This window comes from Mixophyes fleayi, chromosome 5 (assembly GCF_038048845.1).
Source record: "Mixophyes fleayi isolate aMixFle1 chromosome 5, aMixFle1.hap1, whole genome shotgun sequence".
NCBI lineage: Eukaryota > Metazoa > Chordata > Amphibia > Anura > Limnodynastidae > Mixophyes > Mixophyes fleayi.
In genome coordinates, this window is record NC_134406.1 from 136,743,691 (window position 1) to 136,859,613 (window position 115,923).

The following is a 115,923-nucleotide window of genomic DNA, read 5'->3' on the forward strand; positions in this document are numbered from 1 at the left end:
ATATTTTATCAAACTGTGGGTGTCAAAATGTGGAGATGTTGCCTATAGCAATCAATTAGATTCTAGTTATTTATTTAGTACATTCTACAAAATGACAGCTAGAATCTGATTGGTTGCTATAGGCAACATCTCCCCTTTTTCAAACCAGCAGTTTAGTAAATATAACCCCAGATCTGGTCAGATTACCCGTCATGAGTATGATAAGAAAAAAAGTCATTAGGCAGAGCATGTGTATAGATGAAGTCTTGCAGAGCAGTGGAGCACCTGACACCGGATTAATACCCAGGTCTATTTTTGGCATGGGTTCCTTCTGATTGTACAAATAAAGAATTTTCTTGCCGTTCCTATCTCTATTGCTAAGGGAGGTCCCTTTGCCACATGAAATTTGTGGCTTGAAGTATACTAGTAGAGCAAGTGTGCTCAGCTGATATTGTTTCAGAGACACAAAAAACAGTGTATAGGTATCTTAAAATGTAGAGGCATACAGGATCTAACATTACAAGTTAAATGTGGCGTTAAGGAAAATACAACATGGGTGGTTAAACCAACTTATTTGGTCAAAGCCATACTGAGACCACACCAAGGCACTATGACCTGTTGGAAGTCAATTGCAGGAAGTGTATCCAGTAGCATAGCTCTCATATAATTGTTGTACCAAAATAGAGCATATATAATATATGCCTAGGTGGGATAATTTTTCAATTTAATTAGAAGTGAACATTACTGAGTTAACTATTAAATGTTGAGCTAACACTTGTTCAGGGGCTGGCTGGCAGACTTTAGCCCGGGGGGCAAGCACACAATACTGGACCAAAAGTAGCTTCCCAGCGACATCAGATTTTTAAAGCAAAGGGATTGTTTTTGCTTTACGATATACACTGATAGAGTTATTATTTGTTTTAGGATTAACCTACCTGTTCTTGTCACTTTTACCACTTGTGGCTGCTGGTGTCTTTAGATCAGTTGCTGCTTGTCAGGATCCTGGAATGTTGGATGCCCTATTTGGGGAAAAAATGCGGACATGAGATTTAGAAAACTCCAACTAGCCCCACTGTTAAATCAGTAACACACAAGTTTTAGAATTAGGCCTCTCTCCAACCCCAACATTAAAATACTAATATTCACATTTGCTAAATAGATCTATTTCCCTCCACCCAGCCCAAACATTAAAGTAATAGTATTCCCATTTAATAAATAATCATTTTTCCCTCCCTCCAAACAGCCCCAGCAATAAATTAAATAGAATTTACGTTTAATATAACCATTTCCCACAACTATCACCGGCATTAACTAATTCATATTAATAAATATCCCACCTCCCCAAATTCAGTCCCATTATCAATTAATAGCCCCAAACCACCTCACCTTAAATTAATAGGACCTAATATTAAATTAAATAGCCCCACCGTCACCACACAAATAAAATAGCATTGATTAAATAATTAGCCCCCACCTGCACTCTACCATTAAATAGCCTACCTCCAGTGACCCAGCCCAAGGTAGCAGCTAATGCGACCAGCCCTGGGGGCAAATGCCTTCCTGTCCCCCCAGCCCAGCCATGATCATACTGGTACCAGATAGTCAATATTCAGACCTAAAACTTAAACATGTGTAACAGATACAGGAACAGTTTGCAAATCTTTAACATATTAGTAGAAATGCTCAGGCTCGATTCCCCAAGAACCGAACACACCCAAACTTAGTGTCAGAATCACTAGGTGGAATTGATGATACCTGTCAGCAGTTGGCGCTACTGAGTACTGGGGCGCGGAGTCTAACACGCCCCTAGTTTTCACCAGGAACGCCCGCAAGGAGGTATGGACTTCGCTGCAAGGTACGTGCAGGTCGCGGCCCTTAGTATCAGTCAGCTGGCGAGGTAACAATTGAGACAGAGGTGAGAGCCCACCATCCTGGTGACCCCCAACTCTTTGCAGAATGATCTCCAGAACTTGGAGCCGAACTGTACTCCTCTATCCGAGATAATATCCTGGGGACAGCCGTGAAGACGGAAAATCTACTTGATGAAGAGGTTAGCAAGGATAGAAGCCGAAGGAAGTCCCTTGAGAGGTATGAAATGTGCCAACTTGGAAAATCTATCCACTACCACCCAGATAGTATTGAATCCATGGCTGGGCTCTCCTGCAGGATGGAAGAGTAGTCAGCAAGCCGGGTCAAAACCAGAGGAACGGATATAGCCAAATCAGAAGCAGGAGAATGGTCAGGAAGCCAGAATCAGGAACCAAGGAGAAGTCAGGAACAAGCCGGGGTCAGAATCCAAATAACAGCAACACAGGAACAAGCGCTGGAGCAAGGCTGAAGACCAAATACCCTGGCACTAGACATGTGTCAGAGGCTGCCTTATATACCCTAAGGTGCCTCCTGATAGGGTTAGGGAGATTTTGGCGGTAAGACATGCTGGCTGCAGACAGGTGAGCAAAGATAGCGTCCCGCTGCTAGGCAACAGGACGTGGTTGCTTGGAAGGTGCAGGCATCCGTCTCCTGCACCAAGTGTCAGTGCGGAGAGGGCGCCTGACAGTACTCTCCCCTTTCTTCTTTTTCAGGGATTGCAAGGTCGCCTCTCTCTCCTTCTTGAATTTGGCCAATAAGCGAGGGGCATGTATCTCTTGTACTTCGATCCAAGATCTCTCCTCGGGGCCATAACCCCTCCAGTCATCCAGTCAACAAGATATTGGTGGCGACCCCTGGAGATCCGGAAATCCAGAATCTGATTGATCTCATATTCTTCCCCATGATCAGTCTTTACTGGGGGTGGGGTTCTTTTGACAAATCTGTTGAGAACGAGGGGTTTAAGTAGAGCAATATGAAATACATTGTGAATCTTGAGTGATGGAGGAAGAAGGAGTTTGAATGTCACGGGATTTATAACTTGAGTTATTTGAAAAGGTCCAATATAACGGGGTGCGAGCTTCATGGTGGGAACTCGAAGTCTTAAATTCCTTGTGGATAACCACACTTTGTCCCCAACTTGAAGTCTGGGGACTGGTCTACGGCGACGATCGGCGCTAGCTTTGTAGCGTCGGGAGGATTCCAATAAATTGGACTTCGCCTGTGACCATATTTGAGAAAAGTCCTGAATGAGATTCTGCACGGCCAGAAGCGCTGAAGCAGGTTGGGAAAGTTCAGGAAGGAGAGGGTGAAACCCATAGGTAAGAAAAAATGGAGACGAACCAGTAGATACATGCACCTGGTTATTATGAGCAAATTCTGCCCAACACAAGAAACGACTCCATTCAGCCTGATTACCCGAAGAGTAGGTCCTGAGAAATTGTTCCAAGTCTTGGTTGACCCTCTCCGTTTGGCCATTGGTTTGAGGGTGGTACCCTGAGGAAAACTTTAGATTGACCCCCAACTCTTTGCAGAATAATCTCCAGAACTTGGAGCCGAACTGTACTCCTCTATCCGAGATAATATCCTGGGGACAGCCGTGAAGACGGAAAATCTACTTGATGAAGAGGTTAGCAAGGATAGAAGCCGAAGGAAGTCCCTTGAGAGGTATGAAATGTGCCAACTTGGAAAATCTATCTACTACCACCCAGATAGTATTGAATCCATGGCTAGCTGGTAAAACAGTGATGAAATCCATATAAATACTAGTCCATGGTCTCTCTGGAATAGGAAGTGGTACCAAGGGTCCTGCAGGAGACTGCCTAGGTGTCTTGTGTCTGGCACAGATTCCACAAGCGGCAACATAGGCCTTAACGTTCGCCCGGATAGAGGGCCACCAATAATGCTAGAAATCAACGAGAAGGTCTTCTTGAAACCCGCATGCCTGGCAAACAGAGAATCATGGGCCCACTTGAGAGCCTTAGGCCGAAACCTGGAAGTGAGAAAAGAGCAACCAGGAGGAGGAAACTTGGTTGAAGTTCTGATGAGGGCCACAATGGTAGTAGGATCCAAGATGGTTCTGGGGGTGGAGGCGGGTTGAAGATCTTTATCATCAAATGACCAGGAGAGAGCATCCGCCCTGATATTCTTAACCCCAGGTCGAAAGGTCAAAATGAGATTAAAACGGGCAAAAAACAAGGACCAGCGGGCCTGACGTGGGTTCAGACACTGAGCTGTTTGCAAGTACGTTAAGTTCTTATGGTCCGTGTAGACAGTAACAGGATGCTCAGCCCCCTCTAGCAAATGTCTCCACTCCTCTAGTGCTGTTTTGATGGCCAATAACTCTTTATCCCCGATACCATAGTTTTTTTCGCTGGAGGTAAATCTTCTGGAACGGAAACCACAGGGATGAAACTTTCCATCGGAATCTTTCTGTGAAAGAATGGCTCCTATGCCAATGGAGGATGCATCAACTTCAACAAAGAAAGGCCGAGACAAGTCAGGTTGTAGCAAAATAGGGGCGGAGAATGCCCTTTCTAATGACTGGAAGGCGCTGAGGGCTTCGGCGGACCATGATTTTGCTGCTCCCTTGCGGGTGAGAGCAGTAATGGGAGAAATGAGAGTCTTGGATAAAGTGCCGATAATAATTGGCGAAGCCAATAAAGCGTTGGATCGCCTTAAAACCCAATGGTTGTGGCCAATTGAGAATGGCAGCCACTTTCCCAGGATCCATGGAAAGACCAGCACCGGACACAATATATCCCAGGAAGTGGACCTGAGAGGCTTCAAAGACACACTTCTCCAGTTTGCAGTAAAGGTGGTTGGATCGTAGTCGAGAGAGAACCTCCTTGACGTGACCTCTATGGGATTCTAAGACTCTGGAGAATATAAGTATGTCATCCAGATAGACAACAACTGAGAGATAGAGTAGGTCTCGGAAGATGACATTAATGAACTCCTGGAAGACCGCTGGGGCATTGCATAGGCCAAAAGGCATCACCAGGTATTCATAGTGGCCATCCCGAGTGTTAAAAGCGGTCTTCCATTCATCGCCCTCACGAATCCTAATCAAATTATAGGCGCCCCTGAGGTCTAGTTTAGTGAATATCTTGGCACCTTTGATCCGATCAAATAACTCGGAAACCAGGGGTATGGGGTACCTGTTCTTCACGGTAATGGCATTGAGTAGTCTGCAGTCTATGCATGGTCTTAGAGAACCATCCTTCTTCTTTACAAAAAAAAATCCTGCACCGGCAGGTGAGGAAGATTTTCTAATAAATCCTCGTTCGAGGTTTTCAGATACATACTCGGTCATGGCTCGAGTCTCAGGGAGGGACAGAGAATCTGTTCTGCCTCGAGGAATCCTTTCTCCAGGAATAAGTTCAATGGAACAATCACAAGGACGGTGGGGTGGAAGAGTCTCAGCGGCAGTCTTACTGAAGACATCCACAAAGGCAGCGTATTTAGATGGCAACCCAAGACTGGGTCTGAGAGCGTGACATCTAATAGGTAGGTTATTGAGGCATCGATCAGCGCAGAGCGGACCCCAGGAAGTAACCTGAGCATGATGACAATCAAATTGGGGTAAATGGTCCCTTAACCAGGGTAACCCTAATATTACAGGATTAACAGTCTGTGGAAGGACTAGAAACGAGATCCATTCAAAATGGAGGAGACCAACTTGCAGTCGGATCGGCCGGGTGGCCTGAGAGATAGATCCATTGGCCACTCTGTTACCATCCACCGCTGTCAGAACGAAGGGTTGCAATAATGATTCCAGGGGGAGATGAAGGTTAGCTGCTAAGGATGCAGAAATAAAGTTTCCAGCTGCCCCTGAATCCACAAAGGCCCGAAGGGAGACCGGATCCTGGGAAGCATGGATGATGATGGGCATCAAAAAGTCTGTCTTGTCTGGGGAATAAGGGGAAGATGTACTCAGTCCTAGACCAGCTTTCTTGGGACACTGAGATAGAATGTGAGAGGGGTCAGGGCAGTAGAGGCATAGATGGTTTTTAAACCTTCGTTCCCACTCCTCCACAGTTAGACGCGAACGCCCGATCTGCATGGGCTCCTCAAGTAGAATTGGTGGGTTCTGAAAAGTGGAGACCAAACGTGGACTAGCCCGGCGAGATTGTTCTTGTTCCTGATTACGCTCTAAATACCGGATATCGACCTTGATGCATAAGGAGATCAGATCATCTAGGGTAGCTGGTAAATCCCTGGAGACCAACTTGTCCTTGATCCGATCTGACAGCCCCTGCCAGAAGGTAGCTATAAGGGCCTCATTATTCCAGTTCAGTTCAGAGGTGAGAGTTCTGAACTGAATCGCGTACTGACCAACGGGAAGGCTTCCCTGACATAGCTTCAAAATGCTGGAGGCCGCAGAGGCAACTCGACCAGGCTCATCAAACACTTTTCTGAAGCTTTGTATGAAGGAGGATGGATTTTGTAACAGGGGGTCATCATGCTCCCATAGAGGAGAGGCCCAGGCAGGCGCTTGATCCGTGAGTAACGAAATAATGTATGCCACCTTGGCTCGTTCTGAAGAGAAATTTCCTGGTGATAGCTCGAACTGGATAGCACATTGGTTGAGAAACCCTCTGCACTTTCTCGGATCACCACCAAATTTTTCGGGAGGTGGGATGCGAATCCCTTCAGTAGGATTAGGTGCAGCTGCAGCAGGAGAGTCGACAACGGGTGGTGCGGGAGCAACAGATACTCCGGGAGGAGCCAGGGTTCTCTGGAGGGTATCCATGTGCGTAGCCAGTCCCTGAAGGCATTGCAGGAGCTGAGTCTGGTTAACCTCTTGTTGATCAACTCGGCGAGTCAGGTGCTGCAGGAGGTCAATAGCAGAGGGGGGGACTGCCATGCAAATCTATAGGGTGGGAGAGGGGAGCATCTGCCATACAAATCTATAGGAAGGGAGGGGGGACTGATATACAAACCTATAGGGAGGGAGAGGGGGGCTGCCATACAAATCTATATGGAGGGAGAGAGGTTGATATGTGTGAAGGAGGGGGGCTGATATATGTGGGGTGATTTTGATGTGACTGGGGGGGGGTAGCTGCAGGGGGGAGGTAAGGAAAATAGATGCAGAGGTTGGAGGTGAGGAAAATGGCTGTGGGAGGGGATGGATGCAGGGTGGGAGGTAAGGAAAATGGCTGCAGAGTGGGTTAAGGAAAATGGCTGCAGGGGGTTAAGGAAAATGGCTGCAAGGAGGGGGGAAATTGGTATGAAAGGAAAATTGCTGCAGGGACGGTTAAGGAAAATGGCTGTGGTGGGGGATAAGGAAAATTGCGGTGGGGGGGGGGGAATGGGTGCAGTGTGCGAGTTAATGAAAACGGCTGCAGGGGACAATGGCTGTAGGAGAGGGTAAGGAAAATGGCTGCAGGGGTAGGGGGAAATTGGTAGAAAAGGAAAATTGCTGTAGGGACGGTTAAGGAAAATGGCTGTGGTGGGGGATAAGGAAAATGGCTGCGGGGGGGGGGGGAAATGGGTGCAGTGTGGGAGTTAATGAAAACGGCTGCAGGGGACAATGGCTGTAGGAGAGGGTAAGGAAAATGGCTGCAGGGGTAGGGGGAAATTGGTAGAAAAGGAAAATTGCTGTAGGGACGGTTAAGGAAAATGGCTGTGGTGGGGGATAAGGAAAATGGCTGCGGGGGGGAAATGGGTGCAGTGTGGGAGTTAATGAAAATGGTTCCAGGGGACAATGGCTGTAGGAGGGGGTAAGGAAAATGGCTGCAGGGGTAGGTAAGTAAAATGGCTACGGGGGGGGTAGTAAAAAAATAAAGCAGCTTTGGGGGGCATAATCTCATGATTATATGTAGGTTACATGGATGCTATCTGTGGTCTCAGCAATCACTAGAATACTAAATATTAGTGTTAGAGGTTTGTATTTGATTGACCACAAATGTTTATATAATGTTTATATATACCTGTACAATGGGGTACTTTTAGCTGGCCATAAGTCATAAATCATTCAGGATTTGTTAACATTTTGCATTATAATACATTTTTGCATTTTCAAAACAGGACACCAACTTTCCAGAAGCCAGTGAGAGGATAACAAAGCTGCAAGAGAGAAGAGCAAGAACAGGTAAGAGACAATGGCACTATCTGTCTAAATTTGAATGCTGGAGAATACTCCTGAACATTCATATTCAGGGGTAGTCCTATACACCTATATAGTCGGGGGGAGGGGGAGCTGCAGCCGTATTAGCCTAGGGCAGCCAGAACCCTTAATCAGGCCCTGGCAACATGGCTTATCCTGCTTGGACTCTCCTCAGGATATGTCATTTCTGATAACGCCACCAATATTGTGAGAGCATTACAGCTGGGTTAATTCCATCGCATTGCCTGTTTTGTTCACACAATAAACTTAATGGTGCAGAACCTTTTAAAAAATGACAGGGATGTGCAGGATATGCTGTCTGTGGTCTGTAAAATATCTGGCTATTTACAGCATTATTTTAACGACACCTTAGAAATAGACACATCAGACAGTCCCTTTACGTACTGGGAGGAAAAAAAGAGAATTTGAAGACCTATGTACTAACTCTGCCTAAGCTGCCCACCCTTCAGTGTGTACTCGGAAAGAGTTTTCAGCACAACCGGGAACCTTGTCAGTGATCAGCGCTGGAGGCTACTTCCTCAAAATGTGGAAAAGATGATGTTCATAAAAATTAACTTCAATTGTCACGAGGAAGGCCTTTCCCGCCAATTACATCAAAATACTGAGACTTCTGTAACAGTGGATTCCAGCGGTGATGAATTAATAATGTGTAAAGATGATGTACAAACTGATAAGGGTGAGGATGAGGATGAGGCTGAGGATGATGACAACAACATCTTGTCACAGTAGAGTTCATTAACAGCACTATTACCTTAGGTGCCTTAAGCCCATGGTTAGCTTGTTTTGTGGGGGCCCAAACAAACCAAGCACTTCAGCCACAGGGAGTGGCACTTTTGTGGCTGAAGTGCTTAGTTTGTTAAAGTGTGCATGTTCTTTTTAAGATCCAACATAAGAGTGGGTGGGACAATTCCATCTTGCACCACTTTTTCTTTCAGCTACCGCTGTGTGCCAATGTTACCTACATGTGATATATACTGTTGTGTGCTTTGCAAAAATCTTAGACACTCATTGATGATGCAAAGGACATTTTGACATCTGGGGGTAAATGTATGAATCTCCGGATTCTTCATCTCCGGCGTGTTCAGCCTCTTCAGCGCTTAAATTTAAAGTGGCGCTGCATTGTAAAGGGAAACTTCCCTTTACAATGCAGCGCCGCTTTAAATTTAAGCGCTGAAGAGGCTGAACACGCCGGAGATGAAGAATCCGGAGATTCATACATTTACCCCCTGGTCTTGTCTACTGTAAAAGAATTGACCAGAATTAGTGACACCTCTTCTGTATCTCCACCTGATCCTACTATCAACATCCAAAGAATGGTGGAGGATTATTTTAAATATTTTTGAACGGTATAAAGACAACAGTTTTATTAACAAAGAACAACATTGCTTGCAGAAGTAATGTAAGCATGGATGTCTAAATAGACGTGTATATGTATTACCTTCCACTTTGCTGCTGTTTCATCAGTATTGCAAAAAGTGATTGTAATCTGCACTTTACGTCAAAGGTACCTAACTATATTATAATTTTTTGGGTATTGGGGCGGATTTAAAGCTAAGTGATGAACTCTTTTTAGTGCATTGTCTGGCACCCTGGATTGGTCTGGGTTTGATAAAAGCACACATCCCGGGGGGGAATGACGGGCGGAGGTTGCTGCAGTATTTGTCTGAAAGTGTATAAAAATAATATTGTGACCTGTGAGGTGGTCAAAATTGACTGCAAATTACTTGAAATTGGTGTTATTGAGGTAATAATAGTGTGTGGGGAAAAAAAGCAAAAATATGTGATTGTAGCAAAAAAAAAAAATACAAAAAAATACAAAACCCAAAACACGCAAGGGCGGTTTTACCAAAACCAAACGCAAAACACAAAGTTAATCCAGATCCAAAACCAAAACACAGGGGTGAGTGATCATCTCTACATATTAGACTAGACCACAGGATAGAACAGAAATAGCAGCATATCACAGGAGATTATGGATGTTTTTAGTATGCATAATTTGACACTACACCACTGATTTAATTATAGTCTAAAATGCTGTCCTTGAGATGTAGGACACAGTATCATTATTTTCCAACCACAAGTGTCGTTTGCACTTATTATTGTGTGAATGCGCTTCATTCTATGCAATACACATGCTTTGGTATTGCCATACAGAATACTTTTACAAGTATGGAAATCGCTGCACAAACCGTGAATTCCCATCTATAGTAAAAAGCATAATCCTTCTTTGCACACCCTTAAACAGAGAGAATATGAGCTGCCAATCAGGAGAAAGATCTAGGAAACCTCCAATCCTATTAATAGAATAATCCAAATAAAACCTCCCAGGCGCTAGAAAGAAAGAGGTGTATATATATATATATATATATATATATATATATATATATATATATATATATATACATTCGTGAGCTGCCAAGGAAATGCAGAAATAATGCTTGCATATAAATAATTGATATTTAGTGAACAGATTAAAAAGTTAGCTTCTGACCAGAAAGAATATTACTTATATAAATTAGAGAAAACAGAAAAAAACTCCACAGCACATAACTAAAATCAAATATCAAAAGGCACTTCATCAATATCCAATTGTTATATAAGAAATCCAAGGAAGTTGATATAATAGCCAATGGAGGAGAATATATATTCAGAATTGAGTCAATATGTGTCTGAATCTCCATCTGAAAGATAATCTCAGTCCCGCACTGCACTGTAGAGTACAGCCGCACATGCGCATTCGGACTAATAAACTTGGAATAACTTGGAATGTCCGTGTTATCCCGGGGTTGCAGAGGAATGTCACCGGGTTCTACACGCATAGTAGCAGACCGGGACGGTCAAGAACTGTACAAAAAGACGTATACATCAGGTGCCCACTGATGGCGGTCAGATCGCTGAATGTTTGGAACTCCTTGTGCTCGATGATCCGTTACTTCCTCTATTAATTGTTGTCCTGTTTGCAGAGTTGAGGGTGCTGTGCGTGGCAGGCAGCGGCCCCGGCTCTGAGAAGTGATTGCGTGGTGTCAGGACACTGCCTTTTCTCTATGGAGTGTACAATCCCAGCTCAGTGTCAGCGCCTCTTCCGCGCCTGTGAGGATGGAGATCTGGACAGTGCCCGTAGGTTACTGGAGTCGGAGACTTCCAGTGGCTCATCTAGTATTGGAATTCGTGCAGTGGATGGAACCACTGTGTCGGACACCGCGTTACAGGGGTCCCCGATTGGGAGCTCCGTTGTATCCCCGCTGGTGCCAGTGGATAGCACGGACGAGGACGGTAATACAGCGCTACAGCTGGCGGCCGGGAGTGGGCACGAACCGCTAGTCAGGTTCCTGCTCAGGAAAGGGGCCTCTGTGGACAGGAAGAACCACTATGGCTGGACTCCACTCATGCAGGCTGCTAGGTACAAATCAATACATAAGCACTCCTACACATTCCTGTTGCTTTACCATGTTTAGCGTATAGCAGGACAGGTGATATGTCCCACTACTGAAGTCAGTATAACCAAACATCTATGGATTACTGTTTGCAAAGTGACAAAAAACCATAACTGCCAACAAATGATCTGAATCGTGTGTTTGAGATTGTCGTGCCAAACTGTTACATCTATTTATATCTGAAAAAAGAATTACCATGTCACTTTATTGCTGGCGATAAAAGCTATATGAATCTCCTAGTAACCAGTGACATTGTGTAAGTGTAACATTATGCAAATTCTCAGTGATTAAATTGTCTTGTTTTATTTTTCATTGTAAGGTTTGTTAACTAGATATCTGGCTTCTGACATTTAAGCTGCAGGTTTAACTGATTTCTGCTTTCTTTCACAAAGTGTGATTTACGAATATTGCTGAAAGGAGCAAACTTGCACTAAACCTTATAACCTAATTAGCTTTTATCTGTCTGTATGTTTGCTGTGCCTTTATAGTGCAAATGTTCTCCTTTTGGACAATGTTTGTAAGTATCGTCAATTACTAGCTCAGCCCCAATCCATCCTTTTACCATTGCTTATTTACCTTGAAGTGGACTCTGTGCATAACTTTTCCTGGCAGATTTTACATATGTTGGGCAGACTGTGGATGCAACAAGCTGTTGACTCTGAGTGGTCTATTTATGGCCCATCCCATGTAGCTCACTTTGGGGCCTATTTATCAAGCAGTGTAATGTTCCCAAAGGACAGTTACTGTTATTCAGCCGCAATTTGAAGGATCCTTGTTGCATTGCAGCAGATATAGTGGATATCTTCTGCTTTGCATTCTATTTCGTTTTCTGAGCAGTGCCCATAAAATATAAAATAGTATGGGGACTGTCCCCTAACGCAATCTAACGAGTTTCGAAAATGAGTAATTTTCGGAAACTTGCTATGTTAATGTACGTCAGCTTCAAATTCAAAAATTTCCTAGCTGTCAGCTCTGCTTCGAAGAGCAGAGCTGCACAGCGCATGTGTGGAGGAATCATGTCATCCCTCCCTCCCACATGATAACAGTTCATCGTTAGTATAGTCTCTGTGCGCATGCCCTATACTTTAGGTCGGGCATGCGCAGTAGGAGCTCAACGAAGATGCCGGCATCACAAGTTTCTTCACAGTGACCAGGCAGTGAAGAGGTAAGTGTTAAACTTCACAGGGACAGCAGTTTACCGTGACTGTTATCCCTGCTGAAGTTTTTTCATAAATATGAGAACTAGTTCAATCCTTATCAATGCGATAAGGATTGAAAACTAGTTTTCATTTTATGTGGTTGTTAAGCTGGTTACACACTACAGAAATTTTTATGCCGAGCAATTTTACATGCGATCGATGGTCCGATCGCTCAGTCCATGGACTGCATACACACTAGCCTTGTTTAGAACGATAAAGGGAAGAGCGGACGTCCCTTTAGCGACTTTTTACAGCCGTGTTGTCATGAGCAATGACTGTAATTTCGTACTCACTGTTGTGGATCGGTCGGAAGTTTATACACACTACATAGCGGAAACGAAATTGGAACGAAAATATTAAACGGTACAACCAACCAAATGAGGCGATAATCGTCCATTTGGGCAGACTTTCGACCATCGTGTCACTGCACACACTGACCCGACTTTTGAACGAGCGGTCGTATGTCGGCTGTTTGAGCCGATTATTGGACGAAAACCGTGTAGTGTGTACCCAGCTTTAGTAAATGTGCCCCTACAGTTGTAATTTCTTATCGCAATGATAAGAAATTGATAAACTTGGCAATTTATTAAAATAGATTAGTCTGTACAACGTCTCCGTTAGGAGCCTGTACCAGTGAATAATCTGTAGTAAAATGATCGCAGTCATGATCATTCTACTTACAGGTTTTTATGACCTTGCAGAACTTGGTTTACCAGAAGTTTGCTGGAGACGGATCTGAAGAGCCCTCTCCTGTCATGCTCCCCCCATAGGATAGAACAGCTAACGCCATCTTCAGCTGTCGTAGGTCAATTTCCGGCGTTTGGAGCTTGATAAATAGTCAATTTTCATAGTCCCCGTAGTCAGCTCTGGGGACTGCATTTGTGATCGGTAACGCAGTAGATGCAGTCCTCTAATATTTAAATAGTTTTGCTATTTTAAAATGCACTAAACTGCAGTTTTCGGGGAATTTTCCATGATATAAACCTCTTCCTAGGTACATAAATAGACCCCCTAAACTTAATGTTTACTGATGGCTTTTTTGACAAAATATGATATTGTGAAAGTAGAGCACCACAGACTCTTCTCCATCAAAATAGTTGCTTAGGACTTATTCACACTGAAGAGTTTGATTGCAGAGCTTTTTAATCCCTGTGACAACTGCAGCTGTCTGTCAACAATATATATAATATTAGATGCAGTATACTAAAAGGTGTACTAAACAACACCGAATGAAAAACTGTATATGGGGTGGGTACTTTAGAAAAAATAAGTTTCTACAGGTCTTCTTCAGAATATCGCTCTAACTTTTAGGGTAGTTTAACATGGTAGTGATTGAATGCAGCACTTTCCCAGATAGAAAACAGCATTAATAAGAACTGTTTTTTTTGTTGTTGTGACATATTGAAGTTAATGGGAAAAGTTGCTCTTCGTCACATGATGCACTTCAACTTGTATGACGCTGTTTTATAAATAAAGGGTGTTAAGTTTTTATAGCTGGAGAAGTGCAGCATTCAATCATTGTCTCTTAATTATTCAGTCCAGCTGTCAAAGTGTGAGAGAACTGCTATTAAGACATACAGGTCTACTTACTAATACATGGAGATATAGCTAGTTTTCTATTGCCGCTTATTACAGCAATACCACCTATTGTCATGATTTATCATTAATATATAAAGCAGTTGAGAGATATTGGCTCTGTGGGGTAAGGTAAGAGCTTAAATTATCACTGCACACGACCAATTGCAGAGGATATGCTCATGTGGGTCGCTCTTGTGCAGTAGAATTGGAAGCCCAGACATGGGGGTAAATGTATCAAAGTCCGGTTTTTCCATCTCCCGCGAGAGTGAAAAACCGGACTTTGATACATTTACCCCCTGGTCTTTTAGTTCTACTAATAAATAATAATAATAAAATAGTAAACAAATATATAAAATAGTTTTAAATAAAATTTTAAAACATATCGCTGAATGCAAAAAAATGCTTTATATAAATAAAAAAATATTTTATATAATATATTTTTTTCATTAATTGTATTCTGTTATGGCCATCCATAGATTTCCCTGGAAATAGGACTTTTCTCCATTTAATAAATAGAGGTCATAGCCTTTGGTATGTTTTCACTGCAAGTGCAGTTTCTTAATGTGCTACATAAGTTAATTGCATGTTAACATTTTGTTGTACAGATGAAGCAGGAGAAATATAAGGTGTCCCATCTGCGCTCATAATAAACTGATAACAATGAATAAATATTGATGTCCTAATGCATGATCTAACCTTAAGTGAAACACCTGCAAGTACAATGATCTAATGCAAACACAACAGTAGGTCCTCTGTGTGGGTATTAGAAATGCTCACTGACCCCCATGTTTTGGTTTTGGTTTTGGATCTGGATTACCTTCGTGTTTTGGTTTTGGCAAAACCGCCCTTGCATGTTTTGGTTTTGTTTTGTTTTGTTTTGCAATTTGTTAAAAAATGTAATTTTTTTTGGGCTAAAATAACATAAGTTAGTGCTCCACCTGTTTCTTGGATAAGTGAGGTAATTCTACAGCTAATGTCAACGATCACTCACCCCCCCGGGATGTGTGCTTTTATCAGACACACACCAATCCAGGGTGCCAGACAACGCATTAAAAAGAGCTATTGAAATCCATAGCAAAAAAGGCAGTTGGGTGTCTAACTGTATATTACACCCATGGCTGCCAAGAGGAATTCAGGGCCCTGGTACAACAAATTCATGGGGCCCTCCTTATAGGCAAGTATGCTAAAAAATAAAATCTGAGGTGTGGTCATGCATTTGGGGGCGTGGTAAATGCACCATTGGTGCGTGGCTAACACATCAAAATCTCTAGGCTCTCAATTCGCTGGAGCGTCGCATATGTCCAAGCACTCCTGACTTTCAGGACATCTAGCACCACAGTATAGTATAGAAAAAATGCAGTGTGTACACAAAGAGTTCAGTCTTGGCCTGCACCTTACATTGGGCACAACACTCACCAAAAATTGACATTGTCCCTACTAGAATCACAACATTTCACATATTGTCCTGCTCTCTCCTACCTGTTCTTCTCACTTTCACCACCTGTGGCTGCATGTTTCTTTGGTTGCGGCTTGTCTGGATCCTGGAATGCTGGGGGCCCTATTTGGGAAAAAATGGCTACATTTAGATAATTCCAAACAACCCTGGCGTTAAATCAATACCATCCACGATTAATAATTAGGCCTTCCTCCAGCTCCAATATTACAATAATGTGCCCCTTCATCATCGCCATGCCTTATGATCACACTGCGCCCTCCATGCTGCTTTTGCCCCTTCACCTGGCTTCTCTTCCATCACACTATACTATGCTGCTCCCCCCCCCCTTTTTCAATCCCACTGTGCCATGCCTCCCCCCTTTTTAACCCCACTGTGACATGCACCCCGTTTTTTAACCCCACTGTGCCATGCTGCCCCTTTTTTTCACCCTAACTGTGCCATGCTGCCCCTTTTTTTAACCCCACTGTGCCATGCCCCCCCCCGTTTTTTAACCCCACTGTGCCATGCCGACCCCCGTTTTTAACCCCACTGTGCCATGTTGCCCCGTTTTTTAACCCCACTGTGCCTTCCTCGTTTTTTAACCCCTTTGTGCCCCTACCCCCAGTTTTCCTTCCTTCACTTACCTTTTCTTCTCTCTTCTTTCTTGGTCTTCTCTGCTCCTCTGTGCTCCATTGCTCCAGACTGACTGAATGCTGGGCGTGACATGATGACGTCACACCCGGCTTTCAGACAGTCTGAATGGAGCACAGAGCAGCAGAGAGGAGGGACGCTGGCGCCGCGATCACGTGAGTATGTTTTTTGTTTTTTCTTTAACTACCCTGCTCCCTCCACCAATGACCGAGCCCCCCCTCCCGCTGCAAAAAAGAAAAAGAAAAAAAATATTTTTTTAAAAAAACATCGTCGGCGCCCGGGCCGGGCCCCCTGACATGCCCGGGCCCGGGTAATTAGTACCCGCCCCCCCCCTCTCGGCGGCCCTGATTACACCCTACACTTATAGTTAAATTGAAAAAAAATCAGCCTGCAAAGACTGGACGATCAATCGAAATGGCCAAAGCAGATTTTCTGTTTGGGGCTAGATTATTCCCAGACATTAAAATTGAAATAGAAAAGAAGCAACCTGCAAAGACTGTACAATAAAATAGAAATGCCAAAAGCAGATGTTCTGTTTGGGTCTAGATTAGTCCCATATCTAGAAATTGAAATAGAAAAGAAGCAGATTTTTTTTGTTTGGGTGTATATTATTAGCAAACCTTATTAGTGCAAATTATGAAAAATACTGTTTAATCCCTGCTAAGCCCTCCTTAATTCTACAGCTACACACCAATCCAGGGTGGCAGGCAACGTTCTAAAAAGAGCTATTGACATTCATAGCAAAAAAGGCAGTTGGTTTTCTGTCTGTATTTTACACCCTGCATTTATAGTTAAATAGAAAAGAAGCAGTCTGCAAAGACTGTACCATAAATAGAAATGCCCAAAGCAGATTTTCTGTTTGGGTCTAGATCACACCCTACACTTATAGTGAAATTGACAAAACAGCAGCCTGCAAAGACTGTACTGTACGTAAAATAGAAATGCCCCAGTATGGAAAGGCACTGTCTGAAATTTCCATATCAATTAACTCTTGAAAATAATCCTCCACCATCCTTTGCATGTTAATAGTAGGATTGGTTGGAGTTATGGGCAATGTCACACATTTTTTGGTAAAATCTTTCAAACCAGCCCAGATATCAAACTGTTGTGGTCTGCCACCTGCGTCATCCCTGTGTCTCTTTGGAAAGTGCAATTTGGTGCCAGAACTGCTGCCACTGGTGCCACACTGCTGCCAACAAGCGATTTTATTGAGTTAGTAAGCGATTTCATTGAGCTTGTGATTTCACTGCTGTCTGATTTCAAGTGCTGTGTGTTTAAAGTGTGGAGTTAGATCCAGTAAGGAGTTGATTCCGGGAAGGGGTTTAATCTGGTAAGTGGCTAGTAAAGGTTCGTACTCTCAAGTTCACTGTAGGCTATAAGAAGTTAAGTTAGCCATAATAAGATGAGTAGTAGCAGGTTTGATGATCTCACTCAATGCACATCTTGTCATATGTATGCACACTTGGAGCAAGTGTTCCAAGGTTTATACCTCTGTGAGAAATGTGAGCAACTGGTCTCTTTGGAAGCCCAGGTAACTGATCTAAAGCAGACCATTGCAACATTGAGAGACATTGCCAACCTGGAGCAGAGTTTACAGCTCACCGTGGATGCGTTAGCTGAGCAGGGTGGAGCAGAGACAGAGGAGGATGCACAGGTAGGTAGCTGGGTAACAGTTACTTGGGGTAGCAGAGGGAGGAAGAGGCAGGCCAGCTCTGAGCTAAGCAATCCCAGCAGATTTGCCAGATTGGATGAAGATACTGTGGAAGGCAGTTCAGAATTGGTGGAGTTGGATGAGACTGCTTCCTCTAGCAACCAGGGGAATGATCTCTCCAGCATAGAGGGGACCAAAGTTACTCAGGGACCCAGGCAGATTGTGGTGGTAAGGGATTCAATTATTAGGAAGATAGATAGGGCAATCTGTTACCAGGACCATGCATGCCGAACAGTGTGTTGTGCTCGGGCTCGGCATATTTCGGATCGGGTGGACAGATTGTTGGGAGGGGCTGGAAATGACCCAGCTGTTTTGGTGCATGTTGGCACCAATAACCGAGTTAGAGGAAGAAGGGGTGTCCTAAAGAGTGATTTCAGGGACATAGGTCGCAAACTTAAGGAAAGGACATCCAAGGTAGTATTTTCAGAAATACTACCTGTGCCACGCGCTAGTCCAGGGAGGCAGCTGGAGATTAGGGAGGTTAATGCGTGGCTAAAAGATTGGTGTAGGAAGGAGGGTTTTGGATTCTTAGAGCACTGGGCTGATTTCTCTGTCAGTTGCCATCTTTATTGTCGTGATGGATTGCACCTGAATGAGGAGAGGGCTGCAGTACTAGGGGAGAGGCTGGTTAGAAGGTTGGAGGAGATTTTAAACTAGGCTCTGGGGGGGAGGGGCAAGCAAGTATTTATGGGATAGACATTGAGAGTAGTAAGGAGGAATTTCACAAGAGTCAAGGGGGTGGAGAGGGGGGAAAGGGAAGCATAGCCAATAAGGAGAGGCCCTTTTTAAAGCAAAAATAAATACCTAAGGGACGCAATAGACTTAAGTGTATGCTTGCAAATGCAAGAAGCCTGACAGGTAAAATGGGGGAGTTAGAGCTAGTAGCAATGAATGAGCAGTATGATATTATAGGTATTACGGAGACCTGGTGGGATGATACACATGACTGGGCAGTCAACTTGGAAGGCTATTCTCTCTTCAGGAGGGATAGGGTAAATAAAAGGGGAGGAGGAGTATGTCTTTATATTAAGCCAGAATTAAAACCAAGTATTCAGGAAGTTATATATGAGAATATTGGTGATAATTTAGAGGCATTGTGGGTGGAAATATCCAGCGGAGGAAAAAGTTCAGAGAAGTTGCTGATAGGGATATGCTATAAACCGCCAGATATTAGTACGATTGAGGAAGCCCAACTTCTACAGCAAATTGAAAAGGCAACACAACTAGGTCAAATTTTAATTATGGGGGATTTTAATTATCCGGACATTGATTGGAGTACTGAGACCTGCGGTACAGCTAGGGGAAATAGGTTTCTGAGCACGCTAAAAGACCATTACATGTCCCAATTAGTAGAGGAACCAACAAGGAACCGGACTATACTGGACCTAGTAATAACAAACAATGTAGACATATTATCAATTATTCAAGTAAGGGAGCACTTGGGAAACAGTGATCATAATATGGTCTCTTTTGAAATTAGTTTCCAGAAGCAACGGTATAAGGGATCAACTAGGACTTTAAACTTTAGAAAGGCAAATTTTAATATGCTAAAGGAGTCTATAAAGAGCATAGACTGGGACAAAGCCTTTGAAGGAAAAAATACGGAGGAAAAGTGGGCTGTCTTTAAAATGTTGTTGGAAACATACACGTATAAGTTCATTCCTATGGGAAATAAATTTAAAAGAATTAAGTCTAAACCAATGTGGCTAAATAAAAAGGTAAGGGAAGAAATGCAAAGGAAGAAGCGTGCATTTAAATTGTTTAAATCTGAAGGGTCAGAGGAGTCCTTCCGTAGGTACAAGGAATGTAATAAAACATGCAAAAAGGAAATTAGATTGGCTAAATTAGAAAATGAAAGGCATGTTGCAAAAGAAAGTAAGACAAACCCCAAAAAGTTTTTTAAGTATATAAATGGCAAAAGGATTAAAAAAGATAATATAGGACCCCTAAGACGTGAGATGGGTGAATTGATAAATGATACTAAGGAGAAAGCAGAGGTATTAAACACTTTCTTTTCTTCAGTATTTACTAGAGAGGAACAAATGGTAGAAGTAATACATAAAAATGGAAATGAAACCATGCCATTAATTAATACTTGGTTGTCAGAGGAAGAAGTCCAAAGGCGATTGAAAAATATTAAGATAAATAAAGCTCCAGGTCCAGATGGCATACACCCAAGGGTCCTTATGGAGTTAAATTCGGAAATAGCTAGATCGCTATTCTTAATTTTCAGAGATTCAATCTCATCAGGCTCAGTACCAAGGGATTGGCGAATAGCAGATGTGCCGTTGTTTAAAAAGGGGAAGAGATCACAACCAGGGAATTATAGACCTGTAAGCCTGACATCAATAGTGGGAAAACTACTGGAAGGTATTTTAAGGGATAGTATTCAGGATTACTTGATACGCCATAAAATTATTAGTGGGAATCAACATGGATTTGTGAGGGATAGGTCATGTCAAACTAATCTAATTAGTTTCTATGAGGAAGTTGGTGGAAACTTAGACCAGGGCAGCACAGTAGATGTGGTCTACTTAGATTTTGCAAAGGCCTTTGATACAGTGCCACACAAGAGGTTGGTTTACAAAATTAGGGAACTGAGTCTAGGAATCAACATTTGTACCTGGATCGAAAACTGGTTAGAGAATAGGGAACAGAGAGTTGTGATAAATGGAACATTTTCTAATTGATCAAAAGTCTTAAGTGGAGTACCTCAAGGTTCCGTGCTGGGGCCACTCATTTTTAATTATATATTCATTAATGACCTTGGTGATGGTTTAGAGAGTAAAGTTTCTATTTTTGCAGATGACACTAAACTCTGTAAGGTAATAAAATCAGAGCAAGATGTAGCTTCTCTACAGAGGGACTTAAATAAACTGGAGGATTGGGCGGCCAAATGGAATATGAGGTTTAACACAGATAAATGTAAGGTTATGCATTCAGGGATCAAAAACAAGAACGCAATCTATAAATTAAATGGAATTAATTTAGGAAAATCTATAATGGAAAAGGATTTGGGAGTGCTCGTAGACAGTAGACTTAGAAATAGTGCTCAATGTCAAGCAGCAGCTGCAAGGGCAAACAAAGTATTGGCATGCATAAAAAGGGGCATAGATGCAAGGGAAGACAGTGTAATTTTGCCACTGTATAAATCGTTGGTAAGACCTCATCTTGAATATGCAGTACAGTTCTGGGCACCACTAAAAAAGATAATTTGGAACTAGAAAGGGTTCAGAGAAGGGCGACAAAATTGATAAAGGGTATGGAGTCATTAAGTTATGAGGAAAGGTTAGCCAGTTTAGGCATGTTTACTTTAGAAAAGAGGCGTCTAAGGGGAGATATGATCACTATGTACAAATACATTAGGGGTCAATACAGAGAACTTTCATGGGAACTTTTTACCCCAAGGACTATACAAAGGACACGTGGTCACCCTCTAAGGTTAGAGGAGAGGAAATTTCACAACCAGCAAAGGAAGAGGTTCTTTACAGTAAGGGCAGTCAAGATATGGAATTCATTGCCAGAGAAGGTTGTGATGGCAGATTCAATAGATATGTTTAAGAAAGGGTTAGACAAATTTTTAGCGGAAAGGTGTATCCAGGGATACGACCGTTAATTAAAATGTAGGATAGTAGTGGATATATGGTAAAAATTGAAACAGATTGGCGGTTGCTTACTCTGAATCAATTTCAAATATAAGTGCAGGATCGCAGGAGATCCAAAATAGGTTGAACTTGATGGACTGGTGTCTTTTTTCAACCTCATCAACTATGTTACAATGTTACTATGTAACCTCATCCTCATCAACATCCTAATCAGCGCCCTCGTCGCCTACACAACTCTCTACCTCATACTCTTCTAATTCCAAAGTGGCATCCTCAATTGGTGTATCACCGGCTATACTCGGGCTGTTCAGGCACACATCAGCAGAAATGCTGAAAGGGCCCTTCTTTATGGGTACACTATCAGAATGGTCACTATTACACATACCACTCATGGATGGACTCTCAGTGATTGGCGTCATTTCTGATTCTTAGCACACATTTTTCTCTAATGTCTTACTGTTTTCTAGCAGCTCAGCTTTCACACGTAACAGTAGTTGAGCACCACTTTTAGACTCCAAATTACTTGTTCTTGCTTGGTCACGAGCGACCTTACAAGAAGAAGGCTCGGTAACAGTTTTAGATCTCGCACTAATAGAGAAAGGCAAAGGCCTCATTCTTTCTTTGCCACTGCGTGTGTAGAATGGCATGTTGGCAATTTTTTTTTTTATCGACAGTTAACTTTTCATCAGATACACCTCTTTTCTCTTTCACATGGTAAAAGGTGTTTTTTTTGTGTTTTTTTTTTTTCCCTGGCTTAAAAAGTCTATGTACTTTTACTTTACTTTACCAGATGGCGTACAGGGAAGACTACCATCAGGACTGGTGGCAGCAGCCGCTTGCTGATCCTGCTCATATGTGGACTACTGTGAATCCATTTTAATGAGACCCAAAACAATTGTAGTGCAAATTCAGAAGGATATAGTGCTGGTATATAATAATTTCAGCACCAGAAAATTGCTTTTTTCAAAGAGGGGAATATCTGACAGCCCAAACACTTGAAGTGTAAATTAGGAAAAATGCCTCCTACTACTCTCTTCCTGCTCCAATTACTGCTCCAATTACTGAGACCGTCGCCTAACCCTTCTCTCTCCCTCTCTCAAATGGCGCTGGATGTCTGTGGAGGCGGATATTTATTCATTCTAAAAATCTCTAGATCCGACGACGTCACAATGACGTTTTGCCTCGTATTGGAATCCTAAAAGGCGGCGGCTCGGAACTAGGATTCCGGAAATTCCGGCTGGTTTGGTTCTCAGGGAATCGCCCATCTCTAGTGGGTATAAAGAACACTTGTAAACACTGAAAAATATATATAATGCAATATACAGATGGAAGTGGTTAATATCAATCTGATCGTAATAAATCCAAAAGGATAAAGTCCCAATAAAAATATATATTAATACACGAACAATGAAAAGGATTTGTGTCTGAATGGTACACCGAGGAATCACAAAATAAGTCTCGGGTAGAAAAAACAGATGTATCACCATTATCGACTTAATCTTGAGGCCATTCATAATAAAATGTCCCAATGAAGATTTGATGTAGACTGTTTCTTGTTTTTTTGTCGTGAATTGGGCCATCATACGTTTATATATGGTTGATAGACCCATATGAGGTCGTTTACTATATGACCACTTATTTTTAACCTGTTTTAATTGGGTCTTTTGATCCCTTCATCTGCTTTGTTTGATTTTGTGGACCGTCCATTTGCAATAAAACTTGAACCATATGATTACACGACAAGAACTCAGAAAAAATCCTAAGGATCAGTCTACATCAAATCTTCATTGGGACATTTTATTAGGAATGACCTCAAGATTAAGTCGATAATGGTGATACATCTGTTTTTCTACCTGAAACTGTTATTTTGTGATTTCGCTGTGGACCATTCAGACACAAATCCTTTTTGCACCATTGTTCTTGGATTAATACATACTTTTATCGGGACTTTATCCTTTTGGATTTATTACGATACAGATTGATATTTACCACTTCCATCTGTATGTTGTATTACATTATTGTTTTCTGTGTTTACACAAAGTGTCCTTTATACCCGCACAGAGGACCTACTGTTGTGTTTGCATTAGATCATTGTACTTGCAGGTGTTTCACTTAAGGTTAGATCATCCATTAGGGCATCAATTATTTATTCAATTGTTATCAGTTTATTATGAGCGCGGATGAGACACCTTTTGTATTTTTCTAGACTGATTAACCAAGGAGGTATACCCTTGTCCCGCTGCTGTTAGAATAAACTCGTGTTCTCTGTGTTTTGAGCGCAGTGTAATACTTATCTACATGGAGCTGGAGGCCATTCGTGAAAATGTTTACATGAAAATGGTTTTGAATCCTTTTGAAACCAACCAGATTGTAACATTTATATTGCTAGTATTGTTTAGAACAGTGATGGGCAACAGATAGCCCTCCGAGCCTTCACTCACGGTCCCCAGCTCCTTCCTTCCTTTTATTGTCAGATTTGATTGTTATAGCACATAACACTTGTTTAAAATGCCTGCTGATATGTTATTACAGTCAGGTGTCTTTCTTTGATTAAATGTATCGATTTAGCTTATTAATGAGATTAAGCGTAATGTTCAGCCCTTTTGAAGGTTAGAGGGTTGCACCAAGCAGCCCCCGAAGTGTATCAGGTTTCCTATCATTGGTTTGGAAAATCAAATCAAACATCTGATTGGTTGCTATGGTCTTCTGCACCATTTCATAAATTACCCAAATGTAAGTTATTATTGGCGCTGGAGAAGGAACATGGGGCATCCACTAATTAGTACGTTCTTGATACCCACAGTTCAAAAAGTCATTTACGTGCAAGTTCCTGAATCAAAACAGCTAAATGGTGCTGGGAAATCACTTTTATTTCAACTGTTCACTATATATTTCTCTTTTATCCCTTTGGGGGACACTGCTTACCATGGGGTTGTGTGAGGGGGAGGAGGAGTTGGCATTTAACTAGTTCAGTGGGCTGCCGACAGACCCCTCTTCTTGCAACTCCCCTGTACTTCCAGTTTATGTTAGGTGTCCAAAGGAGTTGGGCTTATTTTTTGGTGGGCAGTGAATTGTAATTCACTGTGTATTAGGTTTTGTTTTATTTTCCTGGTTTTTTTTTTAGTTTTCCTTAGGTGCGAGTGTGCACTGTTACATACAGAGCACACTCGTTAAAAGGAGCAGCTGACAGGATAGATTTTTATTTTTTACCGGGCTGCATTACAGTGTGACAAGCGGCTTATACAAGCCGCTATCACACTGAGCATGGTTAGATTGACCAGCGCTGCCACGAAGGCAGAGTGCGCCGGTAATCTCCACAATGAGGCTGTCATCTTGGAACAGACCAAGTCCCCTCTCCGCAGAAAAGGAGGGGGGGGAACATGGTGGTGTGCTGCCTGGACTGACAGAGTTCAGAGGCACTGCAGACAGCCGGACAAAAGACACAGTGGCGATTACTGCTTGCAAAAGAAGCAGTAAATCGCCTGGGCAATATTTTGGCTGCAATAGAGCAAAGGAGCAGACAATTGACAGGGAAAGTTAAATAAATAGAACTCCCCTCTCTGCATTACACAAGTGGACTCATCTGGCGCCAAAATATGCCGGGAAAGGAGAAGATTCAGCTTCTGGGCTAGCAGAGCTGCTGACAGGCTTCTCCCTTGTCTTTGCTTAGTCCAGGAAAGCGAAGTACCCAAACTCTTGTCTATATACTCCCTATTGTAGATTGTGATGTATTAGGACATTGGATATGCATATTTATATTGGGGCATAATATATTACATGTATAGATACTTTTGCTCTCACATATAACTATTCATACAGGGATACTATGTTTTGACTTTGTCATAGATCAGTTAGTATCTTCTGCTTATCTCTTGTGTGTTTGCCTGTTTTCTTGTTGGCTGTACTGTATTACCTTAAAATGTCTGATAAAAGTAAAGCACCTTGGGCCAAATATTATACTTCTTCCAAGTGTGACACTAAATTGCCTAGTGAATACCAGGACCCAGGGGCGCTCTGTCTGACTGCGCTGGGGCTTCCACGGTGGCGCAGCCACGGACTAGCGCCCTAGCTATAACAGAAACCCCAGCGTGAGCAGCCCTGACGCAGGGGGTTACTACATCGATACAACTGCTTTTTACCCACAAATATTCCAGCAGTTGCTGCGCTACTCCCTTCAACCTCTGGAACAGTAGCCCCTTTTAATTCAGGGGTATCTACAGGGACTTTTGAGTCAGTTGCTTCAGGACTGGCGGGACATCCCTCTGCATTGCCATCTCAAGCCCTCTTTATGGGTGAACCGGCTTGGTCCACATCGTTGGTCAGGGGTCTAGAACGGTTGAACCAATTTTTGGAGAACCTGAGACATTTACCTAGAAACAAGAGGCACAGATCCGCTAACCGGCTTCTGTCCATCTCTGACTCGGAGAGATCCTCGGAAGAGGAGGGTGAGATTTTAGAAGATTCTGATTTTGCACAAGCTGACTGTCACTAGGAGTTTTACCCAGAATTCACCAGGTGTAGCTACACTTACCAGAAGTGCGGACCTCTGGGTAGTGTGGTGAATCAGTGGAACCATACAGTAGAATAGAGGAAAGGAATGTCAATAGTATAAATGCTGAGTCTTGGCACTGTGGAACTGTGATGGTACCGCAGTTTAGTAAACAGGATAAAATGAGGAAAGAGTCCAAGTGCCTTAGCACGCAGGTAGCATATAGCAGGCCAGTACTTGATAACTGGATAACGTTAGGCAAAGACCAATCAACAATATAGTGGAAGAGTCAGCGACTTGCAGCTACAATACAGAGGCACTTGTAGACTTTAGTCCAGCTAATAGGTACCATACAGAGTAGTAGCTATATCACAAGGAAACATGAATGGTCTACAGCTGGTAAGTTTCACCACGGATATGTAGAGAAGACTTGTCCAGCGCAGGTGTGTAACAGAATAGCGTGAGTGGTCTGCAATTGGCAAGTTGTACCACCGATGTGAAGGGAAGACTTGTCCAGGCGCAGGCATGGAACGGAGCAACGTGAGTGGTCTGCAATAGGCAAGTTGTACCACTGATGTATAGAGGAGACTTGTCCAGGAGCAGGCAGGTAATGGAGGTAGCGAGAGTAGTCTGCAGCGGGAAAGTTCTACTACCGATGTGGAGAGGAGACTTGTCCAGAGCAAACGGATAACACGAGCAGAAACCGGAAACACCTCTGAGTCTCAAGGAATGAGAACCAAGAACAGGCAAAGGTAAAAGGGCAACAGGTGCCTTAAGTACTGAGAGGTGATTAACCAATGAGACTAGAGGCGAGGTATTAACAGTTCAGGGTTTCTGCACATGCGCAATCTTAGTCAAGATGGCAGATGGCCGCGGCTCAGGAGAGGCGCCGGCAGGAGCAAGAGAGACCCATGTCCCAACCTAGAGGCACTAACAGTCCGGTGAGTGACACGGACCCAGACGAGTCTCCCAGATATCAGGGGATTGATGACCTGGTCGTAGCAGTGTGTCAGACACTGAGGGGTAAATGTATCATAGTGCGGGTTGTACAAGTCGCCGGAAATCGGCGAGATGACAGCTTAAATTTAAAGTGGCGCCTTTACAAGCCAGCGCCGCTTTAAATTTTAGCTGTCAACTCGCCGATTACCGGCGAGTTGAAAAAAACGGGGTATGATGCATTCACCCCGCGTTTCCTAGACATAGAGGAGACTAGATCTACAGATCGTAGTCTTTTTAAAAAGGCCACAAGACGGGCGATCCGTTTCCCTCCTTCTGTGGAGTTGAAAGAGATCGCAGAAGCATATTGGAAACAACCTGACAGTAGGTTTATCATTCCAAAAAGGTACTTGTCTTTAGGAGGAGGAGGATGTTATTCATGGGAACAGGTCCCAAAGGTAGATACACCAGTGGCACGCTTAGCTCGCACACTATACTTCTTGTTCCAGGAAAAGCTTCCTTACAGGACCCGACTGACCGCAACATAGAGACTTTTTAAAAGTCCATCTACACGGCAGCAGGTACTTCTTCCAGACCCGCGTTTTCATCAGCATGGGTTGCCAGAGCTATGAAAACGTGGGCTGACCAGTTAGCTACAGCTTTGCAACATTATGACTTGCTTCCGCTGGCACTGCACTTTAAGGAGGCTTCAGGATACGTTTATGAGGCTGCTCAGAACTCGGCTTACATTTCCTCCTCTATCTCGGCAAAAGCGATGGCGGCTAGGAGAGCCAAATGGCTCAGGTCCTGGGTTGCGGACTTTGAGTCTAAAATTCCTTAGAGTCCCTCACTTATTCCAGCGGAGTGTTATTCGGGCCGGAAGAATTGGATTCCATGATTTCCCAGGATACGGAGGCAAAAGTACCTTTTTGCCAGTCAATGTTCCAAGGCCTAGGACTCCTAGGTTTGGGTCTTTTTAGACAGCCCTTTCGAAGCGGCCCGTCTGGCAGGGGTCAGATATTTAGGTCCAGATCGTCTGGTACCAGAAAACACTCTATGAGGTAGGTCTTCCTCCTCCTCCTCCTCCTCAAGCCGTCCCTCTTCCAAGCTTCCGGATAAAGCGGCAGCATGATTCCCACCCTCCCTATTGGCGGCGGGAGTGGGGGGACATCTGCTACTGTTCAGGGATCAGTGGGCAGAGTCCTTGGAGGACAGTTGGATTCGCAGGATCATGACGAGCGGTTACATAATAGATATGGCGGGACCAGACTCTCAGGTTTTTTGCAACCAGCTTGCCCCGCCATCCACAGAAAAGGCAAGCAATGCTTCAATTGTGTTGCTTCTCTTTTTTCACAGGGAGTTATGATGAGGGTCCCGGAAGACCAAAGGAGAGAGGGGGTTCTACTTCAACCTCTTTTTGGTCCAAAAGCCGGATGGCTCCTTCCGGCCATTTTTAAACCTAAAGCAGTTGAATCTTCAACTGCGGGTGGTCACATTTCGAATGGAATCCCTGAGATCTGTTATGAACGGACTGGAGGCAGGTCATTTCATAGCGTCAATAGATATCAAGGACGGCTACCTCCACATTCCCATCTGGAAGCACATCAGGCTCTTCAGATTCACAGTGGGGTCTGCCCACTTCCAATTCAGGGCTCTTCCATTCGGCCTTTCAACAGCACCTCGGGTGTTTACAAACGTTATGGGGTTATGGCGGCTTATCTTCATTCCAGAAGGCTGCAATTAGTGCCCTATCTGGATGACTTACTAATCAAGGCGGCTTTAGCTCTTTTGCTCGAGGAGCACCTTCGTCTTACCATCAGTATTCTGGAAGGGCATAGTTGGCTCATAAACCGCCCCAAGTCCCAGTTAACTCCTTGTCAGAGAATGACTTTTCTGTGACTGATAATGGATAACAACAGTCAGAAAATGTTTCTTCCAGAGGACAAGATACGATCCCTGGGGTATCCGGAGATCCTGTTAATGGCGGTAGGGCCAGGTCTTCGGTTACCTCTTCGCGAGTATCTGCTAATTCAAGGACCATTCCTGCATCTTGCCGCGGCTGAATTTAACGGCATGCTTTTGAAGCCAACCTTTGGAAATCCAGAGGGTTCTCCTCACGAGTAGTAGATACCCTTAACGCTAGAAAGCCAAGTTCGGCTCGGATATATATCCGTATCTGGCTTACATACGGTAGATGGTGTGAAAACCGTACCTACAATTCAAATTCATTCCGCCTTGCTAGGTTTCTTGCTTTTCTACAGGATGGGCTGGATGGAGGTCTTCTCCTAGGATCTTTAAAAGTACAAGTTTCGGCTCTTTCAGTGTTTTTTCACAGACATCTGGCAGACATACCGGATGTTAGGACTTTCCTACATGGAGTCCTACATATCCAACCTCCATAAGTTCCGCCCACGGCTCCTTGGGATCTTAATTTGGTCCTTAATATGCTGCATAAGCCTCCCTTTGAACCGTTAGTCTGCATAGTTACGGTTCTTAACATGGAAAGTGATTTTCCTTCTTGCTATTGCCTCAGCCCGTAGAGTTTCCGAGCTGGGGGCACTGTCTTGTAGAGAACCTTATCTGGTGTTTCATGATGACAGAGCGATTCTTAGAACAGTTCCATCATTTCTGGTTTTCATGTAAACCAGGAAATAGCAGTTCCAGTGTTCACAGAATACTCTCAAGGGCCTGGAACAGGAACTATGAAATTTTTAGATGTTGTCACAGCTCTCTCAGAATCTGTGTAAACAGGACTTCAAAGGTTCGCCGTACAGATTCCTTATTTGTTTTGACTTCTCAAGACGTGGATGGCCAGCCTCTAAGCAATCTATTGCTAGATGGCTTACTTTTACTATTAAGCAGGCTTATATCAGTCCTAACTGTCCTGTGCCAGATCGTATTGTTGCCCATTCTATCCGTTTTGTGGGGACGTCTTTGGCTGCAAGAAATGGGGCCTCAGTTATCAGTTCAGGATCAGTTATGCAGAGCAGCCACCTGGTCCTCGGTCCATACGTTTACAAAGTGTTACCAAGTCAATGTCTTTGCGTCGGCAGACGCAAGTTTTGGCTGTAGTGCTCTATGTGCCGGACTATCAGAGCGGTCCCTCCCTTCAAGGGGGCTGCTTTAGAAAGTCCCCATGTAAGCAGTGTCCCCCAGATGGATGAAAGAGAAAAGAAGATTTATATACTTACGATAAATCTGTTTCTCTGATTCCTTCTGGGGGACACTATGTTCTCTCCCTTCTGCTCTTCTTTTTTATGTTCTTTGTTGATTGGCCTATCTTCTTTAGGGCTTTATAAATAAACTGAAAGTACAGGGGAGTTGCAGGGGGAGGGGGTCTGTCGGCAGCTCACTGAATTAACTAGTTAAGTGCCAACTCCTCCTCCCCCCTCACACAACCCCATGGTAAGCAGTGTCCCCCAGAAGGAATCCGATAAACAGATTTATCGTAAGTATATAAAGCTTCTTTTTGAACGTATAGTTTTGTTGTTTTAAATATTGGCCACATTTATTGTGATATGCCAGACTAATACTTTTTATCTTGTTCTGACACTGACAAGATCTTATTTTATTTAATTTACTTGCATTACTTCATGAGTATATCTCCCATTTAACAAATCTATATTTCATTGTTCTTTTCCTTTATTAGAATTGTCTTGTGATTTCAGCCTAGTAGATGTAAAAAGAATCAATGAGGTAAATATATGCTCACTTACACAGGATATCATCAACAGGGTAAACTGATGTTAGAAAAAATAAAGTAGCTAGGGATATACTGGTCTATTGGTGGTTTGTTTTTGTAATGCAATAGCGGTTTGAGGGAAGAACTTTGGGGCACTGTGGCGTACTATTAATGTCTTGTTTAAATAATAAAATTAGAGTTTGGGATAATTTTATTTTGTTCATTATTTTTACTCTTTCAGGTCAGGGCATCTAAATGTTGCACTTATACTACTGGAGAATGGTGCAGATGTCAATGCTCAGAATCGTCTGGGAGCAAGTGTCCTTACGGTGGCCTCAAGAGGGGGTCATGCAAACGTGGTCAAGCTGCTTCTTGAAAGTGGTGCTTTTGTGGACAATTATGATCATTTTGATGTCAATGTAGTAAGTAGCAAAGGCCACAGAGAGGATATGCCAGAAATTACTGCCCTAATGACAGCCGCACAGCATGCTCACGAAGCGGTGGTGCGTCTCTTGCTGGACTGGGGAGCTGATGTGAATTACCGCGTTAAGACAGGTTGGAGTCCTTTGATGTTGGCTGCTCTGCATGGCCGTGTAAGTGTAGCCCAGCAGCTGGTCGATAGAGGAGCTGATCCAGACCAAGTAAACAGTTTGGAGAAAACACCTTTTGAAATTGCCCTAAACTTCAAACACAAAGACATGAAAGATTACTTGGATTCTATAACAACAATCCGGCCTAAGACTGGTAGGGAACAACTATTGTATTTATTTTGTGTGTGTGTGTGTTCTGTGGTTACATGTCGGAAGAACATAGTAGATTTAAAATGTTTTGGGTTTTTTTGTTCAACCACAATATATAGCATTTACTTAAAATTTAGTACATTATGTTTTAAGATGTTCCTATAAAATTGAATGTATTTTCAAATTATTTTAGGAGGCTTTAAAGTATGTTTAAATTCACTCTCATGGACTTATTTTATATAAGTTATAACGAAAGCAAATTTCAATCATGTCTCCAACACATGTAAAAACACTATAGTCAAGGAACTCTAAGGTTGTGCAATGGAGTCTCTCGCATTTATTTGCAGGAAATGCAAAGAAAATGAGATAACAAAGTATTATACATATCATGTCATTATGGACTACAGGATGTGCAAGTAACAATAAATAAAAAAGGAGTTCCATTTAAAGTGGTTCCATACTTAAATTAATAAAAACTATCTGGTGAATAACAAACTGCACTGCTCAGTTGTTGCTCCCAGCCTTCATGGAAACAATTTGATAGTTGTCCAAGTAACTATAAGTCCTCTCTGACACTCTGATGATCTTCATTTAATAGTACAATATTGTGGAACATAGAATAGTATTATTAAAATGCAAGGCAGGAGAAATGCATGCTGCAGGCTTGGAGCAGGTAAACATGAAGGTCCTGATTCATTAAGTAAAGCAAACAAATTTGTAAGTTTTCTCCTGTACAAAACCATATTACAATGCAAGGGGTGCATATTAGTTTATTATTTTGTACATAAGTTAAATACTTTCTGTTTTTTCATGTAGCACACAAATACTTATCTGTAATTTTACACTGAAATTTAAAGTTGATATAGGACATGCCCTACCCCAACTATAAATTTGTCCCCACATTTTATATTTACCTCCCCTTCAACGCAACATGGTTTTGCCAAGGTGAAAAGTTACTAATTTTTTTTGCTTTCCTTTCCTTAATGAATTAGGCCATAAGAGTACATTGGTTAGTATGAGGCAACCAAGGCAGTCATTGAGGTATAAAAAAGAAAAAAATGATCCATTATGGTTGTAGGTATTATAAATTATGGTGAGGGGTAGGTGAATTTATTAATTTTAATGTGTAATTTCTTTAATTTATTAAGCTATACTATAGTCTAAGAACTCCAGAAATGTAATAATGGTTTGGGGTTTATGTTTTTTTAATAGGTGAATGTAAAAAAATCTAAGCATATGTCGAAGTAAAAAAAAACATTATTAGAATTATTTTTTATTTTTTTTCATCATGATTTTTTCTAGATGAAGAAAAGCGTCGACCTGACATCTTTCATGCTGTGAAAATGGGTATGTTTTTTTAAGATCTAAACATACAGTTATTATTTAGATATGTATTTATTTAAGCTTTATGTCTTCAACAGTTCAGTTTCTGGACTTTGTTCTTTTAATTTAGATGAAAATCATATTGTAGTCACTTTCAGCTGATTTGTAGAGCATATTCTGGTTTTAAATACCTTAAATCTTAGTTACCTAGCTTGCCAGAGTAATGAGTCAAATTGGGTGGGGTTGGAATCATGCAGGAGCAAATACAGGGGAAGTAGTGGGTACACAGGGAGATTTTTTTCTTTTAAAACTTTTTATTTATAACAGCAGATACATGTATACAGCACAACAGTACAAATCATACATCTTGTCCAGGTATCATTATTACTAGATATAAGGACACCAGATAAGAAAAATGAGAAATGCAAAAGAAAGTGACAGACAAAATAAGAATACATCTTTCTCATCCAGAAACATTCCAGGAGGGAGTTAAAGATCTGCGAAGTGGACAATTGAGATAGAAAATTTTTTCCCCCAATAGCAGAGGTGCAACTTACGCCATTGTACTTATCTAGTGAATAGAACATACTGCTATGATTTTTTATTTTTTTGGGGAGGTACGAGGGGAGGGGAGGAAGGGGGGAAGGACAGAGGGGGAGAGGTGGATAGAGGGAGCACGAGGAGAATAGGAGAAAGAGAGTTACCGAGATTGAGGAGAGAAGAAGAGGAAGAAGCAACTTAGGCTTATGAGAGGCCTGGCATAGTGCTGTTGTTAAAGTAATACCAAGGGTCCCATATTTTGTGGAACGTGGGGACCTTGTCATGGAGGAGACTAGTCATATATTCCATGGATGCCGTGTGCCAAGTTCTTTTCATAACTCCCTCTTTAGAAGGTTGTGAGGCCTTCTTCCATTCACTAGCTATTTGTAACTTAGCTGCATTATAAATGTGTCGGATCAGCTTATCTGATGTCTTAGTAATGCCCTTGATAGGTTGGTAAAGGAGCACCGAGAGTGGATTCTTAGGCACGTTAATTGAGGTGACCTGTCGGACCAGAGATATAACTTCGTCCCAGAATTTAGCCACCAGAGGGCAATCCCACCAAACATGGAGAAAAGAGCCCACCGCCCCGCAATCACGCCAACATAAATTTGAGGTTTGGGGAAAGATAGCATGGAGCCTCTCAGGGACCATATACCATCTGGTGTAGACCTTGTATGAGTTTTCACGGATAGCTGTATTAATAGATGACCTTGAGATTTTTTCACGAATGAGCGACCATCTCTCCTCGTCCAGTGTCACTCCGAGATCCTGTTCCCAAGCCTGCTCAAACGGTTCCTTAGGAGGAGATGAGGAGGACACGAGGGAACTATACAGGATCGATATATAGCCACGACGACCCGGGCTATAAATACAGTGCCTCTCAAAGGGTGTTGGCAACCGCAACCTAGATGAATGAGTCTGGGCTTGAATAAAGCTTTTAATTTGTATATAGTAAAAGTAAAGGTTGTTTGGAAGTGCATGTTTCTCACTCAGGTCTGTGAAAGAGCGTGGAGCATGCTCTCCCATCAAATGAAGAAAACGGTCTATTCCTGCATTCCTCCAAGGGTAAGCAAAAGCATTGATGCACCCCTGTGGGAGACCAGGGTGTCTCCACAGCTGGGTGAGAGGCGAAGGATATGGGGCTAGTGTATATTTTTTGTTCAATTTGTCCCAAACCTCCAGTGTAAAACGGATGGAGGGCGTAACAAGGACTGAGGCTGGTCTGACACTCCTAGAAATCCAAGGTAGAAAGCGAACTCCTATATCTGGAGACAACAAATCTTCGATATCCACCCACCTCTTGGTTCCCAGTGGCGAGAGCCAAGAAATGAGATGAGTCAATTGTGTAGCTTGGTAATATTTGTCAAACAGGGGGAGACCCAGACCACCATTATATTTAGATTTAGCTAGACAAAGTTTGCTGCGTCTGGGCCTCTTACCCTGCCATACAAACTCACCGCATATAGATTGGATGGAGCCCAAGAAAGAGTCAGGGACTTTAACCGGAAGGGTCTGAAATAAATATAAAAGTCTGGGTAAGACATTCATTTTGATGGCGTTGATCCTTCCGAACCACGAGATGTAAAGAGAACCCCAGGTCGATAGGTCACGTTTTATTGTAGACAACAAAGGGGGGAAATTAGCTTGAAACAAATTTTCGTAGGAGTTTGTTTTATATAGACTCCCAGATAGCGGATTGCTTTGGGTCGCCACTGAAACTCAAAATTAAGCTCTAGGACTTTCTTTATGTGAGGTGAGAGATGTAGCGCAAGCGCTTCTGATTTGGAGTTATTTACTTTGTGTCCGGAAAGAAAGGTAAACAGGGAGATTTAATAACGAAATGTTAGCTGGAGGGGTGACATATAGGAAAATGGAAAGTAAAAATTAATAGTTAAGTGTTATATGAGAATGGAGCTAAGTATACAGACTACAGTAAGTAGTAAGTTAGATATAAAGCAAGAAAAAAACAGAACCGATTATCAAATTTAACAAAAGGGTCAGTACCTTGAAAGAGCAATCCAATTCTCAATGACTTTTCTCTACGGCCAGCAAGGGTACAGGACCGAGAAAAGGAAACCGACACAGGAGCAAACGCATAGTAAAGTGGAGGATATCACAGTAGGATCCTGACTAACTGGTTAACAGCACAGCTGACAAAATAGACTTAAGGGAAAGAAAAGCAGCAGTTTCTCTGTAAAATGGCCATCGCACAATTTATGAAGGGTTTATGGCAGGAGTAATCTTAATTCTCCTGCCATAAGCCATTTTAATGTCTCTTAATGCAGTCCCCATATATTAATATAGGAACTGCGAACCTCTGCAATTCATTAAGCTGCGAAAAGCAGAGCTTAGGATGGCGTTACCGGTCATTTTCAATGGGATCCAGCTGAATCCTCTCCGGCTTCACTGGATCCCTCACCCGTGGAAGTGCTATTGCAATTCCTCCATTCACTGCCAGGAATGGAGGAATTGCAATAGCAACTGTGGCAGGATAAATTACAGTGGTGCCTCATAATGCATGGCTGCGATTTGCAGCGATGCATAACGACTGTCATCGCACTGTTTTAATAAATATACCCCATAGAGTGCAAAGTTACTGGGTCCCCAGTAGGCGCTCACATTATGGAGCTATGCTAGGAGTTGATCTGCTAAGCATACATAGCAACCCTCCAAGTTTGAATTTGACAGACTGCCCAAACCGCAGTGATAGCAGTGAGATGACTGGCTGTATGTGCATAACCATTCCTCCTCAGCCTAAATGGTTCCCAAGGAAATGCTGATACTTCGTGACTGTAATGACCCACTTCTGGTGTGTCTGATGTTGAAAGGAACTATATACATAGGCCCTGTCATCCTACTGCATGAAACAAAGCACATCAGGGCTTTTACTCGGGAACCTTTTCTCTGTTGATCAGTCTGAAGACAGACTAAACTGGTACAGTAATCTAAACTGAATCTCTGTATAGCCTTCTGGTTTTGAAAGAGAAGTTAAAGCCACCATTTGACATTAATATGTCGCAAAAGCTGTGAATTTGCAAACTGAAGAATATACAAGACGTAACTGGTGTTTTTATACCTAACCAAATATGTCCAGCATATGCTGTCTTTTACTCCTCTGCAGTGGGTTGTCATGTTAGTAGGCATGTGCTTCTCTAACCAAGCAAGCCGAGTCTGAGTTACTGTAATGCTAAGACTTGCTATACAAACAGGCACTGTGTGGATTGATTAATTTGTACACAGGGGCAGGGCCAGTGATGTCACAATAACTCAAATGCCTGAAGAATAGCTTTTTGACCTGTATGACATCACATCAGAAGTGATTTAGAGATGTGGGATGAGCTTCAGCTGTCTGTTGTGCCATGGTGAGGTAATCCTTTTGTATTCTGATTTGTTGCTGGCCATATTGTATGTGTATAGTGGTATAAGTAGATAACTACAATGTATTCTATAAATGTTTATGTATGTTCTATTTTGTACATTTCTAGGGAATCTGTTGCTGGTTAAAGAGATTGTAGATGAGGATCCAAACCAAGTCAATGCTGTTAATGCAGATGGAGCATCTCCACTAATGATAGCTGCAGTTACTGGGAAACTGGAACTAGTGCACCTTCTGGTTGATAAGAATGCAGATATAAACAAACAGGACAGTGTCCATGCCTGGACAGCCCTAATGCAAGCCACTTACCATGGGTAAGTTCAATATAATTACCGATTAAAATCATTTGCAATATGTAATAATGTAATTTAGAAGGAAAATATTTTCAAAGGGGATCTCCATCCATATTGTTGTTATTAATGTGCAAGAAAGATGACCTTACCATTGTGGCTGTCCATATTACTTTCCTAAGTGTACATGGCTGACAACTACATTCACAGCTGCTTAACTGTTAACCACTATTACGGATTATTGTATTGAGCAGCAAAAGTGCCCCTGCCTCTCACTGACATAATTGGACAGGTCACAGCCTCCTGCATGATAATCATACTTGCTAAAATACTCTCTACTGTTGTGAACATTCTTATGATTTTATTAAATACTGCATGTTGTATCCCCACTCACTTCAACTGTGGGGACATATAGGTAAACAGGGAAAGGACACTGAAACTAAAATGTACACTGATCCTAGTCAGATGAGCTTTAAACATTCCTCTCCTGACCATTATAGTCAGTATTCCTAATGTCTCTGCGTGTCAAGTCCTATCAATCATCATGTAGCAGAAAACAAACCTGTATTCTTAAGATGCCTAAAGAAGTTGTACACCCTCCCTCTTCTGCAAATGCTAATTTCTATTCTTGCCAGGGATCAGCGCAAGAATTGCGAAGAGGGGAAGTGATCAGTAGTCTGTGATATCGCAATGAGCTATACCCAACTCGTTGTATATTACCTTCGACCTGCACCAAACAATGTCAAAAACAGCAAATTGTTTTATGTACAGGGAGTGAAGGTGTAGTGCAGAGAGAGGGGTTAAGATATAGAGGAAAATATTCTAGTTCAAATGCACTACATCCTTTTATACCCCATAATTTATTTCTATTTTCTCTAGGCTGAAGGAGAAATATACATTTGTAATAACATGAAGTTTTTGATATCATATTGCTGAGTAAAACAAGTGTAGTCTTGTGTCTGTTCAATGAAAGATAATTCCTAGGTAATATTGTTCAAGCTTTATGCAAATTTTCATAATTTAGCAACTGTACTGCTAACTCTATGGATCAGTGAAGCTTGTCTGCCGCTAGCCTCCGTTAGCTGAAGTCACCTATTCCAGTTCTGTACCTGACGATCAGGTGAGTATTTTGTTGATGGAGTATACAGCTGTTTGCCTGGCAGCTTTTTCGCTAAATTTTTCCCACTGTCACTCACCGGACCGTGGGTGCCTCTGCGCTGGTGCGTGGTTCTCTGGCCTTCCTGCCGGCGCCTGTCCTGAGCCGCGGCCGTCCGCCATCTTGATGGACTGCGCATGCGCAGCATCCAAGAACTCTTATGACCTTTGCTTTTAATCTAATTGGTGGATCAGGCACCTCTCCCTATTTAAGGCACCTGTGCTCATTACATCGTTGCCTGATCTTGAGTCTCATTCCCTGTGAGTCTCTGAAGGTGTCTCCTGTGTCCTGCTCGTGTCTTCAGTTTCCTGCTGATTACCTGCTCTACTCATCGGTGGATCCCATACCCGCTACTGACTCCTGTGTCCTGCTCGTGTCTTCAGTCTCCTGCTGATTATCTGCTCTACTCATCGGTGGATCCCATACCCGCTACTGACTTCTGTATCCTGCTCGTGTCCTCAGCTGTCTGCTGGATTACCTGATCCGCTCATCAGCGGTTCTCATACCCGCTACTGACTCTTGTATCCTGCTCGTGTCCTCAGCTGTCTGCTGGATTACCTGCTCTGCTCACCTGCGGTTCCCATACCCGCTTCAGCCGTTCAGCGCTCCTGCTGTGCCTGCATATCCTCGTGGACAAGCTTCTCTACTCATCAACGGTATGCTTACTTGTTATTGACTATCAACTGTTACCTTGCATATCCGCTTAGGACAAGCTTCTCTACTCAGCAGCGGTATCCATACCCGCTATAGACTATTAGCTGATACGCTGCATATCCGCTTTGTACAAGCCTCTCTACTCAGCAGTGGTATACATACCGTCATAGACTATTAGCTATATCGCTGCATATCTGTTTGGGACAGTTCCTCTGTGCTTTCATTGTCTTCATACAGTTATTGACTCTTTTCATTCCTCCACTTATCCGCACCTGGACAAGTCCTCACCTACTCGCAGTGGTACAACTTGCTATCCGCAGACCACTGACGCTTCCTCTATCTACCTGCACCTGGACAAGTCTTCTCATCACAGCAGTGGTACAACTTGCTATACGCAGACCACTGACTTCCCGCTACCTACCTGCACTTGGACAAGTCTTCCCATCACAGCAGTGGTACAACTTGCTATCCGCAGACCACTGACTCTCCCATTACCTTCCTTCACCTGCTCACGTCCACCCTGCTCTCCGTGGTTGAAACCTGCCTTCCACTATAGCTGCAAGTCGCTGACTCATCTACCAGTATAGCTGCAAGTCGCTGACTCATCTACCAGTATAGCTGCAAGTCACTGACTCATCTACCAGTATAGCTGCAAGTCACTGACTATCATCAATTCCATTGGCATCCTCTCTCCATCTGCTGTTATATACGTTCCACTATTCACCCTGCTGCCAGAGGACCGCTGTGCAAACTCCGCCCCTCTGGTAAGCATAGTCAACTGGTGAATCCTGGGCAGAACTCCTAGTGCCCGTGACACCCACTCACCGTTAAGTGAGCGGGACTGGTTCTAACAGTAGTCCAGAGAACATGGGTAACTACTAACATCACAGATGGATTCATTCATTTATGTCTACAGCTTGTTTTATCTACCATCATCTATCAATGGGAAATTGGGATTTGGACAACGCTATATCACCACGAGAACTATTGCAAGTATATATTGACATCTTTATACAGTGAACGGCACTGCCTTTTTATTACGCTTTCGAAATTGGAATTTTTACATCATCTATGCATTGTGCATTTTTGGATATTTCTTCAGAGTTTCACACAGCTCTGATTTGATGTTCTAGAGATTGTACCCTTGATACATTGTCAGCTTTTTATATGTTCTTATGAGTTCTTATTACCTCTTATGTTATATTCATAGCATATTATATTATTAGATAGTTATATATGGTTTTTGGATATTCAATTTATTTGTACCGGTGATTAGTCAGAGATTCTATTTTGTATTATGTATGAATTACTTTATAGTTAATTACTTGAACATGGTTTAGCTAGCACTGTATTCCTTTTGTTGATTGTTTTATATATATTTGTGGAGGATTGCAGCATCCTATATACAGCTGCTTTACACTGATTATTTTGTTGTTTTTATATTTTGTAATGTGTGCCATTTATTCAAGAGTTTTTTTTTTTTTTTTTTTTTTTTTAGTTTTTTTTTAGTTACTCTATGGATAATACATCAGTATAATTGGACAGACCAATCCATATTTCAGTTGCTACTCAAAAAGTACAAATCTGCAACTAACCTTTTAGTTAACATATGGAAATATACATTGACAATAAACCCTGCTGTTAGTGGACTACATTTTCTTTATTTAAAACAGGAAGCCCAACCTGAATTAAATAAAAAAGAAAAATACATTTTTAATTTATTTTTTCTCTCTCCTTGTTTAGAAATAAAGAAATTGTTATTTACCTATTAAATCAGGGAGCTGATGTTAACCTGCGTGCAAAAAATGGCTATACAGCATTTGACTTGGTAATGCTGCTCAATGATCCAGGTAAGGAACTTTATCCTTTTTGTAGTGTATGCTTTGTATGATTTATCCCAAGATCCTTTTTAGATTGTGAGGACTGTATTTTATATTCTATGCTGACTTACAGTGTGTAAAATCTATCTCAATAAATTGTGCCGGCTTAACTATGTTAGTATCTCCAGGACCCAGTTGATTAGAACGAGAAGATTTATAGAGTTACCAAACGGAAAGATTAGGCATTGTTGTTTGCTTTATGGGGTATGTCATTCATGTTCTCTGTGGTTCTTGCTTACATGTGAGATAATAATTTATATTTTATAGCAGCCCATGTGTCTCACTCCAGAATTTGGTCTGGTATTAATGATCATGAAAAAAATAATCCTAAATGTCACTAAAACAATTTTTCAATCCGTTGAAAGGTTTACTACAGCTAAAATACAAGTTGCCTGATATAAAAGAACTACTAAAAACATACGTATCCAAGTTTACATGTAAAAGGTTTAGGATGTTATCAGAACCACATATAATGCTTAAATATACAATTTTAAAAATTATGTTTTTACCACTTTGGTACATACATCTGAATATTTTTATTCTTTAGCATAACAAATGCTTTAGTAAGAAGATGTTATCCGTTTCCTGACATCCGTCTAATGAAAGCCCAGAGATTCTTACACAGAGATCCACTGTTGCTGATGAATAAATGTGCTGGACCTCCAGGAAATTCATTTGTAAACACACGTTGTAGAGTTGTAAACAGTATTTGCTGCATTACATATTTTATACCCAGATACCCAGCAGTCTATAATGGTCATGTTTGGTTAATGAACAGTTAAAAATAATTGTGGTATGTTCCTGCTGAATATTAATAGTAATAGCAAATTAATAGAAACTATGGACGAGATAGGAGCCTTTCAACATTTAAACTAAATATCATAATACAGAATAGATCCCATGTTAATAGAAATTATTATTTAAAATATGTTCAGCTTATTCAGAAACACATATTAGACAATGACAATAGAGTTCTATTCAAATATCCATTCACTGCATAGGATACCTAGTAATTGGTGTACATTCTGGGAACAAGTTTACGGCAGAGCCTCCTATAGTGTTAGCTGGTGTACACTTTAGTCATCTATAGTGTTTTCTTAAAATATGGTTGTGACTGGATCACTTATAAAAAACTTGCGGTATAAATTTATTTAAAGGAAATTTCTTTATATAATTGCAAATGTACTTATTTTTGATACTGTGTGTATTTTGGTAAAGGAAATATCTTTATTTCTGAGACCAGGGGAGGAGATTCGTTTTTTGTTTTAACTGTGCTAGAGGAAATGCATTATTTCTGAGGTATATATCTTATACAGTAAGCTTTTGTTGAGGAACTCTTTTTGTGTATTTTGGTTTAGAGAAATGACTTGTTTCAGGTTTTGTAACTTTTCTTTGGGAATTCTCAAGTGGAGGAAATGTGTATTATGCAACTGTCTGAAGAAAGGACCCATGCTAATCACATGTTAATTAGACCTTTTGATGTGTGAGGGTCCAGCACCTGAAGCACAGGAAGGTGTCTAAAACAAGATGCAGCAAATCACAGCAAGTTTTAGGATATCACAGATAATTGCAAATGTTGATTGCTTTGCATTGCATGTAAATACATGTTTGGGTAAACATATTGTATCCTGATACAAAAAATAGCTCAGACAGCTGTGTCCAAAACTGTATAAAAAGCACTGTTTTGTATTGAAAATCATTCTTCTTGTTTCATCTGACCTGCTCACTGGTACTTTAAACTAGTGTGAGCAAATAAACATCACTTGCTTCAAAGATCTGCTTGGAAACTTCTCTATCCCTGTGACCTACAGATTAGACTCTAATCCGTTCCTGGCTGTTCTGAGATTTGGACCCAGCTTTCCGGTACCACCGCTCTGCCCGTTACCCAGCAGCTCTTGCCAGTGTGAAAGGCTAGGGATGGTCCATCCACAGCAACCCTAATCCATAGGAAGAGGTCAGGGGTATCAGCCCAGGTATACCAGTAACGGGGTACACTTGCAGCGTCAGTTACCCAAAAGATACCCGGTACTGGATGCCAGTAAGGAGTCCAGTGGTGACAGCACTTGTAAGCCCCCCCTACTGCGGCTAGATGGTGTATTTGGGATAACAAAAGGGAATGTAGAAAACAGACAGGGTGGCATAGGCGGTCCATCCTGTCACAATGGTCTAATGGCTGTTTAGAAATGTGCGTCTTGGCACCACAATTACGTGTGTAGTACCTATTAACAGTACTGACTACCCCGACACTGAAGAAGACGACATGAGGACTTCAATTGCATACTACAGCGACATGAAAAAAAATCTACTTACCAGGATGCAGATGACTTGATGGGACGACTCAGTCTGTTGACGTCATCAGAAACCGCGACTTGGGTTAATGCAGCGATGGACGGATCCTCCTGTCATTAATGTCATGTAACTATTATTTTAGGGGTTATGGGGTATTAGGGTTAGGAGTTAAGGTTAGGTTAGGATTAGGGTTAACCCTAAATACCCTGAAAATGCTGCTGAAAATGTTTGATATGTTAATTTCGGGTGTAGCGGGGATGGGTAACAGTATGACCTGTTAATAAATCTGATCTAAACTATTGATTATTATATTGTGGGAATCTGTTTATAAGACTATTATGGTAATATTGTATTGTATCTTAAGAAAAACATCTTTTTTTTGGGGGGGTAATAGCTTTACAAGGTGCACTAGGTGTGGGGAAATAAAGTAAATAAATGCTTGGTAAGGTGGAAAAATAAAAATATAGTTATTGTGCTAAGTATGAGCAGTATAGCAGAAAACACCATATGCATATCTGTGTCCAGCATAAGAGCATCATTTCACTACAATGGTTCTTTAAGATAATAACCTCATGGCGCTGTAACTAAACAGATTGATTGTATATGTGGAGCAGCTGTTATTTCATGGTTCTTAGCCATCCTGTCAATTGAGCAGGATTTCCCTGATTAATTGCATAATTTCCATCAAAGTTACATGGCCACTTGTAACACACATAACAGCCTGATACCCAATTTCTCTCACTGCATAAAGCCCTTTGCCTAGATTTAAATCCTCATGCCCACTAGTCAAGTGCTCCTGTATACAGCTCTGTGCCCAAGAACTCAGACTCATGCCCAGCACAGACAGCTCTGGCCTAGATAAACAGCCTTATGTACCATGCCAATCACATACCTATAAAATTCAACCTTGTGCCATTCTCCTTTCCAACTCACTACATTCCCCTGTTCTTACCTCCCATGGTTACTATAACAGCAATGTAAATATGTACATTATACGTATGAAAAGTTGTTGTTATAACTATACTGTATAACATACACCATCCTCAAATTAATTAACATATTAATATTATTTATAGGCTGAATTTGCATTCACAAACTGATCTACTGAAATCAGTAGGGAAATATCTTACTAGTAAAATTATGTTTGGGGAGATTACAAAATAAATTATTTTGTTTTTGGACAGGGCTTCCTGTTGCCAAGAAACACCCGATATATTAATGTGGTGCAAGTCACTCAGCAATTCTGGGCAGATTGAACGATATCGTGGTGGACCCTGCTGTTAGGATGAGAGTGGTTAATCATTTAATGGTGGGTGGGATCTATTAATTTAATGGTGGAGGCTATTTGATGATGGGGGTTATTTAATACTCGGATTATGGTGGGACTTGTTAGGTTAAAGTGGGGTTAATTTAATAATGTTGTGTTTTGAGGGCTATTTATTTGGAGGAATTCAATTTTGGTGTGAGTAACGCGGCACTAAATCTATTACCGTTAAAACGGTAATTCTAACCCTGATTTCTGCTCGCGGCTCCCTAAGCTGCGAGCAAAAACTAGCGGTAAAGATTACCGCATTAATGATAATAATGCAAACTATTACCATAATATCGGTAATAGTGCACAAGCCGCGGTACTTTCGGCAGTAATGCGGCCAATTGAATTCCCCAGATTGAACAATAGGACTGAGTTTGGGAAGGAGGAGGGCCATATTTTTATGTGAAAAACAATTATTTAATTTCTGAGCTATTTGGGAGGTAATAGTATCCACATTTAAAAAATACACCTATTTAATTTAATTTCAGCAGGCAGGAGGTAAATGGGTCCATTTATTAAATGTGAATGCTAATAATTTGGGGCTGGTTAGGGGTATATAGGTCTATTTTTTTAATAGACTTATAGCTTCCCCTACAACAGTAGTGCAAGCAGCATTACCCATCTATTTGGCATGAGAAGGGATTGGAGAGCAGCCTAGTGCTGTTTAAATGAGAGCTATGCTCCTTGAGTGCTGGTCATGACCACTGTAACGGCCTCCCTATTCTTCACCTATCACTTGGAAATCACCAAGTTTAGTTGAGAATATCATCTGGAGTGCACTCTCCACATGGGTGACACATTCATGCTACAAGTTCCTTCAAAATAAAATAGACGTATAGGCAGTGATTGTGGAGCAGACAGCTCTTGTATAGATTAGGAGTTATATGTGTTTCCATTAGAGGTCCTTTAGATTTTTTTTTTCACAGGAACGTTGTGGGACATTGTCCTGCTGCAGCGAGTAAACAATCTGAAAGGTCTCTATTGAATACATACAACACTCCCACTCTACATATTAGACTTGACACCGTACATGGCTGTGCATATTACAATATTTTGATTCTGTGAAGTGTTTCAGTTTAGTCAAAATAGCCAACCAAAATTGCTCTAGACACTAGTAAAATGTATGTAATAAATGTATGAGCCCTAACATGCCACTTGAGGGCAGCATTAAACTGATTTGGAAATGCTAAGCATACATTGCCAAACATTCCCACAATTTCTGTATTTCAGCTGACACTTTCTGCTGTTTTCTATATGACTGTAAAATGCATTAATCAGTTGTACCCTGGCCTTCACTGTAATGCAAGGGAATGTATAATGGTATAATGGCGGTTTGTAGCCGAGGAGTAACTGAATGTCTTGGATGTGGATATGTGGAGCTGTAGGGTGCATAGGTTGTACGTAAGTGAAGGAGCAAAAAGGTGGAAATGGTTGGTGGTAACTGCCAAGATGTATGAAATATCATTTATAATTAACAGTTTTTGTTTTATTGACTCAGTAAAGTTGTGCAGGAGTGTGTTTGGTAGAAGTGTCTTAAAAGGTATGTATTTAGGGTGACGGGGGGAAGAGGAGTTCAGTTGGGATTGTGGTGGAAGAGTGAAATGGAGTAGTCACTAAAATCGTAAGAGAGTGTTTGAAATAATTGGATAGATGGATAAGCGTGATAGTCAGAAAGAAGTGTTAGGGATGGCGGGTAGTCTGAGATGGTTGCAGGACATGAAAGGTATTTTGGTAAGTAGATGGTAGATACTGAAGTGAACATGGAAATGTTTGAAGGTGTACAAAATAACTTGATTATAAATAAAATGATTGTTATAATGAAACTACACATTTTCCCCCATACCAATTGCACACCCCTTCTAAATGTTTAAAGTGCAATACTGTAATGTGACAGTTTATATATTAGCATTTTTCATGTGTTCTCCCCTTTGGCCTCAACCTGCTGTTTTTACCGTATGGTGAACAAAGCTTAATTCTATGTGAATACATATTGATCTCTGTGGCTGGTGATCAGAGGTTTGAGCATTTTTTGTGTGAACTTGAGCTCTTCCAGGGGCTTTATTACATCTTGTGCATATTCTACAGACAATCTATGCATTTTTTAACATTTTTATTTACTCTGCCCTTTCTTCCCACCATTGCCATATTGATGCTCACAGCTAGTATAGCAAGCTGTCTGTACTTCTTCCAGTTCAATTACAGGTGTTTGGAAGAGCTATGGACATATCTAAACCTCCTGGCTTCAGGTAACCCACACACCCCTACTTTTAGGGTGTTCTAGTAAGCTGCGCTACAAGCTAGTAGCTTTGACAGAGCTACATTTATCAGTTATAATGAAGATGCTAACTGCGTATGAGACTATGCTGTTGTATGGTACTTTTTAATTTATTCGCCATACAGACACATGTAATAAGTCTTTCATTGTACAACCAGATAACATTTTTATATTTATTTTCCCATTTTATAAAAAGTCATCTTAAATTGTAAGAATAAATGGGAAAATTCAGTGTCATAGTTGGAACTACTTGTACAGTACAGTCCTCTGAGCATCTGGAGGACCAGAGTCATGTACAGAAAATCAAAAGATGTTGAAATATGGCAGGGACCGCCACTTTGTCACCTCCCCAGGGGGTGTTGAGCAGTGGATACTGCCTATGAGCAATCTCTGTATGTGGGCAATCTTTTAATAAGTGTTTTCAGGGGCAGACTGGGCTGGGGAACAGGGGGGCATCTGCCCCCTGGGCTGGTCCCATAGTGAACTGTCTTTGGCTGGGTCACCTGCAATTATTTTCCTTTAAAATGTTCCTAATATACTTCTGTGCAGAATTTCGACCCTCGGGCTAAATTTTGCCAGCCAGCCCCTGAGTATTATGTAGATGTTGAATGAAAAAACTGCTTTGAGAACATTTTAATTGTACATAAATTCCTGTTTTTTTTTTTTCTCTCTGGTAGACACTGAGCTGGTTCGACTTCTAGCATCTGTTTGTCTGCAGGTGGACAAAGAAAAATCAAAACAAAAGAATAAATCAACATTTCTTATTTCCAAGAGCAAACAGTCTTATAACTCTCCACTTCCACCTGAGGACAAAGCTGGATTAAAGGTAGCGTTAAATAGGTTTACTTGGAATGTACTGACATACTATGACATAAGATTATAATAAAGTATTAATCTGTAAAAAAACTTTATATTCATATTGCTCACCGAAAAAGCAAAGTTTTGCATTTTAGAGTATGTTAACTGATGTCTTAAGATGTAATACCAGCAACATAATAGTAAATATACATATACTGCTTATAGTATCGGCAATCAGATGTTTCTCAACATTTGGAGAAACTAACTGACTAACATTGTCACATAGCGGCATCCGACTCCATAGATAGAATTTAATTTTTTGAGACTTGCGTCTCTGAAATTGCTGTGTTTACAATGCTTAGTTGTGTATTGCATCTACTTATGAGGCGCTAGTACCTTCTCGTAGGTGCAGGTAGCTGCCTTAATGGAAGTGTGGGCTAAAGCAAAATGTCAACTTAATGTAAGAGAGTAAAATTTTATTGTACTGGATACAAAAGCCAAGTTAAAAAAAAAAAATACTGCTTTGCAGCCATTCTCCATCTCCTCTTCAGCACCCAACTTTCTTTCTTAGATGCTTTGTTACCTGTTAGTTTGATTCCCTATAAATGAGGTCCCATATCGCCAGTGCTCTCACCACTACGTTATTTCTGAAGCTGCGTTATTTTTGAAACAGAAAAAATTCTGGGTAGTGTGATTTGCTGCATTCTACAGTGAGCCCTTCCCGCAGAAAGAGGCTGTTGCTTGCCTCTGACTGTTTTTGGTTTTTTTTTATTAACTAAATCAATTAAAAGCTAAATACAAATGTCTTTTTCCGGAACATGGAATTCACCTTTACCACTGAACACCTTGCTATGGCTGTGTTCTGACAGGATATAAATAAGCTTCCTGCTTGGTGACGGCATTTTCTATAATGTCTGCACTGTGCTCATGAACCATTTATCCATTTAGTCTAAGCACTGTCTTTACCAGCTAGGATTAGATCTTTTGAAAAGGGACACATAATTATTGAGGGGCAAGGACCAGTAAAAACAATAAAATATAAAAAAGAAAATAAATGAAACATGTTTGCATTAATCCATTTTGCATTACATGGATGTATTTGGCATGGTGTTATGTACTGTTGCAGTAATGCGTACATGTCGTGCCGAAACATTTGGTACCCCAACCCCAAAAAAAGGCTTCATTCCCTCACCAAATGTGCATACTAGGGGTAAAGATGGCCAAATGCACTCTGATAACATAAAATTAATTGGATGCACAATCTTGTAGCACCAACTATTTTTTGAAATGCAATACAATGAAGAGTGATGCACTTTTTGTAGAATATGGATAATGCATATATTTAACATTTTGTCACCAAATCCCACTATTGGGACATAAATATAAATGAGGACACATCCATTATGTATGTCCTTGAATCAAATCTATTAACCCACAGCTCCACACACTCCCGCATTCAGCATACTATAATAGCAAGGAGAAACCTGCAATAAAAACAAAATGAAATATTTTTACATAAATAACAAACTGTGGAAATACCTATTTGTTATGAGACAAGAAAACACATGTTAAACAGTTGAGTAAACTATAATCCAGATGACTGACTGATACATATGCTAAATATAAATGTATAAAATAGCATATAACTAATGGCATAACATCCTCATCAATTAGAAAATGTATCCATACATCAATGGCTATAACATGGATTCAGTATTCCCCCGCAGAAGGCGCCACTTCTTGTGATTATATATTATCAAATGGTGCAAATACAGCATGCTGTATAATGTGCTCAGTGTCCTTTAAATGATAGCTCTAGTCAGTAGGTAATTGACATCTTTTGTCACAAGATCTCTTGGTATAACCACCATATGTATATTTTATATCACAACTGAGTTGTCAGATATTATATCTTGGTTTAGCATGTAATTAATCTGATACAATACAAAGAAAATAAAGTGTATGCATGCATTAATTCCTAGTATAATGGTATTTATATACTACTTTATTCCCAGTCATGGTGGAATAGGATGTCTAATCGTTTCCGTAAGCTTAAGCTGACCCAGACTCTGAGGCATGGTTTCTCTGCCAATCGTCTTGTGCCTTTGACTGAAAATACCAGTGCATCTCTTGATTCGATGGTGAGAACCCCTTCACAGACAGACACAAGCAATCCGCGGAGACCAGACTCTACTACGGCATGGACCTCTACCTCTACAGACAGCGGTGAGGAGATGCATGTAACACAGCATCTCACTTGGTGATCAATATTTCTATGCATTTGTATATATGTAGCATGGAGTCCACCAGTATGTGGAATTGTGCCGGAGAGATACTGCACCATCCTTCCTCAAGAAAGTCACTCAACTGACGTCTGGTTTATGGCGGTAGAAAACGCTTTCTCAGGCATTGTTCGACAAAAGGTCATAAATGCTTGATTTAGTTCACATCTTGTGATATTTAAGAAGGCCATAATCTATGGATAACATCAGTGTTATCCTGGAAGCCTATGTAACATCAGGAAAGAGATGATGCAACATAGGGTGGCCACTCAGTACCAATAAGTAGCGATTAGTGGTGATCTTGCTTCTAAGGGAATGACTGCACACAAACCATGCTAGGAAATGCACCCACAACATTATGGAATCACTGTTTAAAGCAACACTCAGGACTATAGAGTTCTGTGGGTTGGTGCCACAGGTGTCCTCGTCAGTTTGTTGAGAACATGGTGAATGATGATTCAGTTGACCAGGTCACCTTCCTTCACTGCTCCCAAACCAAAAATAGAAAATTATTTGAAATTACAGAACTGTCTTAGGATGCTTAAATAGAAATGATTTGCCCCAGAAACTCATGTGTGTTATATGATATTCAACTGTAGTAGTGCAAGGGAGTAAGGACAAAAAATAAGAAAATGGGGAAAAAAAAGAGGGATAAATACCACACCAGTATAAATAACAGATTTGTATATCCTCATAATCATATAGAAATATCCCTATTATAAGAATAATATTCAATTTCTATTCATCATACTTATTATATTATTATTACCTATGGAAGGTGCCTTTCCTCATAACTATTTTGTTTATACTCAAAAAAATAAATAAAGGGAAAGAAAGCCGTTTAAACAGAAAGCACTATCTATAATATATTGACCCAATATATGGCTTTTGTTAGTAAATGATCATAGATACCTATTTATGACTAGAGCAAAGTATCAAGGGGGTGAAATATAAAAGATAGTAAAGTAGTATTGGTGATTATAAAGTTACACAAATAAATGATTAAAATGAATTCTGTGGGAGTTTTTAACAATCAAATTTATTCTGTTATAGTTTCTCCGTAATAATTGCACTTTTAGGGAGGTTCTAAAGTCACATCAATTGTTTTATGTCTATTATTTCTTAAGGTTCTTATTCACCAAGGGCTCCGTTATTTATCCAGATATATTATTTCTTCATGTATTCGTTTATCTCCTATATATCACTGTATACCAAGCCATGCACTTCAGACACCGTATCATTCATTCATTCATACATACTAGCTGACTGGGGCCAGGGAAGCTAAATATGTCTCTGACCAGTCTAATAGAAACCACAAGTGGCTCATTGAACTAATGGCAGGATGCTGTGAGCACAGCATTTGACTGGTTCAAGCCTTACAGGCTTCATTTGCCTATGTAAATGTCGGTGGGATTGGTTTGACTTTTGAAGAGAAAAGGGAAAATGTGTATAGTGACAAGATCATTTATAATATTTGTCACATTAACGGGAATGCATCAATCTTAGATGGGCATGTTGAAAATCTTTTTTGATGAAATGAATAAAAAAGGATGGGAACTGATGTTTTGGGTTAAAAATGGAATTTACTTTATTAATCCAGACTTTATTCTATTATACAAACAAAAGATGATGAAATGGTAAATAATATAAAATCTTTGACATTTTTTCTGAGTTAGAAAATAGCGATCGCAAATAATACATCAAACCTTAACTAGAACCTATATTTTATATTAGAAGAAAAATACTCCTTCCTGGGGTAGAGAGAAGAAAAGAATTGTGCCCTGTAAAATAGTGATCATCGGTATATAAAATGATGGTGAAAGAATGTGCTGTACTAATGAGATCAGCAGCATTTTATTATACTGATTATCATGTGAGAATCATGATTTTTTTTGTTTTTATATGCTGTCTGTTATATAAAGACAAAGGTGATATTTTGGATATGTATTTCTCTGATATAATGAGTCGGAATGAGTTAATCTATAGTAAGTGAGAGAAACACCCCCTCACTGATTGATCTCAGATGGAAAGTTGTACATGGAAAGTTCCTATTGGCTGTGATAGGATAGAAAAAATGAGATCTTGACAATGCTCAGATATTTGCCTTGAAAAAGCATTAAGTGAAACGTACATAGGCATGTGTGAGAGGGTGTGAGATAACAATGACCCTTAAAGATATAGAAGTTTCAGGTTTTTTTGTTTTTTTTTTTATGCAGCTAGGAGATACTATAGCTTCCCTGGCCCCAGTAAGCTTAATTGATCACAACAACTTCATCTGGCATGTATAAATGAATGATACATTGTCTGAAGTGTATGATTTGGTATCGATGTGAGATGCATGAGATAACCTTACAATACATGAAGAAATAATATATCTGGATAAATAACTGAGCCATAAGGATTTTTGGTGAATGAGAATCAAAATAAACAATTGATATAAACAATTGATGTTACTAAGTAACCTTCCTAAAGGTGCAATTGAGGAGAAACTATAACAGACTAATGTGATTGTTAAAAACTCACAAACACAGAAAATTTTTTAATCACTTATTTGTGTAACTTTATAATCACCAATACTACTTTACTATCTTGTATATTCTTCTGCCTTGAACCTTTGCTCTAGTCATAAATAGGCATCTTTAATCATTTATCAACAAAAATCGTATTTTGGGTCAATATTTTATAGATAGTGCTTTCCATTTAAATTATGTTCTTTCCTCCCTTTTTTTTTTATTTTTTTTTTTTAGCAAGATATTCAACTGTACCTGTTAATGATAGACACTACTGTAACACTTGAAGTGCTGTTTCATATCTCCCAATGCCTGGCTCAAGCAGACTAACTCGCCAGCGCTGCTTCTTGTTCACATGTACCGAAACTGTCCCAGTTGCTAAGAAGGGACATCCCACGAAAGTGCCTACGTCACCTAGGAGGCTCTGACTGCTACAGCCTAGAGCCTATAAAGGCCAATCAGCAGTCAGTTTCAAATCTTCCGCTGATCATTTATTCACTGACTGGATTCAGGCAGCCGGAGATTTGAAGCAACTGCTCAAGTGGAAGCAACACACCACTGGTTAGTTAGAGTGGTGCCTGTATAGTTTAACAAATACCCTAGAAATATAATTTATAGCTCAGTCACTGAAAAAGTGAAGTGTATGGAAAACCGTTTAGCATTCTGTTTTTGCTCATGGTGTTTTCATTTGTAGTTCATGTGGTATGTTTTTAACAGTGCTTGCTATTTTTTTTTAGATATTTTAAGGCTAATTATCAATGCCCCATTAAACTTTCTTTATCCTTTTCTTTTAGATCATTTCCTTTTATGTGAACAAATCCTAAACCAATTTGTCACCCACGATATGTTTGAACAGCAAGAATCTAATTTTTAAAAAAAATTATTTAATTTGTGTATGTTTAGTATTTCTTTGCATGTACATTTATAGTGTCTGTTTCCGTTTCAGAAACACTTTTTCTTTCTTCTTTCAGGACTGGGTACGACAAAAACTGAGAGTGATGACATACTGCTAGCTACTATGGTAAGTTCTATTAAGTTGAGGCCAATGTTGACCACTGAAAACCAGTTATTTTCCTTTAAAAGAATGCTTCTCGCTGGTCACACTGTGTAGGAACAAATGCAAATATATTATGCAGCTGTTCTTGTTGAGTAGTATTAAGTTACTATCTTTGATGACAAAACATTATTACGTGTACTGTAATATATTACTTTTGTGTCATTGTGACCACTTTTGGATTGAGTTGTGATTTTTTGTAGCTCAAAATAGAAAGAGTGTACTTCTCTACAGATGCATGAATATACCCTATAGGGACAAAAGTATTTGGCCACACTTGTTAATTATTGAATGTAGGTTTTTCAATCAGACCCATGGCCAGAGGTGTATAAAATCAAGCACCTAGCCCTGCAGTCTCCATTTGCAAACATTTATGATACAAAATGGGTCGTTCTGAAGAGCTCAGTGACTTCAAGTGTGGTACAGTGATAGAATGCCACCTTTCCAATAAGACGGTTCGTGAAATTTCATCCCTGCTGGGTATTTCACAGTAAGTGATATTATTAGAAAGTGGAAGCGTTTAGGAACAACAGCCACGAAGCGGAAGACCATGTAAAATCACAGAGCGGGGTCAAAGACTGCTAAGTCACATGGTGCGTAAAACTCGCCAACGCTCTGCTAATTCCATAGCTGAAGAGTTCCGAACATCCACTACCATTGATGTAATCCCAAAAACTGTGCGACGGAAGCTTAATGGAATGTGTTTCCATGGTCGAGCAGCTGAATGCTAACCTTCAAGATCAATGCCAAGCGTCAGATGGAGTGGTGTAAAGCACACCAACATTGGTCTGTGGAGCAGTGGAAACATGTTCTGTGGTGTGACGACTTACGCTTCTCTGTTTGGCAGTCAGATGGGCGAGTCTGGCTTTGGTGGATGCCGGGAGAATGTTACCTGTCTGACTGAATTATGCCAACTGTGAACTTTGGTGGAGGAGGGATAATGGTATGGGCCTGTTTTTCAGGATTTGGGTTAGGCCCCTTATCTCCAGTGAAGGGCAACCTTAATGCTTCAGCATACCAAGTCCTTTTGGACAATGCTATGCTTCCAACTTTGTGGCAACAGTTTGGCGAAGGCTCTTTTCTATTCCAACATGACTGTGCCCCAGTGCACCAAGCAAGGACTACAAAGACATGGTTTGATGAGTTCGGTGTGGAAGAACTTGACTGGCTCGCACAGAGTCTTGCCCTCAACCCCATCGAACACCTTTGAGATGAACTGGAACGGAGATTGCGAGCTAGGCCTTCTCGTCCAACATCAGTGCCTGACCTTATAAATGCTCTAGAGAATGAATGGGCATAAATTCTCACAGAAACACTCCAACATCTTGTGGAAAGCCTTCCAAGAAGAGTGGAAACTGTTATCACTGCAAAAGGGAGACCAACTCCATATTAAAGTATATGTATTTGAATTCAATGTTCTTACAGTCCCTGTTGATGTAATGTTCAAGTGTCTGAATACGTTTGTCCATATAGTGTGTGTGTGGCTGCGAAGTATATAGGTTGCCAAAAGAATAAGTGGATATTCAGTTTCTACATATACCAAATAGAGAGAAGGAACTTTGATACAACAGATGCTTAAGTTGAATAATTAATTCTACATGTATATTATATGGATTTAAATGTATTAATCTGAGATGTAAATGTAATATACAACTAAATCTATGAATCAGCATCTGGTGCTAGAAGAAAAGGGTGGTGTTGATTCCAAAACTTCCTCTTAAATGTGTGTAAAAGAGACATTTTATTATGAAAATCATAAAAAAAAAAAACAATTTCAAATAAAATGTTTACATTTTTTATGTCATTGCAAACCCCTTCTATATATTGTTGTAGAGTGGTAATGAACTTCTGATACTTTAAAATAATTATTTATATGTAATTAATTTAAGTGATGTCACTGCTTTCAGCAGAAGAGTAAAAAAACAGTAGTGTTACTTTCTCTGAGTTTGTTTTTGCTGTGCATTAAATCAGAAATCTTTTTCCAAATATTAGTCCTTTATGGATTCATTTTGACCTGATATGTCTCAGTCTAGATGATCACATCAAGCTGCTAAGTTATTTATACAGTTAGATTTCACTCTTGCAGTCATGGTAGACATCTCCCTTCTTTTCCGAAAAGCTCTGGATTAAAATTCCCATTGCAATGTACACTAGCTTCCTGGTGCAATGTACACTAGCTTCCTGGCTTGTGATGTGTAGGTGTTCCGAGATTACCGCCAAAATGATACACCACGGTAGTATCATTATGTCAGATTCAAGGAAAGTTCTGTATCTTGAAGTTGTCTGTAGAAAATCCGACTTCTGTAGGGATTAAAGTGTGTGTGCAGTGTGGTGTGAGAGTAGTTCCGCTTATATAGTAGAACAGTAAAATCCAGCTGACCCATATGGCATAATTATCTCTCTGTTAGAAAGAATTTCAATAAAAATACTTTACAATACATATTTAGTTTGTTACATACCACATGAACAAGTGAATTTTTAGAAAAGTGGAAGATGTTATAAATGAATTATATAAAGTTTTTATGTTGCTAATAATTTGAGAATGGATGTGATCAGCTGATCCATATATATCGCTATAATATACTGATCCCTTATAAAGGATAATTCCACAAAGAAGTCGTATAGGGAAATTTCTCAATAACTCTTGGGGATGTTTTCCGTCACCATATGGATCAACCCCTGGGTAAAGTTGCACATGCGAAGTCTCCAACTGGAGCTTATAACCCAGTGGGATCACAAACAGATTCTTCTGAATTATGCCATCACACTGTTAAGAATCACCAGGAAGTCTCAGTCCAAAATTAAAGGAAAGAGGAGCGTCACTTTTGGAACCAGAGTGGATGATATGATGGACTCCAGTCTTGCTGAATGGCACATATAGCACAAGGAGCATGGTCACGAAACAAGATAATTGATAATTGAGAGCAGTTATGGTCTTCATAGATCTTAAGGGAGGTACCATAATCAGAACCATGATGTCAAAAGTAACAAAACTCATGTTTTGGGCACAAAGAAATCTAAAGCTACATGTAGCAGGCAAACAGCACATAATAGCTGATTACCTCAGACAAGTTCATCCAGTGGAGTAGACTCTACATCAGAAAGTGTTAAAAAAAAAAAATTAGAAAAATTTGGGCTTCATAAAGGGGATATTATTTTTTTTATACTTATGACATGATAAATACATCTGCAGATTCACAATATACTTTCTAAACATCAGCAAGTTAAATATTGAAAATGTTTGATAAAATACAATCATTCTGTAGCAGGCATATAAAGCGTTAAATAATCTGGTTCAAATATCATATAGACTTTTTATTAAGTGGCCAGAAAAGAGGCACACACTACAGCAAAGTCCCCACATTTAAAATGGATTGAATGGGATGGGCCTTTCCCAATATTTAAGAGTATATTCAAAATAAGATTCAATAAGATTAAGATTCAAATTACTTGACGACTGTAAAACTTGAATTATTACCTTTCAAATTAAAGTGCATATCTATCTTTGTGAACCGTAAAGTGGATGGCTGCCCAAGACTGATCTTGCATCCCCCTTCTCCTTTCTTTATATAACTCTCTCACTATCTGTATGGGAGCAGAATACATGGCACAATTTCAGGATATTCCCACTATATGATTGTTGTGATAATATATGTATAAGTTCAGTCTCCATGGTAATGGGTATACTGAAAGAGACCACTGCCCACTCCCCTTAGTGACCAATATTTGTGGTTCGGATTGCATGATTGCTTTACTGACATCCACATTTGCTCCTTCCCCATCATTCTGCAAACAGAACATCTGTCTCGTCAATAGATTTTGGTTTTCTATCCAGGTGTCTTTGAACCATGACCTCCAAGTCTGTTTGAGATATTTGTACAGTAGTACATACTATATGTTGTGCATTTGAACCTGCGTGCATTTTGTTTACCTCATAGCCCACTAGGTCAAATGTGGAACATGAATTGAACCAATTTTTTGTTTAAAGCAAATTTACCTCACTCTATTTGGTCGTGTGGGATGCTTTTGATGTCTTCGCTAGAAGACTTATTTCGAGTGACAGAAATACGATAAAACGTGAGGTAAAATAGGAAGAAGTCATACAGGTGAATATAGTTAGGGCGAGTGAAGACACTCAGTACATTTTTACTTTTTTACTCCAAAAGAAACTAAGTGTAAGCATTTTTTTAGAACATGGATTATATTTGAAAAGGGAGACTGCATGGTGGACTTGACTATAGCTTTCCGGTTAACGAGCAGAGTGTTATATTCAGTGAGGAATGAAGCTTTTTGTGCAGCATTACCAAATGCTGTATACTCTCAGACAGATTCAGAAATGTATCTAGTATCCGTGTCACTACCACAATTATCTAATGTTCATCTTGACATGCTTGATACCCAAATTACCGTGGAATAGGTTAGTTTAGCTATTGCATTCTTTTCGGTTATACGAAAAGGCCCAAGACTTGATACCATTCCATTTGAATTGTATAAAAATATAGAGATTGTCTGAGTCCACACTTGTTTGATCTGTTTGAGGAAGCCTTCTCTATACATCTTTCCTCCCTCAATGATGATAGCTGAAATTATTGTACTACCAACGCCTGGTAAAGATTCTGTTATGGCCACCAGTGCGGCATAAACTCATAGAACAGGTAGAAGAGGTCTTCACCTTTAGCAGCCGCCTTTCCCGTAGAGACTGGTTGTGCTCACAGGTACTCAGATGCCCCCAGGTCTTATGCTCAGCGTAGTATGAGTTTATGCTTACACGGTAGCGCACAGGTATAGGAGGTAGCTCACGGAGTAGCGGCAGGCCAGATGTCAGCTGACTGGGCAGGGCACCAAAGGATATGTCGGGTATAGGCAGAAACATCAAGGTCACAGGTTCAGAATCCAGGGACAGGCGTAAGATCAGGGTCACTAGCAGAGGTTCAGAATCCGGGTTCAGGCAATAGATCAGGCTCAGAAGCACAGGTTCAAAGTTCAGGAGCAGGCAAAGGTCATACACGGATAATCAATCTCAGGTTAGACACCAAACACAGGAAGAAGTAGCAGGCAGCAGTACTGGAACAGGACGCTATAACCGGCAGTGATGCTCAGTCCTCACTGCCTTAAATAGTACAGATGGCCAATCAGGATACAGTCCAGAATGTGTCCCCTACTGCAGTATAATAAATATGCAGAGCCTGCAGCCAATGGAATACGCAGAGTGCCAACGGTAAACTTAATCCCTTAATCAGCTTTGATTGGCTGATCAAACCCAGCCTTGAGCAGCTGGCCCTGTCTTACCCTGTGTGTGCACGCACCCGGCTGTTTGACAGCTGGCCGGGCGCGGCGTCAGGAGCTTGGGTTAGGAATATTTGCCCCATTGATGATTAAGATTAAAAAGACGGACTAGCTGCCCTTCATAGAGTGTCTCCTTGCCTCTAATATAGACTTACCGAATTATATATAGACCATAAACTCAAGTCCCCACCGTGGCATACACGTTTCAAGACCGACACTAGATCAGTGTCCTTAATGTTATAATAAGGATGCCTTTATCTACCATATGATATTGAAGACTATGAAGATTGAAAATATCCATTTATTGTACCTGGCTATGAAAACTATTTTATACACTATTATATTTTAGATTTATTTATTTTTTTACTTCATTTGAATTGCATAGGATGTATCTCTGCATAGAAAACACTGTAGAACAGTAGCCATCGGTTCTAATTCCAACCAGAGCCCTATCTAAGTGGAATGTGTATGGTCTATGTGTGTTTACATGGTTTTCCTCTGGGAGCGCTAGTTTACACCCACAGTCCAAAAATCTACTGGTAGTTTAATTGCTTTCAACCCATGTGTGCTTGTGTGAATGATATATTATCCATAAAGTTCTTTATAGTATATAGGGGGTTACAAAAATAATGAGACAGACACAGGACTTGTTAAATACAAAAATTGTTTTATTAGGAAAAATCTAAATCCGCACAACTTGGGTACATGTTTCTACTAAAACCAATAAACATGGTAGTATCACTCACTTCAGTACAATATTATCATTTATAGCACCGACGTGACATGTTCAAACATACATTTTGTACTTTGTATTTTTAGTTTGCATTTAATATTTTACTAGAAAAGTTAATATTGACTTCTCTTTGTAAAATACTTTGTTACATATATACAATATATTACTTTGTATGGTATGCTGAAAATGCATATCTTGCCAATAAATTGTTGGAAAAAAAACCAACATAGTTTTGTTTTATTTTTTATGTGGTATTAATAAAACCATTGTTAACAGAAAAACAGAAATGGACATCTCAGATGGGGGAATGTTGGTAAAATGTAGGAAAATCAGTAGCTTAGTCTTAGAAGTTGACAGATTAGACGGCAGAAAAACTATCCGTTTCACCGTTTAGAAGAGAGAGAGAGAATGAGGTGTCATCAGGATAGAGAGTGTATTGATTTCCAAACTACTGAAAGTGGAGGGGAAGTACAACCATGGTGGCATTGTATCCCTTAGACCAACCTAGCTATATGATCTTGTTTTCCTACTATTAATCTGTGTGAGAGAATCAGCAATTTGTGTAATGATTTTTATCATATTTATTTTATTTTGTGGAACTTCGGGGGAAGGAGGTTGGTGGTGGAGATATTTTTTACATCCGCTTGGTGAAAAAAATGTGTTAAGTTACAGTATTTAGGGGTTCACACATTTGTAGCATTCAGAGCATTGGAGATTATCTTCTACTTATACTTGGAAAGATGGAAAAAGGACCTATGCAGTAGATGAGGTTTTTTATATGACAACATGGAGATATGTTTCACAAAGGTTTAATTTTTTTTTCCAATGGAATGTAATAAAAGTAAACATCAGTGCCATAGATTCCACTGGCCTCTCACCTCTCGAAAATGGCTTGAAGCTATTAGACCAATGCAGTTTCGTGTGGAGAGAGCAGTCCATTCTAATGGACTTGGCATTTTCATACACAATACTAACAGATAGTATCTGAAGTGCAAGCACTAGTTTCCAATGAAACTGGCTCTAGTGACCATGTTACAAGAAAAATAATTGACTAACAGGAGAACTCGCTCGTTTGATGTATTTTTAATCTTTGTTAACTGCAGCAATAAAACTTTTTTTTTTTTTTTTTTTAAGTGCATTTCTGAAACAAAAGGATACAGATGTTTGTTTAGTAACCCTAATAGAAATGTCTCTTTTGAGGCTAGTTGTAGCTTCCCTAGAATGGCATTTTCCAAAGTCCATTCACAGTTTGGAGTTAGTTGCACTAATTTTTATTTTGATGCATGTATCAATTTCTCATACTTGCTTTAGGATTATACTTATTAAAGTGGACTTGAGATCAAAAAATACATTGGTGTAGTTTAAAATGTTCACATAAGGAGTTGTTTAATTGATCTGGGTTAAAAATTGAAAGGAATGGATTGAATTGCATTTCATTTCATTCATATTCCTGAAGATAAAAATCACAAGGATAATTTCTTTAAACTGCTAAAATACATACAGAATTTGCCTTCTCTTTTTTCTTCTATAGCAGAGGATCTGCTTTATAAAAGTGGTATTTAATTGAGTGAATTTATGCTGCTGTAGTGTTTGTAAAACAAATGTTTTGTTTTTTTGTAATTAAATGGCTATCCTGATGATTTTAAGTAGTCATTACTAAAGTAGTTTGTAAAAGTTAAATTTTTTACATTATGTAATACAGATGAAAAAGTTAAAACTGTGCACATTCTGGAAATGTTTTTCTATTGCTCTCCTAGTTAAAGAATGGTGCTCCGTTTGCTAAACTTCCCAATGACAAGCTGAAGGCTGTGATCCCACCATTCTTACCTCCTTCAAACTTTGAGTTGTGGAATTCTGATCGGTCCAGGATCAGCAAGGATGGAAAAATGGAGCAGACTCGAGCATCACTGCCCCCAAGGCTGTCAAAAACAAGTTTTAACAGCAGTGGTAATTCAGATATTGTGAGTATAAAGAAAAACATGTACTCATTGAAAATAATTTGCCTCTTGCTTCCACTGGAAAGCTAGATTAGAGCAAGTTTAGAGCAAGGCCTATAACAAGCTGCCTTTCTCACAGGTACTTAGATGCCCGCAGGACATGAACTCAGTGTAGTAAATTTTATCTTGGGTTCCAGGTAGTGATGAGGTATAGAGACTGGGAATATAGAATACCAGGCGGTATACGGGAGAAAAAACAGCAAAGATGCAAGCATTTGAGGCCGAGCAAGGATAACTGCAAACAAGCCAGAAGGTTGGGGTGGGTAGCGAATAGGGATAGTACAGAAACAAGCCAATGGTTAAGACGGGCAGCAGACAGGGAGTGTCCAGGAACAGGCAGCAGGTCAGCAACAGGAAATCAAAAAAATAAATAAATAAAATAAATATATATTATATATATATATATATATTATAAATGCCTAGTGGCGTGTGTTAGTCTGTCTGTGTGTGTGTGTGGAAAAAATAAAACCAAGCTGCAACGCCACCTGCTGGGCGGAGTTATACACTGACCTACTAAATTCTTAGTGTGTGTGTAAAAAAAAATTCAGAAAGGGCTGAAATTTGGTATACGAAGATGTTTTTATTTGTTAATTTAATTTGTTAATTGTTAAAAGTGTTTATAAAGATTTAAAAAAAATATATATATATATATATATTTCTTGAAGGAGAAGTGACAGTTGGGAGTGGTTGGTGGTTGCCGGGGGTGACAGTGGGGAGTGGTTGGTGGTTGCCGGGGGTGACAGAGTGAGAGGAGTGTGATACTCAGGACCGCTGAGAGAGATCCCTGTGTCTGGATAGACATCTGGATAGATGTGGCGATGAAAATGAAAGATGAGGTGATGGAGAAGAATGATGAGGTGGTGACATGTGGACAAAACCACGTTGAAAAAGGGCGCTTACGTCGGGAAGTAACGATCTTCCCCTGAGGAGGCCTGGGCTATGGCCCAAATGCATGACAAGAACCTTTTTAACACCTCAAGTAGCTTGATTTGACTAGAATGCATGAGTATCATGCACGGGTTAACTTGTGTGTGTGTGTGTGTGTGTGTGTATATATATATATATCAGGCATAAACGCTATAACCGACAGGGGGGCTAAGTCCTCGCTGCCATTTAAACTAATGGAGGCCAATCAGAATTCTCCATTGGGAGCTAGCCCCACACAGTAATAGGAGATTGTAGTCATCCAACCACAATCACTGAACATAACGTTCTTGCTGCCTGGCAACCAGTCGGGATGGAAGAGGAAGTAAGTCTGCCTGGCAGAACAGTGTCCCGGCTGCTAGGCAATAGCAAGTTCAAGAACAGTGTGAGCCGCACTCAAAAGCAAGCCGGCAGCTGGGAGAACATAGCATCACAGCTCCTTAGTAACAGCCAGGACGAAAGATCGGTGTGAGTTCATAACATTAACACATGAATTAAAGGACATCTACACAATTTTAATGTTCATATATCAATCACAAATGATTGATCCTGCACTGCTTGGTTTAGTACTAAAATTTCACTACAACTCTCTTTTAATAAAAAAAAATTGAATTAAGCAATCCATCCCACCACCACTATCATCTTTAGGAAATGGTTATAAATGCATCTGACTCAGGCCAAAACATAAATATCTGTGGGATACTTGCTAAATGGCCATTATAGAGATGCCTTCTGTTTGAGTAGACATTTATGAACATTCATTAAAAATCATGCCTGCACTGACTCAAGCATTCCTTCATCACTGGATGTCTCTGTTAATGGTAGCCTGGAGATTGAATACCCATTACATAAGAGCCAATGTCTCTGTCATCAGCAATGATTTGATTAATTTATTCCTGCATTCATTCAAAGACCAAAGTCCTAGATTTACCAAAACTTTAACTGAGATGTCAAAACAGCATCTGACCAAAGTCACAAAATACTATGAAGAAATTATTCCTGTGAATGTATCCTTCTATATACATCTTTCAACTGCATATAGTATATAACTATGGTACTATGAGTGTATTTGTTCTTATATTAGTAAAGGATGAATGAAGAAATGAGAACATCATGGTTGTCAGGCGCCATCCCACGATCTCCCGGAATGGCCGCCGGTGCTCCCCCTCCAGCGGCCACCACTACATTAGCGCGTCCCAGTTGCTAGGCAACGGAACGCTATACCACAAGCGCTATGGCGCTAAATATGACAGTGCTGCGGCGCTATTGGGCCACTGCACTATTTAACCCCTCCTGGTTCTCCTACCAGCGCCAGAGTTTCAGGTCCCTACCTGCCTCCAGTGTTTCCTATAGTGTTCCAGTTAATTGCTTGTCTCCTGATATTTGCCTGCCTGCCTGCCTGTGATCCGGGCTGCTTTTGACTACCCCTTTTTGGATCTCCCTTTGTACCGCGCTTCCAGAACGCTACTGACCCGGCTTCACTCACCTTCCCTTCGTATTCCCCTTGTGTACCTTCATTGCCTGCACCGTTACCGACCCGGCTTGTCTGACAATTCTTCCCTCTTGCTTCACTATCCGACTCGTGGAAGGATCGCGACCTGCGTGTCTCCTGCAGCTGAGTCCATACCTCCTTGCGGGGGTCCCTGGTGAATACCAGGGGCACGCTAGACTCCGCACCTTCCCTCGAGTAGTGCCAACGATAGCAGGTACGCAACACTAAGTCGTGACAGTAAACTCTGGCGATGACTACGGAAGAGTCTGGTAAACCCTCAGCCTGGGAGTTACTTCTTAACTTGGTTCAGCGTCTAGAACAGCAAGAAGCAGCCCAAGCACATCTCATATAGTGTGTCCAAGGTATCGCTACCCGTTTTGATGCCTTACAGGGCTCTCTGCCTGCTACCCCGGCCATAACCTCCTCCACGGTGGCATCTTCTAGTGTGGTTAGTTTCCACGGCGGCCTCCGGCCTGCGCATTCTGGTGCCCAAAATGTATGACGGGGATCCTAAGAAATGCAGGGGTTTCTTAAACCAGTGCTCCATTCAATTTGAGTGTAACCCAGGAGCATTCCCTTCAGAACGCACTAAGGTGGCATTCATTATTTCCCTCCTGAGCGGTCAAGCACTGGCCTGGGCCTCGCTCCTGTAGAAACGAGGGGATCTTCTTCTTACCAACACAACCTTCTTTATTGAAGCCTTCAGGAGAGTCTTTGATGACCCTGGGAGAGTAGCTTCTGCAGTCACCAATCTGCTGAGTCTTTGTCAAGGCAACTAGTCTGTGGGGCAATATGCCATCCAGTTCTGGACCTTGGCGTCTGAATTAAAGTGGAACAACGAGGCATTAGTGGCAACATTCTGGCAAGGTCTAGTTGATTGGATCAAAGATGAATCAGTTTCCCGGGATCTTCCTTCTGATCTTGATACCCTTATTGCCCTTTGTATCAAAGTAGACCTGCGTTATCAAGAACGCACACAAGAACGTCCTATCACTAAGCGGATTGTACCTCGTCTAGCTTCACAATTCCAAAACCCGCTGCTGCCCGTAGACGAACCCATGCAGGTTGGACGTTCTCGGTTATCTCCGGAAGAAAGGGAGAGGCGCTTCAAGCAACGTCTCTGTCTTTACTGTGGGGATTCCAGACACCTTCTCAAAGTCTGCCCCAAGAGATCGAGAAACCCGTCCTCCTAAACGGTAGCAGGGAGGCCGGTTTAGGAGAATCCATAGTTGCTCCCTATTCCTATCATACTCCAGAGCTTCTTATGGCAGTCACCCTGAGCACCCCTAAAGGTCCCTTCTCCACCACGGCATTTGTGGAATCCGGCTCCTCCGGGAACTTTATATCTGCCACTCGTTTCTGGGCTCCAAATTCCGATACTTTCTTTGCCTCAACCATTTTCTTTAGGGTTGTAGACGGTAACCGTGTCATCAGCGGTTCCATCTCCTCCATCACCTCACCTATTCGGTTGATGGTAGGAGCCCTTCATAGTGAGATGATTCAGTTCTTGGTGTTGCCTAAATCCATTAATCCTCTCATCTTGGGACTACCTTGGTTACGAAGGCATTCTCCGTAAATGGATTGGGATCGTGCTCAGGTTACCCGATGGGGTACAGAATGTCATCAGAGCCTGTCCAGAGTCCAGTCTCCTGGTTCTCGAGTAATTGCTCATTCCACAGTTATGGAATCTGCCCTTCCAGCGGCCTATGCCGAGTTTCAGGACGTGTTTAGCAAGACCGAAGCCAAGATTCTACCCCCCCCCCCATTGTCCCTGGGACTGATCCATTACTCTGAATCCTGACCAACCTATACCCAAAGGGTGAACTTATCCTCTGTTTTGCCCTGAGACTTTGGCGATGTCTCAATATGTCACAGAAAATCTGAAACAGGGGTTCATTCGCCAATCTACCTCCTGCTGGGGCTGGATTCTTCTTTGTCAAGAAAAAAAGACGGGTCCCTCCGCTCGTGTATTGACTATCGTCCCCTGAATCGTATTACAGTCAAAAATCGGTATCCCTTACCCCTTATCTCCGATCTCTTTGACAGGATCAGTGGGGCTCAAATTTTCACTAAATTAGACCTTTGCGGGGCCTACAACCCGATTCGCATCAAAAAGGGCGACGAGTGGAAGACGGCCTTCAATACCAGGGATGGCCATTTCGAATACCTGGTAATACCCTTTGGTCTTTGCAATGCCCCTGCCATCTTTCAGACTTTTGTCAATGACATCTTTCAAGATCTGCTGTACACCTCCATAGTAGTCTATCTGGATGACATTCTAGTGTTCTCTAAAGACCTGAGTTCTCACCAGGAACAAGTGAGGGAGGTCTTACGAAGATACCATCTCTATTGCAAACTAGAAAAATGTGTCCTCAAAGTTTCCCAAGTGCCCTTCCTTGGTTTTATTGTATCTGGTTCAGGACTACAGATGGATCCCACCAAGGTGTCGACTAACTTGGATTGGCCTCAACTGCAGAGTCTTAAAGCAATTCAGAGATTGATCGGCTTTGCTAATTATTATCAGCAGTTCATCCAAGATTTTCCCTCCATTATCGCTCCTATTACAGCACTAACTAGGAGATCTGGTCTCCAGAAGCTATCTCTGCCTTTGCTACCCTAAAGAAAGCCTTTTCTTCTGCCTTTGTTCTCTCCCAGCCGGACCAGCAAAGACCTTTCTTTGTAGAAGTGGACGCTTCTTCGGTAGGCATTGGAGCCGTGTTATTCCAAGAGACGCCATCAGGTACTCATTCTCCATGCGGGTTCTTCTCCAGACGATTCTTCCCTAGTGAGATTAATTATGGAACAGAGACAAGGAACTCCTTGCTATTAAAGGTGCACTTGAAGAATGGCCTCATTTACTGGAAGGCGCCCGCTGGGCGTCCTTCTTTGTTCGCTTCAATATGACCCTTACATTCTGTCCAGGTGCTAAAAATGGGCGAGCAGATGCTTTATCTCGCTCCTTTGATGATTCTGACCGCCTGAATCCATTGGTTCCTCAATGCATCATCGACCCCTCTAATATTGTGGCGTTTACTAATACTGAGACGTCTGCTCGTCATACAGGGCGATCGTTTGTGGAACCACACTTGCGACTCAAGACATTACGATGGGCTCATTTCTCCCGCATCGCGGGTCACGCTGGAATAAAAAAGATCACATCCCCACTCTGTCGTCGTTTTTGGTGGCCCACTATACGTACTGATATACATGATTTTATTGCAGCTTGCACCACATGTGCCCAACACAAAACTTCCAGGAAAGTCCCTGCTGGGTTGCTTCGCCCCCTGCCCATGCCCAATGCCCCCTGGCATAGTATAGCCATGGACTTTATTACTGATCTCCCTTGCAGTTTCAGATTCAATACCATCTGGGTTGTCATCGACCGGTTTTCCAAGATGGTGCACTTCATCCCCCCCTCTCAGGTCTACCTTCGGCCAGTCGCTTAGCCGACACATTTATTAAAGAAATCTTCAGATTACATGGTTGCCCGAAAGAGATCATCTCTGATCGAGGGGTCCAGTTCACCTCCCGATTCTGGAGGGCTTTCTGTAGGAAACTGGGTACGGAATTAAAGTTCTCTTCGGGGTATCACCCCCCAGACCAATGGCCAGACCGAACGGGTCTGGCCATTTGGAGACTTTTCTTCGCTGCTTTACTGCTGACAATCAGAGCAAATGGTCACAATTTCTTCCCTGGGCAGAGTTTTCGCACAATCAACATGTCCATGAATCCACCGGGTTCTCCCCATTCTTTATTGTGACCGGGGCACATCCTATTATACCGGATCCCTTTCCTAATTCTTCCTCCTCAGTTCCAGCGGTGGACACCCTCACCCTCTATCGAGAATTCTCCATTATCTGGACCAAAACCAGCACCACAAGATTTTTGCAGACCGACACCGAAAACCTACTCCTCTACTGAAAGTAGAGGACCAAGTATGGCTGTCTACTAAAGACTTGAAACTAAAAGTACCATTCATGAAAAATGGCTCCACGTTTCATCGGTCCATACACCATCACACAGGTCGTCAACACTGTCTGTGTCAAGCTAAAGCTACCTGCTTCATTACAATGCCACAACTCCTTTCATGTGTCCTTACTTCGACCGTTGGTGCTTAACAAATTCTTTGTACCTCCATCTCGACCCCCTCCGGTTCAAACTTCCTCGGGAACAGAGTTTGAGATCAGCCGAATCCTGGATTCCCGTATCCGCTATGGCCGGCAGCAGTTCCTTGTTCATTGGAAGGGATTTGGTCCAGAAGAGAGTTCTTGGGTGGACAAACCGGATCTTCATGCCCCCCTGCTACTCAAAAGATTTCTCCATCAGAGGGGAGGAGGAGGAGGGCATACTGTCAGGCGCCGTCCCACGATCTCCTGGGACGTCCGCCTGTGCTCCCCCTCCAGCGCGTCTGGTTGCTTAGTAACCAGACGTGTCACTTCCGGCTGCCCGGCCACCACTACATTAGCGCGTTCCCATTGCTAGGCAAGGGGACGCTATACCACGAGCGCTATGGCGCTAATTATGACAGCGCTGCGGCGCTGATCTCCTATTGGGCCACTGCACTATTAAACCCTCCTGGCCCTCCTACCAGCTCCAGAGTTTCAGGCCCCTACCTGCCTCCAGCATTTCCTATAGTGTTCCAGTTCATTGCTTGTCTCCTGATATTTGCCTGCCTGCCTGTGACCCTTGTGACCCGGACTGCCTTTGACTACCCCTTTTGGATCTCCCTTTTGTACCACGCTTCCAGAACGCTACTGACCCGGCTTCACTCACCTTCCCTTCAGATTCCCCTTGTGTACCTTCATTGCCTGCACCGTTACCGACCTGGCTTGTCTGACAATTCTTCCCTCGTGTTTCGCTATCCGAGTCGTGGAAGGACCGCGACCTGCGTGTCTCCTGCAGCTGAGTCCATACCTCCTTGCAGGGGTCCCTGGTGAATACCAGGGGCACGTTAGACTCCGCACCTTCCCTCGAGTAGTGCCAACGATAGCAGGTACGCAACACTAAGTCGTGACAATGGTGCTGCAATCATAATTATTGTGTCCAAACATTTTGTCATAAAGTACTTAATTTAATAATTACTCTTTTGTAGGGAATTCACAAACACTGTAAAGGACTTATTAGCAATTGAAAATGTAATACCAAAAACTGTTAATTATTTGACGTTGACATTATAAAGACCAGTTTAATCATTTTTCATACAAATAATAATAAATTGAAATATATATGTTTGCGGACATTCCAGAACGTGAGCTCCTGTGTGCCTGGCCCCACTGTTGCATCAACTACTAATATCAGCAGGTTTTAAATTCACAGTAATAAAAGCTATTTACATTGTGAATTTAGAACCTGATAACTTGTTAATGAAAATATTTTCTTAATTATCAGTTTAGAGCATAATGACCGTCCATCTTTTCATTAGTTATGCTCATTTCTTGTGAGGTAAAGGCACGTAATATGTAACAAACTCAAGGATTTTCACATAAAGTATTCCACATTTGTCATTGCCCTGTAGAAGACACTCAGTGCACGGGGTTGTAAGCTACTTTTTTTTTTTTTTTTTTCGTTTGTTTTTTACATTTACTACTGGTCTAGAGAAGGGATTTTAAATATATGTAATCTACCGATTCCCTACCCCAAGGACCCTTTGGAGAATGTTAAATGCACCAAAATACCAGCCATTTGCCTGTATTCATCATGGGACCAATATGCAGGCTTGTATGACTGTTTATAAGGCAAAGTACTCTGAACTTTGTGCATGTACATTGTTGTTTGATTTTGAATTATTTCAATAATTATATAATATGTTCATACATTTTGTTATTGCCAATGTGGTCAGACGTCAGTCAGCCGAGCTCCAAGAACAGTAAAATTTCCATCTCTACCAAGAAGTCCTGCTTCCCCTTCAAATTCGGGCAACTTCAACCACTCACCACACTCTTCTAGTGGTGCCAACAGCATTACAGGTAATTTTTATAAGTCACTATTATACCTGTATTTAATGTTTATTGGTGCATTTTAACAACCTAGAAGCTTGGCACAGCTGGCATATAATGTATAAAGTAGTATATATAATACTACAAGCACCAATAACATAATACTATAGAAAGGTGTTAGTGCTGCCTTTGAGAATTAAGTGTGTTTTTCTGATTACACTTTTGTATTTCACCTTCAGATTGTGTTAGACAGCAGGGGCGGGCTGGTCCAGACACCTACATGTCAATTTTGGTCCACCTGGTGATTCAGTGGGAATGGGATGCAGGCGGCTTACGCAGTCCATGCATAGGCCGCCTGCACCACACTCCCACTGAATCACCAGCCCGCTCCTGCTGTTTAACACAATCTGAAGGTGAAATACAAAAGTGTATATCTCATTATAATCAGCCAGGTATGTAAAAAAAAAAAAGTGCTGTAGGGAGAAGATGTGAAAAATAAAATGCAGTCTAAAGTGAGGTTTGTTTTTGTTGAATTATTTATTTTCATTATTTAAGATTTATCATTTATAATAATAAAGTATCGCTGGGTTAAGCACCGCTAACATAGCCTTCTTTTTCTTTCTTTTTTTTCATTTTGATAAATATACATTGTACTGTAAAACACCCTTTAAGGCTGGACCGCTACTTGTGGGTTAGTGCTGTGTGCTCGCCCCCCGGGCTAAAGTCTGCCAGCCAGCCCCTGTTAGACAGTGCAGGTAATTTCTGTGCAGCAGGTTTTTCAGGGAGCTGACAAAGAAAGGGATGTGTATTATCAGTGTTGCTTCCATTGAGGTGAATCAGCTCAGTGTCAATAGCTACAGCAGTGGTATACTTGGCTGTCTGTTTTGACATCATCAATGTGACTAGTGTGTGGAGAGTGTTTATTGGAAAGTGGTCTATTAAATATGCCTACTAAATCACTCCAGAGGATGACTGGGTCACACTTATTTGTTTAGAAAAATTTCCACTGTAAGTTTTTGTCTAAAAACATTAGTTCTTGTCCCATTTGGCTTATTGAGTATTGGAGTCTGGTTTATTACCCGGCTGATAATAATTGTGAAATGGTCATGTAGCACATTGTTCAAGCTATTATACAGTATTCACTATTAACTCTATCAGAGTTTTTCACCAAGGTCTTTTAACAGCATCTTTGTATGCATAAAGCTGCTTGCAACAGGTTTGTAATTACTGTTAAGGAGTGTAAGTGAAATAATTCCATTTTGTTTCCTTATTTAGAATAAATATATATATATATATAATATTTATGTGAGAGATCATATGAATGCATATAATAGTATTGTCTGCGAACAAGGCCATTAGAATGTAGCTTTTTTTTAGCTTACCCTTGGATTAAGGAAATAGTCATGGCAGCTAAACATTATATAAATAAAATATGTGTGAATGTTAACTTCTCAATGTGAAAATGTAATTTAATTATATTGCCCTCACACATGACCTGACCATACAATCAATGGTTAATAATTAATCCGTTCATAAATTTTTCTTTCATGACTAATTTACTATATACTGTAAATAACAGAATCACATAAATAACTTGGCTTCTTACCAATGTTCACGGCAATGATATGATATCTCTTTCGTTCCCATTGTTGTTGATAAGGTGGAAGCGCAGATAATGTCTTGTCTCAAATAGCGGCCCAGAGAAGGAAAGCAGCTAGTTTATCTGAGCAGAAAAAAACTCAGAGACACAGCCCAGTTGGCACAACATATGGATCCACTATTCCTGAGCCACAAGGTGTCCTCCCTACCAGCAATGGACATTTACCAAAGGTAAAAGTACTTACACACCAAAATTTACATGGTAAATGCTTTATTTCACACTAAGGGCCTGATTTAGAATGGGGCACAGGTATAGACCTACAGCTGCAGCCTTGCATATGTATTTTGAGTTGCACTTATCTTATGACGCGTGCAGCTTAAAATGAGTGAGATGCGTCTGCCTCAATAAAAGCTGTTTAAATTGATGGCAACGGCTGCCATATCTAAACTGTTTTTAGAAAATGGAATGAATAAATTGGCATGCCATCCCATACTCCCTGCCAAAATAGGTGCAGTATCCCCACATCCTTGAGATATCCCACCCCTTGATGAATAACACTCAGGCTCATTCCGGCACACCTGGGCTGCCGGATGCCAGGTTAATAATAGAATGTGAAAAATAGATTAAGTACTATTGTGGTCCACTAGTAGCTTTTGACTTCTTGGGCATGCTGTTCCTTGTAGAAATATTACTGCTGCATGCTCTGGCAGCCAGGGTCTGCTGGAACATGTTGTACTTAAGAGGGAAAAAAACAGACTATGATGAATAATTAATAAAAAAATCTCCCCCAAGCTACTCATTTACTTTTTATTTTTTTAATTCAACTTCTAAATCCATACAGCATTTTCAGTCATTAATCCTGATGTAGTCCATCATAAAGAATAAAAATAATAGAAAAACCCATAACCAAATGATTGTACTTGATCCTTGTGGAGCCGCAATGCATATGAAGGACCAGCCAATCGGAAAAGCTTAAGTCAAATTGTGTGTGTGGAAAAACCGATCCCTGGTTGGCCGTTCGTGTATTGACTCATCAATGTTGATTACGTTTATTCATTTGCATTATAGCTCTACAAGCAAGCACTGTCCGTCTTTTACTGCTTTTTTCCATTTTTAATTTCTATGGACTTTCAGAAATGAAGACAGAAGATTCCCAATGGAGTTAAATAAAAAGGTGTACAAGGGGTTTGAGTATTTAGGTTTATTAAAAAATACTTTGAAATTTCAGTATCTGTGTTTTTTTATCTTCTCCTTGGGTACTATTGACGGTATCCCACAATGATTACAATATCCTGCTGAAACATGAAGTACAGACATGCATTGTAGCCTTAATCATAATGTATGTTTAGTTATTTTGGATAGTTTAAACTAATGATATATTTTCATTAATCTGAACAGAAAGTTGAAATTGTAAAACGGCCTCAATCAGGGACATCCTCTACCTCTAAGAGCACGTCTCCTACACTGACCCCTTCTCCCTCATCTACACCAAAAGGTCGTCTAGCAGAATCATCTGTATCTTCTTCCTCTTCCCACAAGCAGTCAAAGAGCAGTGGAGGCTCCAGCAGTGGAACTATTACCGATGAAGGTAGGCGTTTACAAACATGCTGGGCATCAGTAATTTTTTCCTTAAATACTTTTAACCTACATACATGTAATCCAAGCAAAAAAGAATGTTCATGAAATAGCATAAGGCTATAACCCACGCAGATTAGACTATACTACCTAATAAGTAGAAAGAAAAAGGCAAGCCCAGTTGTTTGGCCATTATAGTAACTGAACAGTAATTGAAGTATGTATGCATAGAAGAAACTAGGAGAGTTTGGTCCAGGATTCACAAAGTCAATATATGTTTGTATAGTAAAATTTCTTAGAGAATAGTCAGCATTAAAGACCTTTTAAGGAGAGCTGGTGTTCATCTAGTGATTTAAATAGGTTTAGTAGCCAAATATAGTTCTGCAGCAAAACAAGACTGACTACCCATACAGATGCATCATGAAATTACATAGTAATAGTTTGCAGTCTTTAAAACATTACAGTGTTGTAGACATAGTGCAAGCGGCATACATTACTATAGAAGTATAATAAATAATGTACCTAGTGCAATGCACTATTGTTTCTTTGCTCAATAAAAAAAACAGGTTTCCACATCCATGCACTCTTGGAGCAATGCTTCATTATTATATTGGTTATTCTGGGCTTTGTGGTAGCAAAATGCATGTGGATAGTTTGCCAGGTAAAGGTTTTATTTATGCTGTATATTTCCTTTGCAATTCGGATAAGGTTACATTTGAAGTGGTATTTTGATGATGCAGTATGTTGCTTTTGTTTTTAATTTGCAGATGAGCTGTCTGCCATACTCAAGAAGTTATCACTGGAGAAGTACCAGCCCATTTTTGAGGAGCAAGAAGTAAGATGGTTAATATGCTTAATTGTGAATTATAAATTGGATTCATAAAATGAAAACATGCTTAGCGCAATGTGTTAGAATTTTCTGGTCTATGAAAATGACATGATAGTGACTGATTTATTGAGGCTCAGATATTATTGTCCTTTATTTATAAAGTGCCAGCAAATTAGGTAGTGCTGTGCGTTAAAAGGGTTATGATACAAAAACATAACATAGATTATATGTCTTTTTTCTATGTTATTTTAAGAGGGGTGGGGAACTATGGATAGTGGAATAACAATTGTAATGTAACTGGTGGTGGGGAAAGTGTGTGTGGCTACTGGATAGCAAAAGCATTATTTGCCACCAATATTAAGCAACCACTCATGACTGGTATTAATCTGTAGCTACCGGTGACATAGTACGATTAGAATAAGGGAGACAATAGAACATAAAGACAGTTGTCAGCATTTATCCTTTACACTGCATATCTGTGTGTGTCTAGCAAAATGAAAACATGAGGTATTCGTTCATATTTTGATCAAAACATCCAAGCTTACATCCCAGTGTCAAGGGCACCTCATTATATGCAGGTCCTACACTGACCTATGCTTTAGACACAATTAAAATGCAGATAAAATCTGATGCACTCACCTCCCAGGTATAGGGGTTTACAGCTAGCAAAAGCTGGCTTGTGAGCCACACCCAAATGTGCCTTAAGTAGACTTGATGGACAGCTGCTATGACAAGAAGGCAATATTTTGAAACAAAACCAGAGAAAAAGCAAGCCCGCGCTCGGAATATCCCACATTATATATGGTACCAGCTGCTTGGCAATAAGCCCGTGCTCGGTATATCCCATATTGTATATGGTACCAGCTGCGTGGCAATATAAATGAAATATATGGTACCAGCTGCGTGGCAATATAAATGCCCATATATGTATACAAAACAAAAAGACAGTTGCTTATCCTTTACACTGCATATCTGTGTGTGTCTAGCACAATGAAAACATGAGGTATTAGACAATAGACCATGAACCAATCGCTGCCCTGTAGAAATGTCAAGACAGTCAGCTGTGACAATTGTGACTGTCTTTCATCATTTATTTCTACTGAATTCTGGTTTTGGAAAAGGCTCTAGAGCTGTATGGGTACGTCCATGATCATTCACCATCTGAGAGTAGCTGTGTGCCAATGCTTGGTTTCATGCTCACTGCTGGACACAGAGCCAGGACACTTGTTTATCATGTTTATCATGCTAATAAAAATCAAGGTGGCGCCTTTTTCACCACCCTATATAAACATATAGAAAGGCTACCACCAGGACACCTGATAATAGGTGGAGATTTCAATGTAGTCCTTGATCCGTCCTTGGACAAATCTTCTCCTTCCCCTAAAAAACTGAACCCTTCCTCCCTTAAAGATTCACTGACTCTAGCCTCCCTACTTAAACAATATAACCTGCACGACTCCTGGCGCCTCAAAAATTCAGCGGCCAGGGATTACACTCATTTCTCAGCACCCCATCAGTTATACTCCCGTATTGACATGATCCATATTTTTGTCTCTCACACCCCACACATCCCAAGCGGGCATTACTCCATTTTCATGGACTGATCATGCGGGAGTATATATAATACTGGATCTTATCTCTCAGCCTCCTAGCGTTAGGCGGTGGCGGTTGGACGATTCGATCCTCCTGAATGACTCTACTGCACTATCCATACACACATCTATCACTAACTATTTTACAGAGAATTCATCCCCTTCTGTGGCGCCCAGAGTCGTTTGGGAAGCTCACAAGGCCACGATTCGGGGTCAGCTGATTAGTACATCTGCTGCAGCTAGGAAAAGATCAGCAACAGAGATCTCCTCGTTAGAACAGCGAATTTCCGCCTTGCTCATTCAGCACAAACTCCTCCCAGACTCTAGTCTGATCGCACAAATAGACTCTCTGAAGGGCCAATTGAATACCCTTCTCTCTCAGAAAGCGGCTCGCATAATGCAAAAACTTCAACAACGTTTTTTACGATAAGGCAGATAAAGCAGACTCTGTGCTGGCTGCCAAGTTACGGAAAAAACTGGCAGCAGGCTTTATCGACAAGCTTCACAAAACAGCTCAGGATCCTATAACATATGACCCTTCTTCTATTCTACGTATTTTCCGTGAATATTATTCATCCCTCATCTTCCTGCACCACCGCCACGCGAGGACCTTCTAGAGCAGAACTTGGGCACATACCTAGCCAATACCCCACTCCCCAAGCTCACCTCAGCCCAACCTTCCCACCTGAACTCTGTTGTTACACAAGACGAAGTCCTGGCAGCCATCAAACTTCTCAAAACTTCCTCAGCCCCAGGACCAGACAGTTTCACCGCACAGTACTATAAAAAATTTGCGAATGTCCTTGAACCCCACCTGACTTCTCTGTTTAATAACACTCTAGAAGGAGCCTCATTTTATCCCTATACCACCCAAGCTAATATCATAGTGATTCCAAAACAAGGGAAGGACCACACCATATGCACCAGTTATAGACCTATATCGCTTCTTAACATCGATCTGAAGCTTTATGCTAAAATATTGGGCAATAGATTAAATCCGCTCCTGCCTGCCCTTATTCATCCTGACCAGATCGGTTTCATACCTAGAAGACAAGCCCCGGACAATACCAGGAGGACCATCGACTTGATCCACTCTATCCATGTAGGTAAAATGTCCTCCTTGATTTTGGCTTTAGATGCTGAAAAAGCGTTTGACCGTATCTCCTGGTCTTTTATGGGCGGAGTCCTTGAGTCGATGGGCTTCTCTGGTAGATTTCTAAATGGCATATTAGCCTTATATAGGTCCCCCTCGGCCACAATCTCAGCTAATGGCATTACATCAACTCCATTCGGGATCTCAAATGGTACACTCCAAGGGTGTCCTGTTTCGCCACTTATTTTTGCCCTTATGATTGAACCATTGGCTGCCAGGATTCGTGCTAATCAGCAGATATCGGGTATCAAAGTGGGCCATACAGAGCACAAACTGGCTCTCTACGCTGACGACGTTTTTCTCACTGTGGCCAACCCGATTAATTCTTTGCCACCTCTTCTGTCTGAAATAGATCTATACAGATTTTTCTCTGGTTATAAGATCAATGTAGACAAAATGGAGGTACTAGATTTCTATCTACCCGGCCCTGTGAAATTATCTCTAGAACAAATTTTCCCATTTAAATGGCATCTTCAAAAGATAAAATATTTTGGAGTCTATATAACCAAACGATACCATCAACTCTTTCAAGCTAACTTTACCTGCCTACTTACCCAAGTGAAGTCTGACCTAAACACATGGTCCCATTGTCTGATTTCATGGATAGGTCGAACCAACACTATTAAATTGAACATTCTACCTAGGTTTCTCTATTTATTCCAGACCCTTCCTATCTTTGTCCCTTCCTACGTGTTTAAATTTCTTCAATTCATAACCTCTCGTTTTATCTGGTCGGGTAGGCGTCCTCGTGTTCGCCTGAAAGTTCTGCAGAGGTCCTCGCGGGGTGACAGCTTAGGGATTCCTAATTTCAAACGCTACTATCTTTCCGATCGCCTTGCCCAGTGTGTTCTGTGGTGTTGCTCCAACTCCCCTAGAACATGGACTGTATGAAGGCTGAAGCGTTGGGTCTATTGTCCCCTGCATCTCTCCTATGGCTCCCACGGCATCGCCGGCCAAAATGAGTTGCCCTCCACCCTACTGTGTCTCACTCCCTAACAATCTGGGATTCGGTTTCTCAGAATAGGGCGCTTTCCCCTCAACCGTCTCCAATGGTTCCACTTTTTAACTCTCCAGAACTTCCCCCTGGTCTCAAACCTACTGCATTTTCCCCATGGTACTCTCAAGGAGTTAGATTTCTGAATGATCTCACCTGTACTGACACGTTCCCTCAATTCTCTGACCTTCAGCAAACTCTCACGATATCTCCAAAACTTTTTTACCAACATTTACAAATCCGTAACTTCCATAGCACATCCAAGCAGCGACTTACCGCCCGCCCTCTCACGTCCTTTGAGTATTTATGCCTTCGTCCACGACTAGCCTAATATCCACTCTTTATGCTGAACTTTCTCTGGACTTATCAGATCAGAGAGATCCGCATGAGTTGGCTTGGGAAAAGGACATTGGGGAACCCCTTGACCCCGAGGATTGGAGGGAAATTCATGAGTGCTGCCTCTAGTTCCATATGTGTAAAAATCAAAGAAAATGTCTATAAAGTTTTGTACCGATGGTACTATGTGCCAACTCGTCTTAAAATTTTTTTACCCGATACATCTGATCGCTGCTGGAGAAATTGCTCCATGGAAGGGACATTCATCCACATTTGGTGGAATTGTCCAAAGCTGGCTAATTTCTGGATGGATATGAAAAATCTATTAACTGCAATACTTCAGGTGTCGATCTCTAAGGAGCCTAAATTTTTCCTCCTTCCGCTAGGGATTCCTGGGGCTACGCGCCATCAAAATAAACTCATTCGTCACATCTTAACAGCGGCCACATGCCAACTTGCAGCCGATTGGAAGCAACAAAATCCTCCCTCTACCCAATCTATAATTAATCGAGTTTGGCACGTAAAACGTATGGAATTTATGTAGCAGCATAAATAATTCTCATAAAATAATAAAATAAATAACATTCTCAATAATTCCTCCAAATCCTTTAATAAAAGCTGGTCTCCATGGTTATCCTTTTTCAACTTTTGCTCTCCCTTTTAGAAGGTACCAATCTACTCGTCTCCTCTGTCTAATCTTTCACTAATTGTGGTCTTTCCGGTCACTTTCCTTCCTCCCCTATTTTCTTTTCCCGCCTTCTTCCATCTTACGGCTCTAGCCACGCCGTCTCTCTCTTCCCTTCCTCTCCCTACCCTTTTCCTTACTCCTTATACAAAATTCAGAGTCACATGATACATGATACACATCGATGTTATTACCTCTTGTTGCTTTTGTTGGAAGCACGATTTATCTGACGTTGCTAATAAGTTTTATAACACTGTTATTTTTGACCCTTGTGGTCTATCTGTTTGTATTACTTTGACTCTCCAAAATAGACTTTTAAAAAAAAAAAAAAATCAAGGTGGCAGCTGCTGTCACCAAGGCGGCCACAGAGCTTACCAAGGGAGGAACAGAGATGGCAACAGCAATGACAGTTCAAGTCTCTGGGTCTAGCAGTTGATATGAGATGGAAAGATGGAATTCCAGTCCTTTGTATGATGATATCCCTCTGGACTACTGAGTCATATTCTCCCAGTTATAAAACTGTAATTTCTTAACAAATATTTAACTATGTGTAAGGTAGTGCACAGAAGTAATCTAAATTGCATCCCATATAATATATCACATATACATAACCTGCCCATTTAATGTAGGTGTTAATAATCTTTAATTCATTTAGTTAATACTTCCACATCTGAACTACTCCATTCATGATTAACACTAGAGTAAGTGCAGATTCTTCTCCATATAACTTTCCAGATGAAACTACCTTTAACTTCAAAATACTTAAATCTTTCCCCCAGAGGAATGAATTGTATTTAACTGGTGGTATTTGAATAAGTCATACCCCTTATTTAAAGGCTCTTCCTTTAAAAACAAAAAAACAAAAAAAAAGTACCAGGAAAAATGAGTATAAAATTAAGGAGAATGACTAAACCTGCCCCAAATGTTAAGTATAATAAGGGAAATATACACAAGCCAGTTTGTTCAACCATGTAAAATATCTAGACTTTCCATGAAAAATGCATAATTATAATCAAATAAAATGCTAACTTGTAGTAAAAATGTAATGTATTCTAATCTGGGCAAACCTATCCAGTCTGGTATATGATATGTATAGTATGTTGTCAACCTTGGATTGCTAGAACATGAACTGCTGCACTGTACTGAATACTTCCAGTAATACACAAGAAGGCTATATGGACTGACACTACAAAATACTGTATCTGAAAAAGTGTGGTATTATAAAATGTGGCAAAAGATTGTATAAAAGCAGGGAAATGCATGTGGGAATGTACTGGCAGTGGGGGAAAGTGTAAAATCTGGAAATGTAAAATGATGGTTTTACTGTACAATTGGTGTAATTTCCTCCAAGCCAGGTATGCGTATATAAGTAATACATGGGGTACTGGAGGAGATAATACATACACATATTGACTTCCCCAATGGACATAAGCATATTACAATTGGCACTTTAACTTTTAGTTAACTAAAACTCTGGCTCCACCCCCTCTATACCCCACCTTCTGCTAGAGGCCAGTCTAGTTCAAGTGCCCCGCGATGCGGGCTGTGCACAGGGCTGCTTAGCAGCCAGTTTTACTTTTTTTCTTATTTTATTATTTTAATGATAGCGGAGACTGTGTCTCCGAGTTCTGACAGCCGGCGGGTCGCTGAGCCGCGTAGTTGACTGTCAGTCAGACTTCTGGCTGCAAGTTCATTCATGCTGCGGCCGGCGGGCAGAGTGTGAGGCAGCGATGGGGGAGGTCTGTGAAGCGCACAGCACGGACGGCTGTGCGCTGGCTGCGGGGGGGGGGGGGAGCGGAGGTGCCGTGTAGGTCCTTCTTGTCTGCCTGCTCCCTTTCCCGATTATTTAACCCTCCATTGGAGCCAGATACAGTCAGAGGTGGCTGGGATCTGTCCTCCAAGTACAGAGAGCATGCTGTCTGCACACACTGCGTCTGGAGGGTTGGCAGCAGGTAAGTGAAACTCTCTCTCAGCATAGTGCTGTGAGAGAGACATTAGAAATCGCAGTGGGTTCCCTGAGCTGGCTGTTTTTTCCTAAAAGCAGTAGAGTTCTATTTTTATCTCCGGGAACAGGGTCAGGCAAGGGTCACTGTCTCAGTGAGCCCTGCTAGGCTGTGGATTGGTGGAGTTGTCTGTCTTAAAGGTTAGCCAGTCCAGAGCTGGGCCCTGAGGGGGGGGGGGGGTGTTTTACTCTTCGGCACTTCCCCCATGGTAGTCTTTCACTCCTCGTGTGTGGACACCTGAATAGGCAGCCATTTCTAAAGCTCCTGCTTCTCCCCTTTTCTATCCTGTATACTGTAAGGTAAAGGGTTGGGGGTTGGGGGTGGTGTGTTTAGCCTTTTGTATTTTTACACACTAAGGAGCTTTTGGCTGTATTGCAGGCTCACTTTCTCTTGTAGTTTGTGTGCTGCTTGTTATCTGTATTGTGTGTATTTTACTGTACTGTTTTGTCCCATCTTTGAACATGTCTGAGAGGGAAAAAATCTACACGTGACAGGGCTGGTGCTTCTATGTTAAGTTTCACCTGTGCTGCATGTCATGTTAAGTTACCGTCTGGGCAGTCAGGAACACAGGCTCTGTGTGTGTCCTGGCGGCCCACGGAGACTATTCCTGGTGAAACAGTTGCTGTCTGTTAAAACACGGAGGAGCCTGCTTGGGCTCGGTCTCTATTTAATACAGTGGAACTGCTTGCTCAGAAGGTACAGTCTCAGGCTGCTCAATCTTCTGATTCTGCTTCCTTAGTTCAGGCTTTACCTGTTGTTGCTCCAGTGCAGTCTGGAGAACCAGCCTGGGTGCAGGGTCTTTCATCCTCAGTACAGGGTCTGGTAGCGGTCTCTTCCTCCTTGGAGAGGATGATGCAGTCGGTCACTCCGCCTTCCTCAAGTAAACGGAGGCGGGTGGCCGCCTCTTTTCTGGGACATGGATCTGATTCAGATTGTGGTTCCCAGGAAGAGGGTGAGTTACCGCTGGGATCTGACATAGATGCTGCTTCTCTGGTGGAGGTCCCAGCAGATCGTCAGAGTGTGGAAGAGTTAATTTAGTCGGTGCGCCAGGTGCTTGATATTTCTGAGGACCAAGTGCCTGAAGCTTCTGCATCCTCTCTTTTTGAAAGACGCAAAAAGAGGGAGGTGGTTTTTCCGGCCTCTCCCCACTTGGAGCAGTTGCTGTTGAAATCTTGGTCTTCTCCAGACAGGAAGTTTCAGGTGACTAAGCGATTGCAGTCGTGTTATCCATTTCCCCCTGAGGTTCTCGCTAAATGGGAGACGCTTCCTCAGCTGGAAGCAGCTGTGGCGAGGTTGGCAAAGGTAACTACTATCCCTCTGCCTAACCAGGCCACTCTTAAGGATGGTGCAGACCGGAAGGTTGAAACCGTTCTTAAGTCCATTTTTGTGGCAGCGGGTGCTTCTTTGAGGCCTGCTTTAGCATCAGCTTGGGTTAACAAAGCTGTTGATCGCTGGTCGGAACAATTGTCTGAGGGTTTGTTGGCTGGCAGGCCATCCTCTGAATTGATTCCTTTAGTGGAACAGATTCATAGGGCAACGGATTATTTAGGTGAAGCCGCTATGGAAGCGTGGACGATGGCAGCGCGCATTTCTGCCTTGGCAGTGGCAGCGCGTCGGACTCTCTGGTTAAAGTCCTGGGAGGCTGACGTAGATTCCAAAAAGGCTCTGGAGTCCATTCCCTTTTCAGGAGGTGTTCTGTTTGGTCCTCAGCTGGATTCCTTTATTAGTCAGGCATCAGGAGGTAAGAGCACTTTCCTCCCGGTCAGTGTTCCCAAGCAGAGGATGTCTAGATTTCAGGCCTTTCGTTCCGCAGGTAGGTCTAGAGGACAGTATTCCTCAGGACAATCCTCCAGAGGTCAGCCATCCAACCCTAGAGGTGCTTTGCAGCGGGGACGTCAGGCCTGGTCGGCGCGTCGTCCAGCTGCTAGGCCAGCAGACAAACAGTCTGCATAACGAGGATTTTGCTCCTCCATTGTCGTCAGTGGTGGGAGCCCGTCTTCTGTGGTTCAGGGATCGGTGGTGTCAATCCACTACCGATGTCTGGATTCGGGGAGTGGTGAGCCAGGGTTACAAGATCGATCTGCTCGGTCTCCCTCCCAGACGGTTTTTCACCACGGGGCTTCCTTCATGTCCAAGAAAACGGTTGGCTTTAACAGAGGCGATTCAATCCCTTCTGTCTGCCGGAGTGATTATTCCGGTTCCTCATTCTCAAAGAGGTTTGGGGTTTTATTCCAATCTTTTTCTTGTGACAAAACCCGACGGCTCCTTCAGACCGATCCTCAATCTAAAGGCTTTGAACACTCAGATAAGAGTGCCCAGCTTCAAGATGGAATCTTTACGCTCGGTAATTCTCGGCATGGAACAGGGAGAATTTATGGTTGCACTAGGCATCAAGGATGCATATCTCCATGTGCCCATTTGGAGGGGTCATCAGTCCCTGCTGAGGTTTGCGGTTCAGTCAGAGCACTTCCAGTTTCAGGCTCTTCCGTTCGGTCTAGCCACAGCTCCACGAATCTTTACCAAGATCATGGCGGTGATGGCTGCTTTGCTAAGGGCCAAGGGGATTACAATCATCCCCTACCTGGACGATCTGCTTCTAAAGGCAGATTCTTCGCAGAAGCTTCTGTTACACATTCAAGTAGCAATCCAAACCCTGGAGTCGCACGGTTGGATTATCAACTTCAAGAAATCCAAGTTGATCCCATCACAGCGGATGGTGTTTCTGGGTCTTCTATTCGATGCCCGTCTGAGATGGGTATTTTTTCCTCAGCACAAGATTTTAGCCTTACAGGGGATGGTAAAATCGCTGTTGATGGCAAGGAGGCCCTCCATTCATTTTACGATGAGGCTTCTGGGCAAGATTGTATCGTCATTCGAAGCGATCCAGTTTGCTCAGTTTCATGCACGGCAGTTTCAGTTGGAACTTCTGTCGCAATGGAACAAAGCTCATCGAAATCTGGCGAGTCAGGTGTTTTGCCTGTCTCCGCAGACGCGCCAGTCGCTGATCTGGTGGCTACACAGGCAGAATCTCTCCAGGGGCCGCTTGTTCTCCATTTGGAATTGGATTCTAATTACAACAAACGCCAGCCTTCGGGGTTGGGGGGGCTGTATGTCTTCAGGCTCAGTTTCAGGGGCTTTGGACTTAAAAGGAGTTCAAGCTTCCAATAAATGTCTTGGAACTGCGCGCAGTGTTTCACGCTCTAAAAAGTGTGCAACATTTGCTGCAGGGAAAGCCAGTAAAGATCCAATCAGACAATGTCACAACAGTGGCATATCTAAATCATCAGGGCGGCACCAGGAGTCCTCTGGCCATGAGGGAGACTCACAGGATATTTCTGTGGGCAGAAGCTCACATTTCGGCAATCATGGCCGTATTCATTCCTGGAATAGAAAATTGGGAAGCAGACTTACTAAGTCGGCAGACTCTACATCCAGGGGAATGGTCTCTCCATCCGGAGGTGTTTCCACAGTTGGTGATGAAATGGGGTCAACCGGATGTCGACATGATGGCATCTCTGTTGAATCACAAGGTTCCCCGCTACTGTTCCCGTGCGAGAGATCCCGGGGCAGTAGCGGTAGACGCTATGTCCGTCCCTTGTAAGTACCGTTTAGTGTACCTTTTTCCCCCGATAGCCATGCTTCCTCGAGTACTGCAAAAGGTGAAGAGAGAGGGTGTTCCAGTGCTTCTAGTAGCGCCGGATTGGCCGCGCAGAGCTTGGTACACCGACGTGCTCTTCATGGCAGGAGGTCGGTCGTGGCGGTTGCCGATTCGCCCAGATCTTCTAACCCAGGGTCCCTTTTGTCATCAGGGTTTGCATCGTCTGGCTTTAACGGCGTGGCTGTTGAAGCCAGGATCTTAAGAGCTAAGGGATTTTCGAGGCGGGTGGTTCAGACCATGCTTCGTGCTCGAAAGCCAGCTTCAGACAAAATATATTATCGAGTTTGGAGGACATATATTGGTTGGTGCGAAAAGAAGGGGTATTCTACATCTTCTTTTCGTCTGGCCATGTTACTGAGGTTCTTGCAGGACGGCTTGGATGCAGGTTTGCATCTTAGTTCTCTTAAGGGTCAGATGTCAGCTCTTTCAATTTTCTTTCAGAGAAAACTTGCTGTTATATCTGATGTGCAGACTTTCATTCAGGGTGTTCTTCATGTTCAACCTCCTTATATTACTCCGGTTCAACCATGGGATTTGAATTTGGTGTTGAGGGCTCTACAGCATCCTCCATTTGAGCCTTTGAATTCAGTAGATTTCAAATTTCTTACTGAAAACGGTTTTTCTTTTAGCCATTTCAACGGCACGCAGAGTTTCAGAGCTTGCGGCTTTGTCTTGTAAGCCTCCTCTGCTAGTTTTTCATGAGGATAGGGCAGTTCTTCGAACTAAGCCATCCTTTCTTCCAAAGGTTGTCTCTAAGTTTCATCTGAATCAGGATATTGTCATTCCGGCTCTGACTGATTCCTCATCTTCTGATAACGATGACTCTATTTGTTATCTTGATGTGGTTCGTGCCTTGAGAATTTATGTTAAAAGATCGCAGAAGTTTTCGTAAAACTGAGGATCTTTTTATTCTTTACGATGCTCACAAGAGAGGCTGGCCAGCTTCTAAGGTGACCATTGCTAGGTGGATTACGGCTGTTATCCACCAGGCTTACAACAGGGCTGGGGAGCCTGTCCCTGATAATCCAAGAGCGCATTCTACAAGATCTGTAAGTGCTTCCTGGGCGGCACGCCATGGTGCCTCCAGTGAACAATTGTGTAAAGCCGCCACGTGGTCTTCTGTACACACTTTCACAAAGTTTTACAGATTTAACGTGTTTGCCTCTAGGGATGCAAGTTTTGGGAGAAAGGTGCTTCGGGCCGTTTCTTCTGAGCGTTTCCTCCCGTGAGACAGCTTTGGGATGTCCCCAAGGTCCCGGTGTCCCCCAAGGGATGCGAGAGAAAAGGGGATTTTTATACTTACGTAAAATCTGTTTCTCTTAATCCGTTGGGGGAAACCGGGCGCCCACCCTTAAAGCTCTGGTTTTTCCATCTGTTTGACATGTTGTTTGATTGTTAATAGAATGTTGTGTGTGTTAAATTTATTCTCTTTTCTTTGGTTCTCTCTATCTCCCTTTCTGCGGGCTTGGTTAAACATAGACTGGCCTCTAGCAGGAGGTGGGGTATAGAGGGGGTGGAGCCAGAGTTTTAGTTAACTAAAAGTTAAAGTGCCAGCATTCGCCTGCCCTACTCTATACCCCAAGGTCCCGATGTCCCCCAATGGAATAAGAGAAACGGATTTTACGTAAGTATAAAAATCCCATTTTTCTCTGCCACAGGGAAAAAAATTAAAATGATATAATGCAGTGGAACACTGATGGACACAAATTTTAAGAAAGTATTTGAACAACACTGGATTTTCTAAAGAGTGAAGAATTTAGGAAAAATATTTCCTGAAAAAACAAGCATTACATATTCAAAAGGAAGGGGGTGTGAGAAGCAAACTAAGGCCAAGCTTCTTAGCTACTATACACTCAAGAAGGAGGCCAAGTGAAATAAAACAAACATACTACATTTGCGCTGATTGATCACCTCGTGAACAACAAATGTAGTCTATGTAATCGCATGCCCCTGGTGACAACCAGTATGTATATACAGAAAAAACAAGACGTCAAATCACTACAGTTTATTAATTAGCACTTGGTGATAATGAATTATCCGGTGTTTACTTGAAGCATAGAGATTATATATATATTTACATGTTTATTACTTACCTTCTGACACCTACGGATGGTTTTTATGTTTCATATCAACAAATAGTGAATTTGGCCGTAAACTCTGTCAGTTATAACTAATATGAATGAATGTAAGTTCGGTATAAGGAGGACTTATTTCCTTTGGTGGCCAATATTGCCAATCATACTGAGCTTTCATCTCTGATTGGCTTAGATTTAAGATAAGAAGGACTTACTATTATCATGAGTCTCATTGGTGATTAATTCTGTCAATCATATTATACTCTTCTCTAAAGGGTCAGAAATTAAGGATATTATGTAGTGATTTTGCAAAGAAATTGACAGTATATGATGAACCCTTATTATACTATGCTAACTTTAACTGTCCCCATAAGTAGATGAGCGAGAAGCATATACTCGCGATGATATGACTGCTAAATAAGAGGAAAGAAGGTACATCGTAGATAACTGATCAGTGCGATCGGCTTATGAAAACAGTTTCTATCTGAACCACAACCCTGGGTGCAGCCCTAGAATGGGCACAGAGGACGACTGACCGATATAAATACTCATAATGGTAAATCCGAGAGAGTAGATAATTGTGCTGCACAGATACCCGATTGCAATTTAACCAACTTACACATAGTGAGGGCGGAGTTAAGGAGGATTTGCCACTTATTGGCGCATGACGATGTCAATCATCCTTAGACACTTACTTTTGATTGGCTCCTATTTGTGACATCATCTAGTTAGCTCGGAACTGACGGTATATAAGAACTGTCAGCTCATTCTGTCGGCTTGCTTTGAATAAGCAACATACAGCGAAACGTGCGTCGGCGTTATCGCTGGGAGCACTCTGTTTATTTACTTGGAGAAGTTTGATAATGCAGATTTACCCCTATAACTCCAGAGCTAGAGGGGAAATTGTTAGGTAGTCAGCAATACACTACCCATAATATTGGTCAATACGGAGGTAACATACCTTTGTAATTTTAGAACTGGATTCAGATGTATTTATGTTCACTAGCTAGTGTCTTATATAGATACTTATAGATTGACCCCCTATTAATACTATCAGTGGGGAATTTACAAGACAGCCTTTAGTGTATGTATCTACTAGGTACCCAGCGAACGGCACCAACCAGATATTTATCTTGATTGAAGTGCAAGCTTAGATTTGTTATTATACAAATCAAGCAGTCATGATCTAATATTCCAGGATGGAGATTATGCAATGATTTGAGTAGGACTTGACTACATAATATTATAGTCCTAGCTCCTCTCTGTCTAACGGTACCTTGATTATACTTATATCAGTGGCAGATTACGGACCACTGATCTTGTAGGACCATATCTGCATATTATCCATATCTATACAGTCTCCTTACCATATGTTCCTTGGGATTAGAGCATATAGGTAGAGATACACAGTGCTTCAAGTTTTAATTTCTAATTTTAATCAATAGAGTGATATTAACCTATATTTCATATATTTTAATCATATCTAATAAAATCTAATAGTTATGTTTTAAGGGGATGGTCTTAATACAATTATGAAGATATAGATCCATAGTGCACCTAGTTTCAACCAACTACTGCTCTTTCTCTCTTCAATCACAGACAACCAGTATGTAGGCAGAACAGCGAGAACACATTGAACAAGGATACTGAGACCTGAATAACAAACAGAAACAGTTGCCACTCAGATATGTCAAGTATTTCCACAAAAGCCATACCAAAGAAATAACCTTTTTGGAATTTGCATTCAGGAAGAACAGAGGAGGACCCTGACAGCACATCAAATTTAAATACTTTTTTATATTTGTTTAACTCTGAAGGAACTGAGGAGTCCTTCCGTTTTTACAAGTAATGATATAAAACATGCAAAAAGGAATATAGATTGGCTAAATTAGAAAATTAAAAACAAGTTGCAAAAGAAAATGATAAACCCTAAAAGTATTTTAAGTATATAAATGGCAAAAATATTTAAAAAGCCTATATAGGACCTCTAAGAAGTGGGATGGTGGATTGATTAATGATCATAAGGAAAAAGCAAAGGTATTAAGCACTTTCTTTTCTTCAGTATTTACTAGAGGAACAAAAGGTAGGAATAATACATAAAAATGGAAATGCAAACGTACCATTATATAATACTTGGCTGACAAAAGAAGAAGTCCAAAGGTGACTCAATAAAATTAAGATAAATCAAGCTCCAGGTCCAGATGGCATACACCCAAGGGTTCTTATGGAGCTAAAGTCAGAAATAGCTAGACCGCTATTCTTAATTTTCATAGATTCAATTTCATCAGGCTCAGTACCAAGGGATTGGTGAATAACAAATGTGGTACTGTTTAAGGAATGAGATCACAACCAGGGAATTATTGACTGATAAACCTGACATCAATAATGGGGAAACAACTGGAAGGAATATTAAGGAAAAGTGTTCAGGATAACTTGATGAGCAATAAGATTATTATTGGGAATCTGCATGGATTTGTGAGGGATAGGTCATATCAAACTAATATAATTAGTTTCTACATGTAAGTTAGTGGGAACCTAGACCATGGTAGCAGGGGCGGATCTAGAAATTTTTTCTACCCCGGGCGATATAGGGGGGGGGCGATTTAAGACCCGCCCCCTTTCTAACTTCTAAGGCTGCCGGCGGCTGCACAGTATGTGCAGATCCGTTCGGCAGTGATAATGTGCTGTCCCGCTGCTCTGATTGTGTTTAAAACGCAATCAGAGCAGCCGGGCAGCACATTATCACTGCCTAACGGACCTGCACAGTGTGCAGCCGCCGGCAGCAAGCCCCTGCTAGGGAAGGGGGGGGGGGCGATCGCCCTGATCGCCCCCCCCCCTGGATCCGCCACTGCATGGTAGTACAGTAGGTGTGGTCTACTTAGATTTTGCATACAGTGCCACACAAGAGGTTGGTTTACTAAATAAGGGAACTGGGCCTAGGAAACAACATTTGTACTTTTGTTGGAGAATAGGGAACAGAGAGTTGTGATAACTGGAACATTTTTTAATTGGTCCAAAGTTTTAAGTGGTGTACCTCAAGGTTCCTTGCTGGGGTCACTCCTTTTTAATATATTTATTAATGACCTTGGTGATGGTTTAGAGAGCAAAGTTTCAATTTTTGCAGATGACACTAAACTTTGTAAGATAATAAAATCAGAGCAAGATGTAGCTTCTCTACAGAGGGATTTGAATAAACTTGATGTTTGGGTGGCCAAATGAAAGATGAAGTTTAACATAGATAAATGTATGGTTTTGCATCTAGGGATCAAAAACAAGCATGCAAACTATATATTAAATGGGATAAATTTAGGGGAATCTATAATGGAGAAGGATTTTGGAGTGCTTGTAGACAGTATACTTGCCAATAGTGATCAATGTCAAGGCAGCAGCTGCAAGGGCCAGTAAAGTATTGGCATGCATAAAAAGGGACATAGATACAAGAGACAAGGGTTAATTTTGCCAGTATATAAATCGTTGGTAAGACCTCATCTTTAATGCAGAGTACAGTCTGGGCACCACTCTATATAAAAGATGTTCTAGAACTAGAAAAGGTTTAGAGAAAGGCAACAAAATTCATAAGTTATGAGGAAAGGTTAGCCAGTTTAGGCATGTTTACTTTAGAAAAAAGGCATCTAAGAGGGGATATGATTACTATGTATAAATACATTAAGGGTCAATACAAAGAACTTTCATGGGAACTTTTTACCCCAAGGACTGCACACAGGACACCTGGTCAACCCTTAATGTTAGAGGAGAGGAAATTTCACAACCAGCAAAGGAAGGGGTTCTTTACAGTAAGGGCAGTCAAGATATGGAATTAAGTGCCAGTTAAGGTTATGATGGCAGACTCAATTGATATGTTTAAGAAAGGGTTAGACAAATTTTTAGCAGAAAAGGATAGCCAGGGTTACGACTGTTAATTAAAATGAAGGATAGTAGTGGATCCCGGGAGAGATAGGACTGCAATATTTGTTCAGGAGGGATTTTTCCAGATTTATACAGATTGGTCGTTGCTTCATCTTGATAAATTTCAAATATAACCTATGGATCGAAGGAGATCCAAAATAGGTTAATCTTGATAGTTGGTGAGGTTGAAAGAAAGACACCAGTCCATGTTACTATGTCTCAGATATGATTTTATTTCCACCAAGGAGCAGCTGTTGAAGAGCCGACTGCATAAAAGTTAAAAGTGCTGTAACCTGTATCAACTAATATGCTATCAGTATTATTTGTTTAGAGCAAATGGTTCTTTGTGGCATCTGCATATTATTTTTTAAATAATCCCAGCAAATAAAATTAGATGCATAACATGACTATACACTTAAACCCAAAATACAAGTTGGCTGCAATTTTTATGTCTTTCGTTTTCGTAGTTAATAGTGGCTTAGCCATTATGGGCCTGATTCATTAAGGAAAGTTAAGCAAAAAGTTGAGTAATTTTTCTTACTTAAGTTTTCTGGACAAACCATGTTACAATGCAAGGGGTGAAAATTTGTTTTATTTTGCACATAAGAAAAATACTGTCTTTTTTTTCATGGAGCACACAAATACTTATTTGCTTAAATGCTTATTAGTACACTGAAATTTAAAGTTGATCTAGGACATGCCCTACCCCAAATATAAATCTGCCATCACATTTTAAATTTACCTTCCCCTCCAAGCAACATGGTTTTGCCTTACTTTTGCTAATCTTTCCTTAATTAATATTTCCTTAAGATGTCCCTTATTATATAACCTGGGTTAAACAACTGGTCAGGTACCAGAAATATGGATCAGAATGTATGGCATTCCATTTTATGAGGCTTTGGATAAGAGCTTGGACTCAATGTTGGTATTACTGTTATGTCCATAATTACCATGTTCTGTTGATTTTCATTTATTGCAGGTACATACAGATAAAATGAAGGGTGCAGAATTCATTCAGTCCTAAGTGCTTGTTAAAGTAGTACAAATATATTTTATAGTGTGTGTGCTGGGTTTTTACTCAGCATAGAGAGGCAAGCTCTATCTTTGAAGAATAAAAGATATTCGTGTATTAGCGCTGACAATCAGGAGCTGCCCTCTCTTTTCTGGCTTCTGATCCGTCAAGTCAAAAATCAAACAATGTTCATAAAATTCGTAAACAGAGATGGCACTGCCGAACAACAATCTTACACTCAAAAAGTGTAATAATTGTGAATTAAAATCAAACTCTCTGTGAAAAGTCTTGAAACTACAAAAACAGCAAAACTTCAAATCTACAATATCAAAAATGTACAACTGTTTCAAAGTTCATGTAGTCAAATTTCTAATTGATCAAAAGGTACAACAGAATGTCCATGGCATGAATTTTTCTTAAATTTTCCTCCCACTTGATATAGATATAAAAAAATCAAACGCAAAAAAGCCAGCATAGTGTAATACTGTAAATAACGAATAATAATTCACTTAGATATGCTGCCAAAGTATTCTTCTTGACCTATTATAAAAATAACAATGATGCCCCAGATGGAGATTGATTCACACTGATAAAAGGTGGGCGCGTAATCTCCAGTTGGAGATTACCTGCGACAGTGGACTGTTCCTCCATCCATGATATCTGCAGAAAGGAAAGCCGTCCACCCCAATACAATCGTGGGGAGTACTTTTTTATATGCGTATATCTAATGTGATTGGGGTAAGTGATCCATACGGATTAAAGGTGGACAATCTTCATATGGGGATCATTGTTAATTTTATCTTTTTAATAAATGTGTAACTGATACTGCACTATTAGTGGCATTTCTTTTTTCCTATACATGAAGTGAGCCGATCTTAAAGGGATATTGCACGTATTTGGCTTTAAGAAGATGATACATCTTTGATATACAATGCAATGTTACAATCAATATTCTGTGAGTGCATTCACAACGAGGGTGTTGAGTTGCTCACGTGGTGGTATTGATTACTATAAGTAATCACCTAAGAGAAGGAGGATACTTTGGCAGCATATCTATGGGAATTATTATTATTCATTATTTACGGTATTACACTGTTTTTTTTTTATCGCGTGTGAGGAAGATTTAAGAAAAATTCACGTCACAGACATTTTGTTGGACTAGACGAACTTTGGGACGGTTGTACATTTTGGATATTGTAGATTTAAAGTGTTTCTGTTCTTGTAGTTTCAATAGTTTTCACAGAGAGGTTGATTTTAATCCACATTTATTACACTTTTTAGTGTATATTCTTTCTGAGTGTAAGACTGTTGATTGGCAGTGCCATCTCTTTTTTTGAATTTTATGAACAAGCTGTATATTTGACACTGATAGGAGATGACAATTTGCTAGAAACAACTGCTCATTACTAGCTTTTTCCTGACTTTCCACAGGTTGACATGGAAGCCTTTCTCACACTTACAGATGGTGATTTGAAGGAGTTGGGCATAAAGACAGATGGCTCCAGACAGCAGATTTTGGCAGCTATTTCTGAACTCAATGCGGGAAAGGTGGGTATTTCAGGAGGCCAAGAGAGGGCCAAAATGACAGGGCTACATATAGGATGTTTTGTTTTCTTTTTATGCAATGTACTCTTTATTAAAATGTTTTCACTATATGTATCAATTTCCAGTAACATTTAGTATACAGTTATTGTATGCATCTTATAGAGTATATTATGCTTCTTGTATTAAGTAGGGGTGTGCACCGGCCACTTTTGGTGTTTTGGGTTTTGGGTTCTGATTTGTTTTGCCAAAACACCCCACAAAAGGTTTTGGTTCTCATTTTGGGTTTTGGGTTCTGATTTTTTTTTTTAAAAAAGCATAAAAAGTGCTAAAATCCATATTTATTTATTTTTTTTCACTCCTACACTATTATTAACCTCAATAACATTCATTTCCACTAATTTCCAGTCTATTCTGAACACCTCACACCTCACAATATTGTTTTTAGTCCAAAAGGTTGCACCGAGGTAGCTGAATGTCTAAGCTAAGCGACACAAGTGGGCGGCACAAACACATGGCCCATCTAGGAGTGGCAGTGCAGTGGCAGACAGGATGGCAGTATGCTAGAGGTGCAAGATGGAATTGTCCTTGGGAAAGATGTTGTTGAAATAGGACATGCGCACTTTAACAAACCAATCATTTCAGCGACAGGGCCTACCAAACTACTGTGGCTGAAATGATTGGTTTGTTTGGGCCCCCACACCAAAAAAGCAATTCATCTCTCCCTGTACAAACTAAACTGGCTCTACTGAGGCAAGATGTCGTCCTCATCCTCATCCTCTGATTCCTCGCCCCCTTCAGTGTGTACCAATGTGAACCTTGCACAACACCGAAATCAGTCTCCACTGCGCTTGACTCAGGCGCATCCCCACTCCTTTGCCTATGTCGTAGGTGGCTGTGTAGGCTTGAATGGCCTTTTGCTGCTCCTCCATTCTCTGCAGCATATAGAGGGTGGAGTTCAAGCGCTTCACAACCTCTTGTTTTAGTTGATGGCAGGGCAGGTTCATGCTTTTTTGATGTAGCAGGAACAGTGAACGTAGTTTAATCTCTGGTACTAATATTTCTGGACTGCCTAGTGAAGTGGAATCTCGATGGGATTTGGTACCGGGGACACAATACCTCCATCAACCGTCTAAATCCCACTCCACTGATGGCGGACACCGGCCGCACGTCTAACACCAACATAGCTGTTACAGCCGCAGTTATCCGCTTTGCCATAGGATGACTACTGTCGTACTTCGTGCTCATGGAAACGACTGTTGGACGGTCAACTGTTTGGTGAAAGACGTAGCGTTCTTACGACTTCCCCTCTGGGAAGATGACCGACTACCAGCAGCAGCGGCAGTAGTAGGCGTACTGCTGCAGGATTCCCCGGAAGAATCCCGGATTGAAGAGGACTCAGTCATGCCGGTGACATGGCCTGCAGGACTATCTCTGATGGAGATCGTGTAGGAAGTTGACGAGGAGGGTGTTGGTGGTGTTGTCCGGATTGGGATAAAAATAACTCCAGACCGAAGAGGTGGATTTTTTGGTCTTCTGACCAGGCATGGCGATGGGCTTTTTCATCCCATGGACAGCAACTGTTTCCCCTTCCCTGGTGCCTCATTTAAGATAACCACATCAGCATCCTCCTCGTCAAGTTCCTCCTCAGCGCCAACTACATCAATATCCTCCTCCCGGTGTACAACATTGACACCTTCATTAGCCAAATCTGTAACTGAACTGTGGGTGATCCTTCCAGCATATGCAGAGGGCGTGCTGCAACTGGTGGAAGGAGCCACCTCTTCCCGTACAGTGATGGGAAGGTCAGGCTTCGCAACCACCAACACCCTTGGTCTCGCCTTGGGGATTTGTAATGCCATCTCTTTAGAAGGCAGAGTTGTTTGCTGTGTTGTTGATGACAGCTTAAGTCTCTTAAATTTTTTAGAGGGGGGAGGAGGAGAGCTTAGATCTTTGGGTGAAGCTGAACCACTAGTCATAAACACGGGCCAGGGCCTAAGCCGTTCCTTGCCACTCCGTGTCGTAAATGGCATATTGGCAAGTTTACGTTTCTCCTCAGATGATTTCAATTTTCTTTTTTTGCTAATTTTAGTGAACTTTGGGTTTTTGGATTTTACATGCCCTCTACTAGGAGATTGGGCATCGCCCTTGGCAGACGACGTTGATGGCATTTCATCGTCTATGTCATGACTAGTGGCAGCAGCTTCAGCATTAGGAGGAAGTGGGTCTTGATCTTTCCCTACTTTATCCTCCAAATTTTTGTACTCCATTATAGTTAAATCTCTGGTACTAATATTTCTGGACTGCAAGAACAGTGAACGTAAGTAAATATTGCAATACTAATATTTCTGGACTGCAAGAACAGTGAACGTATTTTAATTTAGCAGTACTAATATTTCTGGACTGCAAGAACAGTGAACGTATTTTAATTTAGCAGTACTAATATTTCTGGACTGCAAGAACAGTGAACGTAGGTAAATATTGCAGTACTAATATTTCTGGACTGCAAGAACAGTGAACGTATTTTAATTTAGCAGTACTAATATTTCTGGACTGCAGAAACAGTGAACGTATTTTAATTTAGCAGTACTAATATTTCTGGACTGCAGGAACAGTGAACGTATTTTAATTTAGCAGTACTAATATTTCTGGACTACAAGAACAGTGAACGTAGGTGTTGCAGTACTAATATTTCTGGACTGCAAGAATATATTGCACTAGAATTATTTTTTATACTTTTTAAATTATTTTTTTTACATTTTTTTATGATTTTTTTTAATAATTCTAAAATTACTATGGACTTAGCAGAACAAAGCACAGGACAAAAGCACCACTGGACTCAGCAGGACAGAGCACTGGCCAAAGCACCACTGGACTCAGCAGGACAAAGCACCGGACTCAGCAGCACAGAGCACAGGACAAAAGCAAAAAGCACCACTGGACTGATCACACAGGAGCACCACTACCCTACAACCTCCCTCTTCCCTGATCTTGGCCCATATGAAGATGGCGGCCGCAAGCGGGAAATTTGACATCCGAGTCTCGCGAGATCCGACGCGAGACTTGGATGTCATAGCCTCGTTTTGGATTGAGGGCTCCGCCGGAAATACCCGAACAGTGCTCGGATCCCGTCGGATCCGCACTGTTCGGATGGGCTCGGATTAGCGGAATCCGAGCCCGCTCATCCATAGTATTAAGCCTAGCAGCTAAAGTCTGCCTCATACATATGGATACTTACTTTGCACCTGTTAGTGGACTTGTGGTTACGCCCTAAATGCGCACGCTATCCTCTTATTCTGTTCTCGGATATACACGTTATAAAACTCGCACTTTTATTCACTTTTCCTTCTTCTTCAGTATGCAGTTCACCGTGTTGTTTAGCCAGTCTTTTATTAAAACAAAGGGCAATATAATGAGAACTATTACTGGATGAATGAGAAGAGGATACTTTGGCATCATGTTTCAACTTGATTGTAGCTGGATTTCCAGATACTTTCTGCAGTATGTCTTCTTTCTTCCCGAAGTCGCGCAGCCAATTCTTGAGTTCTGAACCAAACCAAGCAGAATTGTTGGAAGGGTACCTAGTTGCTTCTCTGGGGCCACTGGTGTTCTTCCCATCTCCTCTGCTAGAGTGGGAGTAAGAGACATTATGCTCCTCGGAGGAGTGTACCTCTTTAAACGCAGTTGGTTGCATATATGGTACAAGATGTAATCAGGGTAGGGCTCTAGGATTTTCCTTTCCTTACATTGTTGTTCTCAATGATCAGTTAAAACATATATATATATATATATATATATATATATATATATATATATATATATATATATATATATATATATATATATATATATATATATATATATATATGATTTCTTAATCTACCAGTCACAATGAGCACAGAAGCACTCTATTGAGTTAAGGAGGCTTGCCTGGTTTTCACTTGGTCAATGTGGACCAAGAGAAATTTACATCCTCTCTGATGGTCTTTCTTTGGTGTCATTGCCCTTTGTACTTTTAGCATTGTATCATCCAGGATTTCAAGGACCTGATATGGTCCCTCCCAGTTTGCTTCCCAAGTGGTAGGAGTCTGCCTGTATTTTGTATGTAGCTGCAGTGCCTCAATTCCACCAGAGGTGCTGCTGTTTTGCCCCTGAACTTTATAACTTGCCTGTAATAGGTAATCTCTTTACCTGCCTCAATCTGTGTTCTGTGCAGTTTATGGTTTAAACCTGGCTGCTGCGTGTCTCTTGTTTATCCCTGTTCCAGTTTTGCTTTGCTGCTGTCTGATCTCCTGTTGTGACCCTCTGCCTGATTACTGGATTATGCTTGTTTGTGACCTGGTCACTGGACTCAGCTAGTCTGTCTGCTTCCCTGGACTGCCTTGTGCCTCTGGCAATCTAGAATGCTGATCCCTCCCTCCTTAGTCTGGAGCCTCGTGCCTCCTGGCAATTGGGTAGCTCAATATACTTGTTCCTGCATTTAAACTGTATTTGTCATTGCTTGGAACCTTTTGCTTCTTTGCACTATTCCTGCCATTCATCACACATGTTCATATTTGTGTATTGGAGTATACCTGTTTATTCTGCTACCTGAAATCTGCATATTCCTCAAACTCAATCCTTCTTCACATATTTTTCCTAAATAAAGACACTTGGTTCTTATACTTCTATTGCCTCTCCCTGAATTCACTAGTAATCATCACACCAGGGACCTGCCTTTCGGAAGGTCTTGATCATTACCAGACTATCTACTGGAGGCATGGGAGTCTGCTCCTGTAGATAGGGTTTGTTCAGCTGGATGGCTGCATGTGGCAGCAGTTCTTTCAGGTTATTTTACACCTGTTGTAAGAACACATCTCTGGCAATCGGCTCTTTGATGGGTTTTGACAACTGTGGTCCATTGGGGAAGCAAAGTGGCATTTTGTGACCAGGCATGAGCTCAAATGGAGTGATCCCTGTTGTATTTGCCCGAATACCCAGGAGTATTGCAGGCAGGGCTGTCACCCAAGAGGAGCCCTTCTCTAACCGTGTCTTGGCCAAATGAGATTTAATTGTTCGATTCATTAGTTCTACTATTCCTGCTGACTGGGGATAGTAAGGTAAATGAAATCGCTACTTTATGTCCAGTAGTTCACAAAGCGCTTTCATGACCTTGACAGTAAAGTGTGTTCCCCAATCAGATTCAATGATCAACGTGACAGAACCTGTTCCCATAAGATCCTTGCTGTGGTAGTAGCAGAGTCATTTACAGTTGGGATGGCCTCAACCCATTTTAAAAATATATCCACAACTACCAAGGCATACCAACAATTGCGACTGCCAGCTGATAGTGGTCCTATAAAGTCTATCTGTAGGGCAGCCCATGGTCCTTCTGCAGGGGGCATACACTGTAGAACCGGCTTGAGAGCTGGCACTCTTGGGTTCACTTGTGCACACACAAGACACTGTTATGTAACAATTTTCATTATTTGACATCCCTGACCAGTATAATTTGTCCTTTAAGGGTGTTCGAGGAGCTGATGGTTGAGTGTTGTCAGCTCTACCTGAAGATGTGCAGAACAACTGGCAAGGGTTCTGAACCCTCATTGTTCGTGTGACACAGAATGCCCTGTTTAATTGACCAGGGACCTTGCAGTGTTGTAAAGTGGGGTATAAGAAGAGGATCCCTTGCTTGTTCCTCTTCAAATGATACTGGGCCTTCTTCCAGAGTCTTGTTTCATATCGTCACTTTAAAAGATGATACTTCTTTATAATCTGGGTCTCGGATAATCCCAGATAAAGCAGCCTGTTTGGCCGCTTCATCTGCAGACTTATTACCAATGACGAGGGGATCATTCCTTTTCTGGTGAGCAGGAACTTTAATGATCGCAGCCTCTTAAGGATGCATCATTCCCCATTCCCATAACTCTTTGAGCATTGAAACGTACGCCAGAGGTTTATTCTGGCTGTCCACAAATCAGCGCCTGTGCCAGGCATCCAAGTGTAATGTCAGGGACCAAACTACATATGAACTGTCGCTCGCTATATATATAGTACGTGGTCCTGAAGGTTGAAGTAGTAAGGCTTCATTTACTGCCTCCAATTCTGCCCTTTGTGCCGACAGGTGACCAGGTAATTTGAAGCCCTGTAGTCTTAACTAAGACTGCATAACCTGTCACATATTTCCCATACGTGCGAGACCGAGACCCATCAACAAAGATGACTCTGTCACCCGGATGTGCTGTTTGTCTAAACAAAGTCATTGTTTCATCATATGGCATTTGTGCACAGTTGTGTTCCATCCCTGCTTTGTTTAGCAGTTGAGACAATACATATTTGGCCTTGTGACTTACTTTGACATTGCGCCCACTCAAATCTATTATCCATCTCCCAAACTTCTGTTGAGAGCATGTCCCGGAGTAGAAGGGTTAATGGAGAGTGTGAGATCTAAAACCCACAATATGTTTTGTCACTTTGATAGCATAATGTATTGCAGTTAGTTGTTTTGCACAGTCATTAAAACCCCTTTACACAGGAGAAAGAAGTCTAGAGAAATACCCTAGTGGTCTAGTCAGATCTCCTTTTTGTAGTAAGGCTGTTGATATTTACTCTGGGCCGGTGTGAGCCTGAATTGCCAGCTCACCCTCCGGGTGAGGAGTGGCCAAAACTGGGGCAGAAGAGAGATCCCTGAGATCAATTGTGAGTCTCCATGTGTAAGTCTCCTTCTTCTAGACAGGCCATAAGGGATTATTGCACTTGGAATTTCCCTTTATGACCACCCCCTTGCTTCTAAATCAGTCACAGCTTCTATCACTGGTTCCATAGCGGCAGGGGGGAAACGATATTAATGTTGAGGTGGTGGATCTGGTCCTTGTATGTCCACCTGAGCGTCAATCATCTTTCCACAATTATTCTTCCCTTGAGCCCATAGCTCTGGGTATTTGTATACAATAGGTTCAAGGTCTGTATTATGTGAGACCTCTGTACACAAATGGTCAACTATGTTGACTGTTTCACCAATTTCATGTATGGGTGGTCCTAAGTGATGTTTCTTTATCACACAGACCTTTGCGTTGAGTGGGCCCTTCCATACTGTCAGGAACCCCTCCAACCAATACAACACCACCTGGAGTCTACTCTGATAGTCAGGTGTTCGCTGGAGCCCCTAGTGGTGGGTACAGACTTGGCTGCAGACTACAGAGGGTTGTGTGGCGTGTACCAGCTGCGGGGAAACCAGGAGCAGAGGATAATGGCAGACAGCAATTCCAAAAGACAGGCCGAGGTCAGGGGTCACTTGCTAGGAAGAATCGTCAGGAAACAAGCCAAGGGTCGAGGTCACAGGAAAATCAGCAGAAATGGAGGTACAGGCCAGAAGGTCAAGGGCACAGGCAAAAAGGCAAATCCAGTAAACAGGCAGGGGTCATACACGGTAGGCAACAAAAGCAAAGGTAACACCAGGAGTACAGCAGCAGGCAGCGACACAGGAAACTGGAAGCTATAACCGGCAGGGAGGCTAAGCCCTCCCTGCCTTAAATACTGAAGCAGACCAATGAAAGCCCAGCTCTCCAATTGCACACAGGCTGTCCCTTGATGGAATCAATTAGCCCGCAGGCTTGCCCCGCTGTTGCGCACGCGCCCGGCTGCCCTGTAATGCCGGGACGCGACGCTGGACAGAAGAGCGTCTGGCTGTTGCAACGGTCGGCGAGACCCCGGAAGTGACGTCCCGGTCGCCATATCGATGGCCGGGACGGAGGTAGGAGAGTCGCGGCGGCTGGGCACCACCGCGGCTAGTACCAGTATTTCCCCCTTGGAGATGGGTCAAGGCACCCCGACATCCAGGTTTTTCAGGGAATTGTCTGAAAAGTTCTTCGATAAGTTTGCGGGCATGTAAGCGTCTCCACGGAATCCAGGATCTTTCCTCCGGGCCACAATCTTTCCACTGAACTAAAAAGTGAATTTGCTCCTGGATCTTTTTGGAGTCCAGAATCTTCTCCACCAGGAGTCTCCTGTGGCCCTCTGGAATGACAGGCTGAGATCTGCGTAGGTGACAGAGCCTAGACTTACGTGCAGGGATAGCTGGCTTCACGAGAGAACAATGGAAAGTACTCGGCATCCAAAGTGACTGAGGAAGCTTTAGCCTGAAGGCGACAGGATTGACCTGTTTGGTGATTAGGAATGGGCCGATAAATCTAGGACCCAGTTTCTTGCAGGTCTGTTTGAGCTTGATGTTGCGGGTTGATAACCAAACTTTTTGCCCCACCTTAAAAGAACAGTCCTTCCGGTGACGGTCAAAATGTTTTTTAGACTGGAACGAGGACCGTACAAGTGCAGTGTGAACCTTTTTCCAAACAGTTTGAGGTATGAAGCTGTGGAACGGATCTCCGGAAGCCCAGAATAATTGAGGGATGATAATGAATTGGATCTGGGATAGAAGCCAAAATTACAGAAAAACAGAGAGACTTGGGTGGAAGAGTGAGATGCGTTATTGTACGCAAACTCAGCCGACGGAAGCAATGATGACCAATTGTCTTGAAATTCTGTCATGTAGAAACGTGAATATTGCTCCAACGACTGGTTCACTCTCAGTCTGCCCATTAGATTGAGGATGATAGGACGAAGAGAGACTTATGTTAATTCCCAGAAGACTGCAGAAAGACCTCCAGAATTGGGCGATAAATTGGGAACCCCGGTCGGAAACAATATCAATGGGTAAGTCATGAAGACAGAAAACATGTTGCACAAACAGCACAGCCAGATCCTGAGCGCTAGGGAGTTTGGTTAGTGGAACAAAATGGGACATTTTACTAAAACGAATCACAATTACCCAAATTGTGTTTCCTGAAGAACATGGCAGATCCACGATAAAATCCATGGACAGATGTGTCCAGGGTTTCATCGGCGGAGACAGAGGCATAAGTGGACCTGACGGAGAGATTCTGGAAGTTTTTGTTTTTTGCGCAATCTTCACAGGCGCGAACAAAGCTCTCCACATCCGAGGACATGGAAGGCCACCATACAGAACAAGCAAGAATTTCAAGGGTTCTGGAGATACCCAGATGCCCCGCTGATTTGTTCTCATGGGCCTCAGCAAGAACCGCTCTGCGAAGATGCACTGGAATAAGAAGACGTCCTGAAGGTGTTTCGGAAGGGGCTATTTTCTGAAACTGATGTATGGTGTTTCCTAGATCCTGAGTCAACCCAGCGTGAATGATAGAAGCCGGAATGATAGGTGATGGTTCACCAGTGGGTAATTGATGAGGTAGAAAGCTACTGGACAACGCATCCGCCTTGGTATTCTTAGAACCGGGTCTGTAGGTTAGGATAAAGTTGAAGCGGGTAAAGAATAAGGCCCACCGAGCTTGGCTAGAGTTTAACCGTTTGGCAGAGTCAATGTACAATAGGTTTTTGTGATCAGTGAGGACTGAAATTTTATGAACTGCACCCTCAAGCCAGTGGCGCCATTCCTCAAACGCCCACTTGATTGCCAGAAGTTCCCGATTACCCACATCATAGTTGACTTCGGCAGACGAAAACTTGTGTGAGAAGAAGGCACATGGATGCACCTTATGATCACCGGGGTCCCTCTGGGATAAGAGAGCACCAGCGCCTACTTCCGAGGCATCCACTTCCAGAATAAATGACAACTGTGGGTTAGGGTGCTTGAGGACCGGAGCAGTAGTGAACGCTGTTTTAAGAGCTTCAAATGATGAGATGGCCTCCGGTGACCAATTACAAGGATCCGCCCCTTTGCGGGTAAGAGCAGTAATGGGAGCCACAAGATCAGAAAAAGCTTGAATGAATCTCTGATAGTAATTCGCGAAGCCCAAGAATCTTTGGATCGCTTTCAGATTCGTGGGACGTACTCACTCCAGGATGGCCTGGACTTTATTAGGATCCATAGAAAACCCATCCGGGGAAATTATATAGCCTAGGAATGATACTCTCCTAACATCGAACTAGCATTTTTCTAGCTTGGCGAAGAGATGATGTTCTTTGAGTTTAAGCAGGACCTGTTTGACATGATCACGGTGTTGAGAAAGAGACTTTGACTAAATCAGGATGTCGTCCAGATACACCACTACAAACCGACCCAGGAACTCACGGAGTACTTCGTTAATGAGGTCCTGGAAGACTGCAGGCGCATTACACAGGCCGAAGGGCATGACCAAATATTCATAATGGCCAGATTGAGTGTTGAAGGCCGTTTTCCACTCATCGCCCTCCCGGATGCGTATAAGATTATAGGCGCCACGGAGATCAATCTTGGTGTATATAGTAGCGTCTCTCAATTGGTCAAACAGGACAGAGATGAGCGGAAGCGGGTAAGTGTTTTTGATGGTGATCTTGTTCAGGCCACGATAATCAATGCACGGGTGTAGACTACCATTCTTTTTGGAAACGAAAAAAAACCCCGCTCCTGCAGGAGACTTTGAAGGTCTGATGAACCCTCTTTGCAAGTTTTCCTCCACATAGTCTTGCATAGCCTTAGTCTCAGGGCTAGAAAGAGAGTATAACCTTCCCTTGGGCAACTTGGATACTGGAAGCAGATCAATGGCACAATCGAAGTCTCTATGTGGAGGTAGAGAATCAGCCGCCTTCTTGGAAAACACATCCTGGAATTCACTATACGCAGAGGGCAGTTGATCCGGGAGTGGCTTCAGGAGTCGCAGAGACATGGTCAAACAGCTTTGAGAACAGTGAGTACTCCGACGAGTAATTTCTCAAAGATTCCAGTCGATCACAGGATTATGGAGGTGAAGCCATGGATGAATGAGAATTAGCGGAACAGAAGCGCAATCAATGAGGAGAAGAGACAAGGTTTCAGAATGAAGAGACCCAACTGTAAGACGTAGGGGCGGAGTCGTGAAGGATCTCCTGCCACCCGGTAAAGGACCCCTGTCCAGACCGCAAACAATAATAGCGGAATCCATTTCGATGAACGGAATTCCAATGGACTTGGCAAAACTTGTATCCATAAAGTTGCCTGCTGCCCCGCTATCAATAAAGGCTGAGGTATCAGAAGAGTGTGATCCATAGGAAAGATTAGCGGGAACTATTAATGCATTTTTGGAAGAAATGAACTGCAGACCTAGATGAATCTCTTCCACCTTCTCTAGGCCTGATCTTTTCCCGACTTGTTGGGGCAGGAGCGCAGGAGGTGGCCTTTGGTTCTACAATATAGGCAGAGGCCTAAGGTGCGTCTCCTAGATCTCTCTTCCTGAGAGAGGCGATAGACGCTTAACTGCATCGGTTCCGCAGCTTCCATATTAGGAGGAGGCGCAGAAAGGAACGTACTGGAAATTGATGCTTCACTCTCAGTTCTTCTTTCCTTGAGGCGTCTGTCAATTTTGATTGTAAAGTGTATGAGTCCCTCCAGGGAAGTAGGTGAAGGATACTGTACCAGGGAATCCTTTATTTGCTCCGATAACCCCAAACGGAATTGGTTGCATAAAGCTGGGTCATTCCACTCGCTATCAGTGGACCAGCGCCGGAATTCGGCAACGTATTCCTCTGCAGAACGTCGGCCTTGTTTTAGGGATCTGAGGTGGCCCTCAGCAGAAGCTACCCGATCCGGGTCATCATACATAAGGCCTAGGGCTTCGAAAAAGGATTCCATGGACCTCAGAGAAGGACTGTCGGAAGGCAAGCTGAAGGCCCAGGACTACGGGTCTCCCTGAAGCAAGGAAATCACAATACCCACTCTTTGCTGTTCAGAGCCGGAGGAACGGGGTTGGAGACGGAAGTACAATTTACAGCTCTCCTTGAAGTTACGGAAGAGATTCCTGTCCCCAGAAAATCGATCCGGCAAATTCAGCTTGGGTTCCACAGCAGGAACTGATGGGTCTTGCTGGGCTTAGGCTTGAGAGGCTCTGGTGGCCTCTTCCTGAGCAGCCAGGCTTTGATCCAGGTTCTGGACCACTTGTGAGACGGACTGGATCTGTCCTGCCAGAATTTGGGCTGGAGAAAGGTTCGCCCCGTTATCTTCCATTGAAGCGAACTCTCCAATGATTTTTGGCCAGTTATAATGTCAGGAACCCCTCCAACCAATACAAAACCAGCCGGAGCAGAGGATAATGGCAGACAGCAATTCCAAAAGACAGGCCGAGGTCAGGGGTCACTTGCTAGGAAGAATCGTCAGGAAACAAGCCAAGGGTCGAGGTCACAGGAAAATCAGCAGAAATGGAGGTACAGGCCAGAAGGTCAAGGGCACAGGCAAAAAGGCAAATCCAGTAAACAGGCAGGGGTCATACACGGTAGGCAACAATCCAAAGGTAACACCAGGAGTACAGCAGCAGGCAGCGACACAGGAAACTGGAAGCTATAACTGGCAGGGAGGCTAAGCCCTCCCTGCCTTAAATACTGAAGCAGACCAATGAGAGCCCAGCTCTCCAATTGCACACAGGCTGTCCCTTGATGGAATCAATTAGCCCGCAGGCTTGCCCCGCTGTTGCGCACACGCCCGGCTGCCCTGTAATGCCGGGACGCGGCGCTGGACAGAAGAGCGTCTGGCCGTTGCTACGGCAACAGTCGGCGAGCCCCCGGAAGTGACGTCCCGGTCGCCATAGCGACGGCCGGGATGGAGGTAGAAGAGTCACGGCGGCTGGGAACCGCCGCGGCTCGTAACACATACCAAACAGTTTGCTAGATATAAGATCCAGCCATTCTGTGTCATTACATCAATTCCCATAATGTTATTGGAATAGTGTATTCCTATAGTAGTGTATCTTTTCTGTAGTGTAGAGTATGCTTGTTGTCCACGGGCAGGCCGGCGGGTGGGCAGGCAGCAGAGAGAACGAGGGGGAGCCCCGTGTTTAACTTTTATAGTCCAGACTCGGAAACTCCCAGCCTCCTCAGCGGCAATGTGTGTGTGTGTGGTGATTCACCACAAACACTTGGACGCTGTGTGTGTGGCCAGAGGTGATGATGTCATCACACCTTACGTCTCTCCCCACAGTGGGATTCTGTTATGTAACTGCGCAGTTGCAATGTATATATCGGCACTGTATGCACTGCGCATGCACAGTTAGTGTATGTGTGTGCTAGTCTCACTCACCGCAGCCCCCCTTCACAGCACCTAAGATATAGGGTATAGACAGCTTGAACTATGATGACTACAGCTTAAATGGCTCTTAAAATAGAGATTATGGATCTCCATAGTGATCTGATAATTGTCAGTATTTTAAGAGCCATTGAAGCTGAAGTGACTGCAGCTCAAGTATAGCAACAGTCCATGTGGCTACCCATATTGCCAACTGTAAAACATTGCCACTTTTCCATTAATGAGGTTTCAAATATAAAAATTAATGCTATTTGCTGAAATAGGCTCATTGGCTCCATAAATTTAGTATGTCTTAACCAGAAATTGCATAAATGATTAAGAAAACTGTAAACACTTTAGTTTATCCTGTAATGCTTAAATACAGGCAAATAATATAAAATATATACAATGTGTATTTTAAAAATATTTATGTTTGGACAGTTCTAGTGATAGACAACGCTGATATCAGCAGTAGTTTATAGTTCACCAATTTCCAAAGTTATACTGTAAATCCACATATATCTAATCTTATTTTTTTGTTTGTTTAGGGTCGTGAGAGACAAATTCTACAGGAAACCATACACAACTTTCATTCTTCCTTTGAAAGCAGTGCTAGCAATACTCAGCCAGCAGGTGCTCACCAGTGTAAGTACTCATAATAATAATAAAGCTGTAAAGATTAAATAGAATATAGGTGCTAGCTGGACATATAACCTAAAGTTAGTAGGGAATTTGCTACTGAGTTTTGCCCAGCCCCATCTGTGAAGCATATGTAGAAATATTAGTGTGGAGTAGTTTGAAGTTGCACTACCACCTAGTAAAGGTGCCCCTGCCCCCTAGCCAGACGTTGCAGCTTGTGATTGTTCCTCTCACAAGTTGGTGAACAAAATTGATTTCCCAGGTTTATATTAAGCAGCAGGGCCCGTGAAAAATCAATTCCAGCTCCGGTAGGATGTTGCTCAGTAAACATCTTTGATGGAGGTGGTAGTGCAGCTTGAAATTAATTTAAATTTAGAATTGTTATACACCTGCTAAAAATAGATGGCATATGTTACATGAACACATTGAAAGCAGTTTTGTGCTAAAGCTAATTTTGATTTCAAATTCCTGGTGAGGCTTCAGTTCGTAGGTATCTGATACATTGCCTTCAACACAATATTAGTTTTTATAAATGACCCTGTCTGTTCTGCATATGTCTGTTATAAGTTTTTATTACACAAGTAGCATTCTTTTTTTCTTTTGCACAGTAACCAATGTCATGATTCCGGGACACCCTGTTACTATTTTGCCTTGGCCAGCCAGCAGAGTGTGTGTACGTGGGTAGATCCCCTTGACTCCCATCTCAGGTTATACGGTGGACTTACCGCCTGCCCTTTGGTACCATGGACCCGAGAACACACTTCACGGCCATGCAAATATCTACTATATATAAATCATAATTTTATTTATATAGCGCTTTTCTCCTAATAGGACTCAAAGCGCTTTACATTTGCATACTAACAAATATAAACAAAGGATGCATAGTTCAGAAAAGAAAAGAAATTAAGAAAATAAAAGGAGACATTTGTTGTGTAGAGTAGTTAAGTTTGCAGGGAAGTCATTGCATATCATTTAAGTTGTTTTATAGAAAAGTTCAGGAGCATGTAGTAGGTGAGGCAGCCAAGTTTAGTAAATCTCATAATATAATGTAAGTTTGTTAATAACAGGGTTTAATAATGGGTATTAATAGTGGAAAAATAACAGTTAAGCCTTGTTTAAGAGTGCTATAATTGTGGCATCTAAGTCACTCAGCAGCTGTAATGATAAAGTACATGTATAGACTATACCAGTCCCATCAGTGGCCACCCTGGGTAACCATCCCAATTAGCACATCCTGATCCTCAGGTCTGAAACCTCATTTACCCTAGAGATCTCATTTGCAAATCTTATATCCCAAGGCTGGGTCACACCTTAAGGACCTCTCTGCCGCTTATAGCGCCACAATGTCTGGTACACTATTGGCTTTGTGCTCCTTTTGACCAAGCCTCTAAAAGTAGTGACAAAAGGAACAGGTTAATTTTATTTTCACTTTCTTCTTTGTCAAAGTCTCCAAGATGATATTTTGCATTCGTGTCACATTTCTTACATGGACAGTATTGACTTTGAACTTGGAATGTATTTAAATGTAAGCTTTGATGTACTTTTTTTTTTTTTTCCCCTCTTTTCAATATAGCTCCCTCTGTCTGCACAAAACCAAAAACGCCTGTTTCTAACAAAAGATAGCATTGACTGCTGTGGACAGCACATGGAGAACTAGGAGATCTGTACTCCAAGCCAACGGAAAACTGGTTTTTAGACTGCTTGTAGATGCCAGTGTCTTGTCACAAATGATGTGCAAACTCTGAAGCTTGGTTCTACTTATTGTATAAAAGAAAAGGTTGGGCACCACCTCATACATTATGAGCGGTCAGCCACAAGAGCAGAAAAGAGGAAAGCATTGCACCCAAGAAAACATTGCATTGAAGAGGGATATTGCATTTGCAGTATGTTAATGTTTTACTATCAAAACTAAGCTTCTAAACTGAGATTTTGAAAGACTGATGACTTTAATATAATAACCATCAACAGAATTTTTTGTAATATATTCAATAACATGCAAAAGCATCATCGCACATGTGTTCTTTACAAGTACAATATACCCGCTTACAGCTTCCTTGATCTTACACAACTGGTAGTAGAGTATAATGCCTCCATTTGGCATGCACCACATATGTACATGTAAGTATGTACTGCTAAAATCTGCAGACTAGATTTACCCATCTATGAATAAATGTATATTAGAGCTGTGTACCTAATTTTAGGATATTTTCTTTGAAAAAGGAGTAGCAGATTCCTGTTAGAGGACCAGCCACCAAAATAAAAGCCTGAATTAATGGATAAAGTCACAAGAAAATAATTTTCTGCAAAATTCAACATAATAAAAATGACCTGAGTTGCCATTTTAAATCAGCACTGGAAAGGCACTCTTTACACATTAAGCTTTACACTGAAGCTTAATATGAATAGAATATAAATAAGGGGTTCAGGAGCATGACTGATAATTAGGCTGCTGCTTTCTGGAGGGATAAGACTAAAGCAAAAACAAAACCACCCCACTCACTCCATTAAAGGACACATCCATGTGAGTGTAGTTTTGTCTGTAAAGCAACATGATAAAATCACACAACACATTGATAGCAATGTTATACAGGTCTGCATAGTTTCTCACTGTACCACTGGTCAATAGATGTGAGCTGTGTCATTTCCCCGAACAGTTTTCTGGTGCTGCATTCTGTCTGGAACCTTACTCTTTTTTTGCGCAGAATAATTAGATCTATTTATTTTAACTGTACCAGGTTCTCTTTAAAATGTTTCTAGAGAGCATTTACTACTTTTAAATACAATATAAAGAAAATAATTGAAGGGTATTTTTTATTTGTTTTAACATTGTAGTAGTCTTTTTATATAAAAGTTTTCCTAATTCAAATATTTATAATATTACTAGATACACTGTAAAGTGCACATTGTAAACATCTAAATTCCAACATACATTTACTGTTACGGCCATCAAACATTTCTGTAAATATAAATAAGAGGATGTACACTGGAAGCTCTTCATTACAATATAACTATCATAATAAAGAAACCATAAGCAGCAAAAGACCACAGCCAACCTAAAGTGACGAGAATCAGGTAGGACCTGATTAAGGTTCAGTCCACCCTAGGCTAATATGCTCGTAGCACCTCTTAGCCTTCTAAGCCAGGCTAATACGCAGTAGGTAAAAACAAATGTGTCATTATTTTAAATTCTGGCTTCCTTCACACCCCCATCAATGTTTATGTTCACGTGTGTCATGAATAGCCCCCCTCTGGCTACTCTCTGATTTAATATCTTAGCCTATATTTAAACCGTCAAATAATATATCACCTTTATTTTGTCAGGAAACCTCCCCTGACTACCTTTACCTGTCTAAAAAACTGCACTATGCACACTTGTGGCTTGGAAGTGTTTACGGTTTGAAGTTACACATGCTTCCAGCACTGTCTGTTTTTTTTTTTTTTTTTTTAACCTATCACACAGGTTATAGACCTGCTGAATCACCCCCCAAACAGCACTCACACCCCCACACACTTCAGGTTTACCACCACTTATTGAATAAGGGTAATAGGACCCTGATATACTGTATAACACTGGCCTACAAGGAGCACTCCTCGTTACCCACAGTTTAGCAAGGCACACAACAGCAATTGAAGGGTTAACCCTTAACCCCTCAAGGCTCTATGACACAAATGTACATGCAGGCACATACTCTGCTAGGTATACCAATGGATTCAGGATTTACATCTCAGCAATGAAAGGTTTAGCATGGTCAAACAATATCTCAAAATAATCAATTGACATTACATACTCAAGCAAAACAGTTTAAAATAAAGGAATTAAATATAAATATAACTTAGATGAGTTGTATATTCTGAGCCAAGGGAAATTGGCTTGAAGAGGGACAGCTTATCAATAATGATTGATTTCCCAAAAGACTGACCATTTCTTGTAACTGGTCTCAGCCTTTTAAAGATACTTTTACCCCTTACCCCACCTCCAGGGGTTGTGGTCTGAAATTTCTTACAATCACCATTTGCATGTTGCCTGATTTACTACCCAATTCTACTATGTGGCCTAAGTTTTCTGTGGAGTGTCATAGAGACCCTATTTTTTTTTTTTATTAATAGATCACCTATGAATTTACCCATCTATTGATACTAAACAGGCCTAAGTATAGGGTATCAGTTGAGCTTATACTCATTTCCTAAACTTCTGTGTGGCAGAATTCTTAATTTGACATATGAGCTGTTGAGGAATATGTGATTGATCACTACTTTTATTGATTTTAAGTGGCATATTTGAAAACTTAATATTTTTGTCTATATAAAATATAGGCAGTCATCACATGGTCTCCTTGTTCATTCAGGTTTTAAAACTCTATCCTAGGCCAGGATATAGCTCACCCGATGAGGTATTAGCAGTGTCACCTGTGTCAGCTTCAATCTTCTAACACTGGGATGTGAAGAGTCACCAAATAACCACACAACAGACCCTCTGATAAATCAAGCTACTAAAGTGTAAAATGTGAAGTCAGTGTATTGCTTTGATATACCATATTTACTCTGAAGTTATGATTAGACCTTATTCTCCCTAGTTATGTTATAGGTTGATCCTTATAACTAATTACTCTATGATCACTACACCGTGTTTGCGAAACTCAGTTCGAATTGGGTTTTTAAAAGCAGAGCGGAGGCATGAATGAGCGCTACAGCGGATGAAGATGTAAACGGGGCCATCTACCATCTGCACTATTGCAGTCCTTATCTCTCCAAAACGCTTATCCTAAATGCCGGTCCAAGGACGACTCATTATCTTTACCATGGGAATACATCAAGATTAAAACCTTAAAACATTTTTCGTTCACGGTTTCCTATCACTTTTGAGAACAAGTATTCTCTTATTTTAAGATTAATTTCAGTTTATATTTCTCCCTGTCACACCTTTGCACCGTCAAAAATGTTCGCTGCAGCCTAGTCAGCCTATTGGATAATCAGGCCATGGAACCAGATTACATGTTGCAATTAAAAATGTGCGCATATGCCAAAAACATGAATAGTGCAATTGGTTTTGAGAAAACGCCACTAGATTCAAGGCATAAAAACAAGTCACATGCCAGTCTTGTATAGATCTCTCATGTGATTAACCCTCCCCCTCAAAGTCTCAATAATATGTTACAAAGCAATTTAGCAAACAATTTCCTAAGTAAAGGAATATTACCAATTAACTATTACAGCACAACCTCCACATTTTTGTTATACATTTGCAAGTACAGTGTATTATATTTAACTGGTTAATCCAATGTAGCTCATCACATTTCCTTCACATGGAATATGAAAAAAAAAAATAGGTGCATTCCGCTACACACTAAAATGATGCAGGCTTAAGTCAAGTATATTACACTTGCTATTGACATTGTTATGCTTTTCCCAAGCATAAATAATTTACAATCTCTGTACCTCTTCCCCAATTTTAGCTCCCTCCTTTGCCCTCCCCATCTCCCACCTTGACTTTGTCACATTCAAAGTAGAATGAATCCATCAGATAGCTCTTCTAGCCAGCCTCCTCCTGCACCTCCCACACCCTCACCCTCCAGCTGCCTTACCTTGAGCTTCTTCCTCCACACCATGGCGATTGAAGTCCATGCTCTTCTCTCATTTTCATCCCCCTCGATCACATCACCTCTCCCCAAACGTCTGCTTCTACTTCTTCAACTTTTCACATCCTCTCTCCACTGACATCTTTCCCTCTTTCTTAAAACATGCCCTTATCTCTGCCATTCTTTTAAAAAAAAAAAAAAAAAAGCCTCTCGACGCTACATCCCTTTTAAAACTACCAACAAATCTCTCTCCTCCCCTTCATGTCAGCAATGCTTGAGAGGCTCGTCTATACCTGCATTGCCACCTTATCTCCAACAACTCCCTCCTTGACCCTGTCCGGCTTCCAACCCCTGCACTGCAACCACGCTAACCAAGTCATTACCGCCTTGCTGCAAAATTCAAGGGTAATTTCTCTGTGCTTATCCTTCTGGACAACTCTGAGGCTTTTTACAACATAGACCACTCTCTTCTACTGTTCACCCTTCATTGCCTTGACCTTTGCAACATTTTCCTCACTTGGTTAACCGAATATCTCTCAAACTGTTTCTTTTTACTCACCCCCTCTCCACCTTCCATTGGGGTCCATCCTCAGCCAACTGCTGATCTCGCACTACACCTCCTCTCTGGGTGAGCTAATCAGCTACTTCCGTTTACAGTACCAACTCTATGCCAGTGATACCCAGTTCTATCTCCCCTTCCCAACCTCTTTCCTCCCTCCTCTCACAGATCTCTAACTGCCTCTACAACATCTCCTGGATGTCATAACTGTTTCTCATGGCCAAAAGAAAGCACAATGTCTTCCATTCTTTGCGTGTGACCACCCAGTCCCACTTCTTCCTCACGGTTGACACCACAATCTCCTCAGCCTGCTGCCTGGGCATCACCCTTGGCTCCTCTCCCACTCCCGTTACTTCCATCTCTGGAACATTTCACCCTTCCTTTTGCTTGATACAACCAAAACATGAATCCACTCTCGTCATCTCTCACTTCTACTATTGCAACCTTGTCTTGTTTTCCCCTCATCTGCATCTCTTCTCTTTAATCTCTTCTTAATGCTGTGGCAAAATTCCCCACTCCTCTCTGTCAATCCCTCCACTGGCTCCACATCCCCTACAGAATCCAATTTAGTCTCTGTGCCCACACCCCCACCTTTAAACTCATCTCCCTCCACTCGGCCAATGACCACCACCTTTCCTCTGCCTACCACTTCACTTCCACCTCCAAAACTTTTCCCACACTGCTTCCCATCTCTGGAACGCACACCCTCGCTCTATATGGCTCTCCCCCTGCCTCAATGCTCCCTCAATTTCACCTATTCACCAAAGCCTAACAAAAAACTGCCTAATTGCTCTCTACAGTGCCTCTCAAAATCACCCCCTTGTTTTATCACCAACCCCTCCCCTTTAGAATGTAAGCTCTCACTTAGTCTTGTTGCTCTCCCCACCCCCTCCACTTATTTCCTACCCGTCTCTTGGCAACTTCAGCTATACTAAACACCTTGCAATTAACCATTATAATATTTTTTACCCTTGGATTACTACTTTGTTACCCGCTCTTTTGAACTCTACTTGTACAATGTAAATTTTTGTGAACTTTTGTTTATGTGAACTCATGTCTACTTTCTTTGTACTACTGACATGTACAGTGCCTCGGACCGTTCTGGTGACCTATAAACAAACACTAATAATAATGAGGCTGCTGAAGACCATCGGATAACAACTTTAATGTGAGATCTGTGTGCACACATCCCTTCTTCAGTAAATATGCAAATGTATGGGAAACAAACTCATACATGACCATACCAAACATCTTTAATAAAGTATGATCGTAATTTCAAGATGCAGTCCGACTCCTGAAATTGTTGGTCAGTAGTTACATTTCACTGCGTATTCCCTTTTAAAAAAAATATTAATTATATGAATAAATAAATACTTAAAGATGAATGTGTTCCCATCAACTGCATGGTAAACAGAACAGTGTTCCCACGGGTTAGGTACTACATATAGATACTGGAAATGTCAGCAGTTGACCCGTCGACATGAAAATGTTGGCATGCTAAATGCAGACACTTCCATTCTGGGGACAGCTTAAAAGTGTCTACAGGGTGAATGTCGACAATCACAATGTCAAAGACCAATGCCAGCGGTGACTTTTTCACATCGACAGGTTAACGGCCGACATTTCCAGTGTCAAAAATGTAACCAGATAAATACAATCATCATCACCATTTATTTATATAGCGCCACTGATTCCGCAGCGCTGTACAGAGAACTCACATCAGTCCCTGCTCCATTAGGGCTTACAGTATAAATTCACACACACACACACACACACACACACACACACACACACACACACACACACACACACACACACACACTCTAAGGTCAATTTGTTAGCAGCCAATTAATTTATAGGAAGTTTGGAAAAACCCTAACATAATTATAAATTCAATAATTACAATTGACTTAGCTTGACAAGATTTTGTTTTTCTTAAATACAAACTCCTCACAGATAAGGAGGTCTTTCATTCGCCACACGTGCCAATATCACCAAAAGTGTGAGCTCAAAACACGTAATACCAGCAAAAGATGTAACTGTAATAAGCATAATCAGGCATGTCCTTAAAACCAGTTGGCAAATGAAAGTTGGTAATTTACTGTCCATGCTAAAAGGCTTCATTTCAACTTCTCGACCCAACCAGCAACATTGGTTAACAGTTAGCTAGCTTTATAAATCAGCTAATTAGTGATGACACCTATTATTCTGTAAGATGAGTGACAAAGCACTTCAACTCAGACAATTGTAGCTACACCATATATTTACATCAAGAATAAAACTGATAAAGTAATTTATTTTTAAATGAAAACAGTTCTGCCCTATTAATCTACCTATAATAAATATATACAAATGATTTTGAGGATACCGTTGCGTTAAGACTTTGTTACTTAGATACAGATTTTAATACAAAATATGTATTTAAGAAAAACAAAATCTTGTCAAGCTAAGTAAATTGTAATTATTGAATTTAAAATTATGTTAGGGTTTTTCCAAACTTCCTATAAATTAATGTTCACCATTAATAATAACATAATTAATGTTCTATACAGGAATATATGGCAGAGAATGATTACCGTACTTTTAATATGGTTCTAGGTTGAAGCAAAAAGTGGGCCCGTTTGCACACATGAAAAAAGATTATAAGCAGCAAATAGATCACAGGACACATTTCATTAAGATTCTAGGTAACAGCTTCTTGTTCAACAATTGTTTGACACCTCCAACTGTACTGAAAACAAATTAGCATGAGCTAGTCTAGGTATACCTGCTTTTACACACCCTGGGTGAACACTTTCAAATGAAATGATGTAATGCTCAAAGTGGGCAAAGCCTCTGTAGGGGGTATATTTAGATAAATAAACCCATTTGTCATATTGGGCTTTACTTGTTTTTTTCATACATGCTAATAAAAATATGCAAACATAATTTAACAAAGCTGCCTCAAGGACTTCTGTGTAATTTTCAACTCCTTGATGTGGTCATAAAGGTAATCTTATGGTAGTAACTTATTTGGTGTATCATGTCCAAAGTAGTATAGTTCAGATGTGTTACTGTGACAGGGGTGAACATATGTTCATCAAAGAGATCTGGGGGTAAATGTATCATCCTCCGGTTTTTTCAACTCGCCGGAAATCGGCGAATTTAAATTTTCAATGCAAAGTCACCGATTTCCGGCGAGTTTAAAAAAAATCGGAGGATGATACATTTACCCCCTGATTTCTCTAAACCAATTGGTTAGTAGTGGGTGTGACAGTGAGTCAGCCATATTGCAGCACTAACTAGGAAAGGAACTTACTAGATACTAAATCCACCAGAACAAAATGCTCTGCAAGCAAAACCTATGCTCACATGGTACTTTATGTATAGGGTGTTAAACAGAATAATTCAGTTACTGCTGCTGGGTACTAGAAAAATGTTTTTATTTGAAGTTCTTCAAAATTACGTAATCCGCTGAACTCTAATCGGAGAGCATGCTATATTAGCAGTATCTGAAATTCTCTCCATTCAGTGAACGTAGATGAAAAACCTTAAAATATGGATCATTGATCCCAATGCTAAACGGAGTCTATAAACATGAAAAAAAACCACAACTTTACATGTTCTATGGGTACTACATGCAT

General features: G+C 41.5%; 1 protein-coding gene across 2 annotated transcripts; it reads left to right on the forward strand.

The window, feature by feature from the left end:
• The first annotated feature begins 10,728 nt into the window (after positions 1-10,728).
• ANKS6 (ankyrin repeat and sterile alpha motif domain containing 6) lies at positions 10,729-108,779 on the forward strand. 2 transcript variants are annotated; one of them, XM_075212838.1, is made up of 16 exons: positions 10,729-11,378; positions 30,940-31,442; positions 32,741-32,785; positions 36,790-36,994; positions 40,524-40,630; positions 47,214-47,362; positions 49,350-49,560; positions 53,098-53,147; positions 60,957-61,160; positions 69,452-69,578; positions 71,209-71,378; positions 72,547-72,736; positions 73,491-73,558; positions 92,398-92,514; positions 106,075-106,171; positions 107,739-108,779. In XM_075212838.1, the coding sequence occupies exons 1-16, from the start codon at positions 11,023-11,025 to the stop codon at positions 107,786-107,788; spliced, it is 2,649 nt and encodes an 882-aa protein (XP_075068939.1). In that variant the 5' UTR covers positions 10,729-11,022; the 3' UTR covers positions 107,789-108,779. The 2 variants fall into 2 exon arrangements, with proteins under 2 accessions (XP_075068939.1, XP_075068940.1); XM_075212839.1 differs by lacking the exon at positions 60,957-61,160.
• Positions 108,780-115,923: the final 7,144 nt, after the last annotated feature.

Bases quoted from the DNA above. Each gene is read 5' to 3' on its own strand.
- ANKS6 (XM_075212838.1), top strand. From the start codon at position 11,023: ATGGAGTGTACAATCCCAGCTCAGTGTCAGCGCCTCTTCCGCGCCTGT. The intron at 49,561-53,097 runs GTGAGGAGATGC...TTCTTCTTTCAG, and splicing joins CTCTACCTCTACAGACAGCG to GACTGGGTACGACAAAAACT. The intron at 53,148-60,956 runs GTAAGTTCTATT...TTGCTCTCCTAG, and splicing joins ACATACTGCTAGCTACTATG to TTAAAGAATGGTGCTCCGTT.